The sequence below is a fragment of the Oryctolagus cuniculus genome, chromosome 2 (assembly GCF_051225735.1).
Source record: "Oryctolagus cuniculus isolate XC-2025 breed Fujian yellow rabbit chromosome 2, ASM5122573v1, whole genome shotgun sequence".
In the NCBI taxonomy this organism is placed as follows: Eukaryota; Metazoa; Chordata; class Mammalia; order Lagomorpha; family Leporidae; genus Oryctolagus; species Oryctolagus cuniculus.
This window is the reverse complement of record NC_142868.1, coordinates 88,432,516-88,576,694: the sequence shown is the minus strand read 5'-3', so window position 1 is coordinate 88,576,694 and position 144,179 is coordinate 88,432,516. Positions and strand designations below refer to the sequence as shown.

The 144,179-nt window shown below is 41.4% G+C and overlaps 1 pseudogene across 1 annotated transcript; it reads left to right on the top strand.

Annotated features, from left to right (window-relative positions):
- The first annotated feature begins 70,318 nt into the window (after window positions 1-70,318).
- Window positions 70,319-102,876, top strand: LOC127489587 (centromere protein N-like; annotated as a pseudogene). The gene is made up of 3 exons (XR_016229616.1): window positions 70,319-70,556; window positions 101,870-102,261; window positions 102,339-102,876. The product of XR_016229616.1 is annotated as a centromere protein N-like (transcript).
- The last annotated feature ends 41,303 nt before the right edge of the window (window positions 102,877-144,179 follow it).

Here is a 144,179-nt window from a genome sequence, read left to right as displayed (position 1 = left end):
GTGCCTGCGTGCAGGCACACGGATGCTTGGCAGCCCGGCAGTTGTCTGCAGAATGAAGCGGGAGGCACGGCTTTCATCTCAGGTGTGGCTTATTAAACAGCATTCTTCTTCCCTTTGCATCACAGCAAGCATTTTCCCTGCATCTGATCCTCCCCCAGAGCCCAGAGCTGTCTGACAGGGGAGCGCAGAGATCAAAGCCGGCACTCAGAGGACGGAAAATGAAGCCCTGCAGCAGGAACGCAGACTGGGGACACGGAAATCCAGCGTGGGGCAGGCGAGGTCCTGCGCTCTGCACCAAAGTATGGCATGGAATAGCAAGCACGTCCTTGCGATTGGCGGAATACCGCTCTGCAAGCTATGTAACTTTAAATGTTTAAGCAAGTCAGAGTAGCTTCGAGGTAACCTCCACAAAGAAGCTATCTCTTGGGGCTGGCGTCACAGTGCAGTGGTTTAAGTCACCACCTTCAATACTGGCGTCCCATCTGGTTGCCGGTTCAAATCCCAGTTGCTCCACTTCTAATCCAGTTCCCTGCTAATGGCCTGGAAAAGCAGCAGAAGATGGCCCCAGTGCTTGGGCCCCTGTACCCTATGTGGGAAACTTAGATGAATTACATGGCTTCAGTCTGGCCCAGTCCTGGCCATTGTGGCCATCTGGGGAGTGAACCAGCAGATGAAAGATCTCTCTCTCTCCTTCTGCCTCTCCCTCTCTTTCTAACTCTGACATTCAAATAAATAAATCAATTTTTGAAAAATATGTATCGAGTTATAGCTATTCAGTTCCTCGCACCATCATCCCATCTCTTCCTTACCTTAGCCCACCCCACCCCCAGCATGTCGATGGCTTGGCCACCCCTTCGTCTCCAAAGAATTCCTGATCCACTGATTGCATCTTGATTGAAAATCAAAGTAAAGTGTATTACACGGGCGAAGTGTGAGGGGCTACTTGGATTTACCTTGGGAAGAGCAAAGAATTACGGATGAGTGGATGGCTGTCTGAGTGATGGAAAGGAAACCGCTGGGAATGAAAGGACAAATGACAAGGAACTTGTGCAGTGTGGGATTTCAGAGATGGGTTTTTGGTGTTTGAGGAGAGGAACAAGGATTGCCCCCTGCTGGTGTGAGATCAGAAATCCCCAGGAGCAGCCACGCGGGGCGAAAAAGACAATTTCCAGCGTAGGTGTGTTGCGAAGGCGGCCACACCTCTTTCACAGCTTGGAAAGAGACCTCATTATACCTTTAATTTGCTTCTCAATTAATGCCTTCCACTTCAGAAATGTGACCCCGGGCACAAGCAGCTTTCCAGCAGCAGGGGCCAGCCAGAGTTGATGGAGTTACGGCAGGAGTATGAAAGGAAGAAAGGCAACCCAACCCCAGCTGGGATCTGGACTCCTACCTAAGCCACGGGCAGTTTCGTCCACGCAGCCGGCTGGCAGTGATGCGGTGAGCGCCCCGTGGGCTGCTTCATCCTCAGCTGGCCTCATGGCAGCAGGAAGGCAGAGAGCTGCTTTCCCAGGCTCGGCTTCCACGGAGGGAGGCAGGAAGCGGGCTGGGGGCAGCGGCTCATGGCCAGGCGCGTGGCCCCCAGCTTCCCACGGAGGCGTGGAGACGACTTCCCGTCCTCGGAGCCTGCCTGAGAATCATGAATCTGCCAAGTGGCGCGCTCTGCCGAGAGGCCATTGTTTGCAACAACATCCTGGGTAGCTCGGTGGTGTTTCCGTGGCATCTTTGTCATCCTCCATCGCGAAGTCTGTCAAAACAAGCTCTTATAAATTACCGCCAGCGCCTCAGTGCTGCTACCCCGGCCTCCCAGCTGTGATACAGAGCCCGTAAATCTTGTCAGGAAGCCTCTCGCCACACTCAGGGCGCCAGACTCCTGCTCCTGCCTGCCACCCGCCTTGTGCGTTCCCTCCATCTCCCGCCCCCAGTGCCGGGGGTCCGGCCAACGCGGGACTGAGGACTGCCCGGAGCTGAATCAGAGGAATGGAACTGGGGATCAGCTGTGAAGTCTCCCGGGAGCTTAATATTTCAGAACCTGGCATTTGCTGGAGAGAGCTGGGGAGGTGTCGAGTGTGTGTGTGTGTGTGTGTGTGTGTATGTGTACTTTGCACTTAGAGATACACAGACCTCAGCAGGTTCTAGCAGCTCAAAAGATAAGACTTGTTCATTATTGATTTTCCTCCATGTTTAATGAGAACTCGAAATGGAGGAAGGAGGGAGAGAATAACTCCAAGCCCTGGGCACACTTTGAGGTTTACAGTAAATCTGGTTCTTAATTGTTTTTTTTTTTTTTTTTAAAGGAGATCTATAGCTAATGCTTTTCCTCCTACAGCAACTCAGGGCTTATTTTTTGTGGTTTCCTAGCCATGAATTCCAGACTGCAGAACGCACGAAATTCCACCTGATTGAGGACTCACTAAACAAAAACATTAATCAATAATATAGAATGGAAAAAATGAATAAATAAATACATCTGCTTCCTGTGGAGGACATGTTGTTGTCGGCAGCTGTCTGCCGCTGTCTCTCTGGCCCGGCTTCTCGTCCTTGGGTCAGCCGAGAAGGAAGACCTTATGTGTTTCTCTGCAGGCGGATCTAGTTTTCCAGACAAACTGTGCTCTGTGTCCACCTTGACTTTCCCGGGTCTGCTCAACAAAGGAGCTCCTCAGAGAGTGTGAGGATGTTGGAGAATCAATTTCCTCTGAATCACTGAAACCTTTGCAAGGTTACATTACTGTCCCCAAGGAGCAGGACAGGAAAGAGGAAAAATGTGGAGGTGGGGTTAGAGAAAGTTCTGGAAAATAGTTCTCCTTGGGCAAACTTCCGTGAATGCTGCACGCCACTACCTTGCTTTCCCCGGGCTTGGTCAGCTTTCACCCAGTTTGCTACTTTCTGCTGCTCTCTTTCTGTCATTTGAATCCCAAAACCATCTTTCTGCCATGGGTTTCACTTTTTAAGATTTATTTGAAAGGCAGAGTTATAGACAGATGGAGTGACCGAGAGAGAGAGAGAGAGATGTTTTCATCTATTTGTTCATTTCCCAAATGACCACAATGGCTGGGGCTGGGCCAAACTGAAATCAGGAGGCTGCCACATAGGTAGTAGGACCTCAAGTACTTGGGCCATTTTCTATCACTTACTCAGGCTCATTAACAGAGAACTGAATTGGAAATGGAGCAGCCGGACCTCCAATAGACTCTTTTTTTTAATAGAAAACTTTTATTTATTAATATAAACTTCAAAAGTACAACTTCTGGATTATAGTGGTTCTTCCCCCCATAACCACCCTCCCACCTGCAGCCATCCCATCTCCTTCTCCCTCTCCCATCCCATTCTTCATTAAGATGGATTTTTAATTATCTTTATACACAGAAGATCAACTCTATACTAAGTAAAGATTTCAACAGCTTTCACCCACACAGACACACAAAGTATAAAGTACTGTTTGAAGACTAGTTTTACTGTTAATTCTCATAGTACAACACATTAAGGACAGAGATCCTACATGGGGAGTAAGTGCACAGCGACTCCTGTTGTTAATTAAACACCAATGGGCTCTTATACAGGATGTTGGCCTCTCGAGTGGTATCTTAATCCTCTGCACCACAAAACGGGCCTCCTTTCACCATGGACTTGAATGATTCCCTCCAAGTCCCTCATTCTTTCCCTTTTCACTCTTGTTTCCCTCCAGATCCTCCTAATGTCTTACTTTGTTTTCTGTTAACAAAATCCCCAAGGCTGGGCACTCTATAAGGAAAAGAGAGTCATTGATCTCCCAGATCTGGAGATTGACAAGCATGGTACCAGCATCTGCTCAGCTCCCATGACGACCTCCCGGCAGGGGATGAAGTGGCTGTGGTGGAGGGAGACCACGTGGAGAGACAGGAAGCAAGAAACATTCAGGGGAGGGGCCAGATCAGCTCATGAGGTCCCACTCTCACAGGACTTCCTGGAGAGCCAGGATGCACTCCCGGAGGGAAGCATTAATGCCTCTGAATGGCCTAGCACCCCCCCACCACCACCACCACTAGGCAGCCCCTCTGATGGGTCCCACCACCTCAACTCCTGCACACTAGGGACCAGGCTCCCAACACTGGAACCTCTGGGACACAGCACTGGTCCTAAAGAGCTCTAGCAGCTCCTCTTCCTTTTTTTATGCCCTAATGAGGCTTTTACAAACTCTGTCTGCCATTAATATTCCCTTAGCACTTCTAAATTCTACCTGCACCACCCTCTCAGTGACTATCATCACAAATATTGAGACGATTACAGACCCCTGTTCCCCAAGCTGTCCGGTCTCCTGAGCTCCTGGAATCAATAAAACTCAGCACCAATCTCTTAACAGCAACACTACCCTCTTCAGCTCAAACTCAGCTGTAGATTTGATTCTTCTCTCACTTAAATCTTCACTGCCCCATCAATCACCGCACTCTGGGGGATGCCTGGAATCTCTTCCTTAACGCGTTGTCACCTCTTCCTTGGCCAGTTGTACACACACACACACACACACACACGGGGTCTATCAGAAGTTCATGGACAACACAATTCTTCAAGAAAAGGGAGTGGAAATGACTGTGTTGATGATAACTTCTGCATTCGTATAAACTCATTACTTTTATCTTCCCTACACTCTTATGGACATGATATACCTTAACATGACAGTTCTGCATTTCTCACTAAAAGGAAAACTAAATATTGCTGCACAGTTTTAAAGGTATCTCCATTCTATCTGCATAACCTTATGTGAAAATATGTTTCTTTTCCCGCCTGCCCATCATTGATCATGCACAGATATCAGGCATTTGTGGCATGGCCACCAACATGACAGGGAGAGGAAAAAAATGGACTTGTCAGGTTACAGATGGAGAGGGACCCCCTTGAAATGCAGCTGCACGGCCTAATGCTCAGTCCTCAAAGGAGTATGATGACTGCTGTCTGGTTTGGGTAGAGGGTAATATCTGAGGAAGTCCAGAGTCTGTGCAGGCTATTGAAGATAATGCCTTGTCTCCTGAACTCACAGGCCCCAGAACATAGGGACCTACATGTACACAGCTTGTGTGTATAATAGGATCCACAGATTGAGGCCAACAATGAGCCAGCCAGGTACGCTAAGCATCATGGAGAGCTCAGTGCCTAGAATCTTAGAGACTAGCATTAACAAAACCCACTTCTGTAGAAGAGAGGTGAAGGGAACTTTAAAAAAACTACTCTTTGGTAGGCAAGCCTGTGGCCCATAATTACCCCAGTTGTCTGGCCACCTGGTCAGATGGATGCAAGGCTAATTCCCAGGTTTATGGTTCATTGGACTGAGGCTTCCTACTTAGCCTCAGTCGGGATCGCTATGAAATGGAATGTTGCTGAACCTGCAGAGGACAGGAATCAGTGATTCCAGCTGGGCTGGGCTGGAAAGATCAAGCATTATATTATTTACTTATTTTTTGCCTTTCCACTATGTGTGTCCTTCCAGTGCACACTGATGAGCCTTCCTCTGTCTCTCTCTTTCTCTCTTTCTCTCTCTCTCTCTCATATCAGTGTAAGCCATTGTGTCCATACAAACCCAAGGATCTGTGCTATTTCACTCACATCTAATGTCCATCCCTTGGTGATCCTACATCAAAGCAAACATTGAATGTCTACTATGTATTACTTGAAGGATTAGAGTCACAGGGCTGGAAAGTGCAAGATATACATTAAGAAGTGTTCAAATTGACTATTTTCCCCCAAATATGGACTCTTTGTCATGCAGATCAATTTATCATTAATGCAAAGTATGCACTAGTTACTTGGATTATGGTTGTTTTGTCTGTAAGTAATAGAAACCCAAATCTAATTGACTGAAGGAAATTAAAATAAAAATACATCTGAATATGAATGTTTATGTAAATGATGGTGGGGAAAGTGAGCTGAATGGGCCACACATATAGCACAGAAGTGGGCTGTTTTCAGGTACAGTTCTTCTTAAGGGTACAAATGATGCACATTTTATTCTCTCTTTCTGTCTTGTCTGTTTCTAGCTCTTGGCTGTACTGCTTTTTATGTTAGCTTCCCTCCTAAACAACTTCTTAATTTGCTTGCAAAGTTGAGCACAGACAGCTCCAGGCTTATATCTCACTAGCTTTGCAATCTCTGTTGGGGATTTCTCAGTGGCTCCAATACAGTGCTAAGCATGACTTGCATTGGCTCAGCCTAGTGGATATGCCCTACTCTGAATCCATTACAAGACAACTTGTAGTTCTTTCTAATCTTCCAGAAAGCTAACACCATCTGTGACTTTGGTTGTGGAGGTGGGGGTTAGGCATCCAATGATGTCATCTTCTCAAATACAAGAAGGCAGTGAGCCTCTGATGCACTTTATTTGTATTCTTAACAATGGTCATAGGACAAGACATCATGACTTACACAATTCTGAAAATGCCACAATACCTCATAATGTCTTCCTCCATGGTCCTTAGGGACATTGGGCTCTTAAAACACATTGATCTGTGCTCTAGTCTTTTGGAACAGCATGAAAGGAGACTAAAACACAGTAAATAGAGTAATAAACAGGCATATCAGATTCTAGGAGAAGGAACCGAGCACAGACAAAAAGGAAGCTCCTAACAATGATGGGGTCATTCATCTCAGGTCACATGGGACCAACCATTAGCAGGAAATGCTACTGGGATGATCCTATCTCACCCGTTATGAAGTGACAAGAGTCTGAGTTGTGAATAACCATCACAGGTGTCCATCAAGTTGTGATATCTGGTACTTGGTGAATAACTAGGTGTTGGACAAATCCTCATCTACCATATGACCTCACAGGTAGGAGACAGCGATAAATACATGAGAGTCTACACAGGTCCTTGTATTGTCTCTACCTATCCCTCTGCCCTATCATTAGAGACATTCTCCTGAGCAGATGAAATTTATCAAGGCTTTGCTTTCTTAAGTCAGGAAGCTACTAAAGAGGTATAAACAGGAACCGAGTCCAGCCTAGGAATCTGAGAATAAACAAAATCAAGGTCAAAAATCAGTGTCCAGGCTGAGAGTGAGGTAAGCATGGCAGGGGTGGGGGGTGGAGGGGTGTATTGGGTGCTGAAACAACTTAACGATCATTGATCAAGTTTGCAAAAACTTGGATCAAAAGCAGTATACCTTCAGTAGCAACAGCACTTCAGACTACATGTTTTGATCTTTGCAGAGGCTGGTGATAAACATTGAGATGCTCTCTCTCCATGAAGCTGGTGAATTGCAGCTCCCACTCAGCCCCACTATCAACCAGTGCTCCCCAGTGTGCGTGTTGCTGGGCTGGGAAGTTTGGCAGGTTAGGGGTATTAAATACATGTTCAGCTTCCAATGGGTTTTTCAGGGCATAACTAGATTGTAAGTGAAGGAATATCTATCAATGGCACTGCTGAGTTAGATTTAATTTCAAATATTCCCATTATTCTGCCTTCACACCAACCAGATGGAACTACATGCCTTTCCTTTCACATGCCAGACTATTTCACTTCTGCTCTTATTCATTCTTCCAACCAGGATCTCTTCCACATTGTATCAGAATTCCATGTATGCAAATCCTACCTGTCCTGCAGATGTTAGGGGAACCCCTCCAGGTGGTAGAACTATAGCTCTTGAGCTGCATCTTGAATGACCATAACATGTTACCTACAGCACTATCCCAAAAAGTCACTGCCCAATGCCTTATTTGGTCATGTTCTATGCCTCATATGTGACATCTTTGGGCAGAATAACAGCTCTTAGAGGAAAGACACCTTTGGCTAATTTACATTTCTTTCTGCCTAAGACAGTGCCTTATTTAAAGTAGGCAAATTCACTTGTTCAATTGACACAGCCACAGAAATTTTATTTTGTTTGGTTTTCTTCTTTGAAACACCTTCATGAACTCTCTGTCTCTGTACCTCTCAATCATTTTCTCACGGTAGTCCTTTGAGTTCCACATTCTGCTCTGGGTCTTCCTACCTCCATGTCATAGATTTGTTACTTTTTGTGCTTCTTCCAGACTTCCATAAGGCCAAATTCAGCACTTAAGACACACTAAGAGAGAGCGGCCACATGGTGTTGGCCAAACTGGTGTGGGGGAGGGAATGGGGGGTATGTTATTTGTAAAGGAATCCTGCTCAACAAGTTGATCAGATGAACTAACCTGACATAGGGGCTGCCCTACATATCATCATCCTGTAAGTCAAGATGCAGAATTTTAGCAGTGTTGCAAGCTTAGGGCATGTTCAGCGTGCTATCACCTAGACTTATAGACAAGACATGGGTTGAAAGAATCTAAAGTTAGATGTACACATGGGAAACTTCAACTGCTCTTTGTCTTCAGGGCATAGAGGCCAATGTGCAGGAGGGGATGAATTCCTCATTGTCGATCATATAATAGGCCAGTTTTAAAAACTAATTATCTAGAGGCCAGTGCTTTGGCTTAACAGGTAAAGCCATGACCTGTGACACTGGCATCCCATATAGGTACCAGTTTAAGTCTGGGCAGCTCACTTCCTGTTGAGCCCCCTGCTAATGGCCCAGGAAAAGCTGCAGAAGATGTCCCAAATGTCAGGGACTCTGTCACCCATGTGGGAGACCAGAATGAAGCTCCTGGCTCCTGGTTTCAGCCTGGCCCAGCACTGGCCATTGCAGCTGTCTGGGAAGTGAACTATCAGAGGGAGGATCTCTTTCTTCCTCTCTTTATAATTATGACTTTCAAGATAAATAACTAAATCTTTAATAATAAATAAATAACTAGAAATAAAAACAAATGCTAATTGCCTAACATGCTCATATATGTGCCTAGCATCCAAAGGACAGACCCATGTATTTAGACTCACACAACACTGCACACCTAACCTGTTCACCCTTGAACTCAGTGCCTGGCATGGAACTGGTACTGAGCGATATCAATGAAGATGTTTTCCTCTTACCAGAATCTGGTCAGGCATCTAGCATGGATATTGGCAACAGGGCTGCCAGCATTCTGGCTCTGTTTGTGTTCTAATTATGTAACCCTGTGCAAATTGCTTCATGCTCAGCACTCTATTTCCTCATCTGTCAAAGGAGAGTAGTAAAGGCAATGTGATGCTTTTATAAGGATTAAATAATGAAATAATATGCAGTGGCTGGCACTCCACTGTTCCTTAGCACAATTCCTGGCTCTGTAAAAATATTTAATAGATGACTAGCTTTTGATATTTAGTTGGCATTGGGACATTCTCTGGCACTGTTTAATTTTGGCAACGATCAGTGCCTCTCCAATGGAGAGGCTGTGAATTCAAAAGATCAATTTAGTATTTAGCAAAAAAAAAAATATAGTGGATCTCTATTACCAAGAACAGAAATCTCTAAAGGCAGACCTTACTTGCATGTTACAGATTTCTGAGTTTTTATAATTGGAAGTGACCTGGAAAACAATAAGGGAGTGATCTGGAAAACAATAAGGGAGTTGCAATGGAGATGTCTGCTGTTCCCTATCAAGAGGAATTCCGAAGTGTCCATTCTTTTTCTGTTCTGTTTCGAGATTGTTGTGTCATTTGCTGTGTGCTGCTAAAAGAACTGTTTCTTCTCTGCTTCGGTTGGACTTAGAATGACTTCTTTTTTGATAAAATAACGTTACTAGTGGGAGAAGCAAAGCCTTTTGTTTGTATTCCATCATGAATATGTTCCTTTCACACACATCTCCAAGGCCTTTTACATCAATTAAGACACAATGAACATAGGGATAGCGCCTTGCTAACAGCCGTCCTCACTCTGTGTTCTGCATGGTTAGGGATGGGACACTCTGTTTGTCCCCGCCTGTGCTGTCACCTCAGCCCAGCAATTCATCTGAAATACTGTGTTTATTGAGCCATTCACCCAGTATGCATAGTATTGTGAATCAAGGCTATTTCTTTTAGGTTTTTGCTTATTCGCGCTAGTCACAGCTGTGATTTTAAAAAATGTCTGATTTATTCTTAGTTTTTGTTCAACATTCCCTTTGGAGTAAATTCAATAGGAAAGGGGGGGATACAGAATCTGAAAATCCCTCACAATGCATTTCATCAATGCACATTTCTATCTCTAGGGAGTGTCCATTTTCCAAAGGGGATGTTTTGATGAATGTAATCTACCCTGAAATCAGGAACACAGCAGGCATGGCCTGTATGATGTGCTTAATGTAGTGGGGGGCCAGAGACCAGTGAGAACAATCACCTGCCAACTGGTCCCAGGACCCACGATCCTAGTTTTGGCTGTTCCTTTCTGATAAAGCATTTAATGCCTCTGATAAAATATAAAAAGTTATGATCACATAAAGCCTTCTATCAGAAGGCTTCCTTAACTCCTTGTAGAACCATTACCAGGCTCCTGTGAGCCCTTCCCTGCCCAGCCCACCACACCCTCACCTAGCGGAACACAGTTACCACAGTCTAGTGTCCCTGGCCTCCATCAGAGAGCAAATCTTGTATGGGGAGAGAATTTGCCTTATTAATTACTGTTCAATGGTCTAGCACATAGTACTCCAGAAATGTTGAATGACTCAGAATCTAGATATCCAGGTTACTAGCATATTCTTGAATGTATCAATTAAATCAACTCCAGGGCCTGACTTATCAAGCCATCCCTTATGTCTCTCCATTCTCAATAGTTCTAAGGACCTTTAAGGTTGTTGAGAAAACCCTCTTTGGGGCTTATCTGTGGCCTTCAAGGGAACTCCAGATAAAAAAGCAGGCAATAACAATTTGTCTTGAATTAGTGTTCTGTACTGTAGTAGTTTGTTGATATATATTCCACTCCTTTGAAATCAGTGGTGCAGAACACACTCAAGAAACTTGTAAAATTTCTAATAATAAAAATGGTTGGTGGGATTGAGAGTCTTACCTGGCAAACAGAAAGGAAGAAAGAAATAGAATATATGGGGACCCCATTATAAACTCTGGGAAGTGGGTGTATTCTGAAATATCCTCCTAGGTGAGTCCAGTATTCTTCCTCTGTATTTAGATCTGTATACCTGAGAACATAACTAGAGCTCTGTTTTTATTAACCTCCCAAGTTTTATGTATCTGACATCCCATAAATGTGTCATATGAGTTGGTTAACTACTTACACTGCCACCAGCAAAGGTCAGAAGGAAAGTGGTCAAGAGAAGCATAGAAATGAGCACTTGTGTAAGTATGTTTATTGCAATCAATACCTGACCTCGCAGGAGAGAGCTAACTCAGGGTAGTGTGATTTTAGCATGGAGGGAATCAGGGGCCTGAGAAGACCCATTGAAAACAGGAGTCTGATTTGAGTAGAGAACACAGAAGACTACTCATTCCTTTGGGAGAGTTGCTCAGTTCCCATCCTGCATGTGTTGTGTTTCTGTTCCCCGCCCCCACCTTTGTCCACAAGACATATCAGGGTACAACTGTTGCCGTGTGCATCTTCCCAAAACAACCTTGCATAATTTAGAGCCATTGTTGTTATTTTAGTTGAAAACACAGTAAACACAGAAACAACATTAGGAACATCATCCTGCTTCCATGGCCATACCTATCAATACTTATGCCTGCAAATCTGTTCAGGCCTTCCCCTGTCAACAACTTTCCTCCTTCTTGTCCATGTGTTACTCTAATCACAGTCCTATTAATACCTCCTAGCTTCATAACCAAATAAGGAGTTTGTCTTAAAGTCTAATTATTGCCTCACCCTACTAAAATCTGGCTTTTAATACCACCATGAGGTCAATGATATTTTGCCGGTGACTGCAAGTGGAACAGTTACACATGGCAGCAAAAGCTTTCCCTTCCTTCTCATTCACACCACTTGCTCTCAGATCCATTCCTGCCTCTGCGGGCTCTGTGCTCAGCCTCACTGGGTAAGTCTACTTCTCTGTTCATTAATTTTTTTTATTTGACAGATAGAGTTAGACAGTGAGAGAGAGAGAGAGAGAGAGAGAGAGAGAGAGGAAGGTCTTCCTTCCATTGGTTCATCCTCCCAAATGGCCGCTATGGCCAGAGCTACACCAATCTGAAGCCGGGAGCCAGGTGCCTCCTCCTGGTCTCCCATATGGGTGCAGGAGCCCAAGCACTTGGGCCATCCTCCACTGCTCTCCTGGGCCACAGCAGAGAGCTGGACTGGAAGAGGAGCAACCAGGACTAGAACCCAGTGCCCATATGGGATGCTGGTGCCGCAGGCAGAGGATTAACCCAGTGAGCCACGGTGCCGGCCCCCCTGTTCATTAAATGTTGATCTTAAATCTCTCTCCGATCCACCTGGGCTCTCCCTGAGTGATTTTGCCAAACCTCAGACTTCAGTAATTCCCAGAGCTGAATCTTATTTCTAGCTTCACCCCTTAATGGCAGATCCCAATGTAACTCTGCTCTTTTATTTCATGGCATCAGGTCAGCATTCAGGGACAATCTATTACCAGAATTTCTTTTTCCCGGTAATTGATCACAAAAATTCTGAAAGCCCAAAGCAAGTTACAAAAGAATTCTATTTTGTACCCATCAAGTTGTCTTCCATGTCATAAAAAAAAAATTAAAAAAAAAAAAAAAGTTGGCTGGGTGCTTGAAAAGCCATCTTCACTGGATCACTGACTTTTATCCATTTTCTACCTTTTTGCCCTTTTCTGAATCCCAGCTTTATCTAGGCAGCGTCCGTGTACTCAGTCAAACACAGATTCATTCATAATTCTCTTCCAGAGACAGAATCTTCATCCTTCAGAATGGAGCACCTACAGGACAAATCCTCTTCTCATTTGAAAATGTTTATCACTCCTCACAGTATGACTTCAATGCATTTCTGTGTTAAAGTACCCCTTGTCCAGCATGGAGAGGATGATTAAATAATGAAATAATGCACACTTGTTGGCACTCTCATACATAATTTGCTTACATAGCTCCTGATGCAGAAAAAAATGTTTAAAAATGATTCACCATTTTAATTAACTCTATGCTCTGACATTTTGAAAACTATTTAAGTTTGGCAGTGATTAGTGTATTTTCATTGAATGAGCTTTGCATAGGAAAGATTGATTCAGTGTTAATTCATATTTATTGGTAAAGGGAGAAGACGCTCAGTCCTACCATATTTCCAGTAGCAAAGAGAGCTGACACATGAATGTGTTAGGGGCTCACAGTTTCAGCATATACAAACCAGAATGACATCACTCCTTTCTTAGCAACCTGGTCCTCCTTGCCCAAATTGGTCACTGCCATTGCTCAGGCTATCAATCATCTTTAATTCACCTTCTATGTCAGTTCTTCCTTATTTAGCCACAGAATCCATCATATGTCCAAAACACATCTCAAATTTTACCTCTTCTACTGTCATTACCTTCATTCTACCCTCTAAAAAGGCATCAATTCAGGATCCAACAAACACTATTTTAGCGATAAATACTTAGCTGCATTATCTAACTTAATCTGCACAAATAAGCTAGGAAACATGAATTATTGTCCCCATTTTAAAAATGAGAAAATCAAGGTAAAGACACCATGATAACTGTCAAGAATTAGCCAGCTAGCAGGTGGTAACCACACTATAAACCTAGTTTTGGCCTGTCTGATTTTAGATCTTGCCATCTTAACTGCTGTATTATGCTTCCTCTATTGCTGTTGCACGTCCTGTTTTCTCCTTCTTCCCTGTCTTGCTCTCCTTATGCATGTCGCTTGTGTCCTTTAGAAGTGAAATAAAATGATCACTACCTATGAGACTTTTTTCTTGCTATTGTATTTCTTCCATGGCTCTGGAAGTTTTCTGTTTTCTCACAGCAGTACTTGAGCCATCATCTGTTGCCTCCCAAGGTCTGCATTAGCAGAAAGCTCTAGTGAGGGCCTGAAGAAGGGACTCAAACTCAGGTACTTTGAAGTGGGATTCACGTATCTTGACCATTGACTAAATTTCCACTTCTATTGAATCTCATCATTGAACTGTTGGCCCAGTACTTATATACAAGAGAGGAAAAGATATAATTCCTCTACTCAAAGAACCAAAACATCAGCTGTGGCTTTTATGTTTTTTTTAATTTTTACTTATTTTAATTTTATTTGAAAGGCAAAGAAAGAGACAAGAAGGGATATCTTTCATCTGCTGGTTCACTCTCCAATGTCTGCAACAGCTGGAGTGGGTCAGGCTGAAGGCAGGAGCCCAGATACCAATCCAGGTCTCCCAAATGGGTAACAATAACCCATGTATTTCAGTCATCAGATGCTGCCCCCCAGGATGTATGTTAGCAGTGAGCTGGATCAGAAGCAGAGACCAGTCTCCAACCCAAGGCATTCCAATATGGAAGGTGAGTGTCCCAGACAACATCTTAACTGCTTAGCCAAATGCTTGCCCCAACTGTGGCTTATGTTTTAAGTAGGCAGGACACGTGAATAAAAAAAAAAAATGATCTTTCCTCCCGCCCCCACCCTTTTCTCAAGCAAGTAATAATTCTCCAGTTTGATTTTTGGCATTTGTGTTTGTTCAGGTATTTCTAAGCTATAAATTCTTCAAATGTTCCCAACTTTCCTGTCGATCCCCTACCATCCCCACCCCATACTACCAAGCAATTTCCTGGGTGTCCTGTTTTCTGGGTTTCTGGTGTTCGCTGAGATATTGCTGGGGTATTAATGCTGACATGACTTACTTTTTATACATCCTTGACTGACTGCAAGAAGTGAAATCAAAAGACCTGGAAAAAAAAAAAAGAGGAGCCATTGGTTTTGGCACCTAAACTTTCAGTAGACATAAATACTTTAAGGGGTATCTTGCTGCTCCTTTAAAGCAAATTGGGAAAGAGGCACATCAATATTCCAGGAACGCCTTGCCATCGGGTCAGCAGGTATGCAGCTGATGCTGAGAAATTCATTTGATTCAAAGTGTTTGCTTTTTAATGTTCTTTTTCTGTGAGGATCTCCAACACTGTTAGCAAAGCGGACATGTGCTTGCGAGGAAGGCAGATCCTTGGCATATATTTAATTAAAGCAAACAAAACAAACACCGTGCTCTAAGTTTTCAAAGGAGAAGAAAGGGAGGGAGGAAGGAATGAAGGAAGGAGGGGAAGAAGGGGTGGAGGGAAGAAGGGAAGGAGGGAGGGAGGAAACGAAGGAGGAAGGAAGAAAGAAGGGGAGCAGGGAGGGAGGGGAGTGGGAGGGAGGGAGGGAAATAAGAGTCTATATTTTGTTCTTGTTCTGCTTCTCCTCCCTCCTCTGAGCTGCGGAAGGTCCTTGTCTCCTCCCACTGGCTGATGAAACAACATCCTCACCGGCACTGATCTGTTTTACACCTCCCAGGCAGATCTTCCTCAACTTTCCACTTCTGCTTTCCTTCTGTTGACTCCTTTCTTAAGCTTTGTTAGTGTTTCCTCACAGAAAATGCCTCTCTTGGTACGTCTGTGTCCTTCAAACAAGGTTGACAGACACGCTGGTTGGCACTGAATTCTTCTGCCTTAATTCCCTGTCCTGCGGTGGCTCTCCACATTGCCCTGGGAGGGAGACACCTGCACCTGGTTGACAGCTCTTCAGTCATCCTGAGTGGCACCTGCCATCAATGTGCCCCACAGCCCAGCCTTTCTCTCATCCTTGTACTCCTCTATGTTGCTCAGGCTGTATCCTTTCCATGGAAAGTACATCTCTTTTCCTTTCCTCATTCTTCAAGATTTGACTCATGTTTCACCTCTTCCAAAAAGCCTCCATCAGCACTCCTGGTCACGCTGTGCTTTCCCTCTGCAAATCCTTATAACCTCTCACAACCGTGCATTTTGGCACTTCATCATGTACAACTTTGCATGGGCAATTAACAAGAGATAAGAAAGAAGAAAATCTTCCAGGTTATACATTTTCCCCAGTAACTGAAATACTTTTTCTTCCAATATCTTCTTTTGGAAAATGTCAGCCCCAGTGAAAAGTTCAGAAAATTATACAATAAAATATGCATACACTTCCTGTGGTTAAAATCTGCCACATTCCCTTTCTCTCTCTTGCTCTGATCCACCCTTTTTGTGTGTGTGAAAGCTAGCACATGTTTGCAGTTGAGTGATTGTATCCTCCTCCTCTTTTCCTGTAGAATTTTGAGGGTCTGACAGCCTTTTCACTCCATACTCTTCTCTTTCAGGCCAAGCTGGTGATCCTTTTTTCTGGCTTAAAATTCTCAAGAATCCTGTGTGACTCTGTGTCTGTTACAAAGATTCACTTACTTCCTTCCACAAGAAGCTCCTTCCACTACGTCTGGATTCTATTGTGATGTCAGGTGACCTCTGTGAGTCATAATCTCTAGTTTTCGGTTAGCGCTCTGTGATGGAATCCTTTGACATTCCAATCTTTTGGGTCACTAGTTTAAGATTGTTCAGCTACATTGCTTTCTCATCAGGGCATGCTTTCCTGACAGTAAAACTTCTAATTTTAGTATTTGAAAAATCTGGCAAGAGGAGTTCCCAAATCATCATTCCCTGGCTCCTTTCTACTTAACCGTTCTTCCCACAATCTATACCTTTGCCCTCACATCCCTGTACATGTGAAGGAGAAATCTGGCTGTACCTTTCACATTTTGCTTGTAAAGCTACTCAGCCAATTGTCCACGTTCATAGTTTAAAATACGTTTTTCATTTAACTACAGAACACAATTCTACTAAGCTTCCTACTACTATATCACAAGGGTCCTCTTTCCTCCAGTTGCTTACAAGGTCCTCATTGTCTTCTGAGAGCCACCACCAGTGTCTTTCTCATCCACATTTCACCTACTTGTGTTTTCCTGGCAAGCTAGGCTTTTTCTGGCATGTTCTTTAAAATTCTTCCAGTCTCTTCCATTGACCAACTCCAAAACCATTTGCAGATTTTTAAGTATTGCTCACAGCAGGTGTCCACTTCTGATATCAAAATTTCTATCAGCTTCCTGTTAATACCATCACCATCACTCCCAAATTTAGTAATTTAAAATAACAAAGATTGATTATCTTAGAGTTCAGACTTCTGAATCATGAAATGGTTCTCATTCGGCTAAAGTCAAAGTATCTATAAGGCTTTGTTTCTTCCTGGAAGCTCTAGGAGGAAAAACACTTCATTAATTTTTATAGTTCCTAGACACAACTCACGTCTCTTGGCTCATGAATACTTTATTTATTTATTTATTTTATTTTTTGACAGGTAGAGTGGACAGTGAGAGAGAGAGAGACAGAGAGAAAGGTCTTCCTTGTGCCGTTGGTTCACCCTCCAATGGCCGCCGCGTCCGGCGTGCTGATCTGAAGCCAGGAGCCAGGTGCTTCTCCTGGTCTCCCATGCAGGTGCAGGGCCCAAGCACTTGGGCCATCCTCCACTGCACTCCCTGGCCACAGCAGAGAGCTGGACTGGAAGAGGAGCAACCAGGACAGAATCTGGCGCCCCAACCTGGACTAGAACCTGGTGTGCCAGCGCCGCAGGCAGAGGATTAGCCTAGTGAGCCGCAGCGCCGGCCACTCAAAAGTACTTTCTATCATAAAAGCCAGCAATGACCAATAAAGTCTTTTTCATATCAGGTCACTCTGACATGTCAGTTTCTGTCTTCTCTTTCCACTTAAAAGATCTCTTATTTTACATTGGATTTTTCTGGATAATCTAGTAGTATCTTTGTATTTATATTGTCAGAGATCACCAACTATAATTTCCACTTGTTTGCAACCTAACATATTCACGTGTTCGAGAATTAGAATTTAGACATCTTTTTAAATATCAAACAGAGCTATTTGAAAGACAGAGTAGCAGAAAGGGAGAGAGAGAGAGAGATACAGAGAGAGATGACAGATAGGTAGAGATCTTTCATCTTCACGTTTACTTTCCAAATGGCTACAGCAGCCAAATTTGGATCACACCCAAGCTAAGAAAAAATAACTCCATCCTCATCCCTCACATGGTGGCAGGAGTCAAAATACTTGAACTATCTTTTGCTACTTTCCAAGGCACATTATCAAGGATCTGGACTGGAAGCAGAGAATCTGTGACTTGAATACACTCTTCAACCTGAGATGCTGGCAACACAAGCAGAAGCTTGACTCATTGCATGACAACGCCATTCCCATTGGTACCTTGACCATTGGACCAAGCACCCCACACCTTAGATATTTTTATATTTTTAACTCTTCTACTGATTCTGCCTCAGTTGTAGTCTGAAGCCTTGAAAAAAATCAGTTAATACATTAACTAACCAATTGCTAATAAATTAGTAAAGATGTGCTTTGAAGATGCAAAGGGTTATCCAAATAGGTTTTTTTATTATAATGATTGATTTTTATATTTAAGGACTAATGAAGAAATTTGTTAAAGTGATAGAGAGAAAGAAAAAAATCAGTACAAATTACAGGTCAAAGAAAAAGATATGGCAAATATTTTGGTAGCTTCTTGAGGCCAAGGAGAATTGATTTTGGTTATAAATTCCAAGTTGGCTGTGAAAGAATTGAGATTATTACTGAAGATATATTCTATATTAAGTTATTCTCAAGACACCCCAGTCCTGTTCCATTAAGTTGCTATTAACTTTTTTTAAAAGATTTACTTATTTATTTGAAAGGCAGAGTTACAGAGAGGCAGAGAGAGGGAGAGAGAGAGAGACAGAGAGAGAGAGAGGTCTTCCATCTACTGATTCAGTCCCCAGTTGGCCACAACAGCTGAAGCTGGGCCAATCTGAAGCCAGGAGCCAGGAGTTTCTTCTAGATCTCCCACGTAGGTACAGGGCCTAACACTTGGACCATCTTTCACTGCTTTCCCAGGCCATAACGGAGAGCTGGATTAGAAGTGGAGCAGCCAGGACTCAAACCAGTGCCCACATGGGATGCCGGCACTGCAGGTGACAGCCTTACCTACTATGCCACAACATCAGCCCCAGGCTCCTATTAACTTAAATTCTGTGAAGATGATGGTAAGAAAAGATAGCAGGTGTCAGTGCAGAATGCTGGTACTGTGATGAGTGAGAACACAGGCTTGGATATGGAGCAGGCTACCAGAATAGGCCTCATGGAAACCCTATCACTGTGGAGTTGCCCCGTTTCACCTTTGGACCTACTGTTTCCCTCTCACGTCCATTTCTGAGCCATTCCAGCCTTGCTGGAAATGTTTTCTTCAAACAAGATGAGAAATTATTTATCTTACCATGAAAACAACTAGTGCTTTGTCTCTCAATCTTTGAGGGTAATTATGGAAAACTCTTTTGAGAAGTCACAAGCCAAAAGTCAATTTACAGAAAATTGAAGAAATTGTCCAGTCAATTGATATTTGTTGGGTATATAGCCCTGTACAAATGAATAACAATTTTCCTTCTGAATTTTTGTTGCAATATAATTATGAGGGAATATTATCTTAGTTCACTTTTTTTAAAGGGGAAGCTTTATTCATTTTGCATTACAAAGGCTATAGTGAAACACATTTTCTTTTTTTTTTTTTAAGTTTTACTTATTTATTTGAAACACAGAGTTGCAGAGAGAGAGAGAAAGAAAGAGAGGTCTTCCATCCACTCCCTAAATGGCCATGATAGCTGGAGCTGGGCAGATCTGAATCCAGGAACCAGGAGCTTCTTCCAGGTCTCCCACGTGGGTGCAGGGGCCCAAGCACTCAGGCCATGCTCTGCTGCTTCCCAGGTGCATTAGAAGGGAGCTGGATCTGAAGAGGAGCATCTGGAACTTGAATCAGCAACCATATGGGATGCTGGCTCTACAGGTAGCGCCTTTATCTGCTAAGAGACAGTGCCAGCTCCTTATTTTATTTTCAAAAACAACTAGTTCCTACCAATGTTGACAAAATCAACTTACAGCTACCAAAGGAAAAGATCAAACAAAAGTATTTTAGATGACTCTGGTTTGAATAAATTGATTTATATTCATTATAGAATCATAAACACCAGAAAGAACATTTCAATTCAGTAAAATTAAAAAAGAGAAAAAGAATAATGTATTGGTGCAACGTGCTTCTTAGAAGAGCACCAGGTTTTGAAGAATGCTGCAGAAGGGCCATTTAGCACCCTGCTGACTTCCAGGGCCAGGGGAATTTGTAGATCAATTAAAAAAAACTTTTCAAATGACAGCACCTATGATTTATTTATCCTCATATTTCCATTTTCCTTCACAAGGTCTGGCACCCAGGAGACACTTAATTAATATTTTTGAATGAATAAATGAATGAATACATAAATGTGTTGCACAAAGGCATAGATAATATAAAAATAATTTTCCAAATGTAACTAATTGTGTTGGAACCCATATTGCACATTAGCTGTAATAGAAAACCATTTCTAATTGTTCTGGCTTTTATCTGTCTTTTAAAGCAGAACAAAGCATGTCTTCATTTCAATAATTAATTTTACCACCATAATAACTCAGCTGCTTCACTGAGTTTGATGACACAGGAACAACCGAGCTTTGACTTTGTGGAGTGAAAAAGTACACAAGTGTTCACTGCAAATGAACTTCAAATGTGTTGACTCTGGCCCTCAGAGGAAAGAGAACCTTTGCAATGGAAAACACTATCTAAGAGTTGAATAAGGGTGGTACCTCGTTTTGACTGTAAAATCTATACCTAAGTTTTCTGAACATACAGCAGCCTCTTGACACAGTTTCTCAGGAGTGTTAAAGACCTAGGATGAGACCAAATTAGGCAGAAGTCTCTAGAGATTGGATCTTAATTAATTAAAAGAATTAGCAAACATGTCAGGGGTGCTTCCAGACACCATTTTCTGGTGTTCTCTCAAAACGCTCAGGGCTTTTATACATCTGCAGGTTTTAAAGGTACCCTTGCTTTCCAATGCTTTCCAATGACTTATTGTAAATTAATTCATGGTGCCATTAATCCAGACTCTGGACAGGGCATTTTGAGCCATACCTCCTGCAACAAGGAACTGTGGCACATGTTTTACAAGTACCCTGTTAATGCCCAGATTCCTGCTTCATTTAAAAGGTTAGGGTTAGCTGGAAGCAGATGTCCCTTGCCTCTCTCTCACTCTTGCTCTCACTCTTGCTCTCGCTCTCTCTCTAGCAGGCACAGTGTGATGTTTATTTGGGTCTAGCTCCAAAGGTTTTCCCATCCCCTGATTGCTGTCTGTCCACCGCATAGAGTTCTGGAATTATGTATTCCTCTGGATAAGGAGTGCTTCTGTCCACGGGCAGAACAAGCAACACTCGGACGATTGATGCCGGTCCTTCAGATGCGCCATGAGAGCTGGGCAGCGGGCGAAGCACAGAACACCTTCTACCCAAAACTCTCCCAGATCGCTGCATAGGCTGCATTAGTATTTCTAAACATGACCAGTCTCTTCCATTTCTATTTCCTGCAAATGGGAAGCAATCTGCCGCTGACAGGCTGACGGATGTTTCTCCGAGCACTCCAGATAGCGTCTGCTTCTGTCGGGAGTGCGGTCTGAGGATCTGGCAAATGCAGGCATCAGGTTTAATCCAACAGAGGAAGAACATTGCTGTTTATTATGGAGCCTGAAGCAGAGCCAGAAAGTGTTCTGATTAAATTAAAAATGCTTTTAAGTGAGGAGAAGCGGCATTTGTCTTGTAAAGGAATTGAGTATAGATTCCTCTCTGATTAGAAGGGAGAGGGCGTATAGGGAACCATCAGGTTAGATCCACTTGGCCCTTTACTTCTTAATGTGTTGGAGTTGTGACAAGGCTTCGAATGCTTGTTTCTGGATTTTTCTTTCTTTGAGCTCATTCTGAGACCCCTTAGGGAGACAAAGACATAGGTTGCAAGCTCACTCTGACTTTCTAACATTGTGTATCCAGAAAGCTATGAGGATCCAGCCAGGGTAGACAGTCACATGCCTTTAAGGGTTTAGCCAGGAGGCAAGTATCATTTTTAGAACTCACTCATTGCTTTAATGCTGTTTCCACTTTGTATCATTCTCATGAGGATGGTGTGAACCGCAAAGGTGGGTGTCTAAGTATGTGGTACACACAGTCCCTTCTCAACCTTCAGCCCAGTCTACAGAACCACTGCGTCCTCTGTAACTATTGACTTAATTCAGCTGCTTATTTTTTTCTGAGCCCTATCTACAGCCACAAGATAACTGTCGTAAGGTCAGGTGGTAAAAGTCCTGCAGAATGCTGCTCGTTGGTCCCTGCCTCCTGGTGTTCTCAGTCCCCTTGCAGGTTGTGCCAGGACCACAACAGCCGTTGTGATGACACATCACCTCCAAGAAGCATTTAAAGGATAAGTTTATTTTGGTCCAAAAATAGTTTGAAATCCTTGCATTGCTTTTATCTTTTACTTTTTTAATCTTTTACTTTTTAATTCTTATTAATGTAAGGAGAACAAATTTCCTGTATTTTATAGGTACAATTCTAAGCAGAAATCCATAACCATTTTTCCTCTTCCTCAACCCCCTCCTTCTTTCCTTTCTTTTTTTTTCATTTTAGCAAAAATATAATTTCAGTCCACTCTATAATCACAGGCTTAATGACCATAATATTCGACAAGTAAGAAGCAGAAAGACCACAGTTCCGCAGGAGTATAAACAAGGGCTAAACACAACCCCATCATAGGCATGAAATTCATTGGGGGGCACCAAAATACATTTTTATCTCTTAATTTCATTGTCTATAAACATTTTGAAATACCCTTGTACAAGAGATGCATTCTGAATTGTACTTGCACTCTACTCCTGTTCTCACCATCTGCCTTTTGTGGTGGTAGTGGATGGCGGAACACCACCATGGCCTGAGTATCCATGTGGAGATGTCTTTTGTAAATAATGTGCATTCGTAAATAAATTGGGAAGAGCTTTTACCTCAAGACTGTGGGGAGCAACTCGGACTAGACTAAGTTACTGGAATTAAGACTTATTTTATGCATCTGCTCTCCCACAATATGGTGCTGAAAGGGAGTAAACAACTTCTACGCAGCTGCCTCCAGTTCGACTGATAAGCTGCAGGAGCTGATCCTGCTCCTGATTGGAGGAGAGCAGCGTACTCGGCGTGTGGGTAGCAGAGTTGGGATTGGTGGAAGAGGACTATAAAGGAGGAGAGAGACAACATGCACCAGGAACATATGAAGGAACATCTGAGCAGCCCCCGAGAGAGGCGGCCGGCGGTGTGCTGCTCCCCCGCGGAAGTGGGGAAAGTGGCAGGGGGAACCGCCCTTCCACGGAGGTGGAGGGGTTGCCAGCCAACCGGGGAAGGACCAGCAGCAAACCCGGGAAGGGCAGAGCAGACAAAAGAACAGCGCAGGGTCTAGTGTCGTTCCTCCGCGAAGAGGGGGAGTGACACAAGACCTTGGTAGAAATATTGACGTTTAGTTAATACAGAATGGAGCTTGTCCAGCAGTAGGAGAGACAATAGCCATATGAGCCAATTCTTCGGTCCCTCCCTGAGATGGCAGCCAGGACTCCCACCTTGACTGCAGCCTGTGAGAGGCCCTGAATCAGATCTGCTCAGCTAAGTGGCTCCTAGATTCTTACTCTCAGAAACTCTAGGAGATGAAAGACATTTGTGTTAAATGGCTAAGCTTGGGGTAGTTTGATTTGCAATGGTAACCAACACTGCAAAAGTCTGTACTTGAGTGTACTCTCCAATGCCTGACAACGTGGCACATGTATCACAACAAATTGGTTGCAAAAAAGACTTCTTGAGTAAATAAACAAACCCAGACATCTATATACTTTGACCAGGCACTCCCTCTGAGGAATATTTTGCACCTGCTCTAGTCTGCACAACAACCTTTGGACTATCATAGTTGATTAGGGAGATTCATTTGTAAATAAATTGAGGAGAATGTTATACCTCAAGACCTTGGTAGAAATATTGAAGGTTAGTTTAAAAATAACAGAGGCTGCCCTTCAGTATAAAAGACAAACATGGTATTAAGCAGTTAATATAAGCACAGATATTTAGAAAGTCAAGTACAGATATTCCTTGACTAGTGATAAGGTTATATCCTGGTAAGCCCATGGCAAATTCAAAATACTGTAAGTTGAAAATGGATTTAATCCACCTAACCCACTAGATACCCCAGCTCAGCAGCACAGCCCACTGCGGGTCTCAGTGGTTTCCCTCTCATGACAATGGGCCTGACTGGGTTCTGCTGCCACTGCCCAGCCTTGTGGCACAAGATCAGACTGCTTGTGGCTAGCCGAGGGAAAGACCCAAATTCAAAATACCAAGTATTGTTTCTACCGAATGCCCACTGCTTTTACATCATAATAAACAAATCAGAAGTCAGGGATTGCCTTTCTAAGAAGCTGTAAGGTATGATTTTTGTCTGGACTTCTGCTCTCTTTTTCTCAGGGGGCTGATGAATCATGGGAGGTGAAGGGAAGAGTCTTTCCTCACTGGACTTGCTCCAGTGGTCCGACTTCTGCTTCTCCTCTGGTTTGGCAATGTCAACATACCTTCTCATCTGCCCATGTTTCTGTCCTATGCAAGCTGTCTTGGAATCACAGCTTCCTTGTTTCAAATCACAAGGTTCTCAGACCCTCTGAATCTGAATGCTCTATTTGAAGCAAGAAAACCATTAAAACTTCTCAACTTAATTGGACTCAAAGCTTCTCTAACATGGGGTGAGCTGCTCCGTGGGGATGTTTCTGTACTCTGTCTTTGCCTGTGCTTCTCTTGTATGGTGAGACCACTATGGTAGCCCCTCTTGGTAGTAAGGAAACAATCTTCAGTTTGAATGGAGTCCGGACAAGTCTCCTTAGTGTGCCAAAAGTCATAGACTAATCATTATGCCATACACACTATAAAAAGACCACAGGTGTAGAACCTTCTCATAAAGACATAGTAAAAAGCCAGTAACTCATGATTTAGTTAAAGAAGGAGAAGGTGACATACTCAGGCATTCAGATCGCAAAGCCCACCTGGTCTTTAGCTCATCACTAAGCAAAAATGACAAAGGCTGATGAGGTCGAGGGCCAGCTAAAGAACACTAATGAAATTATGAATATGGCTTAATTTTACAAACTTAATTCTTGGAAGAGTGTCAGACATTTCTGTGTCTTACAGGGTATCTGGAATTTTGAACATTTCTGCATATTGACCAAAAATTGTCCTGGTCATGTCTAGCCTTGATGAATCCCATGTGTAACCCTACCCTTACTAAATATCTTCTACTTGGAATAATTCTCCTTCTTTTTTATTCACCCAAGTGTCTTGTATTTAAGTGCTTGGCAAATACTTTTGAACTTTAATTGAATCTTTGCTGTACTCACCACTGGGTGTCCAATTTATAAATATTTTCCCTTTCTCCCCACCCCACCTCCACATATAAACTTTCAGAAATTGTGCCCATTTTTGCCACAATACTGTTTTCTAAACCAATGCATGTCCTCAACACTTGCGAATAAATTGTTTTGCTTTAAACAAACTGCACTGAAAACTTATCTCCATTAAACTTCCCTCAGCTACAGTGATTGTTTTCTTTGCTATCTATTATTTTATAAGTAATCTACAATACAAGGATGTTTCCAAGAAAATTGTGGAAAATAGGCATCATCATTTGGTTCCATTTTTCCACAAACTTTTTGTAGTACTCTTGCAGCTGATCACACTTTCTTCATTTGATTCCTGGGTGTAAATCTTCCCTCTGCATCTAATTTGCAAGATTCTTTTGAGAATACACTGTCTGTGTGTTGTATCTGTGATATTCCTTGTAGCTTCAGACCCAGTAGTAGACAAGGCACTTTAATGCATACTGCCATCAGTTCAATACTCCATACGATCACCAATTATAATAACAGAGCCAGAGAAAGAAGAAATATAATTTCACAGAAATGATAATTAGTGGCAACTGTGCTGTACTTAAAACAGGGGGTCCTAACCTGGGCACAGCCTGTTTCCCATGATGACCAAGTGTCAAATCTCAACTTCTCAGGTTTGATTTTCTGCATTTCCCACAAGACCCAGGGACTGAACTGTCTTCTTTCCTTTTTCAAAGAGGCCACTGCCTATGCCGTTTCTCGAGATTTCTGTCCCTCCTAAGCTCGAGATAATTGTCTACATTCTGTGTCCCAGATAAGTCAAATGGGGACATTTCTACTGAAGATTTTGTATATAATCCTTAAGAACAAAAAGATCTATTATGCTTAGGGAAATAAGACAGTCCCCAAAAGATAAATATCATGTGTTTTCCTTGATTTGTGGTAACCAATATACAAAGGAACCAAAAAACCGAAACATATAATGTATAAGAGTAAAAATGACATTTTGAGATTTGATTATTGTTTCTAGCCCTTGTCTATATGCCTGAGAAGCAGTGGTTTTTCTAGTTACTACTTGTTAAATTCTTTATTTAGTGGACACTTAACCTTATGATTATCAGGTAAATTGAAGGTATAACACTATAAAAATTAAATGAAAAATAAGAAAGAAAGTAGAAGTGTGAGTGAGGGAGAGTAGGATGGAAAGTATCATTGAGCTCTTAAAACCACATATAGGAAACACATGAAATTTGTTCTTGTAAAACTAAAAAATTGTAAAAGAACAGAGTAAAGAAGACGGTGACAAGCATCGTGTCTGTATCAAGGTGCTTCTTAAGCTTCACAAATGTCCTTTTTTGTAAACCATTATTCCTGATGTCTCAACCGAGAACGCATCTGGAAACCGGATGATTTCTGTACTTATAAGAAAGGAGATCTTCGCACAGTTCCCACCCTCGTCTCCTCGAGCAATTGCAGAGGTTTTCATTCTACAAGTTGCAGCCAACTTTTCTGCACAGAGGCCTAGGTTCTTTGTGGATTGATCCAAGTGTGTGGGCATTATGTCCCTCCAAAGCTCTGCACATACACTGAAGAGTGTCCTGGGGTAGACTTTACTCCAGGTAAAGCCCTTGACTGTAAGATGCACGACTGTTAGGCATTTATAACATTTAGTCCCCGGCTTACCACCTTCCAGCCAAGGCTCCATTTCTTCTCTGGATCATGTAGGGCATAACTGCCATCACTCTTGTTGATCAGATTCATGTTTCATTATCCTCTTATTACATTAGGGCTGCCAACCCCTCTCTTGGGCCAGCGCATCCATCTTCCCCCTCTGCTCCTATATAAGGGCTATGAAACACGCAGAAAAAAATGGCACCATTGCACAGATCAGAGTTCCTGTATATAGTGAGGCATACACATAGGCCCAGCCTCAGCTGGGCACTTAGCCCTTAGAAATCCTGTTATATATTCCCCAAAAGATCTTTGACCCATTTCTTTTAATAGTTACTGAAAACCTTTCAAAGTTTTACCTAGTTTGGTTCCTCTTCCAATAACCCTACTCCTCTAATGGTCTAAATATCTCCATAAAAGAGTAAATACTAAATTTTATGTAAAGAACTTAGCATGTGCCAAACCCAGAGCAAGTATCTAATAAAGGTTATTCATTGTTATTATTAAATAATAATAAAATACAGAAAATAATTAATAAAATGACACAATCCCACCACCTAGAGATGCTTACTGTTCAGCAGTTTTTAAGAGAAGGAATAAAATTTAGACAAAATTTAATTCCCCAAAAGATAAATATAGTTTACCAATTATTTCTCCAAAATTTAACAGAATGTTTTCTAAAAACATTAAGATACGGGGTTCCTTATGTACTTTAATATCATGTTTCTTCAAAAGATTAAGTTTTATATCTGTTAGCAAAACTTTATAAAATATCATAAAAAGATTGTATCTCCCAACATTTTATTATTAACAATGTGAGCCTGGAAGAAAGTTGAAGGAATAGGCCAATAAAATCCACATACCCAGCTAGTAGATTCAAGTATTTTTGTAGTTGCCTTAGCTCTCTTTGTGTTCAGTTGTTCAGTGAACATTTTAATTTGTAGATATGACATTTCTAAATATCCCAATATATGTCTTAAAAATAAGTATGTTGCCGGGGCCAGCGCTGTGGCACAGTGCCGGCATCCCATATGGGCTCCGGTTCGAGTCCCAGCTGATCCTCTTCCAATCCAGCTCACTGCTGTGGCCTGGGAAAGCAGTGGAAGATGGCCCAAATCCTTGGGCCCCTGCATGCACGTGAGAGACCCGGAAGAAGCTCCTGGCTCCTGGCTTCGGATCAGCTCAGTTCTGTCTGTTGCGATCATCTGGGGAGTAAACCAGCAGATGGAAGACCTCCCTGTCTCTCTCTGCCTCTCTCTGTAACTCTGTCTTTCAAATAAATAAAATAAATCTTTTTTTAAAAAAAAGTATATTGCCACACATTCACTATTTCATTATCACATCCAAACCATGAACAATTCTCTGATATCAACTAATATAAAGTCCATGATCAATTTTTCCTAATGTTCTTAAACATGTTTTCTAAAGATGTTTCTGTTTGTTAGTTACTCAGTTGGACTAACTCTCTGAGGTCTATTTCTCTCACTGTAGCCTCTGTAAAACTATTTTTCTTGCTTTTATCTTTTAGCCTGGTGACCCAGCAGTCACCTCTGTGTCAGCGTATTGACTACTTATTGATTAGAGGGTGTACTTAAGCCCCCGTGGCCAGCCAGATTTCTACCATTTATCACGAGATGTGTGATGACAGTATGAAGCCCTGCACATGCACTCAGCATTCCAGCCAGACAGGGATGTATGAAATGTTCTTGTTATGTCTAGCATCGGCCAATGTTCTGTGATAGGTTGTGCTTGAGGTTGTTGGTGGTGAGGTTTCCGCTTTTTTGTTGTTGTTGTTGTTGGCATTTCTACAAGGAGGAAACCCAGCACATGGGCACAGCCTTCCCATTCTCCAGAGATAACTGTGATTCCATGGTGGCTCTTCTCACCTGTCTTTCTCTCAACTCCCCCATTCTCTCTACTAAACCACTGATTGCTCTTCCACGTTGCTTGGTGCTCTTGGTGTCATGGAATTATGAGAATCTCTTCATTCCTTCACCTCCATAATGCCTTCTTCTGCCCAGAACAAGATCTTCACACCAGTACTCTGGATCTAGGGCTCAGGGCAGTGGCCAGCTTCTCCCAGAATGGCACCCTCCTCTAGGAGGTGGACTGGGTGGGGGGAGGGAAGATGTGATAGTCCCTGGTCATCTGGCTTGCCCCTCCCATCAGCCATCTTACAAGGAAGCCAGGGTGGGCATGGTGAGTATTCTGACTCTTCCATGCCTAGAGTAGAGCCCCATTCTGCAAGTGGAGGCCGAGGTGAAGGCAGACATTGATTCTTTGGGCCCTGCAGGGCAGGCAGGAGCCTTGCCAGCAAGAGTGGGGCAGAAAAGAAAGAGCTGGAGGCCGGTGCCGCGGCTCACTAGGCTAATCCTCCGCCTTGCGGCGCCGGCACACAGTCCTGGTCGGGGCGCCGGATTCTGTCCCGGTTGCCCCTCTTCCAGGCCAGCCCTCTGCTGTGGCCAGGGAGTGCAGTGGAGGATGGCCCAAGTGCTTGGGCCCTGCACCCCAGGGGAGACCAGGAGAAGCACCTGGCTCCTGCCTTCGGATCAGCGCGGTGCGCCAGCCGTGGCGGCCATTGGAGGGTGAACCAATGGCACAAGGAAGACCTTTCTCTCTGTGTCTCTCTCTCACTGTCCACTCTGCCTGTCAAAAAAAAATAAAAAAGAAAAAAAAAAAAAAGAAAAAGCTGGAGACTCCTCCTCCTGGGCGAAGCTACAGCTCTAGAGATGGAGCCCCTTCCCAGCCGAGATGGAGCCCCTTCCCAGCCAGAGCATCCACACCACCCTTTAACAGGGAGCTTGGGGTGGCCAGGTGGAAGCATTGGATAGTGACCCAAATTCTACACTGAGAGTTGGCATATTTTCTTGAATGAACATGCTTCCATTTGCTGTATTCATCAGGACAATTTCCAGATAAGTAACTTAATTAAAATTTCATTTGAACTTCCCGTTTAAGCAATTAGGGTTTTTTAAAAAATAATTTTCTCCAATTGAATGTTGGTTTGTTGTGGAAAAAACTCACTGTGTTCAGCTTCCTCTATTCTGTAAGTGGGTGCTTTTCCCTGCCTTGGTTTTTACAAGTTAATTAATATCAACGTTGTGAGACCTGGACTTATGACATACATTTCAAATATTTTCTCCTGATTAGCCTTTCTCGTCTTCTTGATTCTTTCCTCTATGTCTCCTTGGCTATGTAGAAGAAGTTCTTGTTTATTTGTTAGGTAATGAAATACAAGTATAACAATACTTCATACTTTCTGGATTTTGTGGGATCATGAAAGACATTTACTATTGTATGGTTTTAAAGGAATTGCGCTAAATTTGCTTCTAATGCTTGTATTGATCTATTCTTTACATTAAATATTAGATTAATACAGAATTTAAATTTAATATCATACACATTGGAAAGTGTGCATTTTATCTTTTTTTTTTTCCCAAATGCTGTTCAGTTGTCAAATGCCACTAACTTATCTAAAATACCTTCTTTAGCATATACCAAATTTCCATCATCTTGCATCAATTCTGGGCTTTATAGTTGGTTCCATTAGCTATTCTCTGTTCAAGAGTTGATGCTGAACTATGTTAATTATAGACATTCCCTGGTACAGTTTAATATAAGGAAGTGATGGCCACTTTAATGATTTTTACTTTTTTTCAACTTTTTTGTTTATTTGTTTCCAATTCTTTCTTTTCCATTCTTATTTATTTCTCATCTAAAATTTACAACAAACTTGCATAACTCTGGTAAAATCATGTTGGTCCTTTAACTATGATACAGTTAAATTTATATTTTAATGCAAGGATTATTTATATCTGTATGATGTTGAGTGATCCCATTTCTTTTTCTTTTCTTTTCTTTTTCTTTTTCTTTTTTTTTTTTTTTTTTGACAGGCAGAGTGGACAGTGAGAGAGAGACACAGAGAGAAAGGTCTTCCTTCCATTGGTTCACCCCCCAAATGGCCGCTACAGCCGGCGCACTGTGCCTATCTGAAGCCAGGAGCCAGGTGCTTCCTCCTAGTCTCCCGTGCGGGTGCAGGACCCAAGGACTTGGGCCATCCTCCACTGCCTTCCCGGGCCACAGCAGAGAGCTGGACTGGAAGAGGAGCAACCGGGATAGAATCTGGTGCCCTAAGCGGCACTAGCACTTGGGGTGCCGTTGCTGCAGGTGGAGGATTAGCCTAGTGAGCCATGGCGCCGGCCCGAGTGATCCCATTTCTAATAATGTATTTCCATTTATGGAAGTCCACCAATGAAACAATGATTGACCTTAGCATTTTCAGCATATGCACTTGCCTTATTATGTTTATTCCTAGATATTGAATTTTTTCAAATATTATAAATGGGATCTTCTATTCCATTATGTCTTCAGACTAAATACTATTTGCATATAACAAAGCTGCTGGCTTCTCTATTACTTTTGTATGTTTATGCTTTGTTTCAGATTTTTTTTCATTTTTTGTATTCAATTTATTCTGATTATCTTGGGATCCCAGGCATATAATTACAGATACAGCTGTAAATACAGATAATTTTACCTTTTCCTTTTTTTAAAATCTTATGATTCTAACAATGTTTTCTTTAATCTGATCATATTGCAAACCATCTCTAATCCATAAATAGTCGTGGAAATTGTAAACTCCATTTCCTTTGAAAAATTGCAGCTTTCTTCAGTAAGATTGCAGATCTTAGCTGAGTGATGTGTATTTGTATCACGTTAAAGAAGATCTGTTAGTTGATACTTTATTGGCTTTAATCAGAAGTGAATGTTGATTCTTTTCAAAACATTTTTCAATAATATTTTAGATGATTATGTGATTGTTTTCTGAGAGCTATTATGATCATAGTAGATTTTTTATGTTTTATACTTTATTTCCATTTTTGTACATATAGTTATGATGAAAATTAGCCTGTAGGGTTTTTATATTGTGCTATATTTAATGTATTTAAATAGAAAGCTTTTACTAGCTTTGTAAAAAATATCTGAGCAGATCCTTTTAATAGTTAAGGTAAGATTCAGATAATTTAGTCTTTGAAATTTCTTTAGAATTTTGAAGAATTTTGAATTTTGAATTTTGAATCTAGATAAAATGTATTTTTGCTTGTGTTTTCTGCTTTCTTTTTCTTTAGTGAAGTCACATCTTTTTTTTCTTATATAACACCCTATAGGTTTTTAAAATTTTTATTTGTTTGAAAGGCAGAATGACAAGGGTGAGAGAGAGAGAGAGAGAGAGAGAGAGAGAGAATGCTTCTATCCACTGGTTCACCCTCCCAAATGCTTGATATAGCTGGGGTTGGGCCAGGCCAAAGCTAGGAGCCAGGAGGTGAGTCCAGGTCTCCCACATGTACGGCAGGAATCACGTTCTTGTGCCATCTCTTGCTTTCTCCAAGGGTCTGCCCAGCAGAGAATCAGAAGGAAGCTGAGAAGCCCCCAGGAACTGCTGCCTGTGGTCTGCAGATCGAGAAAAGCCAGTGGCATATATCCAGGTTGAGTCAGACAGCCTAGGAACCAGGAGAACTGGTGGTATAAGTCTGGTTCTAGTCTGAACACCTGAAAATAAGCTCAGTGCTGTAAATCCCAGTCCAAGGGCAGGACAGCTTCGATATCTCAGCTCAAAGACAGGTCAAGGGAGTGAGCTCCCCCTTCCTGTATCTTTCCGTTCCAACTGAGTCCTCATCAGAGTAGATGATACCTACTCACACTGGGGAGGACCATCTGCTTACTCAGTCTATTGACTCAAATGCTAATCTCTGGAACCACCTTCAGAGACACGCTCAGCGTCAAGCTTAACCAGGTAGCTGGGCACCACACGACTCAGTCAAGCCCATGAAAAGTCGAGTCCACAAAACAGTCAGGACTCTACGTTCATGCCCCTAAGCATTTACTGCAGGAAAGTGCAGCAAATGAATTTTGTTCCAGATCCAGGCAAAAGTGGGAATAAGGGTGACGATGAAAAGTCCACTTGGTTGCTTCTTATAAAGCTATTTAATGCTATGATAGTAATATATATTATACTATATATATTTACTATTTATATTATATATACCTAATTTTGATTCATATATATAATATAGTAATATATATACATGTAGTATATATATATACCTAATTTTTTATTCATATATATAATATAGTAATATATATTATAAATTACCCAATTTTGATTCACTGGGCAACTGGCAATGTGGGGGCCACAGAGCTGTGAGTGAGAAAACATTATCTTGTCAGGAGCAAAGAAGGCAGGAGGGCCTGTCTCTGCCCACTGACATGGAGAGACCTGAAATTCCATATCTACCATGAATGTATCCCTCTTTCTAGCCACCCCATCACACATCACCATGATCAATATTATCTCTTCCAGAACACCCCTCAGGTGACGACAGTGCAAACCTCACTTACATGCAATATCATCTCAGTAACCAAGGAGGTTGCCAATATTGGGCTCAAATTTTTCCCTGTTGGAACCCAGGGAAAGAAGTGTCTTAATAAAAATTAAATCAGTGGGCCAGCACTATAGTTTTAGAATGTTAAGTCTCTGCTTGCAGCCCTGACACCTGATATGGTGTTTGGTTCATGTCCCCACTGCTCCTCTTGTCTTCCAGTTCTCTGCTATGGTGTGGGAAAGCAGTGGAAGATGTCCCAAGTGCTTAGACCCCTGTACCCACATGGGAGATCCAAAAGAAGCTCCTGGCCCCGGATTGGCCCAGTTCTGGCCATTGCAGCCATTTGGGAAGTGAACCAGTGGATGAAGGACCTTTCTCTCTGTCTTTCCATCTCTTTGGCTATAACAGTACCTCTCAAATAAATAAATAAATAAAACCTTTAAAAATTCAATCAGAACTATGAGGGATAATATATTAAGTTGTCCATTAGCAGTCAGAGCTATGCTGATCAAGTCACCATTTCTCATAGTGTCCATTTCACTTCAGGAGGTTTCCTTTTTGGTGTTCAGTCAGTTGTCACCGATCAGGGAGAACATATGGTATTTGTCCCTTTGGGACTGGCTTACTTCACTCAGCATGATGTGTTCCAGATTCCTCCATTTTGTTGCAAATGACTGGATTTCGTTGTTTCTTACTGCGGTATAGTACTCTAAAGAATACATATCCCATAATTTCTTTATCCAGTCTACCGTTGATGGGCATTTAGGTTGGTTCCAGGTCTTGGCTATTGTGAATTGTGCTGCAATAAACATTAGGGTGCAGACCGCTTTTTTGTTTATCAATTTAAACTCCTTTGGGTAAATTCCAAGGAGTGGGATGGCTGGGTCGAATGGTAGGGTTATATTCAGGTTTCTGAGGAATCTCCAGACTGATTTCCATAGTGGCTTGACCAGTTTGCATTCCCACCAACAGTGGGTTAGTGTCCCTTTTTCCCCACATCCTCACCAGCATCTGTTGTTGGTAGATTTCTGTATGTGAGCCATTCTAACCGGGGTGAGGTGAAACCTCATTGTGGTTTTGATTTGCATTTCCCTGATTGCTAGTGACCTTGAACATTTTTTCATGTGCCTGTTGGCCATTTGGATTTCCTCTTTTGAAAAATGTCTATTGAAGTCCTTGGCCCATCTCTTAAGTGGGTTGTTGGTTTTGTTTTTGTGGAGTTTCTTGATCTCTTTGTAGATTCTGGTTATTAACCCTTTATCTGTTGCATAGTTTGCAAACATTATCCCTCATAGTATTTTTTTTTGTCTGTTCTACTTAATATGACTGGTTTAATTCTGTAATTATCACACAGTTATTCTTAAGTGTTGAAAATTAACTGAAATGTGATCCCTGTTAAACATAAGAGTGGGAATAAGAGAGGGAAGAGATGTATAATTTGGGACATGCTCGGGCTGACTTGCCCCAATTGGTAGAGTTGGAAACATACCAGGGGATTCCAATTCAATCCCATCAAGGTGGCATGTGCCAATGCCATCTCACTACTCCAAGTGATCAATTTCAGTTCACAATTGATCATAATGAAAGGACTAAGAGTCAAAGGGAGCACATAAACAAGTCTAGTATCTGCTAACACCAACCGATAGAATAAATAAAGGGGAGAGTGATCCAACATGGGAAGTGAGATACTCAGCAGACTCATAGAATGGCGGATGTCCTAAATAGCACTCTGGCCTCAGAATGAGCCCTAAAGGCACTCGGATCTGGCTGAAAAGCCCATGAGAGTATTTCAGGCATGGAAAGCCAAGACACTCTGGCAAAAAGATCTCTGTGAGTGAGATCCCAGTGGAAAGAACAGGTCTTCAAAGAGGGAGGTGCCTTTCTCTGAAGGGAGGAGAGAACCTCCACTTTGACTATGACCGTGTCTAAACAAGATAAGAGTCGGAGAACTCAAGGGGCTTCCATAGCCTTGGAAACTCATAACTGGTGCATAGGGAGATTACTGATGCCATAAACAGGAGTGTCAATTGGTAAAGTCAACAACAGGAGTCACTGTGCACTTACTCCTCATGTAGGATCTCGGTCCTTAACGTGCTGTACACTGAGGCTTAATGCTATAACGAGTACTCAAACAGTATATTTCACTTTGTGTTTCTATGGGGGTGCAAACGACTGAAATCTTTACTTAATGTACACTAAACTGATCTTCTGTAAAAAAAAAAAAAAAGAAAAAAAGAAAGAAATTTTCAATTCCCAACTTGACTCTCACTGGGATTAAACATGACAATAGGTCTGATCTGATTTCATCATCATTTAAAAAAAATCATCTATTATTTTTCACTTTATGTTTCTGTGTGGGAGCAAACTGTTGAAATACTTACTTAAGGTATACTAAGCTGATCTTCTGTATATTAAGATAATCGAAAATGAATCTTGATGTGAATGGAAGGGGAGAGGGAGTGGGAAAGGGGAGGGTTGTTGGTGGGAGGGACGGTATGGGAGGGGAAGCCATTGTAACCCATGAGTCGTACTTTGGAAATTTATATTCATTAAATAAAAGATAAAAAAAATAAAAAATAAAAAAAAATGCAAAAAAAAAATTCAATCAGAACTAACCAGTGTGGAGTAGGGAATGAATAAATATAATTTTGACAGACTGGGGCAGGTATTTAGCCTAGCAGTTGAGATGCTCATGTCACACGCTGGAGTACCAGAGTTCGATTCCTGGCTGTCACTCCTGACCTCAGCTTCCTGCTAATGAAGACTCATGTGAGGCAGTGACGGTAGTTCAGGAGGCTGAGGAATGGATCAGGGAATGTGAGCTCCCTCTCACTCTCCCTCTCTCTCTCACTGTGCCTTTTTGTTCTATTCAGGTCTGTCTCTCTCCCCTCTTCTCAAATGGAAAGAGTAAGATTTAACATACTGGGGGAAAGTACATGTTGTCAGATAGATTGCTCCATCAGAGAATTTAATGAAGGTTATGAATTTTTCAATATTTATTATTTTCAAATTTATTCCAAAGGCAGAATGAGAGAGAGAGAGAAAGAGAGAGAGAGAGAGAGAGAGATCTTTGTCCCACTAGTTCACTTCCCAAGTAGCCACAATGGCAGAGACTGGACCAGGCTGAAGTCAGGAGCCCAGAATTCCTCCTGCTTGGGTAGACGTGATGAAGCACTTTGGCTCTCTTCAGCTGCCTTACCAGGCTTATTAACAGGGAACTGGGTTGGACTTAATCATCAGTCCAGTGTAGGATGCTGGCTTGCAGGCAGCAGCTTAGCCCACTGCACCACAGCGCTGGCTCCAGTTACGAGGTTTAAACCCAGGGAGATACAAGGTATCCAACTGATAGATTAAGAATAAAAGACTGCTTTTTTTTTTCATTTATTTATTTATTTATTTTTGACAGGCAGAGTGGACAGTGAGAAAGAGATACAGAGAGAAAGGTCTTCCTTTTCCGTTGTTCACCCCTCAATGGCCACTCCAGCGGCGCACTGCGGCCAGCGCACCGTGCCGATCCGAAGCCAAGAGCCAGGTACTTGTCCTGGTCTCCCATGGGGTGCAGGGCCCAAGCACTTGGGCCATCCTCCACTGCCTTCCCAGGCCACAGCAGAGAGCTGGCCTGGAAGAGGAGCAACCGGGACAGAATCCGGCGCCCCAACCAGGACTAGAACCCGGTGTGCCGGCGCCGTAAGGTGGAGGATTAGCCTAGTGAGCCGCAGCACCGGCCCTAATAGAAGACTCTTTATGAAGTTCTGTGCAGAGAGCGTGCAGAGAATATGGCACAATTGAGCACCAACACCCGCATCAGGAGCCAGGCAGGGGACCAAGGGTGGAATAGAATTCAGAATCATAAAAAATGATCAACATAAGACCAGCATCCTGGTTTTTTTGGGATCTAAGCTACTGCGCAGTCAAAAGACAGGCAAATGTAGAAGCTAAGTGTTCCCGAAGACAGGGATAGGATCACAAGACAAGGGCTCAATTACAAAAACAAATGAGAGCTTCCTACAAAAAAGAGCAGCCAGAAAGCATTTGATGTCCCAACATCATTAAAGTCTTGTTGACCATTGGTGCTCTCTGAGTTTGGGTAGCAGCTGAGACCAAATTTGGGGTGCAGTCAAATCAGTGGAGGGAGGGGGCATGGAATCAGAAAGCAAACATAACATACATGGAGGTGCTTACCAAAGCCTATCCTTCATAATGGGGAGTTACAGTCTGCATTCAAAGGGCACAGTATCAGGAAAATAATAATAGTAACAAAAACAACAGCTAAAGAACATATTCTCAACATGAACCAATTTCATTTAATCCTTAAACATATTCTGCATAATTATGATCCTTAAAATTATTCTTCTTTTGTGTTTGATATTAACTGCTAAGTCAGAAAAAACCATATGATATTTGTCTTTTGGGGACTGGCTTATTTAGCAATATATAAGAATGAGACTAACATCTTATGGTTTGATTATTGTTTATGGCCCTTGTTGGAACAGTGGTCTTTCTACTTTTTATTTGTGAAACATTATGATTAGTGCTGCATTAAGCCTGTGATTATAAAGTAAATTGAAATTATGTTATCACAAAAATCAAGGGAACAAAAAGAAAGGGATGAGGACTGATTGGGGGAAGGAGAGGGAGGGTTATCTTCTCAGAACTGCATCTATGAAATACATGAAATCTGTTCTCTTTCTATTAATAAAAATAAAAAATAAGAAGAATCAGAGGAGGTTTTCTGGAAAAATTCAAAAATAAAATATAACAAAATATATAAGAAAGTTATTCTTGATGAGAAGCATCAACTTCAAGGAAATTAAAAATTGACTCAAGAGGGCCAGCACTGTGGCACAACAGATTAAGCCGCCACCTGCAGTGCTGGCATCCTATATGGGCACCAGTTCAAGTCCCAGCTGCTCAGCTTCCTATTGAGCTCCCTGCTGATGTGCCTGGGAAAGCAGCAGAGGATGGCCCAAGTGCTTGGGCTCCTGCCACCCGTGTGGGAGACCCAGATGAAGCTCCTTGCTATTGGCTTTGTCCTGCCTGGTCTTGTTTGTGGAAGTCTTTTGGGGAGTGAACAAGCAGGTAAAAGATAATCTCCCTCTCCCTCTTCTTCTATCTCTCATTCTCCCACTCTCTCTGTAACTCTAACTTTCAAATAAATAAATCTTTTTAAAAAATGATTCAAGGTAATAGAGCTCTTAAGACCCCTATTGAAATTCTTGCTTCAAAATCCACTTTAACCTCATTCAAATCTGTTTTTTTTCCCATAGAACCTCAATGACTCCCTGATTCTACCTGCTTTGTCCTGCCATATTTATCATGCATGAGGTATACAATTACCATATTTGCACGAGGTCAGACATGTGACTTGCATAGAGTGGATATTAATAAATCTGTGTCATTTGTGTATATGAACAAGAAGAAGATTAGTGTCAAGAACAAAAGGCTGTGGCTAACTTACTGTCATGTAGCTAATTCGGAATGTGTCCTTGGATAAGTCTTTTTGATACGCTATACCGTTGTTTTATTCAATATTAGATGGTGTAAATCTTTGCAGTGTGTTACCTCACTAGAGTAATATGAGAATAAATGGAGTAATATGGCCTTAGAATGGTGTTCGGTTTCTCTGACCAGATACTGTGAGGAAAATGTCGATTTAAATAAGTTTGCTTTTCTATTTTGTCCATAGGGAGGTATTCTGGGAATAAGTATATGAACTGATATTTTGAGCATATTTAAAAATGGCTACAGTAATATAAGTAAAACAACTTAAGCATCTGGAAAGAATAGTGCTCTGTACACCCGGGGGTGATAATGGTGCTGATAGTGATGATGGAGAATTCTAATAACAATAAATCTGAGTAAATTTCACTCAACCTGCTTGCAGGGAATAACAGCTCAAGGACAGAAAGTTCCCCAAAGGTTAGTTTCAGTATTCAATTTTGCAAATAGGTTGCTCATGGCTTTCCTGATCTCATATTCCAGACCAAAGGTGATGGACAATACTGTGTCTTGTATCATTTGACCTGGAAAGTGGTCATGCCATTGTGAGCGTCCAAAGAAGCTTAAATTAGTTTTTATGAAAGTAGGTTAAGTTTAAAAAAAATCTCCCTGGTATACCTATGTGTTCTGTCTGTTTCTTAGCAGAATGTGACTTTAAAAAATATTGATATTATTGCTTTGATAGAGTGACACAGAGAGAAGGAGAAATAGAGTGATTGGCCATCTGCTGGTTCACTTCCCAAGTGGCCACAACAGCTGGATCTTAGCCAGACTGAAGCCAGGAGCCTGGAGCTCCATCTAGGTCTCCCACATGGATGACAGGAGCCAGAGTACTTGGACCATCTTCTGCTGCTTTCTAACGTGCATTAGGAGGGAGCTGGATTGGAAGCAGAGCAGCCAGGACTCAAAGCAGTTCTCTGTTATAGTATGCGGGTATCACAGGCAGAGGCTAGACCTGCTGCCCGACAATGCCAACCTCAGTAGTGCAGCTTTAATACACAAAAAAGAAACACATAGGTTTGTGTGTGTGTGCGTGTGTGTGTGCATTTACAGTCATGTTTGATTGCATTCCACATAAATAAGTGTAATCTTGTCAGATGCTATAAAACCAAAATCCTATAGTGTAGTAGATTTTATTTGTGAACACACAAGTGGCTGTTACAACTAAAATCTTTGAGCTTTTTATAATAGAGAAATGAAGCAAAACTAAGGCTGGTGAGGAGCAGTGTTCTGGAAGCTTGATGTTAGAGAAACTTAATGAAAAAGACAATTAGTGCCCTGACCCAAAGTTATGTGTGGTAGGACAGGAAGATTAAGCCTCGCATTTCATTGTCTTGTATTGGAGGAATGTTGGACTTATTTCTCATGAGACGTATTTGCAGATATTAATGTTTGCTAATTTTTTTTCCAAGTGACCTGGCACTCATCAACATCTACTTGTGGAAATCAACCTTATTAGAAATCATTATCCTTGAGTTGTGGGATGTGCAATATACCAAAAAGCACAACTCTCCTCCTTCTTGGAAGAGCTCTTTTAATCTGAAGAAGGGATGTTTGAGTGACATTCTCCATCTTTGGGGCTCTGACCTGAAATACAAGCAAATAGGTGCAATGTATGCAGAATTTTTTGCTGATTTTTTTGGTGAGTCCTGGTTAGGAAAGATAATAGAGGGAAAAGGTAGAATCTGCTTTTTAGAAATTATCTAGGAAATTTGCATTCTAACCGTCTTTATTGGTTCAGATACTATCTAGTTTTTTAGGAATTTGAATGACCAATTGGAAAACGACTCTGAGAATGTCTACTTCTCCCTGAGCTCTCCTTTGTTTATGCAAATGGCCAAATCCACAGCACAGGGCACTGGTCTGTTTGTAAAGCCATGAGGTTTGTTCCAGTGATGACAAACAAGAACTTTCCTTGGATCAAAGCACACTGCTTTTCTTCCTCTGGTCAAAGGGAAGTTGAAATCTCACCATTGGTCTTCACAGTCTTGACAATGCAGTCTGCCAATAACACATTTGAAATCCGTAGTCCTAATGGTTGCATGATTATATTGTTATAATTTATACATACTTACCATCGTAGTATTATGATACCCATAATAAAGCCTACTGAAAGTACAACATTTCAGAAAAAAAAAAAACAAAAATGAAAAAGTATTAACATAATTTTGTCTAATTTTAACTCACAAGACAAAATCTATGGTGTCCTTATAAAAAAAATAATGAAATCCTGTCACTTGCACAAAATGGATGCAACTGGAGGGTATCATGTTAAGAAAAACAAGTCAGACACAGAAAGACAAATACCATCACATGTTCTCTCTTACACGTTGGACCTAAAATTTAAATAACAAAATGGCTCAGTCTAAACACAGATTATTGATTACAGGCTGGGAGGGATGAGAGGGATAAAAGAAGCTTGGGTTAAATTAATAGGGGAATCTGGGCGTGGCTCATGAACTGTGAAAAATGTACTAACATGACATGTTAATACGGGAAGCGAGATGAGAGGGATATGGGAACCCTTCTATTACTACCTCACAATTTTTGTTTTGTAAATTTAACACTACTCTGAAAGAGAAAGTTAAAAAATATTGTATTATCAGTGATTTAAACTGAGAGAAATCTGGTTAAACATGGTCAGAATTAAGACTTCGTTCTTGTCTCCAGTTTTTAATATGGATGATGAAAGCTGTTCTCAAGGTAAAAGTGCAAGCTCTTCTATTTTGATATTTTCTTGTGCTTGTCATATGTGTGCTATATGTATGACTTGCAGAAATTTTATTAAACATATAATGATCCCACTTAGTGAAATCTGGATAAAGCAAGCAATAAATCAACTTCTCTCCTGAATGTAAACTGAGATAATCACAATAAATAAAAATGGATGGAGAAGTCAGAGAGCCACTGTGAGTCCCATCGTCTTCCCTGACACATTCCTCAGGACCCCTGGCTTCCCTATTGGCTACACAACAGCAGGATCAAGTATCAGTGCATAAACATCAGACACTTCATTTTATTTCTTTATTTAAGTAAAAATAAATTAGGAGTTTTAATATTTCCTTTTGGCGCCCCAAATCATCTCACGCACCCAGCATTTATACACTCCACTTTGCAGGCTCTTAAATAGGTTTATTTAACGGGAGGCTTAGTCTTCTCTTTCTGCAAGACCTGGTTGTGAAAAGCTGGGCTCATTCTGTCTCTATCAATGGGGACGATTAGAATTCAGTCTGGAAGCTTTGCAGCCAAAACACAAAGTCCGTCCTTTACAGAGCTGAAGATGTCTTCCACCTGCTTTGCAACTCAGACTTCTCTCGGGGCTGATTGGCATCCACTTTGCTCCGCCAACCAAGGCTCAAGGAGTTCCTAGGATCAGCCAGGACTCCCATCCTTCCTGACACCGCCCACGTCGGTCTCAATTCTCCATTTTCAATTCCACTGGTGAAAGCAGGCAGGACCAACGACTTCGGGTGAGAGAGGATGGGGCGATGATGCGAAGGAGGAGAGGGGGGTTCTGTTAGCCCCTATTCCCGAGGATGGTCAATTTTCTAAACACCCCTGGCATAATGATCTCGTCCGTCTACAGCCACGGTGCTTAAAGGAAACAACGGAGCCATCTGATGCCTTTTATGGTCCCTCCCTTAAAAAAAAAAAAAAAAAAAAAAAAAAAACACACACACACACAACTTTGAATGAGCCTCGTCAGTAAAGAAAGGTCAAGTGAAACCGCTAAGGCACATTTTGTTCCCGGGAGTCTTTCTTCCCTCCATACTGAGCAAGATAAAGAAGCCAGTGGTGACTGTCACACAGTGGTTCCTTAATTGAGTCTTCCATCTTCACAGAACCAGATGAGAGAGTCACTTAAAAGGGAATACATTCAAAACCATGCGCAGTTTCAGAACAAATTGTCCGAGCCACCTCAAAGTGCAGTTCTTTGAAATCCTGCTGCTGCTTCTGCCACATCGGGTCCTTTCTAATTCCAGCGAAAGAACTCCTGTGTTTCAAGTGGAGGGCCCGTAATGAAGTGACATTTGACGGTTCACAGTGAATTATGCTGTCTCGCACATGGAGGGAGTACTCCCTCTGTTCAGGGGGAGAACAATGTTATTTGCTTCTGGGGATCACAAGGTGACCCTGACCCAAGGCTGGGCCTTCATGGACTTTAGTCTGGGCTTGACCCTTGGAGACAATTAGAGGCTATGATGAGGATGCTACTGGGTAATAAAGGATGAGTGTCGCTCCTCCTCTTCATGGAGGAACGACACAGGACCCTGCGCTGTTCTTTCGTCTGCTCGGCCCTCCCCGGGTTTGCTGCTGGTTCTTCCCGGGTTGGCTACTATCCCTTCCACCTCCGTGGAAGGGAAGTTCCCCCTGGCCACATTCCCCACTTCCGCAGGGGAGCGGCACACCGCCGGCCGGCTCTCTCGGGGGCTGCACAGGTGTTCCTTCAGCTAGATGTTCCCCTTAGATGTTCCTGGTGCATGCCGTCTCTCTCCTCCTTTATAGTCCTCCTCCGCCAATCCTAACTCGGCTGCCCACACGCCGAGTACGCTGCTCTCCAATCAGGAGCAAGTCCTACAGTTTATCGATTGAACTGGAGGCAGCTGTGCAGAAGCTGTTTCCTTCTCTCCCAGCGCCATATTGTGGGAGAGCAGATGCATAGAATAAGTCTTAATTCCAGTAACTTAGTCCAGTCCGGATTGCTCCCCACAGATGAGTGTTGGGAATTGGACCTGCTTAAGCTGGAAATTTTGTGAAGACAGGGCTTTAACGGAGTGAGTCATAGAACAGAGAGGTCAGAGTTGCCAGAATGTTCTACAGCAAAGAGAGCTGGAGATGGGATATTTACGGACAGTAGCTGGATACGCAGGACAGAACAGCATATTACAAAACAAGGTTGTGTATCTTAAAGTATCCTGGGTCCAGGATTGAGGCCCAGCAGGTTAAGCCAGCCACTCTCTGTGATGCCAATCCGTATGGGATTGTAGGTTCTAGCCCCAGTCACTGTGCATCTGATCCAGCTCCATGCTAATGTGCCTGGGAAAGCAGTGGGAGATGGTCCAAGTACTTGGTCTCCTGCTATGTATGGTGGAGACCTGGATGGAGCTCCATCCCCAGGCCATTTGGGGAGTGCAGATGGCCAATCTCTTCCTCTGTATCTCTCCCTCTCTCTCTGTCACTCTGCTTTTCAAATAAATAAAATAAATCCTGTTTTTAACAGATATAGTTATATTAAAATTTACATTGGAAAAATTAAGTAACCAAAGTGATGAAGGATGAAAACTTACACAATATAGCTTCCTTCGGTACTATACTAAGATAATCATGGAGCCGTGCTTTGGCATTGCAGATAAATTCACTGGCTGTAGCGCCAGTATCCCATAGGAGGGTCAGTTGGTGTTCCCACTCCTGCACTTCTGATCTAGCTCCCTGCTGATGTGCATGGGAAAGCTGAAGAAGATCCCCAAGTGCATATGCCCCTGCATGTGCATGGGAGACCCAGAAGCTCCCAGCTCCTGGTTTCAGATCAGCCCAACTCCAGCTGTTGCTGTCATCTGGGGAGTGAACCCATGGATGGAAGATCTCTCGTTCTGTCTCTCCCTCTCTGTCTCTCTCAGTAACTCTACCTTTAAACTAAATCTTAAGAAGAGAGATAATCATGTAATTCAAATAGTCTAAGCAAGTAGCAAAATGGAAAATCAGTATGTATATATCCAATTGCTTCATGAGAGAAGAGCAGCTATTTGGCAGATAATACAGGCCACTAGTGTGCCAGTCAATAAAACTTGTTTTAAACTGCAGGCTTAATCAGGAAATAATTGAGTGACTCCAGGCAAAATTGAGCCATGGTTTACTCATTATTAAAATGAAATAGGGACCAGCACTGTGCCATAGTGAGTAAAGCCACTGCCTGCAGTGGTGGCATCTCATATGGGTGCTGTTTCAAGGCCCGGCTGCTCCACTTGCAATCCAGGTCTCGGCTTTGGCATGGAAAAGCACCAGAAGTTGGCCCAAGTCCTTGGGACCCTGCACCTGTATGGGAGACCCGGAAGAATCTCCTGGCTTCGAATTGGCACAGCTCTGATATTTGCGGTCATCTGGAGAGTGAACCAGTGGATGGAAGCAATCTCTTTCTCTCTTTCTCTCTCTCTGCCTCTTTGTAATTCTGCCTTTCATATAAATAAAAAAGTCTTTAAAATGAATTGGTCAGTAACATTATAATTATTATAATAAATGTAACACAGAAATATATTTCTTCAAAAAAAGGACTGGTGTTGTAGTGCAGTAGGTTAAGCTGCTGTTCGCTACATTGGCATCCCATTTCAAACCGCTGTTTTGAGTCCTGGCTGCTCTGCTTCTGACCCAGGCAGCTGCCTATTAGCGGTGCCTGAGGAGGCAGCAAAAGATGACTCAAGAACTTGGGCCCTGGCTGCCTACGTGGGAGACCCGGATAGAGTTCCTGGCTCCTGCCTTGGGCTTTGCTCAGGGCTGGCTATTGTGGTCAATTTAGGATGAAATCAATCCCCTCCCACCCCGTGTGTGTGTGTGTGTGTGTGTCTGTGTGTGTGCCTCCCCCTCTCTTTCTGTCATTCTGCCTTTCAAAGAAAGAAAGAAAGGTAAAAAGATTCAAATATTAAAAAAGATTTAAAAATTAATTTATTACCTACGTTCTGCCCCCATAAGCCCTCAGTCCAATTTCTCAGATAAAATTGGTATCAATACTTTTGTTGAAGTCTTATACAAGATCCCTATGTATATAGAAATGTTTCAAAGGCAAGTAAAAATCTTATTATACATAGTTTTTATACATTGTCTCATTCATAATTTTTATACCATGAACTGAATTGTGTCCCACACTCCAAAATTAAATGTTGAATTCCTGACCCATAGTGTCTTGGAATGTGACTTTATTTGGCAACAGGACCTTAAAATGAGATTGCCTTGGGAGACCCTATTCCAGTGTGCCTGGTGCCATTTATAAGAAAAGTGGGAAGAACACAGAGAGAGATCACATGAGTCACAGGGGAAAGACGGCCACTGCAAGTCAGGGAGAGACGCTCCATCAGAAAACCATCCTGTCAACACCATGAACCTGGAATCCAGCCCTCTGGAACAATGAGAAAACAAATTTCCAAGGTTTAAGCCACCTAATGCATAGTAAAATATTATGGCATCACTATCAAAATAACCCATCATAGAAATCTCTACATATTAGTATGTGTAGCTCCACACTGTGACAGTTGTGCAATGTTTTATTCTGTGGGTATGATACAATAGATTTTTACAGTAATCTATTCATGGAAATGTAGCCCATAGTCTGCTGCTACTCTAGAGAGTGAAAGCATCACCCCCAAGCTCCACAATTTTTCACACACAATGACTGGTATTAAATATAAAGTTAACAAGCATGGCAGGAAATAAGACCAAATGAATGAAAATCAACATCAAATACAGAAAATAATTTCTGTTTCTGTCCAGGAAGATATAATTGCTACAGACCATCCCTTTCATCTTCAGGAACTGAAAATCGAAAACAACAAGAAACAGCTTTTCAGAGACTAGATACCAGCAACGCAAGGTGATGATTGGAAACATAGAAGAATCAAACGCAATAGATGTTCTAATTGTTCCATCTCCCGGCCTAACAGAAATCTCTGATCTGTTGTGAAGAGAGAGAAACTAAAATACAGCTCAGTAGTCTGCTTGAATAGGTCAGAGCAGTATAGAATTCAAGGGATTTGAGGGGACCAGAATCAGAGACAGCAAGGCTGAAAAAAGGCCCTAGAAATCTGGTGAAGGACCACATGAGTCTCCTGTTGAATGCCAATCTCGACTTTTGTAGAAGATTCAAGAAGTCAGGTGAAAAACAACATCAGGGAAAGAAGACGACTGGGTATTGTAAGCCAAACGTTTTCTAAAGTCCAAGGAAACCTGAGAACTTTCTAAACTATGCCAGTTTGAGTAAATAAACCTTGGTGAACATGTGGGGCAGTCGGCAAACACTTCAGAAGGTGGCACATAAGTGATAAGACTGAACTAACTCGATGAGAGTTGATTCTGAAACTTCCCTAGAATATTTAAAAAACAAGCCTCAAAGGATCAACTTGTTTTGTAATTTCATGGCTTACTAACTGAAGTCTAGTACTCTGCAATTACAGCAACATTCATTACTCAACAGTATAAAATTCAAAATGTCTAGAAAGGGGGGCTGCATCATGGTATAGAGGGTAAAGCCACTGCCTGGGGATGCCAGCGTCCCATATAGGCACCAGTTTTTGTGTCTCAGGTGCTCCACTTCTGATCCAGCTCCCTGCTAATGTTCCTCGGACAAGCAGCAAAAGATGGCCCAAGTATATGGGTCTCTGCTACCTACATGGGAGACCTGGACAAAGCTCCTGGCTTCTGTGTCAGCCTGACCCAGGACTGGCCATTGAGGCCATCTGAGGACTAAACCATCAGATGGAAAAACTGTGTCTCTTGGGTCCTCCCTCTCTCTCTCTGTAACTCTTTCAAATAAATAAATAAATTTTTTTTTAAGTCTAGAATTAAAAAAAAAATTCCACACACATGAAATAACCAATAAATTTGTGGTATGAAAAAATAATGAGTAGAAGATAAAAGAAGAAAAGACAAAGTTAGCACATGTTGGGACATGTTGGGTTCTCTAAGAAGTAGATGCCATCATGGGATTCAAAGTGAAAGCATTTTATCAGGCTTTGTACTGGAGCAAACTGGAGGAGGCTGGGAAAGCACCCAGATCAGAATTCAAATGAGACTCAGAGGTGGAGGAGGTTGTGTGAAAAAATATCAGGTACTCTCTGGTAGCCTCTGGAAGGTTTAACGACATCATCACTCTGTCCTTGAATGAAAGCCACCAAACTAGGATTGTGTTTCCAAAGTGGACCTACCTTAATAGCTCCACTACTCTTGGCCATTGAGAGGGAGCAGCCTGTGAGAGAGATGGTTTTGGAGCTATGTCAGCACTGGGTTTCAAAGTGCAGGAGCTGGAGCCCTTAGTTATTCTCAGAAGTCCAAGGCTCTGAGAGAGTCACCTGGCACCAAAAGCAGAGGGCTTTAAGGCGGACTTAAAGCGAAAAAATACACACAATAAACAGTGGAATGGAACACATGAAAAGGCCCAAGGGGAACTCCTAGAGATGAAAATTTAATGTAAGAAATGAAAAATATACACAGATATGATTAATAAGATGCTGCAGAAGAAAATATTAGTGAACATGATGATAGAGCAACAGAGAAGCAAAATAAAGTCCCCAGAGAAAAAAGCCAAAAATTAAAATTAAAAAAACAAGTGATTGGAGCCTCTGTGATCTGTTGGACACAGAAGGGAGTCTCCATGTGTGTAGCTGGAGTTCCAGAAGTAGGAAGAACAGAAAAATGATGGAGAGAAACAATGGCTAACAATTTTCCAAATTTGATCAAATCTTATAGATCCCCAAATCCCAAAGTATCCCAAGCAAGATTAATGCAAAGAAAGTCACATTAAGATATACCTTTTTGAAGTTGTTGAAACCAAGAGATAGGAGAAAATCAAAATTTCAGCCAGAGGGAAAAGTATACATTCCTCACAGGGGTAGACAGAAGACTTGACAAAAAATGTGAAAATCATAAAATAATGAGGTGAGTTCTTTAAAATACTGAAAACAAGTACTTTCACCATAGAGCTTTGTACCAGATGCAAATACATTTCAGAGCTGAAGGTGAAGTTCAGACCTTTTCAAACAGGAGTTGAGTTTATTCCTTCCACATGACATACATAACAAACCTTCTATATATTTTTAAAAAATATTTTCAGTATTATTTTTTGGAATTACATGCTTTTAATTTACATTACAGGTAAAGGCTTATTGGCCCCACTAAAAGAGTTCAACAAATACAACATAAAATGACCATAGTCCAGCAGGGAAATAGGCATGGACTATGCACAGTAATAACAGGAAATGATGTTCAACTCCCCTCCTGCCAAGTAAAACTTACAATAGTCATGAAATGGGGCCGGCGCTGTGGCACAGTGGGTTAAAGCCCTGGCCTGAAGCGTCTGCATCCCTTATGGGCACTGGTTCAAGACCCAGCTGCTCCACTTCCAATCCAGCTCTCTGCTGTGGCCTGGGAAAGCAGTAGAAGATGGTCCAAGTCTCTGGGCCCCTGCACCTACGTGGGTGCAGAAGAAGCTCCTGGCTCCTGGTTTTGGATAGGCACAGCTCCAGCCATTGCGGCCATTTGGGGAGTGAACCAGTAGATGGAAGACCTCTCTCTCTGTCTCCACATCTCTCTGTAACTGTCTTTCAAATAAATAAAATAAATCTTTAAAAAAAGTCATGAAATGATCAAAATTATAGTAGCACCTGACTCGTATCAATTTGCTTGACAAATCTTAAAGGTTGACAAAACGCCACATTAGCAGCAAAACTGATACATTCAGGCATTTCTCTCTCTTTTTGACATTTTAGCTCCCATATATAAGGGAGAACATGTGGTATTTGTCTTTCTGGGTCTGCTTATTTCACTCGACATGATGTCCTCCGTTCCAACCATTTTGCTGCAAATGTCAGTTTCATTCTTAATAACTGAATAACATTCCAGGGTGCATATAGACCACATATTCTTTATCCATTCATCTGATGATGGGCACTGTAGTTGATTTCATATTTGGGCTATTGTGAACAGTGCTGCACATCTTCCATATTTAGTGTGGAAAGTGAGATTACCCTAGGATTCAGCACCATTGATATAAATGTCAGAGCATAGAGATTGCCACGAAACAAATAATTCTCTGTGGAGGAGGCTGCTAGGTTCACTGTACAGTGTTAGCACCATATCTGTCCTCTACTCATGAGAGATATCAGTGGCCATCCATGTCCCACCCCAGCATGGTCATGACTACCAAAAATGTCTACAGACACTGCCAGATTGTCTGTAGACAATCCACCCCTTGATGAGACCCACCATTTATCATTTTATTTAGACATACCTGTTATACACAGTTGTTCAATAAAACAGTTGTCAAGATGATACTCTTGGAAAACAATTTGAATCTATTCTATTACTGATACGTAATAGAAATCAAAAGACATATTAGAAGGGCTGACACTGTGATGTACTGGGCAAAGCTACCGCCTGCAACACTGGCATCCCTTATGGGCACGTGTTCAAGTCCTGGCTGCTCCACTTATGGTCCAGCTCCCTGCTAATGGCCTGGGAAAAGCAGTAGAGAAAAGATGGCCCAGGTGCTTGGGCCTCTGCCACCCATTGGGAGACTGAGGTGAAGCTCCTGGCTCCACAGCCCTGACTGCTGTGGCTACATGGGGAGTGAAACAGCAGATGGAAAATCTCTCTAGGATTCTCTCTCTTTCTTTGTGACTTTGACTAACAAAATGAATAAATAAATCTTTAAAAAAGACATATTAGAAAAAAAGAAGATAAAGTAAAACATAGGTCATCAAAATACAACCAGCCTGAAACATAAAAAGAAACATATGGAAAATATAAAATGACCCTAAAAGATTTATGGGATGTACATACAACACATATGCAAATGGAGTTCCAGAAGGAGAGAGAAATACAATTGTACAGCTGCAGTACAAAAAGAGGTAGTTATCATTGGTTTCCCAAATGTGACAAATAAAATTATGCCACAAACACAACAAATGCTATGAATATTTTAAAAAGATAAATTAAAACAAATTAGATATATTGGAAAATTTTCTATAAAATAAATGCCTATCAAACATTACAGAAGAACAAAGCCTAAATTATCTGATCCCTAAGAAAATTACTAAAATTTCCCACATAGATAACTCCAGGGCATAATGTTTCATTAGTATGTTCTTAAAAATATTGGAGATGGTATTTAAAAAAAAACTTATAATCAACAAAATCTGCCAAGCCCTTAATGTAAACCAAACATAAAAATATGGAGCAGAAGTGAAAAATACTTAATTATCAATAAGTCCATGGGCTCTGATGCAAATAGGAAGAGAATATATGGTACTAATGATATTTCAAAATAGTAAGGAAATAAGGGGAATTGTTTGAAAAATAGAGTTGGAATAACAATCCAATGAAAAGTAAAAATAAAGCTAGATCTGGAACCATGTAACTTATTCTTTATTTAAAAGTTAGTTCCAAGGCCAGTGTTATGACATCACGTGTTAAAGCCCCAGCCTCAAGCACCAACATCCCATTCGGGCAGCGGTTCTAGCCTCAGCTGCTCCTCAGCTGCTATGGCCTGAAAAAGCAGCAAAAGATGGCCCAAGTCCTTGGGCCCCTGCACCTGCATGGGAAACCCTGAAGAAGCTCTTGGCTCCTGGCTTCAGATTGGCTCAGCTTTGGTTGCAGCTATTTGGGGAGTGAACTAGATGTTGGAAGACCTCTCTCTCTCTTTGTCTCTACTTCTATCTGTAACTCTTTCAAATAAATAAAAATAACTCTTTAAAACAAAAGTTAGTTCCATAAGCATGGATCATTTGCTTGCTTATGTTCAAGGAAATACAATTTTCATAATCAATGCATACAACCTAAGCACAATAATGACAAAATTAATGACTTTGATAACATAAAATCAAAGTTCCTCTATAACCATAAATCATTAAAGAATTTACAAGAAAATAACAGACCACAACTTTACACTGAAGTGATCCAGATCTTATTACTCTGATCTCAAGTAGGATATACCTTTGTATTCGCTTTTACATAAGAGATATTTTCAATTACATATCTGTAGCAAAACCTTCATAAATAGTAAATTATTTTGAGATTCTGCTCACAGGTCATCAGTCCCGTGAATGAGTTTTAGAACTTTTCCGACTATATATCCCAATCTCTTCATTAATAATCTGATCTGAAGGACCCCTAGCCTTGTTCAAAGTCATCTCAAGTGCAGGTGTGGAGGGTGCTCCAGGCGTAATGAGTCGCAGCATCCATTCCACAAAGGCTCTGCTCTCCACGGTGATAATGGGTAAGGAGAGGCAGAGCAGCGTGCAAGATGCTTCCATCGCACTCGGTACAAAAACATATAACAAAACATTTCAGGAAAGCGTACCTGACCTTCCTATTGAATCACAGAACGAGCAAACATAAATCAAGCCTGACAAGGTTGAGTCTCTCTCCTCAGAGCTTTGAAAATAATAATATATCATCCTATAACAATATCACATCCCGCCTCCCCCACATTCCCTCTCATCTCGTTGGCAAAAGGTCTCTCTTTTCAAAATCAAGCCTTCATTACACCAATTGAACCTAATTCTCATGCCAGGAAAAGAGTATCAGCTTCATATTAAAGAGAAGATTGCTTTATACGAGGATTTTTTTCCCAGAAAAAGACTCAGAGATGAATTATGTTGAAGCTCCCTGTGCTCCTTTAATGAAAATCCTAGTAGGTAGCCAGACGTTTTATCACAGAAGGGAATCAAGAGTAACACTGTCCTGCCATTCAACTGAATGCTAAAACTGAAATTAGAGTGATTCACAAATGCACATAATTGCCTGAAATATTTACCTTTTTCCAACCAAACAAATAAAAATAAAACTTTCTGAATTTCCCTCTTCCACATACATTCTCTGTTTTGCTCTATAAAATAAAAACTGCATCTTTTGTTGTGAGAAATTGGGACATCTTGTCCTGGTAGCAGAAACAACTAATGCTAACGATTCCCTGGATGGCTGCTTTCCTCCTCTTACTTGTTAATATCATTCTAATCATACTTGGAATACGAATGTGTCAGCTTAAAAATAAAGACAAGACCACATGCACACAAACTGACAGCTAGTCTTCCTTGAAACAAGAAGTGTTCATGTGACATGATTCTGGCTAACGAGAAGGAGCTGGAGGTTATTGGGAGGTAATGCTGGAAAACAACTCTACGGGAAACTAGCTTAGCTGCCATAAACCCCTTCCACCTCCCCTTTCTCTCCCTCCCTTGCTGCTCACTTTTTCTAGGAAGGGTGGACATGAGGCTAGGAGCAGATTGACCAGGTCATGGGGATGTACCAAGTCTAAGTGATGGAGTGAAAGGATAGAAGGGTCTGGTGAGACTGCACTGTTTCCACACAGCACTGGATTACTTGCCTCCAGACTTTCTGTACATTCAGAAAAAAGAGAAAAAAAAATAATACCTTTAGTCCAATGCAATTGCTAACTCTGCCATATGATTTATCCCATTTTATCTTTAAAATGATAGTGACTATCATGGTGTAGTATTGTAATATTATCTTATTTTACACAACTTAACAAAAGACTGAACTAGGGTTGGAGAATTGTGTACTTGCCCAAAATTTTAAACTTGCATAAATCGCAGAGGGAGAATTCCAGAAAACTGAAGTCATTACGCTGTGACACAATTGTCATTTTGTCTTTCCGTCTGTGACACTCTGTCCAATATTATGAAAGAGTGAGTTTAGAATTGACCAAATGATGGATTTGGGGGTCTCTAATCATAATTAATTTCTATTTTCTCATGATTGTACCTGTGCTGAACAATTACACATTAAGTTCTCTGATCCTAGTAAGACATTGGTCTTTAGATACCATTGGAATGCACTATTTATCCTAAAATGTTTACATTTTGAATAATTCTGAACTAACAATTTTGTGAGCACTCAGTCTCTTGGGTCAAGACCTTTCTGGAATATAAGGCAGCAACCACATCCAGTAGGTGGTATTTTATGTAGTGCATCAAATACTAAACAGTATTGTTGTTGACACAATCCTCTCCTCAATGTGTCTTTTGTAGTAGAAGCCATGGCATGGAAAACTAACCCCAATACAATACAATACAATACAGAGATGAAGCAGACATGGGGTGCAGCAGATGATGGGGCTCCTAGTCCAGCAGTGCTTTTTAAAAATTAGTTTATTAAAGAGACATAGAGCTCCCATCTGCTGGTTCACTACACAAACGCCCACAATGGCTGGAACTGGGCTGAGACTGGCAGCCGGGAACTCACTTGACCCATCACCTGCTGCCTCCCACATTGTGCCTCATCAGGAAAATAGAGCCAGGAGCTAGATGTATCGATGAAACCCAGACCCTGTGATATGCGACATGGGTACCTTAACCACCAGGCCCACAGTGGGGCTTTTTTATCTTTAATATTTATTTATTTGAGAGGCAGAGTGGAAGAAAGAGAGAGAGAGAAAGAAAGAGTTCACTTGTTCACTCTCCAAATGCCTACAACCGCCAGGTCTGAGCCAGACCAAAGCCAGGAACCAGGAGCCCATGCACTTGGGTCTTCCACTGCTTTCCCAGGCACAGTAGTAGAGTTGGATAGGAAGTGAAGCAGCTGGGACATGCACCAGTGCCTGTAAGGGATGTTGGTGTTGCAGGCAGCAACTTAACCCACTACGCCACAATGCCAGTCCTGAAATCTAAATTTTTTTAAAACAAAAGTTACTTGCTGTGAGGTCAGTATATCTCTACAATGTCTCATTGGTTTTAAACCCAAAAATAAAAAAATAAAATCTAATGGATGTGACTTGATCATGCATTTGCTTCCGCCTTAGAAAAATAAAGCAATCCCTTCACTGTTCAGGACTTCTTTTGGAAGAATGGCATTGGATCTGATACAGAAAGAGGTGAGGAGGAAATGCTACCATCTCAAGGCAATGAGCTTCATGCTTCGATGCTTCTTTCTGGGGAGTTGGGGGTGAGGCACACAGATGATTCAGTTGTTCTAGCACCATTCGTTGTAAAGACTATCATGTCTCCAATTTCATGGCCTTTTTTCTGCTGCCAAAAATTCCTGTATTCATGTGGGTTTTCCTCTAGCTGGTTCACTCACCAAATGACCAAAATGGCCAGAGTTGGGCCAATCTGAAGCCTGCATCTAGTCTCCCACATGGGTGGCCTAGGATCAAACACTCAAGCCATCTGCTGCTGCTTTTCCAGGCTCATTAGCAGGGAGGTGGATCAGAAGTAGAGAAGCTGGGATTTGAGCAACCAGCACTCTGATAAGGGATGTCAGCATCGCAAGCAGCAGCTGAATCCAATGCTTGCCCCAATTTGCTTGTTTTTTTTTGGTAAGAGTACACATTACCTTGACTATTGTAACATTATGATAATTATAAAGTCATCCCTCAAATATTTTTCTTCCCCTTCAATATCATGTTGAGTATTCTGTATCTTCCTCACTGGAATCAGTTTATCAGTATCTACAACATAACTTGATGGAATTTGAGTAGGGTTGTGTTGAATCTATAGATCAAGTTGGGAAGAACTGCTATCTTGACAATATTGAGTTTTATCCTTGAACATGGAATAGATCTCCATTTATGTAGCTCTACTTTGGTTTCTTTCACCGGAGTTTTGTAGTTCTCCTTACATAGATATAAAACATATTTTGTTAGATTTATACATAAATATTTGATATTTGGATGTGCTAATATAATGAGATATCCTTTAATTTCTAATTCCAATTGTTCATTGCTCATCTACATGAAATCAATTGACTTTTTCATATTAACTTTGTATCCTACAACTGTCCTATGATCAATTACAAGTTCTAGAACACTTTTAAGTGGGTTCTGCCAGACTGTGTACACAATCATGCCATCTCTAAACAAAGATGAAAGGATGGAAACCTTGTGTTCTCCTGGTATTGAGAACTGTATTTGATAGCCAAATGTAACTGTCAATCTGAACCACTCATGTTTTCTCTGGGGTCTCCATTCTTTGTCTATGGAATGCAGGTATTGGACCACGTAGACTCGTAGCCACATTCTGCTCTAATTTACTGCATTTGATCTGTGATTCCACCCTGCTGCTCTTCAGTTGTATTTCTTGAAAGAAGTTTTCCTTTGACAGAGCCTTGGGAATGTGTCCTCTCTTTTTTGGGTAAGACTTTACTCTCTGCATTCTTTGGGGTTTCTTGGCAAGCACTGCTCCTCAGAGAAGGCTGACGCACACCAAGTCCCCAGCTGCTGTCAAAGTGATGACAGCTTGTTCTGGAGCTTGTGAGTCCCAAGTTTTGTGGTTATTGAAACTTTTAGTTTGAGCATACAAGGAATGGAAGGGAAAGCATTCATATGAAAATGTGTCAAACTGTATTCAATATTCTGCAATTACACATCACAAGTTTACAAGGAAGAAGCAATGGGATGCAGTGACCAAGTTCTGGCTTAACTCACTATTTGAAGCTGACAACACACTTAGCTTCTATTTCTGTGTCTATGGAATGGGAACTTGTACTGGAAGGACAGCTCACCATTTTTCAAGTAGCAGAAGAATATACAAGATAAAACACAGCTACCCCACAGGAAGAGACTGTCAACATCACACATAATGGGTCAAAGTGTCTTTAGGTCCAGCCTAGCCTTTTCATCTTTGAAAGAGCCATTAATAGGGACAGGGGTTTTGTGCAACAATGCGTATACCCCTTAGGATATCCACATTCCCTATCATAGTGCTTAGGTTAGAGTCCTGGCCCTGTTCCCAGTTCTGGCTTCCTGCTAACATTCACCCTTGGAGGCCGCAGTGCTACCGAAAACAATTTGATTCTTGCCACCCAGTTGGGTAACCTTGGTGGAATTCCCAGCTTCTGGCTTTGGTCTGACCCAGCTCTGGCCATGATGGACTTAGAGGGAGTAAATCAACAAAGAGGAGTTTTCTCTCTCTCTCTCTCTCTTTCTTAGACAATTATTTAAAAAATTAAATGGAGTTAAAAAATTTCACTACTATAAAATTTTCCAGGAAGAATTTACAGAAACCATTCAAAACTCATCACCAACTTTTGTGTACTTTTTTCCTTTCCTGAGATGAGTATGAGATAAATTACATTCGCTTAAAATATTTATAATCCTTTCTGTCATGAAATAATATTCCAGATAAGAGTTTCAGAAAGGGCATGATGATTTTTGTGCCACCATATTTGGTTGTCTCTGTCCCCAGCTATGTCTTCTACGTGTAGAATAAATGGATCAAATACGAAGTGGATGATGGAGCTTTAGAGATGCATGCCTGCACTAGACATGCACACACTCACCAGCTGATATCAAGAAGTATAAAGAGGTATAGAATAATAAAATTATCCTCAGATGCCTTCTTGATTTTGCCAGGTACATTTATTGATCCAATAGTATGGATCAGGATATTATTATGAACACTAGACATACATCAATAAGAAAATCAGTCTGTAATAACAAAGACCTTACTTGCTAATTAAGGAAAATAGACAATGGGGAAATAAATATAACCATAAGTGGTGGTAACATCTGTAAAGATAGATAAAACGGAAGTAGATAATTCAGGGGTTGCTAATTCAGAGAGTATAGTCATGACAAAAAAGACCCAATCAAGAAATCGAAGAAGCTTTATGTGATTGGAGCAGTGTGAGAATGTGTGGCAGGAAATGATGTCAGGGAAGTGTAAGGGGCCGGGCTAACTGTAGTGAGAGTTTCAGATGTTACAATGAGTAATGAGAGACGTCAGAGAACATACAGCAACCACTGTCATGCAGCAAAATAATAGATTATCTGTATTGGAGGCAAAAAGTGTGTACCCTATTCAGGCACTCGGGGTACTCAATTCCTCCTGAGAGTCATCAAACACCGTGGACATCACCCCCTCTGAGTTATCCTCATCACATCTTGTATGTTGTTTTATGCCAAAACATTTCTCCCTTTCTGAGAAGAGAATCTGTCCGCCTGCATCTTTGCCATTGTGTTCTGAATATATTCAGAAGATAAGTTTTCTTCTGAGTGAGAACCATCGGCTATTTTGCCCCCAATTCATCTCTGAAATGATCCTCCTGGCTTGAGTCTGATAGAGGATTGAGCCTCCTTGGTCATTCTCCTCAGGCCCACCTTTAAAGTTCTATTAGGTTGGTGACCAGAACTAATTACAGTCTCCATTTCTATTCATCTCTGCTAATTGCCATTATTCACATCGGTTCAAGGCAGTTGATTTTCTTACTTTTGGAATAATTTCTCATGTTCTTCTTGAGTGACCTACTTTCCTTATGTTGAATTGACTTACACTTGATGGATCAGTGCGAGCTGGAGTGTGGGCGTTGCCCATCTCTGCTGGAACTGAGCTGCGTGTACCCTTGAGCTAGCGCTTAGCAGCACCTGGGACAACTCCTGAGAAAGTCTTAGTGTCCCAACATAGTCAACACTCCTTTTGTCTTTTCTCTCTCTCTCCTTCCCCATTCCTTTTCTTTATATTTTTCTTATTTTTCCCTTCCCTGGATTTTTCTCCCTTTCATTTCCTCTATCTTCTTCTCATATTAGAATCACTAGTCATAATTGTTGGAATTATTTATTTGCCTTCTCATTAACCAGAACAAAGTTTCTAGTATGCAGTGTTAAAAAAAATAGTAAATTGGAGTATACAGTTTCTACGGTTCTAAGAAGGAATTTTGACGTCTGAAACTTGTATCTTAGAGATTCTTTCCTGGGGCATCCTAATAATTTGAAGTCACACAAAGGTCATATTGTCTGACTGAAAAAATCAAAGATGTCACCCAGTATCAAGCTTTCTGATTCCAAGGATATGAGTAACAAAGAGATCCAAGCAATGCAAAGATAACCTGTGCCCCTAAACACAGCTCCCTAGTGCTTCCACATATCTTTTGGATGAATCTTATTTTTGTCAGGACCCAAAAGATCTCTGGTCCAGATATACACCTGCTGTCCCTAAGTGAAGTGGATTGAATATCAGCTACATAAAGTAATTATTTCAAGCATTCAACGTTTTCTATTTTAGTCTCATAAAATTTAAAAGTTAATGCTTACTGGAATGCCATCACCATAATGTATAGATTACAGGTTTCTTTACCATGCTACTAGAACCATGGCACAAAGACACTTCTTAAGTGAATACTATCAAAAAATAAAATTAGCAGGTTTATGAGTAGATTTGATGACATTATCTGTTTTTCCACATTTCTTGTTTTCCCTGTCCTCAGGAGTCTCCAGGATAGGAAGGCTGGATTTGAGACCATCTGGTCTCCATTTTCTTTCCAGAAGAGGTAAGATCTCTATTGCTGGCTTTGAAGATGGAGGAAGAACACCCTGAGTGAAGGAACATGAGAAGCCTCTAGAAGCTGGAAAGGCGAAGAAATGGCTTCTTCCAGAGACTAGAGAAAAGAAGTTAGCTCAAAGCACTTTGCTTTAGCCTATTAGTTCAATGTGACTCATTTCAGATTTCTGATCTACAGAAATCAAAGATAATGTGTGTTGTTTAAGCCACTAATTTATGGTAATTTGTTAGAGCACCAATAGCAAACTAATATGAAAGTACTTTAAAGAGCACATAGAAAATGGAATTAAAGGACAGAGCCTATTTTGCATAAACTGAAGTATCCTCATACAAATTTATTCAACTGGATTTCATTTGTTGGCTATGCAAAAGGAATGAAATCAGACATTTGAGGAGCACTAGGAAAAACTGAAGAAAACACTGATGGTATAAATACAAACATTATTTCAAAAGCCTTCATATGAAAGAAATATATCATATGTATTTTTCCATTGCTCTCAAGAATGATACCAAGGAATGAGTAGAAGCAACATGAGACAAATTTGATGACAAAAAACCAAAACATTCATAGTTAGGACTCTTCAAAGAGGTCATAAATTTCCTTAGAACATATAGAATTCTCTAGTCATTTAGTCATTGACTTGGTCAAAATTAAAGAAGTGGATGGGTACTTGAAGATGTTATATTCTTGTGAAATCCAGAAAACCTTTGATGTAGGTAGGGAGGTAGTTTTAGCAAGAGGAGCTGAGGTCTTTGACAGCAGCACTCTGCTACCTTGCCTGGCCTGCTGCGGCCCTACACCACCTGTGTCATGATGGCACAGCTTACAGGGTCACACCTCCAATGGGCCTGCATGGCAGCCTTGTCTGCACTGTGCAAATACCTTTCTTTACACAGCCCAAACCCTCCATCCCTGCACAACCAAATCCCCTACCCTTCTGTGTAGCAGGAACCCCAATTCTGTGATGTTGAAAATGTAGAACCAATGCCAGCTGGAAATGACCAATATGGCTGTAGTCTCTGTCCCTGTGATAACCTTCAGGTCATTAGAATGTCATTATGATAAAATGACTGTGGCCAGTTCAGTCTCATAATGACCCTGATAGCATGCTACTACTGAGATTTCCAAAGAAGCACATGAAAATGGATGATAGTCAAGCCCCACCCCAAACTCTAGCCCCCTTTAAATACTCAGTCAACTCCTGCCCCAGACATCACCCACTTTGTCTTCCCATAGTATAAAAGGACAGCTTCAGACCTTGTTAAGGGTAGGTCATTCTCCATCCTGCTTTCCTGCACTTACTACTTGAATGTGTTACCTGAAGCATGCTTTCCTACTCACCTTTACCTCTTCTCCTTGAAGAACCTAGACCAAGCCTAGCCAGGGTCCAGCCCAGGACACCTTGAATAAGAGCATAAAAACCAACGGTGGGCAGAGTGGAAGTTGAAAGCCCTTAGCAGATCCATCAGATTTAAATCACAGTAGTCAAGTAATCGCCTATTTTAAAAACTTATTCACACAAAGTTGTAAGCCTAGAAAGATACATTCACGGAGACCTTGCTAATACAGCCCAGTTGAAGGCTGTGTCACTATTGTATCTGGGACAAAGTACAGAGGTGAGGCTGCTGCCTACTCCATGAGTGCCACTTAATATGCTCTTCCTGTTTGTGGCACAACACAAACTTTCGAGGGCTTCCCTTTTATTGACTAGGAAGTAAATTTTAAAGAATCAGCCCATGTAGTAGGTGTGTATCAATAACTAATATTGCAAGTCACTTTGGCTATTGACAGAATTGCGCTTTCAGAACAACTAGTCATACATGTAGCCTTAGTGAAGGTGACAGGTGACTTACTGTATCTTTTTTTTTTTTTTTTGGACAGGCAGAGTGGACAGTGAGAGAGAGAGACAGAGAAAAAGGTCTTCCTTTTGTCATTGGTTCACCCTCCAATGGCCGCCACGGCTGGTGCTCTGCGGCCGGCGCACCGCGCTGATCCGAAGGCAGGAGCCAGGTGCTTCTCCTGGTCTCCCCTGGGGTGCAGGGCCCAAGCACTTGGGCCATCCTCCACTGCACTCCCGGGCCACAGAGGAGAGCTGGCCAGGAAGAGGGGCAACCGGAACAGAATCCAGCACCCTGACCGGGACTAGAACCCGGTGTAATGGCGCCGCTAGGTGGAGGATTAGCCTATTGAGCCGCGGCGCCGGCCAACTTACTGTATCTTAATTTATTAACTAGTTTTGTACGTCAACTTGTATCTGAACTGTTTAGCAGTATTTAGCAGTACATCAGTAAGGAAGCTGGACAAGAATTACAAGATATGAATCCTAACCCTAGTGATTTAATTTTCCAAACAACAAAGAAAGTCACAAAACATTATAAATAAATATATTTTAATTATTTAAATTGAAAAGTAGAGTGACACAGAGAGAGAAGAGAGAGAGATGGGTCTCTCATTCGCTAGTTTGCTCCCCAAATGTCCTCAATGGCCAGGGCTGGGCCAAGCAGAAGCCAGGAGCCTGGAATTCCATCTGCTTTCTGACATGGGTGGTAGTGGCCCAAGCATTTGTGTCAACTTCTGCTGTCTTCCCAGGTGCATTAGCAGAGAACAGGACTGGAAGTGGAGCATCTGGACTCCAACTGGCACTCTGATACAGAATATTGGTGTTACAAGTGGAAGCTTAACCCACAGCCCCACAATATTCATTTAAGTTTCAGCATTATGCACTAATGAGATAGGGTGCTGGTAACTGCATAATATTCTAAAATAGTAATGCCAATGTAAAAGAAATTAAGTATGGAAATATCACTTTATTTTAAAATTTGTATTTATATGTTTTCATTTTGTTTGAAAGGTAGAGAGATAGAGAACTTCCATTCACCAGTTCACTCTCCAAATGCCTGCACATATCACTATTGGCTTCATGGATACACTCACACCCAAGATGGGTCTTCATGGCATGGTACTCACTGTATCTTACTTCCCCTTTGTTATTATAATCATAAGTAAAAATTCAAGATTGGTCAATGCTAGAATATGTCTTTTGTCTTTTTGCTGTTTTGATTTTTCCTTCCATCTTGCCTCAGATGGAGATCTGATAATTGCCTTTTCAGTTCTTTGTATTGAGATGGAGTTACTAGGATTAGTTATCTTTAAGCGAGTCAATTCTACTCAGGCCTTATGTTACTGGTTTTGGGAATGAATGAGTGCATGGATGGACAAAGAGGGAATTAGTGGTTCAAAAATAGTAGGATGTCACCCTGGATCATGTCTGTTCTGCATAAATTTAAGTCTTACTGCACACCTTTAAATCTGTGAGGAAGATAGGGTGAGTGCTGTGTTACAATGGGTTAAGATGCTTCAATGAGATACATCCCATATCTGAACACTTGGTTCAAAGCCCAGCTACTCTGCTTCTCATTCAGCTTTCTGCTAATGAATATTCTGGGACACAGCAAATGACAGCTTATGTACTTGCGTCCCAGACATCCACACGGGAAACCTGAATGGCATCCCAGACTCCCAGCTCCAGCCTGGCCTAGCACTGGATGTTGTAGGCATGTGAATAGTGAATCAGTACATGGAAAGTCTGTCATCAGTCTGTTTCTCTCTCTCTCTCTCTCTCTCTCTCTCTTTCTCTCTTTCTCTCTCTGTGTGTGTGTGTGTGTATGAGAGAAAGAGAGAGAGAGAAGCAGAGAGAGAGAGAATGATTCTGCTTTTCAAATAAACAAAAAATAAATAAATTCCTGGGAAGGAGCTCTGAAAAGATGAACCAGGGGTGTCTAAGTGAGGCTTTATATAATCAAAGCTCAGATACATTAACTCATACTTAGAGAAGTAGCTATTAGCTATTTTATTGTGTGAATCACAAGAAAGGGTAGATTAAAACATCAGAAAAACTGACTTACTAAATCTGTTCACCCTCTGGGTTGACAGCCTCTTCACAAAAATAAAATCATTTTCTTCCTTTTCATTGTTAGTCCTTCAATTATAATAAATAAGAAACAGTGGGGAAATGGGGAAAATATCCCTTAGCACTTCTGAACTCTCAAGTTTGTGTATTTTTTTCATTTATATACATGGAAGCTGCAATTAAAGAGAAACCATGGAGGAATCATCACAGGGCCAGCATTGTAGGGCAGTGGATTACACTGCTGCATGATACAGACATTCCGTATCGGAGTGGCAGTCCAAGTCTTGGCTTACTCTGCTTCCAATCCAGCTTCCTGCTAATGTGCCTGGGGAAGCAGCGGATGATGGCCCAAGTACTAGGGCCCTTGCCATCCACCTGGGACACCTGGATGGGGTTCCAAGCTCCTGGCTTTGGCCTGGCCCTGTTGTTGTGGACAGTTTGGAAGTGAACAGTGATCAACAGATGGAAGATTTCTCTTTCTCTCTCTCTCTCTCTCTCTCTCTCTCTCTCTGTGTGTATGTGTGTGCTTGTATGTATGTCCCTCTCTATCACTCTGACTTCCAAATAAATAAAATAAATTTTTTTAAAAGCTAAATAGAGAGGACTGTGTGTGTAGAGGGTAAAGCCACCACCTGCAACTCTGGCATCCTGAATGGGTGTGAGTTCATTTCCTGGCTTCCAAGTTCATATCCTGGCTTCCAATCCAGCTCCCTTCTAATGTACCCAAGAGGGCAGTGGAAAATAGCCCACTGCTCTGCCACACACATGGGAGACCTGGAAGAAGCTCCTGGCTCCTGGCTTCAGCTTGGCCCAGTGTTGGCCATTGTAGCCATCTGGGGAGTGAGCCAGAGAATGGAATATCCCTATCTCTCTCCCCACCCCTTCTTTAACTCTGACATTCAAATAAATTAATATTTTTTTAAAAAAATGCTAACTAGAATCTTTCAATACAAGCTTTAGGATATCTAAGATGAGAACATATTCTTACAGTATTCATTCATGTACTAGTTATTGACTGATTTTTGCTTATTACATAATAGGCACCACTGTTTGTGCTAGGAATATAGATAAACTACATAGATTCCATCTCCTATTGGAATTATATGCTGAGTGGGGCTGACATATAATAATCAAATGCAGAGATAAACATAGTATTTTAGGTGGAGATAAGCCTCAGAGGAGAAAATGAAGAACAGAGATGCTTAGGGAAGTGGTTTTTAATCATAGGTGACACGGAGGCACTGGAGTGTAGCTCTAAAGGCTCTGAGACTTGAGTTGCATGGCTTTGACAATAAACCAACAGGATGGCTGCTTTGCCTAACAGGTAAGACGCTGGTTGGGTCACCAGCTCCCTTATCAGAGGACCCGGGTTCGATACTTGCTCTGACCCAGGATTCCAACTTCCTGTTAACGCAGATTCTGGGGAGCATCAAGTGAAGCCTCAAGTGTCTGGGTTCCTCTTCCAGCCTCCAGCCTCTGCCTGGCCCCTTCTCCGTCAATTCAAAGGTATTTGGGGAGTGAATCACTGCATGGGGGTTCTCGCTGTCTCTACCTCTCAAATAAATAAGAATAATTAATTTTAACAGTAACAAGCCAGCAAAGTCTTTGATACTGCTTCCTGAATGAGGGGGGGTTTAATCTCCCACCCTTGAGCGTAGGTTGGACTCAAGGATGCAGAGAGCGCAGCACAGCCCCCTCTAGTGGCCCATGTCGGGAGGCACTGAGGCCTCTCACCATCATGGCCCAGGGCTCTCTTGCAACCTCCCAGGAGGCAGAACAGACCCGCTGTTCTCAGATCCTACACCACTCCCAGACTTGACCCTCGGAATAGCGTGAGATAGCAAATGTTGATGGGTTCCAGCTGCTAAAGTTTGGGTAACGGATAACTAATTTGTGAGCTATCAGCTATCGGGAATCTGGAATCAGAGCAATCCCAGAAAAAGTAAGCTGGAGCAGCTCATACAGACATGGAGGAGTGCTTGGGTAAAGTGAGAAGGCCATAGATTGAAACAGTGAGTAGAGAAGGAGCCTAGGGGAGGGGGACCGCACCTAAGAGTGGCAGTGAGTGGAGCTGAGTTGTAAAAAGAAGGAAGGTGGAAAGACAGGAGGGAGTGGTCAGAGAACGGATGACTGAAATTGTGAAAGGTACAGTTGTTGGTCCAGGGTGATCACGACAGTGGCTTGGAGGTGAAGAGGTAAAAAGACGGGGAATTTAAAAATCAAGTTTTCTGTTCCTCCTATGAGAGATTTCGTTGGTTTTTACCCAATATATCTGCTTACATGTGTGTGACATAAGCCGCAGGGGGAACAGGCAAACTGCTATTTGGTGGTCTCAATAGCAACACCATCACTGTTAGGCAGACAACACAAAAGGCTACTATTTTATTACATAGCAGACATGACCTGGATTTCAAAGATGATTGACTCTGGTAAAATTTCTAATTTCTAAGAAAATGAATTGTGCAATAATTCCTAAATTAATGTCTCCAGCTCTCTGTTACTTGCATCCGTTTTATTCAGAGTAAATTGATTTTCTTATCATTTCTCTGTTCCAGATAGATTTCTCAAATTTAAACTCTCAGAATTTGGTAATTTTCCAGTCAAGTGTCTTTATTCGTATTTCTCATTTAAAGTGTGGCTAATTTTGTTAGCTGTAAATTGGAATCCATTTCGTTAAATGATATCCGGGAAAAACATTGAATTTCTCAGTCCTCAGCCCTGCTCCACCTCCTCTCCCTTCTGGATTGAGGTGAGTGCGGGCAGAGGTAGTGGAGCTGTAATTCCAGGGCGTTCGGCTTTGAATAAAGATCCAAATAAACCACAGTGAGAAGCTGAGAGACCTAACTCCAGCAAGAATGTGTGTGTGTGTGTGTGTGTGTGTGTGTGTGTGGTAAAGCTGAGATAAACATATTTAGCGCTGCCACACCAGTCTTTTCAATGAAGCATGGTTCCTGTTTTCTAAGGTCATTCTCATCTAGTGATTAATTAACCGTGAGCCCACAGCCAGCTATTTAGTATCAAATATGAGTTTGGCCATTCTGTAGTATACACATTTTTTTTTTTCTAGTGATATAAGCAGTGATTTCGGACTGTGAGACACTTTACAACTACTTAATTTTGTTAAGCTGTCCTAGCTTGTCAGACATTTGGAAGCAATTTTGTAAGCATTTTATTTTCAATCTTCTGAAGTTTTCAAAATCTTGATTTGGAATCTTTTTCCCCCACCATGGGCAATTGTTGCTTCTCTTACTCCCACAGTGCTTGGGAAAGCAGAGACTTTATGTTTGAATCTGGGTTTTACAGACCCTAGGGTTCAAATTGTAGATTTAAAATTTTTCTCAAACATAGAACCAGTTAAAAGAATACCATTATTTTTTAGTAAATGACTGTTTTCATCAGATGTCTGAGAATAATATGAATTTAAATCACACTATATTTAATTACCTGTAAACATAAAATTGGGTGGAAATATACTTTATCCAAATGGATGTGTATAATGTGCATCTTAGAGCAGAAAACATTGGGAAGAAATATGTGTGTTTTCTCTTAAGAGTACAAGTAGCCACATAAGGAACACTGGTAATATGCCTGGAAGAAGTTCAAAGTCCGTATTCTTCCCAAGACCATTAGATCTAAATAAGTCAGAGTGTGCTGTGTGGCAAATTAAGCAAATGGCAAAGAGTAATTTTCTCTGAAATAGGGGGCTATTAACAAGCAGAATATACCATCAGCATTAGGGCTCCAGAAACACCACTTAAAGTAATTTACAGGTTGGCCAATGATTACATGGCTTCTTTTTCATTTGTTCTCAAGAGGATTATTTTTAATTAAAATAATACCCAGAGTCCAATTTAGCCTGACACATGGTAGATGAAAATGAAAGTTTGCTTGGTTGTTTATATTTGCTTTGGGTGGTTTTTTTTTTTCCACTTCTTTCTCACTTTTTCAGATCTCAAGCACCGAAAATTCACTTTGTTAACAGGGGGAAGGAGACACATGCGAAGGTGTTTTTGATTTTGTCTTGTTTTGTTTCTCTGGGTTTTAGGCCCCTAAGGAACTCGATTGTATTCACATCAATTGGCATAAAAGAAGCAAACCCTGTTGCTTGTATTTAAAACCAGGTTGGGTGTTTTTTTCATCTCGAGTACACAGACAGATGTTCCCCTTGTCTCCCAAACTGTGAAGTGCTGCTGCTATACCGTGATTGATGTGTACATCGAGTGGATACTGAGCACCTGGGACGTGTCAGCCAATCTTCCAGGCACTTCGGATCAATCAGTGGATAACATGGACAAAAACCCCGCCCTACTATAGTCTCCCTATCAGTTGGGAGAAATGAACACGGAAGAGTTTGCTGATGGCACAGAATGCTAGAAAGTGAGAGATGCTATGGAGAAAATCAAACAAGCAGCAGAAATGGGTTGGGCAGGGAGAAAACCAGCTTTAATAGTGCTGTTAACTTGTGGAAGAGAAGGCTGGCATTGAGGTTCAGCTACCACCTGCGACGCTAGCATCCAGTAAGAGTGCTGGTTCTAGTCCCAGCAGCTGCCTGCTAATGCACCTTGGATAAACAGTGGAGGATGGTCCAAGTACTTGGGAATATACCATCATATATCAGCGGGAGGCCTGGATGGAGTTCCCGGCTCCTGGCTTCCACCTTGCCCAACCTTGGCCATTACAGCCACTGGGGGGTGAACCAGTGGAAGTTCTCTCTCTCTCTCTCTCTCTCTCTCTCTCTCTCTCTGTAACTCTGCTTTTCAAACAAATAAAAAAATCTTAAAAAAAAAAAAAAAACTTGTGGAAAACAGAATTGCTGTGCCTCTGGGTCCTGTCGTTGCTGTTTAGCAACTTTTAGGCTGTGGTCAAAATGGTTAGAAATTTGTTTACAACTCATGTAGTGGATATGAGTTACACTGCACAATAGCGTGTGAGGCTATAAAAGGCCATGATCATATTTAAAACCAAATTTGCCACATGACCAGAAATATTCTGTCTTATTTCCACAACTAAGACTTTTGCCAAGGATTCCAGGAGGACACAGGAATGTTATGTGGGGTTGCTCTAGCCTGTGCTCTGTGTTGGTTACCATGATTTTGATCACTTTTTTTTTTAAGGTGTATTTATTCATTTGACTGGCAGAGTTACAGAGAGAGGAAGAGAGAGAGAGAAAGAGAGATCTTCCATCTGCAAATCACTGCCCAAATGGCCACAAGGGCTGGGGCTGGGCAAGACTGGAGCCAGGACCCAGGAGCTGCTTCCAGGGTTCTATTGTGGGTGGCAGGGGCCCAAGCACTTGGGCCACATTCTGCTTCTTTTCCATGTACTTTAGCAGGGAGCTGGGTCAGAAGTGGAACAGCCAGGACACGAACTTATGAACCAGCACCTATATGGGATGCCAGTGTTGCAGGCAGTGGCTTCACCCACTGCTTCACAATGTTGGCCCTAATTATGCTCAGTCTTTAACCCAGAACTTGCTAGAAGGCAGTCAGCTCAATGGCTATTGTGTCCATTGCAGCTGTTCTACTCTTAGAGGCCCTGTAAGGTAGGAAGGGTGAAGAATAACTCTTCCTCCTCTTGGGAACTGTGTTCACCCTGTCCATGTCCTCATGGTCTGCTTTTCTCATCTCCAATTTTCTGCAATTTCCTCCTTAATTCCTTACCTCTTAGTGGTTCCTACCCAATGTGAGCTCAAAGAAATTCAAAATTGACTTCTTCTTCCTGGGGGAAATGGTGTGGAAGGCGATGTTGGCACCTGCAGGCCACTTTCCCTCCCTCCTCCCCCAGCTCCAGCAGTCACGATTTTCCAAAGACGATCTTGACACAGCTGTTTCCTGGCCAATTGGCCCTGTGTGAATTAATCTAAAGTGAGGCCCATAGGCAGCTCCTCAGTGGAGCAAGGTAACCATTCCATGTCTCCTGTCATTATCACAGCAACTCTGAGAGGCAGACGGAGCGGAGCAGTGTTGGCCCACTTCACAGACGCGGATACCAGGCAAGCAGACTGAGGGTCAAATGAAAGAAGGAGCCCAAGTCGAAAAACCTGGTCTCCTGGAGCCCAAGCTCTTTATTACGACAGAAAGAGAAAGAGTTGGCAATGCAAAACGAAGTTCATCAGTCCAGTTTTGTAGGATGTTTTATGTGCATACATTTGCCTTTTATTCCCTCTAAACTTTTAATTTTTCAAGTGATTTCTCATGTCACCATGAGAATCATATCCCGTTATCCCAAAGAACTCCACCCCCCCCACACACACACGCTTAGCCCCGCTTCCTCCCTGGTCTTTATGTGCCCAGAATGTGATTTGCCTCTTCCTGTGAAGAATCTATACTTCGTGTCTTCAAGGAGGAGCTGCGGTAAAAATTATGTGCGCTGACATCAGCATTTCCTATAGTGCTCCATGGACAACAGCGCTCTTCAGCAACAACAGGTTCTCTCATAAAATATGGTTGAAAACATCTGGCATCAAACATTTCATCCCATGTCCTTAGAGGGATTCTTAGAGTATTCTCTGTATTAACGTGCACACATCTCCACAAGAGGGGACATGCATGCAGAATTTTCTGTTAAGAGAACACTATTTTACTAGTAGAATACAAATCAACATTGTGCAAGGCACATATGTCCAACAAATACAGTTTGGGAGATGCTATCTTGCCTTTGTCACTACCCCTGCTACCCCTGGTAACCTTCCCCTGCCACCTCCCCAGGGGTCCTCCTCATAGCTTGGACTTCTAATTAAAAAAAAAAAAAAATTACTTCCAACCCAGAGTGAAGGAGAGAAGGAGAAAGAGAGAGGGAGAGGAAAGAGAGAGAGAGAGAGAGAGAGAAAGAGAGAGAATCTTCTACTGCTGTTTCACTCTCCAATTGGTCACAACAGCCAGGGCTGGGTCAGGCAGAAATCAGGAACCAGTAACTCCATCCAGGTCTCTGATAAAGGGGCCAAGAGTCCAAGTACCTGGGCCATCATTCACTGTCTTCCCAGGCACATTAGCAGAGAACTGGATTGCAAGTGAAGCAACCAGGACTCAAACCAGCTCTCTGATACGGGATGCCAGCGTCACAGGCAGTGGCTTAACCTTTGTGCCACAACGCCAGCCCCTGAGCAGCAGTCTTTTACACACATGTTGTGTGTATCTTTAAGAACTGAATGAGAGGCTGGCGTGGCGGCTCACTAATCTAATCCTCCGCCTTGCGGCGCCCGCACACCAGGTTCTAGTCCCGGTCAGGGCGCCGGATTCTGTCCCGGTTGCCCCTCTTCCAGGCCAGCTCTCTGCTGTGGCCAGGGAGTGCAGTGGAGGATGGCCCAAGTCCTTGGGCCCTGCACCCCATGGGAGACCAGGAGAAGCACCTGGCTCCTGCCTTCGGATCAGCGCGGTGCGCCTGCCACAACACGCAGACCGCGGCAGCCATTGGAGGGTGAACCAACAGCAAAAGGAAGACCTTTCTCTCTGTCTCTCTCTCTCAATGTCCACTCTGCCTGTCAAAAAAAAAAAAAAAAAAAGAGAGAGAGAGAGAACTGAATGAGTGGGTGAGTGGGGCCAAGCATTGCGGCATAGCAGGTAAGTGTGGGCGGGCTCATCCTACAGGGCCCACACTCGTGGGATGGGGAGGCGACGGCATTCTTCGACAAGAAATACCGGAGACAAGTTTCGGTGAACATGTCTGCTTATTAACTATAAAGCACAAGCTTTTAAAGCATAGGCAGAGGGGGCGTAGCCAGTTCAGGGCAGCACTAATTCTATAAGATAAAGCTGATGTTGGCGCCACTATGCTTCTCCAATCAGCCTTCATAGCCTTCCAGGTGGTCCTTATGGGCCAGGGCCACACCCGGGAGCTATTTACCTGATTGGCAATTACAAAGCCCTTCAACAGGAAGCAGGGGTGGGGGAAATGTGCCTGGGGCTCCTGCTGCCTGCTAGCAGTCAGGTGTGCCACGTGATGTGCCACACCCTCTGAACCTTCTGCGTGGGCCAGGCAGGCAGTCTCCCAGCCAGGCACAGGATTACTCACAGGTAAGGCTGGCTGCTGCAATGTCAGCATCCCATATGGGCAGTGGTCCATGTCCTGGTTGCTCCACTTCTGATCCAGCTTCCTGCTAATGCCCTGGGAGGAGCAGCAGCAGATGGCCCAAGTGTTTGTGTTCCTGCCACCCATGTGGGAGACCTCTAGGAGGCTTCTAGCTACTGGCTTTGGCCAGGCACAGTGGGTAAAGCCACCGCCTGTGGTTCTGACATCCCATATAGGCACCAGTTTGAGTTCTGGCTGCTCCACTTCCAATCCAGCTCTCCGCTGTGGCCTGGGAAAGCAGGGAAGATGGCCCAAGTCCTTGGGTCCCTGCACCCACGCGGGAGACCCTGAAGAAGCTCCTGGCTCCTGGCTTTGGATCGGCACAGCTCTGGCCATTGTGGTCAGTTGGGAAGTGAGCCAGCAGATGGAAGACCTCTCTCTCTCTCTCTGCCTCTCCTTCTCTCTCTATGTAACTCCGACTTTCAAATAAATAACATAATAAAAAAAAGATAAGAATAAAAGAAATCCATAGGACCCTGAGAGGCAAGCCAGCACCAGTGTCTGCTTTTTATTATTATTATTATTATTAGACAGGTAGAGTTACAGACAGAGAGAGAGAAAGAGAGAGAGAGAGAGAGAAAGGTCTTCCTTCCGTTGGTTCACTCCCCTAATGGTTGCTATGGCCGGTGCTCTGTGCCAATCTGAAGCCCAGAGCCAGGGGCTTCCTCCTGGTCTCCCACGCTGGTGCAGGGACCCAAGCACTTGGGCCATCTTCCGTTGCCCTCCCTGGCCACAGCAGAGAGCTGGACTGGAAGAGGAGCAACCGGGACCAGTACCCGGCGCCCCAACCGGGACTGGAACCCAGGGTGCTGGCGCCACAGTTGGAGGATTAGCCAAGTGAGCCACAGCGCCGGCCACTAGTGTCCGCTTTTGATGTATTTTTATCAACACCAAGAGATCTCAAAGCTTCTTTTGATGACTTCAGCAGTCCAAATTATGCTAGAGAATTCAATAAACATTTTGTCTGGTGCTCCGCCATCCACTTAAACGTAAAAGGAAAATAAACTCCACAGACAGAGGAGAAAGCAAGTTAGGAGAGAGAAATTGTGCTCCAAGAATTTATGTCCGTTTGCTGGGCCTCACGCAGGGTTGAGGTCTAAACATGTGTCCACATCATGGAATGGAGAACTTGAAATGCAGACTCTAGTTTAAAGGCACCTGACATTGGCAGTAATTATTACACAGGTGTGGTGCATGAGCATGCAAACCCTCACTGAAGGAACCGGAGGTGAATTCAGGCTTGAAAGAATTCCACAAAGGTCCAAGTGAATCATGCTTTATGTTCAAAACTCAAAAGCAATCAAACAAAAGGCACAGTGGATAGGAACCACAGAAACCAGGAACAGTAGGTGCAGAATGACGAATATTCCAGATGTCGGATTTAGACACGAAGCTTAAAATCACTATATTTAATATCTGTAAATATAATAAAAGAGCTAGAAGTTATGATTTGGAAACAAGCAGATGTGAAAAAAAGAACTTTTATGCATACAAATTATTGAATTTTATATATTAGCGAAAAGTCCTAACATCAAAGTTAAAACAGCTGAGGACAAAATGTCCTAGAAAAGAGATCTGAATAAATTATCCACAGCACAATCAACAGATAGAAAGTACAAAGGGAGGGTAGAAGATAAGGGTAAAGCTTCAAAGATCTAAGATTCGTTTAATCACAGTTTACAGGAAGAAAACAAAATGAAGAGAAGCTATGTTCAAAGAAAAAATAGTTGCAACTGGAAGCCATTATGCTTAGTGAAATAAGCCAGTTCCCAAAAGACAATTATAGTATGTTTTCTCTGATATGTTGTTGTTAATATAGAAAACAGAAAATGCAATGTATATGAATGACACTGACATTTTATGATTTGATTATTGCTTATTGCCTTTGTCTATATTCCTGTGGAACTTGGCCTTCACTTTTTATTTGTTGCACAGCATGGCTAGTGGTGCATTAAGCCTATGATTAAAAAGCAAATTGAAAGTATGTTACTGCAAAAATTAAAAAAAAAAAAAGAAAAAGGAAGGAAGGAGGGTGAGAAGGAGGGAGGGAGGTTAGTATGACTATTTTCTTAGAATTGTACCTATGAAATACATGAAATCTGTTCTCTTTATATAAAATAATATTTTTGGGTGCATAAAAAAAGTTAACCTAGAATATTTATTCCACGTAAAACGTATTTAAAGAGTAAGTATGGGGGCAAGCACTGTAGCATAAGGAATTATGTTCAAGTCCCAGCTACTTCACATCTTACTAATACCCCTCAAAAAGCAGCAAATTATGGGGTCACTGTCATACAGTGGGAGACACAGATGGAATTCCAGGCTTCTGGCTACCGCCTGGCCCAGTCTTGACTGTTGCAGGCATTTGGGGAGTGAACTGAATAGATGGAGGATATCTGTGTGTGTGTGTGTGTGTTTCAAATAAATACGAAAAAAAAAACCCTTTAAAAATAAAAATAAGAATAATTATTTGAAAGTAGTAAACATGAAGTAATTTTTAGAAGACATACAGAAGGCCGGCGCCGCGGCTCACTAGGCTAATCCTCCGCCTTGCACCGGGTTCTAGTCCCGGTCAGGGTGCCGGATTCTGTCCCGGTTGCCCCTCTTCCAGGCCAGCTCTCTGCTGTGGCCAGGGAGTGCAGTGGAGGATGGCCCAAGTTCTTGGGCCCTGCACCCCATGGGAGACCAGGAGAAGCACCTGGCTCCCGGCTTCGGATTAGCACGGTGCACTGGCCTCAGCGGCCACTGGAGGGTGAACCAATGGCAAAAGGAAGACCTTTCTCTCTGTCTCTCTGTCTCACTGTCCACTCTGCCTGTCAAAAAATGAATAAATAAAAAAAAAATAAAAAAAAAGAAGACATACAGAAAATATGTTTCCAAAGACATTTTGTAAAGATAACCTTAAGGCTGCTGTTTAACCAGAGGGACCCAGGTAAATGATTTGCCTTGAACAGATGAATGCTGAGCAAACATAATGAAAGATGTTTAGGAGCAGGGTGTTGTGGTACACCAGGTAAAGCCTCGGCCTGTGACACTGGCATTCCACATGGGCGACAGTTCAAGTCCCAGCTGCTCTGCTTCTGATCCAGCTCCCTGCTAATGGTCTGGGAAAAGCAGCAGAAGATGACGCAAGTGGTTGGGCCCTGGTCACCCATGTGGGAGACTTAGAAGAGGCTCCTGCCTCCTGGTTTCAGCCTGGCCAAGCTCTGGATGTTGTGGCCATCTGGAGAGTGAACCTGTGAATGCAAAATTTCTCTGTCTCTCAAATAAATAATAAATCATAAGAGATATTTAACAATAACAAATATAAACTGTATAATAGCTATGCCCGCCTGGTAGGGAGTAAGAAGGGAAGCTGCTGTAATAGAAGACTGGACAATAGCATTGTTTACATGAAATATGAACATTACAATAGGGCAATCATTCAAGATTGATGTAGAGTACCTAGAAGGAGTTGGAAAATTGAAGAAGAAAAAAAACTCAAAAGGCAGGAAAAGAGAGAAAGAAATAATTTTTAAAAAGGACAAACAAGACTGCATAATAAGCTCAGTAGAGATAAACCCGAGCATAGCAGCAGTTATAGTGTGGACGCCCACTCATCCAAATCCACCGTGGACACCTCTATGGTCAAAGAAGGTTGAGTGTATTGGCCTTCGCCACGAAGAAGGCAGCACACAATGAGTAACAGGACATCTCAGGAGGAAGGATTAGGCTGGACGTGTGCTAAGATTTGGTCATGTCTAGCGATTTGGGGCAGGATTGAAGTATTACCTTGCTCCAAATGGCAGGTTATTAAGGAAACAGGCGAAGCTCTGCTAATAGGTATCTCCATGAATTTTGTCTGAGAGGCAGGAGACGTAAAATAGGGCTAACGTGTCAGTAGTACAGAGAAGTGGTTACTGCTGCTAATCAGGAGAGGGGGTTGTTGTGCCAGTTTTTGCCTTGGACAGCATCTTTGTGCCCAGATGTAATTACGGAGAGTTCTTGATTGTGTCTCTCAGTCATGCTCACAGGGAGGCCTTGCCTGGTGGCAGTGTTCTATGGAATTGTTTAACAGACTACAGCTCAACTCAAGTTCCAGGCAGCTTGCAGTAACACCAACATGTGGTTCTTATTGCCAGGCTTGCTCTGGGTAGAAGACACTCTTTTCCTCTCTTTTTGAAAGTAATAACTGTACAAAGACTAAACTGAACAGGTGAAAGGTAGAGATCATTAAGTCAAAAAAAGTAATGTAATTTTATGTTGTTTATAAGAGTTGAAACATGATAGTAAAAGTGATGAAAAATAAAGTAAATCTAACCTATATATATGTATATAAACACACATACGATGAAATTTCATTAATGCTTAACAAAACAGGCATTTCACATTTAATTTTCAAGCCCCAAACCATTATTATAAAAAAGGCATAATATAATAATAGATTCGGCCGGTGCCGCGGCTCACTAGGCTAATCCTCTGCCTGCGTCGCCGGCACTCTGGGTTCTAGTCCCGGTCGGGGCGCCGGTTCTGTCCTGGTTGCTCCTCTTCCAGTCCAGCTCTCTGTTGTGTCCCGGGAAGGCAGTGGAGGATGGCCCAAGTGCTTGGGCCCTGCACCCGCATGGGAGACCAGGAGGAAGCACCTGGATCCTGGCTTCGGATTGGCGCAGCATGCAGGCCATAGTGGCCACTTGAGGGGTGAACCAATGGAAGAAAGACCTTTCTCTCTGTCTCTCTCTCTTTCACTGTCTAACTCTGCCTGTCAAAAAAAAAAAAAAAAAAAAAAAAGATTCAATTCCGCATAAGGGCATCAAAGTACTAAATGTTTATGTATTTAATGCTGTGATTTCAAAATACTTAAAACAAAAATTGACTGATAAATGAGAAATAGACAAATCCAGTCATGATGAGGAATTTTAAAACAATAACGTTTCATCACAGAAACTTTCAAAAGTTTTAGAAACTAAGTCGAATGGTGTTATCAATCAGCATATACACATCAGTCAGCTTTCTGGTGAATTTTGTTAGTTGTTTGTTTCTCTTTTTGGAGAAATACCTGTTTATATCCTCTGGCAATTTTTCAATTTATTTTTATGCTTTCTGCAATAACCATTTCACTCTTTCTTGCTGTGCAATAGTAAAGCAGATTAGATAGAGTGGACTATCAAAGGCAGTTAACGTAAGCTAACTAAGCAATCCCATCCCTCTTGCTACAGTAACACAAGGTATTAGCAGGTTTTGACATTAGTTCCAGTAACACAGATTTAAACTAAATCTGTTAGTCTCCTGTGCATAGGCATAATTGATTCCTGGGTATGAAATCAGTAAAAAGCACAGAACTTCTGTGTGATGACATGTCAATTGGAGAATGAATCAGTGGATGGGAGAGTTCTCTCTCTTGCTCTCTCTTGCTCTCTCTTGCTCACTCTCTCTCCCCTTTTAAATAAATATTCCTAAAGATGGTTTTTCTTTGTCTTACTTATTTGGGAATTTTCAAATTTGGATTTTTTTGGTAGATTCTATATTCGCAGATGCGTTTCCATTGCTTGCCACTTGCCTTTTAGCTTAAGTTATGAAAATGTTTTCCCATACACACAGGATTTGTGGGGCATAAAAGCTTTACAATATTCAGGACCCTCTTTAGGAAAAAGGTAACACAATATCAATATTAGATTGAAAGTAAGATTTTTAAATGAAAAAAAAAAACAGAAATCATAGTAAACTACAAATATGAAGCAGATGATAAATATGACAATATTTATCACAAATATGTCATAAATATGACAAAGCTTTGACAAGTTCTTCCTATAGCAAAGATTTTATAAATCTTACATAGAGAGGAAAGGAAATTTTGTCTTTTCTTTGGTTGGTTAAAATTTATATTTTATTATTGAAAATTGAGATGTATATGCCTGGCACCTCACTCAAAAATAAATTTACTTTTATAAATGTAGGCTCGATAGCATGGGAATTCTAATGGAGTATATTTTTCTGTATTCCCAAGGGGGAAAAGCACAGGGTGTTTATATATTCTGCATTAGCAAGTATATTTCTGACAGAAGAGAACTGTTTTGACGAGGCGTTCCTGAAACCCAAGTCTTCAGTGAAGTTTACACATCTGATGTGTGAGAGAACGTTCCACAGTAGTTCTGGGTCTATAATTTCAGGGGTATTTTACTTCCATGCACAAAGGTTACTGTAAACCACCTGAATGTATGCCACCTAACTCTAGTCTAATCAGTCACAACGCTACTTTATCCACACCCCCCAAAAATGTCCCTGGCCAATCCATTGCCTTCGGACCTGGCCACAAGTGTGACAGAGGGAAGCCTAAGAGGAAGGAGATGGTGATAGAAAGTGTTAAAAATAGGAGTTAGCAAACTTTTTCTGTAAAGAGCCAGAGAGTTAAATACTAGTATTTGAGGATTTGAGGACTGTTAAGTCCTGTGTTGCAACTACTTAAAGTCTGCCATTGCAGCATTAAGCCATCCACATTTAATAGGAAAAAGACTGAGTGTAACTGCATTCCAATAAAACTTTACTTACACATAACAGACCATGGGGACAGATGTTTGGTACAACTGTTAATGCTGCTTGGAATTCCTGCATCCCATGTTGGAATGCCTGGTTCCAGTCCCAGCTCCTCTGCTTTCAATTCCAGCTTCCTGCTGGTGGGGGCGGCAGGTGAAGGATCAAGTACTTGAGTTTCCATCACCCATGTGGGAGACCTGGATTGAGTTCCGGGTTTCTGGTTCTGGGGGATTTGGAGAGTAAACTAGCAAATGAAGTTCTCTCTCTCTCTCTCTCTCTCTCTCTCTCTCTCCCTTTCAAATGTAAAGAAAATAAATAAAAGTTACAAAACAACAGATCAATAGACTGCATTTGCTCATTCCTAAACCAACTCAAATGAAAATAGCATGCCAGTGTGTATCTCACATAAGCATCTGACTATTGGAGCACAGTTAAGGCCTCTCGAGGCTCCTGCAGGAGTCCGGGTCAGGGCACTGTGAAAGCACAAACATCCTCAGTGTTAAAGTAAATCCTCCTCTGCATGCAAATACTTACAGTTTATATCCTTTTTGACTTTTGCTTCCTATGACTCGTTTAAGGTCCCTTTGCCTCTGCCAATGGGCATAACATTTCTTACCTTTCTTCCACAAAGTTTAGAAGGTTTGGTCATCTTCTTTTGCATCTCTAATCCCCATGGAATTTATTGTTTTGAATAGCGTAATTTAGGGGCCCTTTTTTTTATAACACTTTCATTTTTCCTAGAAACATTTATTGAATAATTTATCTCCCTAGTGATTTGAAGTGCCACTTCTATCATAATATTGAATATTGAAATATGATTCTTTTTCTTCCTTTTATTAAGATCTCTTAAATCCTTTAGTAAATTTAATGTTTCCCCATAAGGAATAGAGGCCTAATGCATTTTGTTAAGTTAATTTCAAGATAGTTTGTCATTTTGTAGTCTTGGTGAGGAGCACTTTTCTTAAATTAGTTCTTGGTAGAATATGCAAAACTATTGACTTTTATATATTGATTGAGTTTCAGGTCATGTCTTAGCTCTAGTATTTTGTCAGTTGATTCTTTCAGAGTTTCAAGATAGATTGTTCTGTTGTTTGTCATAAATTTTACACCACTTTGGCCTATGTTTTAATGGTACTTGTTTTGGTATTAGGCTAGCTTGTAAAAAGAATTAGGTAGTAATGAATCTTGTTATATTTTTCTAGAACAATTGCAAATAATTAGAATTATCTGCTGCTATGTTCTTTTGATGTTATTATACAGAATTCATCTGTAAATTATGAATAGCTCCTTTTGAGTGGTAGACCTTTGATTACCATTTAAATTTATCTTAAAGACAGGATCCAAGAAGAATAAAAAGATTATGCCAGTTATTAATTAAGGAGTATTATATTCTCATGCATTTGCTGTCTCTTCTTAAATCCATGTTTCCATTGTTATAATTGCCTATTTTTGTTCTTTCTGTTTTCCTTGAGTAAATCGCAAGGATTTATTAGTATTTAATAAGATAACTATTTCTGTAGGTATATCTCTTATTTTTGTCTAGCTATTTAATTTTTACTTTTTAAAGTAATTTCCTTCTTTTGGGATTTATTTTAATGTATTTTGGAAATTAAAAGTTACTATTTATTTTTCCCTTTTATTTCAAAATTATGTAATACATTTTCTTCCAGGTATTGCTTTGCTTCCATTCCACAAATTTTAGTATGCATTACATTCCTATTCACATTCTTTTTAAAAAATGTTTTTATTTACTGGAAAGGCAGGCTTACAGAGAAGGGGAGGCAGAGGCAGAGAGAGAAGTCTTCTATCTGCTGATTTACTCCCCATACAGCCTCAATAGCGGAGGCTGGTCCAGACTAAAACCAGGAGCCAAGAGCTTCAATCAGGCTTCCCACGTGGGTGTGAGGAGCTCAAGAACTAGGCCCATCTTCCACTGTTTTCCCAGGCACATTAGCAGAGAGCTGGATTGGAAGTGGAGCAGCCAGACTCCAAACCAGTGCCTATATGGGATGCTGATGCTGCAGGTGGCAGTTTAACCTGCTACGCCACAGTGCCTGTCCCTCTTATTCACCTCTAAGTATTTGCTGGTTTCCATTTTTATATTTACCCTTCCATTCTTTAATTATATAAAACAGGGTTTTAAAATATCTAAAAAGAGGCCGGCGCCGCGGCTCACTAGGCTAATCCTCCGCCTAGCGGCGCCAGTACACCGGGTTCTAGTCCCGGTCGGGGCGCCGGATTCTGTCCCGGTTGCCCCTCTTCCAGGCCAGCTCTCTGCTGTGGCCAGGGAGTGCAGTGGAGGATGGCCCAGGTGCTTGGGCCCTGCACCCCATGAGAGACCAGGAAAAGCACCTGGCTCCTGGCTCCTGCCATCGGATCAGCGCGGTGTGCCGGCCGCAGCGCGCCGGCCACGGCAGCCATTGGAAGGTGAACCAACGGCAAAGGAAGACCTTTCTCTCTGTCTCTCTCTCTCACTGTCCACTCTGCCTGTCAAAAAATAAATAAAAAAAAGAAGAAAAAAAATATCTAAAAAGATGAAATTTTTAAACATTCTGGGGCAATTTCTAATCATATTTCATTAGACATCTCCAATGATGATACCGATATTTTGGATATACTGATATTCCCTTTCCTGCCAATAATGCCCGGGCTTTCAAATGCTGCATGGATACTTAGAAACATATACGCTATGCTTGCTGAGCTCGTTGAACCACACACTGGTATTTGTATGCTCATCAAGGTTTCAATACACATTGAATAATTTTATCTTCCTACCTTGGCCCTTAAACTCAGCTACATTCACGTTAAGTGCTTGACAGAATGCATGTGCGAGTGATGTGTAAAGTAGAAAAGGAGCCAGTGCCCAATTCATTGTGCTGTTCCCTGAATTCCACAGACCCTGGGGCTTCACTTTGAGAACAAAGTATCCAAAGATGCTTGGCTTCTCTGGGCCCGATTTCTTAAATATTGACTCTCTAGAGCAGGGCTCTCTTGCTGGGACACTGGACAGCAGCATGAGTGAAAAATAACCCTTATTTTTAAGCCCTGAGATTTGGGAATCATTTTCTAAGGCAAGATATCATCTAGCGGTCTGGGCAAGTTTATGCCATTCTAATTCACTACCTCAGTATTGGGGTGGCTCGTAGCAGCACTGGCTTGCTTTTGCTAATGGATGTAGTGGGTGTGAGGCTGGCTGAGGATTTTCATCCCAGAGCTAGGTTGAGGGAGTAGACCTCTGAGACATTGCTGATGCCATAGTAGAGGGAGAAGCAGGGCTGGTGTCTCACCCAGCAGCTCTCCCACTTCCACTCCTGTTGCTTTGTCCACAGGGCATACTCTTCCAAGCCAGGTTTGCTATCTACAGGACAGAAGACTGAACTTTTGTTAGAAGGAGATGAAAAGAGGTGGTAGGGAAGGCAGGAGACATTTTGACAACAATGAGATCTAACATTTGCAGCATATCCTGTCCAAAATACCTCATATTCTGTCTGAGATGCCAGTATTGAAGAAAAATAAACTCTTGCAGGGTGAACATGGGATTCTTTCTTCTTGTGGCTCTATTCATTTGCCTTTAAACATTTTTAAAGTGTTGATGCAACTGCATACCTGTTTCATGACGTATCTTCCTGGTGAATTATTATGTTTATAATTGAGAAATATTTCAATATGCTCAGTTAGGCTTTTCAACTTAGATTTTATTTTCTCCAATAATATTACTGCATAAACTTGATTTCTATTATTTACATCATATATGTCATAAAGGCAGACCTAGATTGATTTGGTTTGAAACTTACTCAGATTCTTACTTTTTGTATGAGTTAGAGTACGGCAATTAACCAGTCTCTACCCCAGGATCTTGTCTATACAATGAAAATAATATGTCTAATCTGTGACTTTATGGTAGAGATATGAGTCACATTTGGCCTGTAGAAAAAACTATGTAAGTATTTGCATGGTTTACTGTTTATTATTTCTCCAATGCATTCTAATAATAGGTAAAACATAGCAGTATTGCATATGCTTATTTTACAGGATGACAATGTTCATATGTTAGTTTAGCCTAATCAAAGTTACTGTGATTATTAACATTTTTGGACTTATATTTTGCCATTTCTTTTTATTTACTGTGTTTTCTCTTTTTGACCTTTCCATATTTTGTTGGAAGTATTAAATTTCTTTTAATTCATTGTTTTTCTATAATGGTTTATAAAGTTATTTAAGTCTATTCATTTAAATATGTTTAATATTATATACATGCTTGATATCTTCCCAATAATTTTTTTTATTCAATATCTCTGTACCTCTAACTCTACTCTTTTTTTTTTTCATCAAGAAGCAATTTGAAGGTAGGCAAACTTCATGCATTTCATAAATATAACTTTAGGAACACAGTGATTCATCCCACCACACCCACCCTGCCACCCACACCTCCACTCTTCTTCCTCCTCCCTCTCCTATTCCCATTCTTATTTTTTTACTAAGATCTATTTTCGATTAATTTTATACACATAAGATTAACTCTATACTAAGGAAAGAGTTCAACAAATAGTATGAAAAAAAGAAAAACTGTTCCTCAACAGTCAAGACAAGGACTGTGCAAAGTCATCGCATCTCAAAGTGTCAGTTTCACTTCTATGGATTACCTTTTAGGTGATCTATTAGTTACCACAGATCAGGGAGGACATACCATGTTTGTGTTTTGGGGGCTGGTTTATTTCACTAAGTATAATTATTTCTTTTCTCCTACTATTTTTGGGGTTGGTTTGCTGTTGTTTTTGTAGGTCCTTGAGATGCATTGATAGCACATTTATTTGGTGGCTTTCCAATTTCTTGAAGGAGGCACCAACTGCTACAAACTTTCTGCTTAACATTGCTTTTATTGTATCCCATGCTAGCATGTGGTCTATCCTAGAGAAAGTACTATTCACCAGTGAGAAGAATGGATATTTTGCAACTGTAGGATGAAAAGTTCTATAGATATCCATTAGGTCTATTTAGTCTATAGTGTCGTAAAACTGTTGTTTCCTTGTGATTTTCTGTGTGGTTTGTCTGTCGATTGCTGAAAATGGGATATTGAGGTCCCCCACTTGTATCAGAGTCTATGTATCAGAGTCTATGTCTCCCTTTATATCCCTTAACATTCTTTCAAATTTCAAGGTGCCCTGAAATTGGGTGCATAGATTTCACATCTTCCTGTTGAATTGAGCCCTGAATCACTACATAGTGCCCTTCTTTGTCTCTTTTAACAGTTTTTGTGTTAAAGTCTATTTTATCTGATATTAGGATGGCCACATCAGCTCTTTTTCTGGTGTTTGTTAGCATCAAATATCTTTTTCCATACTTTCTATTTTTTAAAAAATTTATTTGACAGGTAGAGTTATAGACAGTGAGAGAGAGAAACAGAGAGAAAGGTCTTTCTTCTGTTGTTTCACTCTCCAAATGGCCACTATAGCTGGCGCTGTGCCGATCCAAAGCCAGGAGCCAGGTGCTTCCTTCTGGTCTCCTATGTGGGTGCAGGGGCCCAAGCACTTGGACCATCCTCCACTGCCCTCCTGGGCCACAGCAGAGAGCTGAACTGGAAGAGGAGCAGCTGGGGCTAGAACCCGATGCCCATATGGGATGCCTGTGCTGCAGGCACAATCTGTGTGTATCTTTGTTGATGAGATGTTTTTCTTCTAGGCAGAAAATAGATGGGTCTTGTTTTTGAATCTGTTCAGTCAGTCTGTGCCTTTTAACTGGAGTGTCAAGGCCATTTATATTCAAGGTGACTATTAATAAGTTGTGATTTGGCTCTGGCATTTTTCTCTAAATATTCCTATTGTTTACTTTGGATTTCTTTGTACTTTTACTGGGAGATTTTCTGCCTTCACATTCTTTCATAGTGATGATCATGTTTCTGTGTTTCTATGTGTAACACAACCTTATGCATCTTTTGTAAGGCTGTATGAGTGGTGACAAATTCTTTCAACTTCTGTTTATGGATGGTCTTTATTTCACCTTCATTCATAAATGAGAGCTTTGCAGGGTACAGTATTCTGGGTTGAGAGTTTTTTTTTCTCTTAAGACTTGGAATATATCTCCCCATTCTCTCCCAGCCTGCTGTGTTTCTGATGAGTAGTCAGCTGTGAGTCTAATCAGAGATCATCTGAAAGTAATCTGATGTTTCTCTAGTGCACATTTTAGAATCTTTTCTTTATGTTTTACTGTGGAGAGTTTGACTGCAACGTATCATGTTGAAGATCTTTTTTGGTCACATTTATTTGGAGTTTTATGTGCTTTCTGTACTTGGATGTCCCTGTCTTTCTCCAAATTAGGGAAGTTCTCTGTGATTATTTCACTAAAAGGCCTTCTAATCCATCATGTGCTTTCATACCTTCAGGAACACCTAAGGCATGTGTGTTGGGTCATTTGTTAGTTTCCGATAAATTTCCAAAACTGTTTTTTAGTTTTCTAATTTCCTCTTGTTATTTTTGGTCTGACTATAACATTTCCACAGATTGTCTTCTAACTTGGATATTCATTCTACTGCCTCACCAAGTCTATTGTTAAAGTTTTCCATGACATTTTTTAATTTGTTCTATTGAATCAAATAACATGGTCACATAACAATCTGTCAGAAGTAATTATTAACTACTTTGAAGCTAGCATAAAAGAGTACTGCAAATCTTGTCTCATCCGTTTTTTGAGCACTCATGAATTGTTTTTGAGTTACTTTACTATTCTACATATTGCAGAAAACTAAAAATAATATAAATGATTCTTGTCCACAGAATTATAAGTGAAATGTGTCCAGTATTATGCAACTAATCATTACCTTTTTAATAAAATGGTTGTACATAATTTGTGAATTTTTCAATGTTCTGATGTGTGTTTTTAAAAACTACATTGAATAAATTATAACATCTTTTCTGTTTCTGCATCAAAGTATTGGTGGCTTAATCTTTGATTTTTTAATATTTATATGAGATGATTTTATCTTCTTATTTTTAATGATACTCCAACATATCTCAAGAAGAAAGAAGTACAATAAGACTAGCAGTTTCTCAGATGCATTTCTGTTTTTATGAAGGGATGGTCAGGAGTGGTTGCAATGGCTATCCTTGACTTTAGGAGCAACTATACATTATTTGTCATTTTCAAACTCTGGGAAGGCTAGGAAGCAAGATGAAGCGCAAATGCAGTGAGGGAACAGCAGCCCACATTTGACCTCAGTGTGTCAGACAGAACTTACACTGTTTCTAAATATTCTTCCCTTTTGGGGAATGTGCCTCTTCCCTGGTCCACTTCCTTGTCCCTTGTAACAGGCTTCTGGTGACTGCCACCATAGTTCACCAGGTATATTTGGACTTGCCTGAAAAGAGGTGGTGAACACAACTTGAGTTCAAAGCTAGAGTTCTCACACAGTGGTAGGAAAAGGACACCAGCTTCTGCTTACAACAATTCACTCATGTGTCTGGAATAACAGCCAAGAGAGAATGAAAACCCTGGATTTGCTTCTAACCTTAATAGAAAGCATTGGCTAGTATGAAAAGATGATCTCTGAGGAGAGAATGCAGATAGCTGTTTTCTAACACCAAATATGCCCAACCAAAATATGACATCTATGGGTCTCTGTTTTCATCTGTAAAATAATCGCTGAATTAGATAAAATCTGTGACATTACAGTCCAAGTTGCAATGGTTTTACACAATTTATTTCATCCCTGGAACATAAATCATTTGAAACAGAGCAGATAAGCAGATCATTAAACTGAAAAAGAGATGGAAAGAAGCTGCCAACTGTAAGGTTATTGTATTTCTCCCTGCAAGTGTTCCCCAAGCTACTCAAAGTAAAATTATAATACATCAAAGCTCAACAGAGAGAAGGCTGGGCAGAGCCTTTACCATCGCCTAGCTGTGTGACATCAGTAAGTTACCTTATCTGAGCTCAAGTCCAGAGGGGTTAGACTTAATTTCTCAGGTCTCTCGTAGCCCCACAATATCATGATATAGGGCCTGCTTCTTTATGACTCTCACGTCTCCACTCAACTCTAAACAAGGACTTAATGCTCAAAACAACTCTTCTCTCCACTCTAATTTATAGTCATAAACAAAGTTCGGAATGATAAAACCAAAGCACAGAAAAATCGAAAATTGCAGTTTATTATAGTTGCCTTTATCAAGAAAGTGGATCTCTGAAGATCTAGATAATTTATCATAAAGCCTTAAATTAACAGTTCTATTTCTTATGTATTAGGTGAAGTCTTTTTATAGGTTTTTTAAAAATGAAACCCAAATTTAAAAGATTAATAATGCTGAGAATAGTTACATACAATACTTTTAAATGCAGAAACATATCTTAAAAACAATTAACAATGATGTTGATAGAATGAACCCAGAACCCACAGAAAATATGCAGTGATTCCACTTATATAATGTTGGTTAAAAGTGAAAGTAACCTTTTGTGTTAGAAGACAGGGTAGTGGAGAGGGAGTAACTGTGAGGGAAGGAGGGGAGAGCATCTGCATTGTCGGTGATGCTTTACTTGAAGATCTTGTGAGATACGCAGATCTGAGAGCGCTTCAACAAGTTCATAGAGAATAGAAAGTGGAACTGAAACATACATTCATTTTGGTGAAAAACTTGAAACCTACCCATATGAGAGTCCTTCAAAATGTTCATAATATATGCATTATGAAAAAGGTACGCATGAATTTCAAAATTTTTTCACCAAAATAAGTATATTTTTAATTCCATTTTCCATGCACTTTTTTTTTTTTTATTTTTTAACTTTTTATTTATTTGAGAGGCAGAGTTACAGAGAGAGGGAGAGACAGCTAAGTTTTTCCATCCACTGTTCACTTTCCAAATGGCTGCAATGGGCAGAGCTGGGCTGATCCATCTCCAGGTACCAGGGCATTCTTCTGTTTCCTACAAATGTATGCAGGGCCTCAAGCACTTGGGCCAACTTCCACGGCTTTCCTGGGCCTTAAGCAGAGAGCTGGATTTGTAGAAAGAAAAAGATACCAGGACTCAAACCTCTGCCCCTAGGAGGGTGCAAGAGCTATAGACAGAGGCTTAGCTTACTACCCCTTAGTGCTGACCCCACAAGTTAAATTTTATGCTTAATAGTTCGTTCTATTTTAGACAGTGTTAAATTATATTCATTTGATAGTAACATTAGAGTCAAATTGAAATTTAGCAGCTAAATTTGGATTATTTTGTAAATTTTTTTCCATTATTGATAAATGAAAGTTTTCAAATTTATGTATTTGAAAGAGTTACAGAAGGAGACAAAGAGAGACAGAGAGACAGCTTCTGTCTACCACGGTGGCTAGGCTAGGCCAAGTCAAAGTCAGGATCCAGGAGCTTTTCCTGGGTCTCCCATGGGGATGTCAGGGGCCCAAAAACTTGGACCACCTTCCCCTCATTTCCCAAGAGCATTTGCAGGGCTCTGAATCACAAGTGGAAAAGCTGAGGATTGAACTGGTATCCACATGGAATGGCAACAGTGAAGGAGGTGACTTTACTCACTGTGCTTAGTGCCAGTCCCATCAATTGTAGCTTTTAGCTCTTGTTTATACTCCTGATGTACTGAGGTATTTCTATTTTTATTTTTTAAATATTATTGTTAGTGATACTTTAAGCCTGTGACTGTAGAGTGGACTGAAATTATTTTATTTTTTTGCACAAATTAAAAAAATCCAGAAAGAAAAGGAGTTGGTCTGAGTTAGGGAGTGAACAAGGGAGGGAAATATGGATATCATTATAAAATTGTGAATATGATTATTTTCAAAAAATTACTATAAAATACATGTAATATGTTGTCTATATATAAATAAAAGTTTTAAAATAATATTTTATCACAAAATATATAATAATCTATGCAAATAATTGTAATGACTTGTTTAATATCTGGATTCTATGACCTATGAGGAAAGACATGACCCTCTATGCCCTATTAGGGCATAGAATTCAGATATTAAAGAAGTCATTACAGTTATTTGCATAGACTATTATATATTTTGTGACCCTCCATGCACTTTTTGAAGGAATCTCATATACTCATTTCATGACAACGTATCAACCTATACTACTTATGATTCTTGCCCTTTTTCTGTGCATCTTTTGCATTTCAATAAATATCTTTTAAATGTGCAGCTATTTATATTGATTTATGTCTTAAAGAATTGATTCACAAAGGAGAGAGACAGAAGCAGAAAGAACCCCCATCGTTGGTTCACTCCCCACATGTTTGGAATGGCCAGGACTTGTTTGGGCCAAGGACCTGGGAGCCCAACTCAAGTCTCCCACATGGCTGGCAGTGGACACAACTACTTGAGCCATCATCGCTGCACAGACAGGAAGCTGAAATGAGACTTGTAGCCAGGAATTGAAGTCCAGCACTCTCAAGTGGGACATGGGCATCTTAGGTGGCATCTTAACTACTGGGCCAAATGCCCGCCCTGGGTCTATTTCTTAAGATCCGTGGAGTGAATAAGAGTGCTCATTTTTTATCATTGTAGCCATGAATAATTTTATCATAAATGTTTCAATTATTATTTTATCATCAACACAGAGGGAATATATTATTCATATTTTCTAATAACTTTAAAAAGTACAAGGATAAATAAAGGTATTTAAAATGATGGAGCAGTGGGATTCTAGTTAGTTTTTGTTTCCTTCTTTGAGGTTTTCTGCATTTTCCACATTTTCTATCTGAACCATAGATAAAATCCATATTCTTAAAAATTGGTCTTTATATAAAATAATTTCAAAGAGTTGTGAAATGAGGCATTTTTCTTTTTATTAGAAAGTCTCCATAGATGATAGACAGATGGAGGGAAGCTGCTGAGATTAATTTAGTTTTCAAGACAAAAATTATACATTGTTGATGCTGCTTTTTCCCTTTGTAACTGTGGGATTTTAACCAAAAAAAGGCACCGAAATTTAAGAAAAATCCTGTAGTTTTAATTTTTGTCCTACAGTGTAAGTTCATACAAAGAACCTTGGTAGACTCATGGAAATCATTTATTTACCCCTCAGTGTATTTGGTGAATAATCCACACTTTTGGTGGGACTGGTACAATTCACTCATTGTGAAGATATCTGATAATCCTTTTCCTTTTTTAGGTAGGGCTCACTTGCTAGAGAATTGCAGGTGTCTTATTCTCGTCTCTGTTTTGAGGAGTCTGGATGATAATAATATTTAGAAATATGTTGGACAACTTGTGATTGATGCTAACCATATTATTTTGTGACTGTTTAAATATAAAAATGTAAATGGACTGTGCATTTATGAACAGTTGCTACGGATTATCAACATCAGTCTTTTGGCATTTCTTGTTCATACCAACTTTCCTCCTCTTTCTTCCATTCCTTTATTTTACTCTTTGTACTCTGTCTGTTTCCTATAGATTATGAACCTGTGAACTTTGGTCAATGTGAACAAAAGTCAAAGGTACAGGGGCCAAGCACTTGGAGCAGCTTCTGCTGCTTCCTCATATTAATTAGCAGGGAGCTGGACTGGAAGTAGAGCAGCCAGGACTCAAACAGGCGCCTATAGGGGATGCCACCATCACAGGAGGCTGCTTAAGCCACTGCACCACAGTGCCAGCCCAAAAGTCAAAGCAGTAACTAGTGTGATCCCAGGGAAAGTTGGTGCAGGACACAAATCACAAAGAAGCATACTGATTAGAATAATCATGGCCGTTATGAGTTCAGTGTAACAGCATGGTACTGCAGTGTGCCATAATCCAGAGCCAAAACACTGGCAAACAGCAGAACTACACAGGCTAACACGTAGCACTCTTACCGAGAAAATGAACCTTCTTTAAACCCAGGGACTATACATCTCCATATCCATCCTGAATATTACAGTGTCACAGAAGTCAAATACACAAAGCCTAAGACTATGGCCAAGGGAAGAAGAGTAAAATTTGAAAAAAAAAATGGAAATTCTCTTAAGATTCCCAAGAAAGTGCCCATCTGTGTCCAGACCTAGTTGCTGCTCTTATAGTCAAGAAATAGTAGTGATAATATTAATAATAGTAATAATGTAAACAGATAAATTGATTATTTGCAAATAACAAACCATTTTATACCCTTAAACACTTAATGCATGACTATTATTACTCTTGTTTTGCAGGTGAATATACTGAATTAAACAGAGATTCGGTAATTTGCACAATGTCACATTGTGGGCAGTGAAAATGGGACTTGAACTTCGGCAGTTTGGATCCTGAACTTGTGCCATTAGGTATCAGGCAACAAGAAGTCATAACAAACAAGCCTTCTATTTTACTATGAACCCCATTCAAGCTCCATAGGAAATAAAATCCCTTTCATCAAACTCACGAAACAGTCTGCATCATTATTCCTCTATTGCTTCAATCTCAGAGGGCTTCCCTTTGAATGTTTATGACCCTGAAATAGCTCACACCGAGAATTTTGGCTTAGTGTAACTACAAGGTAAATGTCAATTTGCCAGTATTAGCACCTTCTGTGCAGGCTGAAGGTTATAAAATACCAACCTGGGTTGGGAAGCAAGAGGTATCTCAAGAACTAAAGGATTTAAGTAGTGAGCAGATGGAGAAATTAAGTTGCTGGGTCTAGGCTTCTTGGTGGCAGGTAGTTTGAGCAGTAATAGTTTTGATTCAACACTTTTTCCTGATTGAATTTAGGGTTGGTTTTTTTTAATAAATGCTTGCTCTGAGTCCTATCTATGTAGAACATGAATATGGAACTGTTTCAATAGGAAAGAAGGGAAGTGACATGTATAGTTAATAGAAAATACTTCTCCCATTTCAATGGAAAGCACTGGGGATCGTGTTATTATCAGACATGGATTTCATAGACATGATGGACAGCAGGTATGGCCACTTTCTTTACTACTCCATATGTCCATCTCCTTTGCAATATGATTTTGCAGCTTTTTCTAACAAGTGGCAATCTCTATGTGCTTTCTGATATGAATCCACATTGCCCCGAGACTGGCTTTGACCAACAGACTATGAAGAAAGTTACGTTCAGCCCTGCCTAGGCAATTTCCTTTCTTGGCATCTTGCAACTATCATGGAAGAAGCCCAAGCTAGTGTGTTGGAGAATAAAAGGCCACATGGAGGAGAACCCAGGTGTTCTGGCTTAGGGTCAGCCAACATTGAGAAGCAAAACTCACCTGCAGGTTACTGTAGTAGATGCATGGGGCACTTAGACAAAACCAGAAGAAGCTCCCACACAATCTGTATACTCATGCACAATTACATGTTCAGTGGCAGTTTGTTACACAGCTGATGTGGTAGGTCTAGGATGGGGGCCTGATACTCCGTGCTTCTAACAAAATCCAAGGGGCATTCATGCTGCTGGTTGGTGGGCTACACTCAGTAGCAAGCTTCTGTGTGAGGGGGTGAACTCTTTATAGTTCATGCACTAATCCAGGCCTGTAGACTATTTTGTGTGATTGAAGACAAAAGATGGCTTTTGTGTTGTTAAGGGATTGCACAAGTGGAAGAAGAGAAGGAAGGGGTGGGGGAGGATGGCAACAACAACAATGATGATTGTGAACAGGAGAAAATTATGTAGTGTGTAGCTGCAAAGTTTAAACTCTTTACTAATTGTCCCTTTGGAGAAAACATTTACCCAAGTCTGCTCTAGTATATACAAAAAATCTCCTACTTTGTAATATATGATATTACTTATTAGGTGGATTCTGAACCATGCATTCAGCTTTATATATCCTAGACTTCCCGACATACAGATACTCAACACATGCTTAAAGAATCAATGAATAAAAGAACGAATGTGTGTATGCACCAGCTGTCCTGTCTGTGCTGATGTTCTGAGCAGCCATCCTTATCACCATGTTCCAGCCACGATGATAGGAAAATGCAGCAAGCCTTCAGAACATTTGTGACATCTGTATGCCGATGCTCCACCCTTCCTCAATGTCTCATAACACAGGAAAGGGAGGGGGGAACTTGGTGAGAGTGAGCCTCCTAATAGATCTTAGCACCTCCTTGAAATTCTCTGCACAAATCCATTCTCCCACTGTCAGAGTGTGCCTAAGATGTTATAATTAGGGCAGGGGTGAAGTCCAGCTCTAAAGTCAAATCGGAAAGTGAAGTGAAGGGAGGGTTGCTTTCTTGTAGAAAATAGAGATGGGGTTGAAGCTGAAGGCGGTACAGGTGAATTTTCCTCTTTAGTGGAATGTATACAGTACTTGTGTGCATTTGCACGTATGTATATGATATGTATGTGCTTACACATACACAGCCGTACACACAGAGTCATGCATGCATTGCAAGGATTTCAGTTCTTGGGAACTCATATAGAGTCAATGTGAGGTGTCCAAACCTAAATTCAGTATTGATAGTTGTTCAATCTTGTTCTTTCAACTTTTCCTGAATTAGTTTATTGAATAAAATCCAAACAATTGGAGGCCAGTATTGTGGTGCAGTAGATTGAGCCGAACTTGGTATGCCATGCCAGCATCCTATAGCAGTCATTTTGAATCCCAGGTGCTCTTCTTCCAGTACAGCTTCCTGCTAAAGCACTTGGGAAGGCAGCAGTTAATGGTCCAAGCCCTTGGGCCGCAGCCAACCATGAGGAGACCAGGATGGAGGATGGAGTTGCTGGCTCTGGCTTCAGCCTGGCCCAGCTCTGGCGGACAGACCATTTGGAGAGTAAATTAGTACATGGAAGCATCTCTCTCTCTCTCCCTCCCCGCCTCCCTGTCTCTGTTACTATCTCCTTCTCTGTCTCTTTCTCCCTCTCTCTATTTCACTCTGCTTTTCAAATAAATAAATAAGCCAATAAATAAATAAATATTTTTAAAGCACTGGAGGAAATTGTAGACAAATCCTTCTGTTCCATTGGCCCAGATGATCTATGAACCGATAGTATCATAAAATTCAAGAAAAGTAGGGATGCTCCAGGAGGTTGTTTTTTTTTTTTTGAAATAGATTGTCTTGTTCAGGGGAAGTGTGAAATTCATTTGTGAATGTGAGTATCCAGGGAGCAGGAAGGAGGGGAAGTCCTGGGAGGGAGGGCAGAGTGGTTGCCACGGCAACAAACAAACCCGCTTGACCAGCTTATTGGGTTCTATGTTTTAAGGATGTCATTCTTAACTGGGCTTTCCACAGAGACGTCTAGAATTAGTTTATGGACAGTATGGACTTTTCTATTGCTCCACAGATAAAGCTAGGTGAGTAGAGCCTAAGTAAAAATAAGCATTTGGTGAGGCCTGGGGGTAAAGTATGAATCTCCTGCTCCATTGGCGCAATGATTTTCACTGTAGAAACAGCCAGAGTGAGGGGGAGTGAGATGTTAAACTTTAAAAAATCCAACTGACTGCCTACTTTTTTAACTCTCACATTTTGATGACTTCCCTCCCAACATTACACAGTTAATAAACATCAGGGTTCTCGATAGCACAGGACTGAGCTGAAAACTCAATATCGTCTTCAGTCATTTTTCCTCAATTGGGTAAAATCTTGCATCTTTTTTTAAAAAGATTTATTTTATTTATTTGAAAGACAGAGTTACAGAGAGAGGCAGAGACAGAGAGAGAGGTCTTCTATCCACTGGTTCACTCCCCAGATGGCTACAATGGCTGGAGCTGCGCCGATCCGAAGCTCACGTGGGTGCAGGGGCCCAAGGACTTGGGCCATCTTTTACTGCTTTCCTAGGCCACAGCATAGAGCTGGATTGGAAGAGGAGCAGCCGAGACTAGAACTGGCGCCTATATGGATGCAGACGCTTCAGGCTTGGGCTTTAACCGCTGCGCCACAGCATTGGCCCCTGCATCTCTTTATTATTTCAAAAATTTACCTCATAATCATTATCCTATATTTAATCCATAAAACTTGCAAAATAAGCAAAAGTCATAGAAGTTTGAGTATACCATTGTACTCTGCCTTGCTCACAATCTCTCTCTCTGCCACCGTTTTCACCTTCTTAGTGGGTATCCTTCCAATACCTTCTGTCTATTCAATCACACATACACACTGATATACTTTCTGTCTATTCTATCACAGGCACACTGTTATACTCTCAAAAACACTAAAAGGACTCTCTACAATTTACTTCTTTCATTCCAGAATGAATTAGGAATATTTTCCCAAGTACACACACACACACACACACACACACCCCTACTCTATTCTTTTCCAATGCTGTCATCATCCCTTATTAAATTTTAAAATTAGTTTCTTTAATTTTTCAAAAATCCCATGTACATTGTAATATAACTGCAAAAAGTACTGAAAGGCATGAAATGAGATATAAATATGTCAATTCATATCTGCAATCTTTAATTCCACTCTCCGAAAATGACTATTATTAACAATTTTAAACTATTTTGGGTAGACACATACAAGGGTCCTTCTAAAATTCTCATGGAAAAATACAATTAAAAGATAAGCTGGGGTCAGCACTCTGGCGAGCCGCTGCCTGCAATGCCGGCATCCCATATGGACTTCAGTTCAAGTCCCCGCTAATCCAGTTCCAATCCAGCTCTCTGCTATGACCTGGGAAGGCAGTAGAAGATGGTCCAAGTCCTTGGGCCCCTGCACCCATGTGGGAGACCTGGAAGAAGCTCCTGGCTCCTGGCTTCGGATCGGTGCTGCTCCGGCTGTTGTGGCCAGTTGGGGAGTAGTTGAACTAGTGGATGGAAGACCTCTCTTTCTCTCTCTCCCTCTCTCTTTCTCTGTCTCTCTCTCTGCTTCTCCTTTTCTGTGTGTAACTGTGACTTTCAAATAAATAAGCAAATCTTAAAAAAAAGATAAGCTTATTTTGACACATTTTTGAAATCTTTGCATACTTTATTTTTAATATATATTTCATGAATTTTTTCAAAGCCAATCCTGTACACGGATTTCGAATATTTTTGCCTCTAGATAAACTTTCTTATTGCATTTCCCATGAGATTTTTGAAGTACTTTTATGTGTGTTAAATTGATAAATAGATTGATAGATACATGTGCATGCACACTCAGATGTATACACATATATATACTCTTGTTATCTAATCTATCAACTTTTGCTAGCTCTATGATTATTTGTTTTAAGCTTTTTAATATACACAGCTGTTCATTGAATATAATAATCTGTCATCATAAATATATTCTATTAATCAAAAAATCAAATAGTAAGATTGAGCTAACAAAATCACATCTAATTCTTTCCCAATGAATTATACCATTCAAAGGAAATCTTCGAATGTTAAAGACCAAAAGGATCCTATGTATCTTTTTTTCTGGTGGAGTAGATGTTTGACTGGGAGGCTAGGACACTAGCATCCCACAAGGATGTGCCTGGATTCTAGTCCCCAGCTTCCACTCCTGACTCAAGCTTCCTGGTTTTTTTTTTTTATATTTATATTTTATTTTATTTAATGAACATAAATTTCCAAAGTACAACTTATGGATTACAATAGCTTCCCCCCCCAAAACTTCCTTCCCACCGACAACACTCCCCTCTCCCACTCCCTCTCCCCTTCCATTCACATCAAGATTAATTTTCAATTATCTTTATATACAGAAGATCAGTTTATCAAGCTTCCTGTTGATGCAGACCTAGAAAGGCAGCTGTGGTGGCTCAGATGGTTGGGTCCAAGCCATCCACATGAAAAATCTGGTTAGTTTCTGACTCCTAGCTTTTATCCCTGGCCCAAGGCTGTTGTGACACCTGGACAGTGGATCAGCAAATCAATCTCTCTCTCTCTCTCCCTCCCTATCTTTGTCTATTAATCTTTCAAAAAATTAATATAATTATTAAAAAATCAATCAATCAATAACTTTCAGCTGAAGATCATTCCTTTGTACTGGAAGACACAAGAGGCAGAGTAATTGAGTGTTTTTCCGGAGCTGGTCAGCCCCTGGCTCTGACACTTGCCACTTGAGAGAATTTATGGAGTTATTAAAGCAGTCTGTGCCTTAAGTTGGGAGAATATCAGTACCTATCTTGTTGATTTATCTTGATATTAAGTGAATCTCTATATTCAACACACTTGGTTTCAGGAGGTATTTAGTGGCACGATAAATCACCACTCAAGGTTACAGTCACTACTGCTTCTTGTATCCTATGTTATCTTCCTACTTGAGTTCCTTGAACTTTTAAGTTTTTATCCAATAGTTTTGCTCTCATAGGTGAAATATTTTTGAGAAATTTAGGGAAATTTTTTGCTTCCAGAGTGGATTCACACTTTTGTTGGGTCAGGAATTTTAGAAACAATGTATTTTTTCCTAGAATCTTTGAAGATTATTCCTTTTGTTGTTGTTACAAAACATTGGGTTCTCTGTTGGGAAGTCTTATATGGTCGAATTCTCTTTACTTTAATAGTAACCTTGTTTTAGATGATCATTTTCTCCTGGAGTATCAATATTTTCACATAGTTCTAATTGTCAGTGCTCATGCTTTTAGTCAGCTTTGTGATGTGAATTCACAAGCAAATCAGGGGAATCTTTCATTTCCAAATCTCACATTGGACGGCAAAATCTTGAGAGGGACTTTTTTTATTGTGGGTCGACTATTCAGACAATTTCATAGTACTGTATTAATAGGATAGTTATAATTGTCCTCAATTTCAAGATTGCCTAACTTGCTTAAGAACAATAAAACTGAAGAATGCTCCACTTGTAAATTTTCTTAATCAATTTCATTTCACACATCACTAATTCCTGTTGGGTCTGATGCTGGATCAGCTATCTCACATCATGAAGTGATCTTGGCTCAGCCCCAAGGGAAAGTCTCAGAAGTGTGTGTTCATCATGACACCATCAGCTTAAATTGGGGAGCCAGAGCCCAGCAGTCTATTTCATGCAGCATCGTTAATCAGGATAGTGTGGTACAGTCTTTGCAGAAGATAAAATTCTTCTGATGTCGCTTATGTTGCTATCAAAAGGCCCATTGTCTAACCTGTAACTTGAAGAATGGGCCTTTGGGCACGTGAAATGCAACAGGTGGAATCACCTAAAAATGATGAAACTGAGCAAGTCTGGCTCGTTTACTGTAGTAACCGATGGTGTGGAGAGATAGGAGAAAGCTTTCGCTTCAGGAAGGTAACCCAGTAATTCTGAGGTTTTTACTAGAATGTTTGCTATTTTACTAGAATGTTGATAGGAAAAACGTGTCATGAATAGAAATGGCTCTGGCGTATCTCCAGGTCTCTCCAATTCCTGCTGATGCCCTTCCACCCCGAGAGAATTATACAGCATATAATTCCTACAAACCCATAACCATAACACATAGAAGCATCACAATCAGGAAATTAACATCCATTAATTACTCCTACCTAATCCTCAGAATCCATTCAAGTTTTACCAATAAAAAGATCAAGTTTAAAATTATGCCTTTGTCCTACCACTGATATTAGCTTTTTTCTACCAGAATTCTCTGGTGTTTTTTTGTAAATAATAAAAATTTTGGGGAGGGGATACTTCAAGAACCTATGAGTATTGTTTCTCAGCCTTTTGGCTAAGATCAAGTGTGAAGAATCTCTGAGTATTCCCTACTTCATTAAAATTTAATTTATTCATTATTTTTTTAGCATGAATTCCTGGTTTCCTAGTTTTTAAAATATTTATTTATTTATTTAAAAGTCAGAAAGTCAGAATTACACACAGAGAGAGGGAGTGACAGAGAGAGAGAGAGAGAGAGAGGAGAGAGAGAGATCTTTCATCTGCAGGTTCACTCTCCAAGTGGCCACAATAACCAGGGTTGGGTAGGCTGAAGCCAGGAGCCAGGATATTCATCCAGGTCTTCCACTTGGGTGGCAAGAGCCCAAGTGCTTGAACCATCTTCTGCTGCTTTTCCCAAGCCATTATTAGGGAGCTGCACAAGAAGAGGAGCAGCTGGGACATGAACTGGTGCCCACATGGGATGCCAGCTGTATCTACTACACCATAACACATGCCTCCATGATTTCCTATTTTAATCAATTTGCTATATATTATAATTGGGTTGATTTTGATGCCTACATACCATAACCTGTCCTAATTCACCAGTGAGAACCTCTGCCAGCTGATTTCTACCTGCTGTTGATATGCCCCAATCACTTTTTGCACATTCTCTTATTTTCTGGAACAACAAGTGTTCCCAGGCTCCCTTCACACATTCCCCACACAAGCGGTGAAACCAAGCAAATCTGCAATGATCCTTAGTTCTGTTTATTGGAGAATGGTAGAAAACACCGTCTAGGTGCTAGGTGTGTTCATTGTTATGGATAGGTATGTGTATACATGTATCTATTAGAGGTGTGCCTGTTTTGTGTGTATACACGTGTACTTCAAACATTCCAGGAAAATGCATCTTAGGGACATTATAGAAAAGTGATTAGCAACCTTATTTACTTGTCTCTCCCTGCTTGTAACTAAATCAGGTATGATCAATGAATAAGTCTGTTCCTTAATTTTAATGAAATAATCTTAAATTTGAATGTGATTAATAACCACACACAAGCTTAAACCTAATTCAATGCATGTACTCATCCTGTCAGAAAAACAAAAACAAAAACAAAAAAACTATAAAAACTGTAAACAAACTCAGGCTTGTGGAATAGCCAGCTCAGGCAACTCACTGGTTGTTTCTGGGTCTAAGTCCTCAGTTTGACTGGATGAATATAAACTTCAGCTTTGAATTTTATCCAGACTCTGATTTTGCACATGTACCAAAAAATCATTCATTCATGCCAATACTAGTTCCTAATATCATAGGGTTTTCTGCCTTTCCAGATGTGTAACTCTCTTTTCCCACTATGGAAAACCTAAGACTCATCATCCTTGGTGTTTGGTATGGTATGTAGGCATCTCCTTATATGTAAACAATTTCAGTGGCCGGCACCACTTCCCTCCTGTCCAAAATTTCTCCTTACACCTCCTGCGCTGACCCCTCCTGCAAGATCACCACCAACCCACCCCATCTATGCCTCCGTCAAGGCTGTTCAGACTCCAGCATCATCCCGGCTCCACACCACCCACCTCACTCCAGCAACATGAGTTCTCTCTTCTCTCTCTCTCGGACTGATACACAGCGGCTCTAAGCCACTCCCCTCTGCCAAATCCAGCCTCCCTCACTCTGCTCAAGCTCCCGCTCTATATACCATGCTCCCTCTCCTCCAACCAGAGTATCACCCTCCTCACTGCTCAGCTTCCCTCATCCTACCGCAGGCTATTTTGAAGATAGATGCCCTCCTCACCTTGGGCAGGCTCTGATCCCCTTCTGAGGACTCGGAGCTGTTCAGGAAGAGCAAGTGTAAGAGCAGAACAGTGTCAAAGATGTCTCTGTCCAAATCCCTGGAAGCCGCGCACTTGTTAGCATACTGGCAATGGAAACTGCAGGTGTGATCAAGAACACGAGCCTTGAGATGAGGAGAATAGCCTGGATTATCCAGGGGTACCCCATGGCACCACCTGAGTGCTTAAAACCAAAGAAGCTTTCCAAGATGAGATAGAGCCAGTAAGAGATGTAACTACAAAAGACTCAAGTGATGCAACAGAACTGATTTTGAAGAAGAAAGAAGGGACCAGAAACTCAGATGTGCGAGTGGCTTCTAGAAGCTGGAGAAGGCAAGGGAACAGATTCCTTGCTTGAAGCTTCTGAAAAGTACAGCTCTCCGTGACTCTGATGTTGTACTTTCACAGAACTTTGAGATATTGGCACTGATTTAAGCCTCTCAGTCTGGTAAATTATTAGAGCAGCAATAAGAAGTGAAGTTTGGGAGGAACTTTTTGAATTCATCATTTAAACTATTTTTAAAAGATGCCTTTATTTATTTATTTGAAAGGCACTGTTATAGAAGGAAAGGGAAGGAGAAAGGGAGAAAGAGGAGAAAGAGGGAGAAAGAGGAGAAAGAGAGGGAGAGGGAGAGGGAGAGGGAGAGGGAGAGGGAGAGGGAGAGGGAGAGGGAGAGGGAGAGGGAGATCTTCTATTCAATGGTTCACTTCTCAAATGGCTGCAGTGGTCGGTCCTTGGCAAGGCTAAGCTAGGAGCCATTAGCTTTTTCTGGGTCTCCCACGTGGGTGGCAGGGACCTAAGTGCTTGGGCCATCTTCTGCTGCTTTCCAAGGCACACTACTAGAGAGCTAGACTGGAAGCAGAGCAGCTGGGACAGAAGCATTGCTCATATATGGGATGCTGCCACGACTAGTTGCTGTTTAATCTACTACCAGGCAATGCCAACTATTTTTTGAGTGAACAGCTTTTGTGGCAGTAAGTACATTCACATCCTTATGCATCCATTGCCATTACCTGTCATCAAGACATTCTCATCTTTCCAAATGGAAATTCTGCACCTGTTAAACAAAACTCTCCTATGCTCTTACCTCTGGGACCTGGCAACCATCATCCCATATTCTGTCTCCATGAATCTGATTGTGTTCAGTACTTCGCAAAAGAGAAATTTACAATATTTTCTTTTTGTGTTAGGTTTATTTCATCTAGACTAGTATCTTCATAGTTATCAATGCTGCAGTGTGTGCAGAATTCCAATCCTTTTGAAGACTGAATATTACATCACTGTATTTCATTGTAGACCACATTTTGTTGTCCATTCATCCACCCATGGATGAGCTATTTTGGATTATTTTGGATTATTTTGGTTTGGATTATTTTCTTCTGTTGGCTGTTATGATAATGCTGTTATGAGCATTGGTGTACAAATATCTTTTGAAATCTCATCCAATTATTATGGGTGCTTACTCAGAAGCACAGTTGCTGGCTTGAGTGATGATTCTATGTTTATTTTCATTGAGGAATCACCATACTGTTTTCTACAGTGACTATGGCATAAGTTGACTTTTTATTCTATCGAATACCTTTTTGAATAATTAAATCAAGTAAACTGACCCGATCTCTTTGTAATCGTCCAAAGGTGGTTTCTTCCATTTTACACTTATATTACTATATTTTTTAAAGCTAGAATTTGATTTTATATTGCTATATACTATGTTGATACCATTATGCCTTGGTACTTTATGTCTGTATATTTTCCATTGAGTTCTTTGGATGGAAAATATAAAATGTTGCTCTTACAATTTCCCTTACAGTACAAATGCATAAACACAGTGCTTCCACATTTCCTACCTAGATATATTACCAATTACAATTAACTCTAAATTTAGTGTTATTAATGGTAACTATACCAACATTATCCACAGCTAATCAGGGCCATGTTATAGGATTTTATTTCCTATGTAGCATGACTTTCGCCATCTCATCCAATTCTCCCCTCACCAGAATTCATTGAAATAATTGTAAATCTTCTGGCAACTTAAACAAACACATCAAAATATCCATTAATTTTATTATCTACATTTTACCCGATCCTTCCCTCACACTTCACAGATAACCCATGTCCTCCTGAGCAAAAAGGTTCATCCATTTCTACCGAGCTGTGCGCCTGCCCTCCCGGGGTCTCCTTTCACCCTGTTTCTAGGAAGCCTCTTCTCTCTCTTTCTCCTTTATTGGAATTTCCATATCTTAGATTCTATGTCTTCTTCATTCTTGATTTACTTTTCTGTTTTAGTGCAGGACAATCTCCAGTAATTGCTAAGAAAGAGTACATGAGAAATAGATTTTTGACAATTTAAATATATTTTTAAATCACATTTTAAAAAATAGATTTATTTATGTGTTTGAAATGCAGAATGACAGAGAGGCAGAGGCAGAGAGAGAAAGAGAGGTCTTATATCTGCTGGCTCACACCCCAGGTGGCCGCAGTGGCCACAGCTGGGTCAATCCGGAGCCAGGAGCCAGGAGCTTCTTCCGGGTCTCTCACATGGGTGTAAGGGCCCAAGGACTTGGGCCATACTTCTACTTCTACTTCTACTTCTACTTCTACTTCTACTTCTACTTCTACTTCTACTTCTACTTCTACTTTCCCATGTCATAGCAGAGAGCTGGATCGGAAGTGGAGCAGCCAGGACTCGAACCGGCACCCACATGGGATGCTGGCACTGCAGGTGGCGGCTTTACCTGCTACCTTTACAGTGCCGGGGCCAAAATTTGCAAGTTTTTTAACTAGGCATAATTTCTCTCAATCTTTTGAAGATATTTCTTCACTGTCTTCTAGCATCTAAATACTACTGTTGAGAAATATAGTATCATTCAGATTCTAAGGTGTCTGTGTGCGCTCATGTATGCATCGTGGACCTTTCAATTCTCAGGTATATTGTCTGATTTTTTTTCTTTGATAATTCCCCTTCTAAAATTCTCTCTTCTTTCTGTCTGGAATTCATAGTATTTTAATGCAAATGTTGTGATTGAAAATTCATTTTCTTTCTGTCTTCTATTTTGTGTGTCTGAGCAATAGCGATAGCTTCTTTTCCAGTATTGTTTCAAAGTTTTCATTTATACTTTTATAGGTTTACTTTTCAAGAGTTTTTCTTTTCTTTAAAAAGTATTGATTTATTTATCTGAACGGCAGAGTGACAGAGAATGAGAAAGACAGAGAGAGAAAGAAAGTGAGAGAGAGAGAGAGAGAGAGAGAGAGAGAGAGATATTTCATTACCTCATTCACTCCCCAAATGGTTGCACAGCTGGGGCTAAGCCAAGCCAAAGCCAGGAGCCTGGAACTCTATCCGTGTCTGTCATGTGTGTACTTGGGCCATCATCTACTGCTTTCCCAGGCACACTAGCTGGGAGTTGGATCTGTAACAGAGAGGCCAAGACTCAGCCCGCACTCCAATATGGAACACCAGCGTCATAAGCAATGGTATAATGTGCTGTGTCTCAACACTGCCCCAAGATTCTTTTATTTTAATCTGTTTTTTACAGCAAATGCTGGACCTCACGTGGGAACAGCCACAGAGCAGTGAGATGGCTAGAGATGTGGGCCCTGTCACAGGGATGGATGAAGCTATTGCTGAGTTTATCAGGAGGACCATCTTGAAAATCCGCATGTCTGAAATGACAGTCTGAAAAGCAGGGGATTTTTTCATCCAAAAATCAACTATAGACATTAAACTTCCTGCACAGAAAGGAATCTCAGCTCACAGCTTGGTTCTGCTGTGTGTGAGAAGCGTGCGGGTCTCAGGGATGTGGCCCTTTTAGACATCGTTTGTACTCATGTTCATAGGCGCTAGAAAATCTGGAAGGTTTACCAGATGAGTGAAGGACTTGGTGATGCCCTTGACCTTTTTGATTTAGAACAGGTGAAAAGTTCATTTAATCACTATGTTCCTAAAGTTGTAGTTATGAAATGCACGAAGTTTGTATACCTTAAATTAAAGGTTTCTGGGTTAAAAAAGAAATTCTTCAGAGAGCATTAAAAAATGTGACGGTCACCTTCAGAGTCACGGATAAGAGCACAGTTTGGATTCAAATCGCCTTTGGAACGCAAACCAGTAGAGACTGCATACCCATGTACTGCTTCCAGATGCCCTATGCCTTCACTCCTTCCATGCTGAAGAGCAATATTTCCCATCTGCGTTAGGCACTGACAACTGCTGGCAAGTACTATCTGTTGTAGAAATGGACCCAAGAGGCACACAGCAGGACTCTCTCCGCTAGTGGCTTCAAGCAGTATAACCAGAACTTTGAAATCCACAACACTACAACACCTCTACAGGAAAGGTGCGGATCATTCTTGAGAATGCAGTAGAAAAAGACAAAGTCCTTGGGGCCGGCACTGTGGCATAGCTGGTAAAGCTGCCATCTGCAGTGTCGGCATCCCATATGGGTGCCGGTTCGAGTCCCTGCTGCTCTATTTCCCATTCAGCTTTCTTCTGTGGCCTGGGAAAGCAGTAGAAGAAGACAAAGTCCAGAGAATAACTCAGAGACTTTTAGAGACTATCCTCAACCACAGCTAGAATTTGCACAACATTAAGCTTGAAACGAAGAGGGGAGAGCCTCTGAGGTTCCTACAGTGTTCCGCAGCCCACATCTTTCTGAAGCATCGAAATCCTTAGCACCAGTGGGACGTGGCGAGGCACCGCTTTCTCCTTTGCTCACTTGCATACCCAACAGGGGAATGAATTATTTTAAAATGAGAGATAAATCAGATACACGTGGTTTTTGTAGCATAGCGCTTTCTTGACTGCAAATATTTCCTATGCATTTGCTAATGGCCAGTTGGACAGCTTCTTTTTATAAATTGTATAGCTTTTTCTATATTATAAATTAATTCTTAGTATTGAAAATTCAGAAACCTTCATATGATTGTTGGGACTGACTCTTTCCTCTTCCCCCATACTCTGCTAGGGATAGCCATTGTGGGCATTGAGATTCTATGGGATGTGTATAGAAACTATGCCTGATTCAGAACTTCTGGGAGAATCAGTTACAGAAAAGCATTGTTTTGTTGTAGATATGGTTTTCATAATCTGTTTTATCAGGTGTGACATTCAAACTCAACACTATTATAGATATTCGTGAACAAAGAGATTTAAAATTTGAAAAAAAAAAAACACTTGCTGGTTTTGTTTCACAAATGCATTTTCTTCTCAAATTCCATGCAGTATACTACCTGCTTGTATTTGTCACTGCTGCTACCACTGCAGCGAAGAGAACTAATAGTAATATTTTATTCCGTCTCCTACAGCACTCCCATGGCTGCATGGAAACTTCCGGCTCTGGCTACCTCCTATTTCAGTTACTACTTGTCCTCTGCTTCTAACATGTTTATCTTTGGCCTCCTCTTCAACCGTTGAATGTCATTCTAGGGGATTTCAGGGAGAAGTAGAGACAGGAACATGTTTCAATCTACCGCTTTTAACTTGAACACCAAAACCAAGGCTCTTTGTCATGTCACTCCTGAAATTCATAAAGCTTTCTGCTCAACTTGTGTTTATGACATTTGCCAGTATACGTCTATGCATAAATCAGTTCCATTGCACTTGGTGGGGGGTGAGTGGGCAGGGAGGGCCTGTGGATCTGAACTTTCTTTTCATTCTTTAGCTCCAAATAAATGCTATTACATTTTCCTAGTGTTCTTTCATTTCTGTTTGTTCAACTTCTATAGTTTTCATTCAGTGGATGTTTAACTTCGTGGTTAGATATTGCATTTTGGTTACATTTCACTCACTTTTAAAAATTATTTTCCTAACTATGAAATATTTCCCTGTATTTATCTTTTATATCACTACATTATTATTTAATTATGTCCATCTTCCTATGGATGGATATCTGCATTTCTCATTGAACTTTTGTACTTACATTAAATTATATTCCCACTGCGAAGAGATTGTAGAATATAATAAACATACATACAACATATATAGCCTGTTTTTTCATTACTCTAATGCAGTGTCTGATGTGGCTAACTTATGAAGAGTGAAGGTTTATTTAGCTCACAGTTTTGGAGATTCAAGTTCAAAATCAGGTATTTCCATTGGTTTGGCCTCAGATGAGAGTGGAAGATTCCTTGTGTGAAAGGGTCCTGTGGTGAGCCGGGATGCAGAGAATGAGAGGCTGGGAACAACTCGGGCTTTTACAAGCAGCCTTCTTGTAAGAATTGCCTTCTAAGGGCATGTTGCACCCACCTCCTAAACCCCATAGTTGGATTAATCTTCCATGCATCACCATTGTCTTATGACTTTGGGGTTCAAGTGTCTCAACGAGTTTGGGAGCCAAATAATTTTCAAACTATTGCATGAAGTTTCTTCAAAAACCCCACAAACTATACATGAATTTCAAATTTTCTACGCACCAAAATAAACTTATCTTTATATCCATTTTTCCACGAATGCTATGAGGTACCTCAGACATTATATCTGCAAATACATTCTTGAGTAAATAATCCGTAACATACTCTACAGTTAATATTCTGATAATAATTATAATTAATATAAGTTCTCATGTATTGTAAATTTATTTTACAAAGTAGAATTTTGCAAACTAGTCTTTCTAACCTTTTTACTTAGAAATGTAACATAGCCATTCATTCCCATAAATAACACCTTGCCATTTTACCTGAAATTTTAATAACTGCATATTATATCCTCACATAGATGCACATAATTTATTTTTCACTTCCAATTAGTAGGTACTAAGGTTGCCTTCCTTGTTGTCTTTATCACCAACATACAATGATGAATATGCTCATGAACAGTATTGCAAATACTGTCTCTAAATTCTTTTGCCATATATTGTCACATTGTCCCCCAGAAAGTTTAGAACAATTTATATTCTTGCCCACAGTGCTTTTCTTCTTATGTGCATTTATTTTATTTATTTGAAAGGCAGAGAAAGAGAGAGAGAGAGAGAGGGAGAGGGAGAGAGAGAGAGATCTTTCATCCACTGGTTCAATTCCCAAATGGTACAATGGCCAGAGCTGGACCAGGCCAAAGCCAAGAGCCTGAAACTCCATCCATGTCTCCTATGTGGGCGGCAGAGGCCCAAGCACTGGGCCATCATCTACTGCCTCCCAGGATGCATTAGTAGGAAGCTTGGTTGGAAATAGAGCAGCCAGGACTCAAGCACCCTGATGTGGTATGCCAGTGTCCTGAGTGGTGGCTTAACCTGCTGAGCCGTAACACCCATCCCTATGAATATTTCCCTCTGTTGTCTACACTCCTCCAGCAACCCAAGTGTTAATGATATATTGTATGCCCTTCCTTTGTGCCTATGTGCATATTTTGTTTGCATAAGAATGTTTGTTCTTAAGTAAAACGATACACATGGTTATACAACTGGTTTTATTTCTAGTTATGAAAACTTTCAAGCATACAGATTATTAAAATAAGTGTCATGGGAACATAATGTGAAAATGTTAACATTCTGGGGTGGGAGTGTGGGCTAGCAGTTAATATGCCTACAACCCATACTGGGGTGCCTGAAGGTAGTGATATGGCTCCTGACTGCTGCTTCCAAGCCTGGGTGGCAGCCGTTAATAGCTCAAGTGTTTGTGTACCAGCCACTCATGTGGTAGATTTGGACTGAGTTCCCTGATGGAAGCTTCATTCAGGCTGAGCGCTAGGCATTGTGGGCACTTGGAGGGTGAATCAACAGATGGAAGATTTCTGTCTGTCTCTCTACCTGTCTTTGTGTGTATCTGTCTCTCTGTCTCCCCACCTTTCAAATATATGAATAATTTTGAAAGACAAAGGGACAGAGAAAGTGATCAAAGAGTGGCTGGCTTGGACCCAAGTACTTTGTGCCATCACCTGTTGCCTCCAAAAGCGTACATTAGTGGCCGGCACTGTGGCATAGCAGGTAAAGCCACTGCCTGCAGTACCAGCATCCCATAGGGGCGCCGGTTCGAGTCCTGGCTGCTCCACTTCCCATCCAGCTCTCTGCTATGGCCTGGGAAAGCAGTGGAAGATGGCCCAAGTCCTTGGGCCCCTGCACCCACATGGGAGACCCGAAAAAGCTCCTGGCTCCTGGCTCCTGGCTTTGGATTGGCACAGCTCTGGTTGCTGCGGCCAGCTGGGAAGTGAACCAGCTGATGGAAGACTTCTCTCTCTCTCTCGCCTCTTCTCCTCTCTCTGTGTAACCCTGACCTTCAAATAAATAAATAAATCTTTTTGAAAAAAAGCATTAGCAGGAAGTTGGAATCAGAAGTGAAACAGAGACTTGAATCCAGGCATTCTGATACGGAGTGTGGTGTCCCTAGTGTCATCCTAGCTACCACACAAAATGTTCACCCTAATAATTTATTGTTAAAGTTAACGTTCTGTCAATTTCTTTTACATGTTTTAAAGAAACATTATTAGAGTTGTAGTTGGTATCTGACCTTGTCCTTTTACCTAACTGCTGTTACAAATGTGGTATTAAGCATTTTTGCTTGGGTTCATGCTTTGTTACACATGGAGGCCTAAAAAAGTTCATAGAAAATGGAATTGAAAGGTAAGTTTATTTTAGTGCAAAGAAATTTTGAAATCCATGCATAACTGTTTGATAGTATGCCTGGTCAGTAAGCATTCTGAAGAATGCATGTATGTGTTAAGTCATAATTTAAACATATACCCACTCTCACAAATATATCTCCAGTATGCACAGATTTATAAAAAATGTGACAGGTTTTATGGTTAAGATACATTATCTGAGGCCGGTGCCGCGGCTCACTAGGCTAATCCTCTGCCTTGCAGCGCCGGCACACCAGGTTCTAAATCCCGGTCGGGGCACTGGATTCTGTCCCGGTTGCTGCTCTTCCAGTCCAGCTCTCTGCTGTGGCCAGGGAGTACAGTGGAGGATGGCCCAAGTCCTTGGGCCCTGCACCCCATGGGAGACCAGAAGTACCTGGCTCCTGCCATCGGATCAGCGCAGTGCGCCGGCTGCAGCGCGCCAGCCACGGCGGCCATTGGAGGGTGAACCAACAGCAAAAAGGAAGACCTTTCTCTCTGTCTCTCTCACTGTCCACTCTGCCTGTCAAAAAAAAAAAAAAAAAAAAAACATTATCTGCTAAATCTTATTTTTACTCAATTTTCTATTTTTAGGAACTATTAGTACACATATATTCACTCTAACCACTTATTTATTTATTTATTTATTTTTTGACAGGCAGAGTGGACAGTGAGAGAGAGAGACAGAGAGAAAGGTCTTCCTTTGCCGTTGGTTCACCCTCCAATGGCCGCCGCGGCCGGCGCTGCAGCCAGCGCACAGCGCTGATCCGAAGGCAGGAGCCAGGTGCTTCTCCTGGTCTCCCATGGGGTGCAGGGCCCAAGGACTTGGGCCATCCTCCACTGTACTCCCGGGCCACAGCAGAGAGCTGGCCTGGAAGAGGGGCAACCGGGACAGAATCCGGCACTCCGACCGGGACTAGAACCCGGTGTGCCGGCGCCGCAAGGCGGAGGATTAGCCTAGTGAGCCGCAGCACCGGCCCGCACTCTAACCACTTATAAAGACTCTAAGATATTTGTTATTTGGATAAGAATGTACAAAAATTTGTTCATTCACCTATTGCCAGATTTCACAATTATCAACAAAGCAGCATTGAGCATCCTTGCACATGCCTCTTTGTACTCACACGCAAGTATTTTATAATGTCACTGAAGTAAAACTGTTGGGCAAAGGGGTGGCATCTATTATTGTACTAGATAAGGCTCAATTAACCTCCTAGCCACTTCCTCCTCTCCTAACTAACAGAGCTTTGATTTCTCCTCATTTTGTAAGTTTTGTTATTGTCATAGTTTTGTTTTTCCCATTTGCTGCACATAAAATAATGCTGATTATGTTTATTTTCCATGTTTAATTACAAAGAAGTTGAATGACTATTCATGTTTATTAAAACACCTTGCTTTCATCACTTAACTTTAGAAAAATAACAATTAAGCACATGTTTATTTAAATAGCTACTATTTGATTTATCTAATAAAATTTAGAATGATTCATATATCTATTCCCAAAGATGCCTTCCCTGCCTCCTTGTCAGAACTGGATATTAAATCTCTTTTTAATGGTTGTCAGTCTGATGGAGGAAATAAAGTAGAATTTCATAGGTTTGTTTAGTATGCATTCCTCTGCCTATTACTGAGGCTGAACATATTTCCATATATTTATTGGCCATTTCAGTTCTATCTTTTGTGAACTGCCTAATAATGTTCTTTTTCTGCTTTCCACTGGGTTGTTTGCCTTTCTCTGATAAAATTATAGGGATTCTTTTTATTATTAACTCTTGGCCACTTGATGTGCTGAAAATTGTTCATGTTATTTTCTGTTTACTCTGAAAATATATCTTTCTCTATTCCAAAATATGATGGACATTAAAGGTGTTTATATCCATATTTATGACAGCTGGGTCTCCTATGTTGCATAGAAAGATGTTGCCATCTCCCTATGGGGAAGGGGGAGGGACTTAGCTCTCACAGGCCCCTCTGTCTTTATTCATTCCCTGTGCTTAGGGTTCATATGTAGGAGATACATCAGCACAGCAGATAGGACCCAGGATATGGGGATCCTAGAATTGATAATATGATTCAAGAACTCTGACCGAAAGTTTTAGCTCACATACAAGGCTACTCAAAAAAAATTGTGCAAAAATAGAATTAAAATATAAATTTATTTTGGTGTGAAAATTTTTGAAATCCATGCATATGTAGGGTTTTCAAAAATTCACAGAAAATGCATATGTTGAACAAACCATGCTTGGACTTCCAAAGCTTTTTCTGCACCAAAATAAATTTATCTTTAAATTTCATTCTCCACAAGTGGAAATCCTTCCAAAATCCTCATAAATCAACACTGTACTATTTGACTCCAAGGCCGACATCACATATTTTCTCTGAAATTCTTCTGTAGAGGTTTATATTAATGAGCACACAAAAATATAACACTTTTGGCTTTGACCTTGTCCATACTATCTGTATCTGTATTTGTACAATTAACTACATAATCACAGACACATATGTAACAAACTTCTTTATGTGTTTTCACACTTAACAATCTAGTTTCTTTCCTATTTTTTTAAAAGATCAATTTCTTGAATGCATAAAAAAGTCTTGGAAGAGTTTTTATGAGAATTGTGTCATGCTTCATGCCTTAGAGCGTATTGGTCCATTTAGTTGACCACGGAAAATTAATTTCTTATGAAGTAATAAAAATTCTGATGCTAAATATATTATATATTTTAGGTCATTTATTCAGTGCTCAGTTTTAAAAAAGATATTTACTATAATAGTGGAATAGACCAGCAGACCCAAACATTCACCAGTTAAAACAATTCCAAATTATTCAGATAAGACCTGGGAGAAACCTAAAACGACTTATTGCAAGGGAACCCACAAAGAAGCTCTAATATATTTTTCAGGAAACAGAAAAGGGCACAAGACCCTCAAAATTAGGGCCCAGAAAATTTATCAAGCTTCCCCTTCGGAAAATACTATCCAAAATGTTGGTTTGCAAATGAGGAAAGCACTGGGTGTTTATCACATTGACTTCTAAGGAGTAAGTTTTATCACACTAACACGATCTCTTCTATGAGAATGATAGCCTAGCAGAGTTTGGCTCAAAGGCAGAGACTGTTTTTAAAATGACTTTAAAAGCATCAAATCCAGAGTGGTGCTGAGTCTTAGGAGATAAACATGGTTTCTGCAGGCTAAGCCAGCCTGCGTGCAGGAAGAGTAGAAGTCGGCAGGGGGGGATGAGGTTGAACACCATGAGGTTGCTTAGTGCCTAAAATCCCCACCATGGAAGGCACCCGCGTGGGCTGAGGCTCAGCAGATAAATAATGTCGCTTATTCAAGTAAATATGCATTATTGGACAATTTCAACACAGGGATATATTAAGTCCCCGGAGAAGAATGGAAACCACAGCAGGAAGCACTTTGAAGAGAGCAGGGAGAGAGAAAATCCAGAGGCAAAAGAGGCAGCAGAAAAGACAGGATCCAGACAGTGCTTTGAAGTTTCTGTTTCTGGACAGAAATGGCTACCATACAGACCCAAGGTGGTGCAGGTTAGCCTTGACCCCGAGAGTGGGCATCGGACAGCAACAGGAATCTCGGTCGAGTGTCTGTGTTTAGACTGCAGGCATGAGAAGCAGTTAGCCTGGGCTTCCAACCCAGCATGCCCCCCATTCCCTTGTTTATAACGCTCTCCTCTGATCTTAAATGGATGCATTAATATTTTCTTCTTGAGATCACTTTAAAAAATAAATTAGACAGGGGCCAGTATTCCGGCACTGTGGGTTAAGCCACTCCCTGTAACACCAGTATGGCATATGAGCGCCAGTTTAAGTCCCAGCTGCTCTACTTCCTATTTCACTCTCTGCTAATGTGCCTCTGAATGCAGAGGAAAACTGCCCAAGTACATGGGCTCCTGCCACTGCGTGGGAAGTCAGAGTGAAATTCCAGCCTCCTAGCTTCATCCAACCTGGTCCATCTCTGTCCATTGCGACCATTTGGGGAGTGAATCAGCAGATGGAAGATCTCTTTCTGTCTGTCCCTCTATTCCCTCACCTATAACTCTGATTTTCAAATAAATATAATAAATCTTTTTGAAGAAAAACAAATACATGAATAAAAGATGCTTAGCATGGCATATATTATGTTATAAGCACTAAATTTACCACAAAGGATAATTCACAATCCTGTCTGTGACTGGTCCCCATCCACCTCTTCATGAGCTTCTGCCAGTTGCTGTTGATTATAGTAACAACCTCTTTGCTGACTATGAGAACTGTTCTCCATGCTTGAGGTTTCAGGTGAGTTCTACAGGCTGGGCTGGCTTGAACTTGGCTCCAGAGAAGGAGATACGTCATATGCAAGTGACATAATGTCTGGACGGACCAAGGGATCAGGAGTGGACCGCTGCAAAAGACAGATGTCAATGTGAATGCCATTTAAGGGAAAGTGAGCTAAAAGAAGAGAAGACTTACATTCCTAATGTCTAGATGCATGGTGCTAGATGCTTTTCTAACATCTAGGTGCTTGGCGCTGCACTAGGTGTTTTACATGCGTTGTTGCATTTGATACTCATCACAACTCTGCAACACGGGTACTGTCATCTTCATTTCGCTGATCAGGAAACCAAGGCGTTGCCGTTGTAGAGTTTGTATGAGGCAGATTCAGAATAATAACTCTAAAAATTTACATCTATGAAAAAGAGGAAATACAGGGAGTTTTCAAAAAAAAAAGCATTCAGAGATGCCAGTCAATATCCCTGAGATTTTTGTTATGGGGGCAAATCTGAGTCATTTGAGTTTACAAGGAAAGTAACATGGAGTTGTGGACAGGTGCCCAAATTGCTAGTTTGAGCACAGCAGGGAAGTGAGTTCCACACTGCAATGAATGGGCTCTGCACTCTCCTAGAACGTTGCCGATGTCGCTCAAGCCCCTGGTGATTCTGATACACGCACCTTCTAGAGGGGAGTGCTTAGTACTGAAACCCTACTGAGCACTGGGGGCATGAGCAAGCCGTTACCAATGACAACAGCAAGCTGCATGTCTCATGAGGGAAGGAGAAGCTGAGCTTTCTTAACCCAGGATATAGGATAAGTCACCTGCATCAAACCTTTTTCTTGAGCCATAGCAAGAGAAACCATCAGGAGGGAACCAAGATTTCAAATAATGTATGGAAAATGTATACTATGAGAAATCTGTGCGTGGATTTCAAAACTTTCTCTCCACCAAAATAAACTTTAATTCCTCTTTTCCACAAAATTTTGAAGTACCTTCATATTAAGGCTTTTTTCTTTGAAACTTACTCTTACAGTTATTGAAGAACTGTCCTAAGAAAGTCATTAGCACTCTTAGTCCTAAGGAAATGACACTAAAAGAAGAAAATTGGACTTTCCAGCTGCTGAGTGGCTTGATAGCTTTTCCCATCTATAAGGAGACTGACACCTGAGAAATGAGATGATGCTGTGAGAAACACCTGTGGGAGTTTGGCAATGGTAAGGAACGTTGCTTGCAGGGATCTGGTATGCACCTGCTACCACTGGAAATTCATCCTTTCAGGGACACTTCTGAGAAACTCAATCACAAACACATTCAAATTGAGGAATTTATGTATTTATTTTATTATAATTTATAAAACACTTCCTCGTGAGGGAAGGAGAAGTTGATCATTCTTAACCCAGGACATAGGATATATCACCTGTAAGCTGGTGAGGAGTTGGGCCTGCTGGGGAGAGAGGATAGATATTGCCCTGACTTCAAGCAGCTTATAGTTCAAAGAGGGTAGGAAAAAAAAGAAAGGATATAAAGTATCATCAATCTTATAAGGGAAACAGGTGCTACAAGAACAAATAGCAACATAAAGTTAAGAAAAATTAAAAACAAAGAAGAAAGACAAAAGGGTAAAGCCACTGCCTGAGATGGGCACGGGTTCGAGTCCTGGCTGCTCCACTTCTGATCCAGTTAGTTGCCTGCTAATGTGCTGGAAATGCATTGGAAGATGGTTCAAGTCCAGGGGTCCCTGCACCCATGTGGGAGATCTGGAAGAAGAAGCTCTTGGCTCCTGGCTTCCAAATAGCCCAGGTCCAGTCATTGCAGCCATTTGGGAGTGCACCAGCAGATGGAAGACTCTTTCTTTCTCTCTCTCTCTCTCTCTCCCTCCCTCCCTCCCTATAACTCTGCCTTTCAAAAAACTAGAGAAGAAAGAAAGAAAGAAATTTTTAAAAAGCATATTGGGGCTCAGATTCCAAAACGTTGCATGTTAACTTGTAAATTTCTGTATGGAAGAGGTATTAATCTCAAAGTTTAGTTTTATTGTGCTGTGGGCTTTGAAGCTCTATTGTCTCTAACTCCACAAACTTGCTTCAAAATGCCTGGCCTAATGGACTTCCAACAACCGATTCCTCACAACGCTTCTTTTAAAATTATTTTACTAACCTATCTGTTTCCTCACTAATACAGACATGGAATAAAATCTCTGACACATGGTCAGCCTATGTTGGTATGAGATTATGTTTTAACTTTGAAAATTAATTATTTGACAGCAGTAGGCATTAGAGTATGAGTCCGTTAGTCAGATTGGGATTGGCTGTGCTTCGATGTGGTTTGACCCCTAGTGATACATGGGCTGGAAGCTTGGTCCCCAGTGTAGCAGTGCTGAGGTGGTGGAAACTTTAAGAGGTAGAGCTTCGTAAAGTAATTACACCTGTAATTAGCAACGTCTGTAAGTAAATAACCTCTGCAAAGTAATTACATCCTGGGGCATCATTTGAGAAGAGATTAATGCAGTTCTCACAGGATCCCAGTTAGTTCTTCTGGAAGTGGGTTGGTACAGTGAGGCCGCTCCATCCATTGGCCCGTTCTGCACTCTGCTGTTTCCTTTGCACTTCTCTGCCTTGTTGTGAGACAGCTAAGGGGACCCTCACCAGAGGCTGAACAGATGTGACTGCCTGATCATGGGCTTTTAATTTTAATAGTGAGCTACCCAAACCTCTTTTCTTTCAAGTACCTGGCCTCTTCTGTTACTCTGACAGCAAATGGACTAATAGAGGCCTCTAGAACAAATGCCATAGGGTAGGTGGCTTGAAAAGACAACTGTTTCTCACAGTAGTGGAGACAGGAAGTGCAAGACCAGGGTGCCAGCAGATCTGGTTCCTGGTGGGGGCGCTGTACCTGGCGTTCATACGCTGCCTTCTCACTGTTCCTAGTGTGTCAGAGAGAGAAAGCAGACTGATCCTCATCAGAGCAATAACCCTTCATGGGGCCCCATCCTCGTGGACTGATCTAAACCTAATTATTCTCACAAGACCCCAATTCCAAATATCATCCTATAGAGCATGGATGGAAAAAAATTAGTCCCATAGGTGGTACAAAACCTATTTGGCCTGGCCCTGCCAAAGCAACCACAATTGGGACTTGAAATTCAATAAATATATAGAAGACCAATTTTTAAATTGATTATTGTGTATGGCGCATGAATGATTGGATAAATATCCAAATGGCCCTTGACAGAAAACATGTTCTCCAGCCTTGCAGGGGACTAGGACTTCAACATATGAAATTGCAGGGGCACAAACATTCCTTCCTGAACAACTGGGGTGGGAGTTAGCAGGCCAGAGTCACAGAATCTCACTGGGGCAGATGCAGGGATTGAAGGAAATCCGGTAAGGGGACGGCACAACACAACCCAAAGGGCTTTGGAGTCAGATCCAGAACTCACCTCCTGCTTTCGGTTCTTTCTGGCTGCAGGTATAACTGTGGCTACGTGCCTCAATTTTCTCTTTAGGGAAATGGAGCTGACAAGAATGACAGTATCAGAGAACTTTGTGATGATTATAAAATAACATATATGAGGGGCCGGCACTGTGGCGCAGTGGGTTAAAGCCCTGGCCTGAAGCGTGGGCATCCCATATGGGTGCTGGTTCTAGTCCCGGTTGCTCCTCTTCCAATCCAGCTCTCTGCTGTGTCCTGGGAAAGCAGCGGAAGATGGCCCAAGTGCTTGGGCCCCTGCACCCGCATGGGAGACTGGAGGAGGCTCCTGGCTCCTGGCTTCGGATCGGTGCAGCTCCAGCCATTGCGGCCATCTGGGGAGTGAACCAGAAGATGGAAGACCTCTCTCTGTGTCTCTACCTCTCTCTGTAACTCTGTCTTTCAAATAAATAAAATAAATCTTTAAAATAAAATATCATTTGAAATACCTCACATTTTTGTGAATTAATCGAAACTTCCAGCAATTAATTGGCACTACTGTGTGAATTTCCAAAGAAACCTAGATGGAAACTCAGCTCCACACTCTCAGTGCCTGATTTCTCATCCCTGACATTACAGATGGTAAGAATTGGTTGTCTCTCCTGTACAAATTTATGAAGCCTTCCACAAAAACATAGAACCCAGAAGCTCTTAATAGGAAGTCAAGTAGCTAGAGAACCTGAATTTCTATCAAGTCTCAAATGTTAATAGAACATGGTGTGATTTAAGAAAAAGGACAGCACAAGTAGATTCTCATGTCATTAATAAAAATTTGATTCACTATTTGTGCAGTTCAGATAAAGATCAATCAGCCTTGTGTCATCTTGGCTCAGCAAAGCTTACTTCAATGATTAATCATGTGGGAGAATTTTTCGGAACTTTTAATGTATTTAGACAATCAAACATCATTTCTGAACCTATCTTAATTTCACTTCAAAATACATCAATTTATATGTAAAAATAAAGTGGTCTTATCTAGTCTTAAAAGTAGTCCCAAAGGATTTTGCTAAGCTATACTTCATTCATCACTCTCAAGTAGAAGAAGGAAGTTAAATAAGTGCAGTGTAAATGAATATTGCTAAAAGTACTCTATAATTTAGATTTTTCCCTAATTTAAATCAATCTAGCCTAATAGTTCAAACTGATTTTCAATGTAAATACAGTTTTATGCCTTTGTACAACACACATAAACTCCCACTCCTTGACACAATCTGAGAATAAGAAAGTTATTTATATATAATTATAATATGCAGTATTGATTTGTTTGAAGATTCTTTAAAGGAGTGAGATAAGAACATAGATTGGAGGTTTTAAATGTTTAGCTTTTAAAAATCAGTTTACTTGTTCTTTCACTTTCTCCCTCTTCCACACCTCTTTACATATCCTCCTGGAAGTGAATAACTACACCCCCTATTGTCACCCCTTGCTGCTTAGCCTTATTCCCCCCATCAGTGGACTTAAAAGGTAAGTTTATTTTAGTGCAAAAAAAAATTGAAATCTGTACATACAATGAACCTTTTAAAAGTTCAAAAGAAGTACAAATTATAGAAATCTTTACTTAGTATAAATTTGGCCTTCTGTATATAAAGTTAATTAACAATGAATCTTAATGAAGAATGGGATGGGAGAAGGAGTAGGAGGTGGGATGGCAGGTGGGGGTGGGAGGGCAGGTATGGGGGAAGAACCACTATATTCCTAAAGCTGTACCTATGAAATTTGTATTCATTAAATAAAAGGTTTCTTTAAAAAGAGTTCAAAAGAAGCCAGTATTGAGGTGCAGCAGGTGAAGTGGTCACTTAGGATGCTCACATCTGATATTAAAGTGTTGTTTGAATCCCTGTTGGTCCACTTCTGATCCAGCTTCCTACTAATGCATCCTGGGAGGCAGCAGATGATTTCCCAGTTCTTGGGTTCCTGCCACCCACATGGTTCACCTGGATGGAGTTCATTCAGGGCTCCTACCTTTGGCCTGGCCCAATCCCGGGAGTTGCATACATTTGGAAAGTGAACCAGTGGACAGATTTCTTTTTTTCTCTCTCTCTCTGCTTTTCAAGTAGAAGAAACTAAGTAAACAAACATTTTTAAAATTTGTGAAAATGCAAAATTTTGCACTAAAATAAACTTACCTTTTAATTCCATTTTCCATGATATTTTTAAAGTCATTAGTGTGGTTATGGAAATGAATTTCCCATTCCCTAGTTTTGGGCATCAATAATCAAAATAACTAATACATCAAATATCTAGAACATGACTGATAGTATTTCAAGAACTTGATATAAAGTAAAGAATTTAATTATCACAGTGACCCTATTAAGCCATTATTGTTACTAAGTTGGCTTTGCACAAAAAGCAGCAATGAATTCAATAGATGACCCACAGTCACCCTGATGGTAAAGCTGGAGCCGGGCTTTGAACTCAGGCAGTCTAGCTCAGGAAGCTGTGCTCCTGTCTATTACTATCAGTTTTTTTCCTAACATCAAATATCCATGCACTTAAATATTAGTGTATTATATCCAGTTATTACTGTAACACCATTCCTTAGAAATGGGACTGTGAAGATGTGTCAACTTGACTGGTCCAAAGGTACCCAGATACTTGGTTAGACATAATTCTAGTTATGGATGTGAGGTCATTTCCAGGTGAGATTAATATATGAGTTGCTTCATACAATCCAGTGAAGTCCTGAATAGAAGAAATGGTTGAGCAAAAGAGAGACTGTGGTTTCTGCCGGACGGTCCGAGTTGGGGTATTGGTTTGCTCCTGGCTCCAGACTCAAACAGGAACTACAACCTGGTTCTCCTGATTCTTATGTCTGTGGGCAGATCTTAGACTCCTCATGAGCAAAAGATACAATTCTTCATAATTTCTTTTGAGTATAAATATGTCGATGGGCTAGCACTATAGCATATAAGGTTAAGCCTCTGTCTGCATCCCATATGGTTGCCGGTTAAGTCCCGGCTGCTCCACTTCTAAATCAACTCCCTGCTAATGCGCCTGGGAAAGAAGTGGAAAATGGCCCAATACTTGGGCTCCTGCACCCATGTAGGAGACGTGCAAGAAGCTCTGGGCTCCTGACTTTGGTATGGCCCAGCCCCTGCTGCTGTGGCCATTTGGTGAGTGAACCAGCATATGGAAGATCTCTGTTTCTCTCTCTCTCTCTCACTCTCTCTCTCTCTGTCTCTCTCTCTCTCTCACTCACTCCCCTCTCTCTGTATCTTTGCCTTTCAAATAAATAAATAAATATTTAAAAGATAATATAAAGTTACATATAGACAGATTCAGGAACCATTGATGTATAGATATCTGTATATTTACACAAATCAATACGAGGATCTTCACATAAAATGTATGTATATGATAGATAGATAGGAAGGATACATAAGAGCTTTCTCTCTCTCTCCCTCTCTCTCTCTCTCTCTCTCCCTCCCTCGCTCCCTCCCTCCCTCCACACATACACATTTATTTGTTCTACTTCTTTGGAGAAACTTTACTAATACAGGAATACATGAGATTTCTCTTAACTAGGTATACACCTTTTATAATATTAGATAAAAGTATAGGGAATATCTTATCAGGGTAGTCAGGGTATAAGGCATATTCATACAATTAAACACTTTTTGAGCTACTCCTACTGGCTTTCATTCCAAAATGTATGGTGTATTTTTTTATCATATATATTTTTTGACAGGCAGAGTGGACAGTGAGAGAGAGAGACAGAGAGAAAGGTCTTCCTTTTTCCTTTGGTTCACCCCTCAATGGCTGCTGCAGCTGGCGCGCTGCAGCCAGCGCACAGCACTGATCCGAAGCTAGGAGCCAGGTGCTTCCTCCTGGTCTCCCATGCGGGTGCAGGGCCCAAGGACCTGGGCCATCCTCCACTGCACTCCTGGGCCACAGCAGAGAGCTGGACTGGAAGAGGGGCAACCGGGACAGAATCTGGCACCCTGACTGGGACTAGAACCCAGTGTGCGGGGGCTGCAGGCGGAGGATTAGCCTATTGAGCTGTGGCGCTGGCCTGTGTATTTCTCTCTATGTGTGTTTCTACACTGTGCTGATGTTATATATTTAATCATGTTATTAATGATATAACAGTAAAGAGAAGGGGACTGAAATCTCAGATATAGAAGATTTTTATGATAGAACTGTCCAAGCTAAAAACAGAACAAAGGACTTAGAACACATATGTTATGAATATCTGTTACACATAAATAAATGTGGCCCTATGATTGACTGAGCATCATAGGAAACACTTCAGTTTTACCAAGTACTGAGATTTTTTTTAGTCTTATACATTCCATATGTATACAACAGTGTCTATTTGGTCTCTACCCTCCAACTGGGTCCATGGATGTATGTGTGTATTTGTGTGTGTGTTTGTGTGTGTATGAATCTAAGAGTGCGTATGTATATAAATGGATATGGGATGTTTAAAAATATTTTCTAGGCTCTATATGATCATACTATATGCTTCATTAGTATATACCATGGATAACAGAGTGAAAAACACATGAACATTAGAGCCAATAGGATCTTCTTAGCTTTTCTGCTTAAGATTTGAGAGATTTAGGAAGGGGTCAGCAATGTGGTGCAACAGGTCAAGCTGATTCCTGCAACACCAGCATCCCAAATGACCACTGATTCAAGTCCCAGTTGCTCTACTTCCTATGCAGCTCCCTGCTAATGCATCTGGGAAGACAGCAGAGTATGGCCCAAGTGTTTGGGCCCTTGCCATTCATACGGGAGACCTGGATGAAGCTCCTGGCTCTTGGCTTTAGCCTGGTCCAGCCTGAGCATTATGGTCATTTAGAGGGTGAATCCCCAAATGGAAAATTGCCATCTCTCTATAATTCTGCCTTTCAAATAAAACAAATAATTTTTGAAGACTATTTGAGCCTTATTTTTTTTTAGATTTTTATTTATTTATTTACTTGACAGGTAGAGTTACCGACAGTGAGAGAGAGAGAGAGCAAAGTCTTCTTTCCGTTGGTTCACTCCCCAAAAGGCTGGTGCTATGCTGATCCAAAGCCAGGAGCCAGGTGCTTCCTCCTGGTCTCCCATGCAGTACAGGAGCCAAAGCAACTGGGTCATCCTCCACTGCCTTCCTGGGCCACAGCAGAGAGCTGGACTGAAGAGGGGCAACCGGGACTAGAACCCGCGCCCATATGGGATGCCGGTGCTGCAGGCAGAGGATTAACCTAGTGTGCCACCAGGCCGTCCCTATTTGAGCCTTATTAGTACTTAGGTAAGTGCAAATGAAAATGTCACAATATAAAATTATTTTTAGAGGTACGCATTATTACACAGTGGATTAAGCCACTGCTTGGGATGCCCACATTCCATATCAGAGTGCCTGGGATCAAGTTCCACGCCCAGCCCTGGCTTCCTGGCTTCCTGTCCAGCTTCCTGCTAATGCACCTGGGGAGCAGCAGATGAGAGCCTCCCTCAGTGCCTGGGTTTCTGCCCTCCACGTGGAAGACTTGGCTGGAGTTCTGCATCACGGATTTGATCTAGCCCAGGTCGGCTGTTGCAGGCTTTTGGGGGATGAAACGGTGTATAATAAAACTCTTTCACTCTCCTGTCACTTTGCCTTTCAAATAAATATTTATTTATTTTATTTATTTATTTTATTTTTTGACAGGCAGAGTGGATAGTGAGAGAGAGAGACAGAGAGAAAGGTCTTCCTTTGCCATTGGTTCACCCTCCAATGGCCACCGCGGCTGGCACGCTGCGGCCAACGCACCGCGCTGATCCAATGGGAAGAGCCAGGTGCTTCTCCTGGTCTCCCATGGGGTGCAGGGCCCAAGCACTTGGGCCATCCTCCACTGCCTTCCCGGGCCACAGCAGAGAGCTGGCCTGGAAGAGGGACAACCAGGACAGAATCCGGCGCCCAGACCGGGACTAGAACCCGGTGTGCCGGTGCCACAAGGCGGAGGATTAGCCTAGTGATCGCGGCGCCGGCTTCAAATAAATATTTTAAAAATGTAATTTTTCTTCACCAGAACAGCAATAATTTTAATTTGACAACATTAATTATTGGTGAAGTGTTAAAATAATTTAAAGGAAAAATTATGGAATATAATTTGTAGGAAAACATTCTGAACATTCACACACCTCGTCAACTGAAAATTTCACTGCCAGGTGTATATCTTAAATAATATCTTGCAAGTGTGTACCCGAACACTTCTTAGCAACTTTGCTTGTAATAGCAAAAAACTAGAAACAAACCAAATATCTACCAGCAAGAGGATACGCATATAAATTCACATATTCATATGAGTTTACTATTTAGCACATAAATAAAGATCAAAACACACTTATAAACATATACGAATCTCCGTAGCTAAATGCCATGAATAGTTCAGTGAAGAAAACAAGTCGCAGGAGAGTACATGAATTAGCACAATATTTATATAAAGTTTAAAAACTTGTGAAATGGAGCAACTTATTAGTTAAAGGTGTGTTACACACAGCTTGCATATTTCTATATGTAATGCATTTGATAGATAGTTCCACACAGTATGTACATGTTCATATTTGTAATTAAATGTACCAAGTGTAATCCATATTTTGCTTATACATATATACTATATATGGAAAATTGAGATAGTATTATACTGCTATTCATGTAGGATTATTGACAAAGTTTAATTTTTAATCTAGGTGTTGGATTAGTTCTCAATATTTATATTCTATCTCTATATGCAGATGAAAATTATTTTTAGAAAAAAACAGTTGATGAAATAAAAATACTGTTTCTAACTCAGTCAGCTTATCCTTTTAAGGTGATTTATCTGGCAATTCCATGTTCAGAAAACAACCTTGAAACAGGAAGATAATATTCTGAGTTCAGGCTCCAATAATAGTGCTAACTAGTAGCATGTATTTGACAAATGGATTCTGTCCCCTCTGTGTATTAGCTCAAATGTAAAATTGCACATGGGGCTGAACTTGGTTGAAAGGCTATGCAGAATAGAAAAGCTTTAAATTTCTTTGTGCTGCAACACTGCCTGGTGTTGTGAACTCAATCTTCAAGGACTTTTGGAGAATCTCTGGTATTGTTCCTCAATTTTCAATTGTGTATTTTTTTTGTGGGTGAAAGAGTTTATGAAAACAAATATCTGATATGGCAGGAGATCCCAACAATAAAACTCATTTATATTTGTCTCTTACACTCTGTGATGTTTTCTTTTTTTTTTTAAGATTTATTTATTCATTTGAAAGAGTTACAGAGAAGTGGAGGCAGAGGTAGAGGTAGAGGTAGAGGTAGAGGTAGAGGTAGAGAGAGAGAGAGAGAGAGAGAGATCGAGATCTTCCATTTTCTGGTTCACTCCCTAAGTGGACGCAGTGCCTGGAGGTGAGCCAGTACAAAGCCAGGAGCTTCTTGCAAGTCTCCCACATGAATGGTGGGAACCCAAGCACTTGGGGCCTCTTCCGCTGCCTTCCCAGGCACATTTACAGGGAGCTGGATAGGAAATGGAGCAACCGGGACTCCACATGGGATGCCGGCACTGCAGTCGGTGGCTTTACTTGCAAGGATAGAAATATCTAGATGAGTTCTCTCATGTTCCAGACATAGAAAACTACTTTATGTAGGGTAACTGGCAAAGAATGAAAAGCAGGTTGAGCCAATGACTTAATTTCTATCATTTTTATTGAAGTGCATGCTGTAAAATGTTAGCCTATTTTTTTAAAAAAATGCAAAATGCATCTTAATTAAGTAAAAAGCTTAAATTACAGTCTATATTGTGGCTAGTGAAGTATGAGGCACAAAATGAGGAGAAAGGAGGAAGTAATTGAGGGCTGGTGAGCAGAGAAAGAGGAGAACATAGTTTACATAGGAAAATGCTAACAGTTAAAATAATGTGAGAAAGACAAAGTGTAAACATCACAAGTAAATGTATGATATATAATTTATTTGCTTTTATAGCCTAGTTAGTTCCAGTTTGAAAATTTGGAAAAGTCATTATAATGCAGCTTAAAAATTACCTGGAATGTTCCAATTTCGTGCCTGCCAATACCTCCAGTCCTTACACATATCACAGCTTGACACCTGACCCTCACTTCTCTTCCAGCTTTTAATCCCGCTTATTTCTGTCTCGACTAACTTTTCACAGGTGGTAGAAGTAACCCTGGGTGACATTGCTGGTGTATACCACTCCTGTGGCATTCTCTTGAGTGTTTGGCTTTTCCCCACACCTTAAATACAAAAGCTCATTTCCCTTCTGATTTGTAGGATTTCATGAATATTCATCAAGGATAGAGATATGTGATTTTATTAAGTCTTTTGGAGCCTCTTAAAGAAAAAAAAAAGGTAACCAGTGTCTTTGTCAGTCTCAAGACATATAACCCACACACAGATCAAGCCAGTGCATCCTTCTGCATCTGACACATCATTGTTTAGAAGAAAGAAAGCTGGGGGTGGCAGCTGGCTTCTGCTCTTGAGAACTCGCATTAGGTGACAAATATGACAATTGTCTTTGAAGGCATCTAGAAATAGATCTGCCAAGGAGTAAAGTTGCAAAAGTCAAAAAAATAGTTTATTATTCAATTAAGTTTGCGGTGGGTTAGTGAGCAGTGTCAGCCTCGTATTATTCTAGAAGCAGGGGCAGAAGTGAAATTCCCATAGACAACTGTAGTGTATTATCAGCATGCTATCGCCAGGCTCAGCCTGAATGTTATTGTTTGCATAACACTCACGGCTATGTTGCACAACCTAATAAACCCTAGGGTTCGATCAGTTTCTCTATGGTTAACCTGAAAACTCTGCTGCTAACATTTGACTTTGCAGTTGGTGGGTTTCTGCCTCTTTAAATTAAACATGTCTTAAAAGTTACTTACATCTAAAAAAAAAAGTTACTTACATCTAGCAGGTGCATAGCATCAGGGGTCAGCCTTAGAGAATGTCCATTCTTCTCCCCTGCAAGGTGGATGTGTTAAGGTAGAATCCTCGTGAACACTTGTTTCAGATCAGAACTGGAAAGCAGAACTACATGAACTGGTTCCCAGTCCAGGTTCCACCCCTGGAGCCATGGCTGCACACTGTATGATATACTGAAATTGTTTCCTCCGGCTTTGTCCCTAAAGTGTCCTCCTCCCAACTCAATAGCTGAAAAAGGCACAATGGACTCACACTGTGGCCCAGAGACCAGCGCTGGGAAACAGTGTTTTGGCTCCATTATAATAGATTAGGCTGGCACCCCAGCATTATCCAAAGCAAAGAGCATTCAGCCAGAGCCCCAGGGGAGCCTCTTGACTGATTAGCATGCTGTTTTCCCCACAAAGTAAAGGTTAAATGTTTGCACCTCAGACACTGCTTCTAAGTCAAACCCAGGTGTGCTGCACTGTAGGGGAAAAGGAAGTGCACCTTCTGATTCTTGGGCGATGGCGGACTGCTCCTTTATAGGACCGGGAAAAAGAGGGGCCCCCATGGAAGAAGAGGGCCCCCATGGAAAGCCCATAAAGGGCAGACAATGGACATGCAGATTAAGCTACTGCTGGAGACATCTGCAGCCCATATTGGAGCACTGGTTCTCGCCCTGGCTGCTCTGCTTCTGATTCAGCTTCCTGAAAATCTGCCTGAGAAAGCTACAGAAAAGGATCCAAGTGCTTGAGCCCCTGCCACCCAAACGCCTGGCAATTGCGGTCATTTGGGGTAGTGAACCAGCAGGTGTCCGTTCTGAGTTAGGGGTGAGGCAGTTTGGCAGGATTCCACATCTGGCTGAGCCCCAGGGCTTATGGGCGTGAGTCTCATCAACCCATCCCTTGGGCCTGTGACACATGCGAGTCTTTTCCTCCTGCGTGCAGCATGGGTTGGAAATAATACAGACACGAAGTCAAATCAAAGGCTCTGGTGCCTCCCTGTGATACGGAGTAAGTACGCAGTTGGCTCCAGCTTGGGAGAGCTGTAACTCTTGTCTCGCTAGAAACGGATGTTATTTCTTTAACGCCGTTTTGATATGCCCACCCTCCAGGGTGCACCTGTAGTAACGAGGCGCAGGGCGCATGCGCAGACTCCACCATGGCTGCATATCTGATAGCGGGCTAAGGGCCTTCGATATAAGAAGTGGAAGGCGGGAGGCTCACTCATGTTGGAGATTTTTCTGCCTGGAACAGCCCAGGCTGGCGTGTTACCGTGTGTTTATCCCTCACCGTTAAATGAATTGTGCTTCTGCTTGCATACGTGACTAGTCAATGTTCAATATTTTTACCGCCGTGGAAAACAAGAACCTGGATTGGAAATGAACACACTCGTTGCCCAGATAACCTGGGCTTCTTTCGTAGCGTCAGGCATCAGGCCCTGGCTTAGAGAGCCAAGCCTGCCCTGTACTGGGGATAGGTCTGACCTTGTGAAGGGGTGCGTCGCTGTGCTGGGAACGAGAGGAGCTGGGTTTGATGATCATCAGCAGTGACCGACATGGTTCATGAAGAGGAGAGTGCGGCCTGATTGGGTGCAGCCGCTGATGCACGGAACAGCTGTCAGCTCCACGACGAGGGTGGAGGGGTCCCTGAAAACTCCAGGGTACTCACTGGTTCCGTTAAATTCAGCAAGGCACGCCCTGCAGTTTTTGCACAGGGTTTTGGGATAGGGCCTCCGAAGGCTTGAACGTGAGGGACCTTGGAGGTTTTGCAATGATCATGACAGAAGAGATGGAGCCGCAGGACAGTGTTGCAGCTAACGGTTATATGGAAAGGCCGGGAGTCCCATTCTGAATGCTTATGTTGGGACAGCACAGCATTACAAGGGAAACCTAAGTGCTTTTTTTTTTTTTTTTTCAGGATCTGGGGATCACACAGATTCCAAGTCTTCAGGATGCATGCCAGGGATGGAAGGAAATTATCCCATTCTTTGAGACGGCCAGAGAAGGGGTAATATGGCCCCTTCGGGCCGACAGGGGTGTCTGCATCAATGGGGCATCCAACCCACGGACGAGGATCCACTGGCGCTTCTTTGGCTTGAACGGCCTGATGCTTCTTTCTCGGGAAGAAAAGTCTCTGACCCCAGGTAATCAGTACATGTCAGAAAGAAAGGGGCCGAAAGAAGTTTTACTCACCCTTGCAATATCAGGGCCTTCTGCCCAGGTTGTATTGGCTGTCCAGCATCAAGCTCCCCAGGTCTGATTTTGTTCTGGTAATACTATGAGATTGTGCAAATATCCAGGAAGGAAATACTCTCCTTGCTGGATGCTAAGATACTCCTGAGAGCTCCACCACTTTCAAGAATAATCCTGGGCCGGCGCCGTGGCTCACTTGGTCAATGCTCTGCCTGAGGTGCCGGCATCCCATATGGGCGCCGGGTTCTAGTCCTGGCTGCTCCTCTTCCAGTCCAGCTCTCTGCCGTGGCCCGGGAAGGCAGTGGAAGATGGCCCAACTACTTGGGCCCTGCACCTGCATGGGAGACCAGGAGGAAGCACCTGGCTCCTGGCTTCGGATCCGTGCAGTGCGCTGGCTGTGACAGCCATCTGGGGAGTGAACCAACGGAAGGAAGACCTTTCTATCTCTCTCTCACTGTCTAACTCTATCTGTCAAAAAAATAATCCTGAGATCATTACTGACTTCTATGTGTGCTCTTCCCATGTCTGTCACTGTATGAATTTCCATGAACACCATGCTCTATGTATGGCACAGAGTGAGACCTTCATATTGTTGGGAGGAATGGAGTAGAGAAAAGAGGGAGGAAGAAGGCTGAGTAAGGAGTCTTCAGATGGCAGGGCTTCGACACATGCTGCTCGCTGCTTTCTCAGTGTTTAGTCCCCTGCATGATTAAGAAAACCGCAAGTTGATTCAGCCTCTGGATGAGCCTATTTCTGACATCCCTGCCTGTAGACAGTGATTATGTAGTTAACTATAACAAATGGCAGAAGTGTTGATTAAGACTTCCAAGAGGGATCCTTAGAGGAAACCGATTCCCCCAGAAATCCACGTTGCCCCTTTCTCCTTCCTGCTTTCTGCTGGGCAAGGGCAGGGGCTCTGGAAATGATAATGGGTGATGAGGTGAATTAGAAGACTGTGGATCAGCCAGAGGGAATAGGCCCTACTTTCCACTGGATAAACCTGCCATACGTACTGCAAGCTAGCTGCCTCTCTCTATACTTCTTTAAATGAAAGAGAAACTATTGTGCCTAACCAATGCTTTATGAGATATAGCACAAAGTGATAGGAAGCTCTACTTGACCTTCCATCAATTGGTTCTCCCATATATGGTGGCAGGGATGTTTTTTGGAGGAAATCTCTCAGGTTTTGGATAGTCCTGGCTATTTCACTTTCATTCAATTAATTAATTAAAAAGGATTTCTACTTACTGTTCTTGGATCTGCTTTATTGGATGTCATCAAAAGTATCCATTTCTTCATCAATCAGGAAGTGTTTGGATTTCTAAAGACAGGTGTTATGCTCCCCTTAGCTCCAGGCTGACCCTCCTGGCTTCTTCCTGCTTCCCAATTAGACGTGGTTAAGATTTCCATCTTATATTAACACCCAGAAGATGGTCAAAGCGAGGAACTCCTGCATGGTGTTTCCAACTAGATTTCTCACTCCTGTCTCACTTCTGCCCATGCTGTGCCTTTAGGAATGGTGGTAAAATCCAGAAGGAATGTTAGTACTGCCACATGCAGGTGCCCTTGTGCTACACTGGAGAGTCAAGTGTTGCTAAAGGGAAAGGAGCCCCTCAGATCCTTCATTTCCTTAATGGACATTTTCATTAAGAATGACTGGATACACCAATTCAGGGGTTTAAAGATTTATTTATACTTATTTATTTAAAAGGTAGAGAGAGACAGAGATTCCTTCTGCTAGTTCGTTCTCCAAATGCCTTCAATAGCCAGGACTGAGCCAAGCCAAAGCCAGGATGTAGAAAGTCCAAATGGGTCTCCCCTATGTATGGCAGGGACCCAAGAACTTGGACCATCATCTGCTGCCTTCACAGGTGCATTAGCAGTGTGCTGGATCAAAAGAAGAGGAGCTGGCACTCAAACTGGCACTCCAAATGGCATCAGAAGGAAGCAAGGATTGATCCACTGTGCCTCAACGTCGACCCCAAAGATTTAATTTTTTTAGATTTTTATTTATTTATTTGAGAGGTAGAGTTACAGACAGTGAGGGGAGAGACAGAGAGAAAGGTCTTCCGTCCGTTGGTTCACTCCCCAAATTGCCGCAACGACTGGAGCTGCGCCGATCCGAAGCCAGGAACCTTTTCTGAGTTTCCCACACAGGTGCAGGAGCCCATAGACTTGGGCCATCTTTCCCAGACTGTAGCAGAGAGCTGGATGGGAAGTGAAGCAGCCGGGACTCGAACTGGCACCCATATGGTATGTCGGCACAGCAGGTGGAGCATTAACCTACTGCACCAGCTCCTTATTTAATTTTTTTAAGCTATATCATCTACTAAGAGTTAGCATAGTCTAGCGTCTTAGAGTTTACTCTGTAGCCAGACTAGTTAGGTGGAAAGCCTCGCTCTGCTTGTGACTTGACCTTGCCATAAACTGTTCTCCTTTGTGAGAAGAAACCTTAATAGTAAAACATGTCTGTCTTTCTCCTGGTCTCTCTCACCCTACAGTTACCCCTAACAGGCAAGCCACCGAAACCAGAATTCCTCTTCCTCAAGGCAAGTCTTAGAAAAAAGAACCTTTTACTTCAAAGCCATCTACAAAACCTAAAAATATTGCCCCAACTTTCTCCTGCCTTTCCATGAAAGAGTCAACCATAAAGGAATTCTCTGACACAGCTTGTTTGATTGTAGATCATAAACTCCTTCTCTAAAGGGGTCCAGTCCCATACGTGGGAGGGAGAAATGCTCTAACTAAGGAGCAGGAAGAATCTGATCAGGCTGATCGTGCTGCCTTTCCCCTTCAGTCTGTTTCCATGAGCTCATACCTTTTTGTCCAATCACATTTCAACATGGCTGTCCCAGCTTCATGCATCCTAAACCATAAAATCATAGTTTGTCCTGTATCTTTGAGTTTTTAATTTAAAGGCTGCAAGGATACATAAACCTATAACCAAAAACATATATTATGGCTTTTTTTCCCGTCACTCTGTCTATTGCCAGTTTATTTTAGCAGACTGAAATATCAACTTTAGAGGGAAAGTTTAAACTTTATTCTAACAGAATAGCTATTGTTCCAAAAGTGTCTACTATTTCTAACCTTTCTTACTAGTGAAATTTGATTCATAGGCTACAACCATATTATTTGTTGCTCTGATTAAAGATTCATTTATTTATTTGAAATTCAGAGTGACAGAGAGGGAGAGACACACACAAAAGGATTTTTCCATCCGGGGCTGGCGCTGTGGCTCACTTGGCTAATCCTCCACCTGCGGCGCCAGCATCACATATGGGCATCGGATTCTGTCCCGGTTGCTCCTCTTCCAGGCCAGCTCTCTGCTGTGGCCCGGGAAGGCAGTGGAGGATGGCCCAAGTGCTTGGGCCCTGCACCCGCATGGGAGACCAGGAGGAAGCACCTGGCTCCTGGCTTTGGATCAGCTGACTGTAGCGGCCATTTTAGGGGTGAACCAATGGAAGGAAGACCTTTCTCTCTGTCTCTCTCTCTCTCACTGTCTAACTCTGTATGTCAAATAAAAAATTAAAAAATTTAAAAAAAAAGATTTTCCATCCACTGACTCACTCTCCAGGTGGGTGCAACAGCAAAGGCTAGTTCAGGCTGAAGCCAGGAGCCTGTAACTCCATCAGGTCTCTGATGTGGGTGGCAGGGACCCAAGCACTTGGGCCATCACCTGCTGGCTTCTCAGGTGCATTAGCAGGGAGCTGAACCTGAACCAGGACAGCTGCAACTCAAATTGGCATTCCAATATGGGATTCTGGAAGCACAAGTGGCAGCTAAACCCACTCTACCACAACAGTCCTCTAATTCTAAGGATCTTAATAGACTCTCAGATTCACTTCCTAAATCTGAGAATAAAATGTGTGTTTCCTTCTTCGTGGCATGTGTTTCCCTTTTTGGTTTTCCAGTAACTGAGTTTAAGTATCACACATTTCTTGGTTATCATCTTACACTCTGAGATAGTGAGCTCCTCAGGGGTAAGGACCACTTTCTATTCCCATTTTATTGTCCTTATGTATAATATCTGGTATTCAAAATGTGATTACTACATGATTACTGAATAATAATGAATTGCTGGACCATGAAAATAATGGTTTTAGTAAAATAAATTTTTTGTTTTTTTTATTTTAAGATATTTCACATAATACCGAAAAGCAAAAAGAATTCAATGAAGGAATATTTTTTGAAAGCTGGGGTATATAAATCAGTATCATGTAATGTGGGATTCATGACAAAGCTTTTAAAATTAGAAAAGAAGCATATATTATTGTCTAGGGGCTATAATTCAGTGAAGATAGCATTTATAGATATAAATATAGATTATTTACCAAATAATATTATCTATATAAATATATATTAACTTCCACATATGAAAGAAAGCGTGTAGCATTGCTTTGTTTCATGTCTGTCTTATTCCACTTAGCATAATAACCATCAATTTTGTTGCAAATGTCAGAATTTCATTTATCTTATGGCTCAATAATTTCTGTAGTATATGTATATCACATTTTTCTTTTCTTTTTCTAATTTGAAAGGCAGAGATACAGAGAGAAAGGGAGACACACACACAGAGAGAGAGAGAGAGAGAGAGAGAGAGAGAGAGAGATAGAGCGCAAGAGAAGTCTTCCATCTACTGGTTCACTCCCCGAATGGCCGCAGTGTCTGGAGCTGGGCTGATCCGAAGCTAGGAGCCAGGAGCAGGGAGCTTCCTCTGGATCTCCCACATGGGCACAGGAACCCAAGCATTTGGGCCATCCTTTGATGCTTTCCCAGGCATATTAGCAGGGAGCTGGATTGGAAGTAGAGAAGCCAAGACACAAATCAGTGCCCATATGGGATGCCGGTGTCACAGGTGGCCGCTTTGCTCACTGTGCCACAGTTCTGGGCCCCACCATTTTGTTTACCCATGCATCCATTGGTAGGCAGCCAGGTTGATTTCATATATTTGATATGGTAAATAGTGCTACAATAAACATGGGTATTCAGGTATCTCTTTCATATGCTGATTTTATTTCTTCTGGATATATTCCCAGGAGTGATATAGCTAAGACATATGGGAGATGTATTTTCAGTTTTTGAGAAACCTCCATACTGTTTTCTATGATAGCTATACTAATTCTCATTCCTTTACTTTTCTCTACAACCTCATCAGCCTTTGTTAATTTTTACCTTTTTGATAATCATGAAGTGTGTTAATACCTCATTGTGATTTTTTTAGTTGCATTTCTGTGAGGGCTGGGGAAGCTGAGCATTTTTCCATGTATCTGTTGGCAATTTGTATTTCTTCTTTTGAAAATAGTCGAATCTTTGCTTATTTCTTAATGGGAATATTTGTTTTGTTGTGAACTTCTTGATTGCCTTATATATTCTGGATATTAATCTTTTATCAGATTCAAAATATGCAAATATTTTCTCTCATTCTATCAGTTATCTGATCATCTGTTGATTATTTCCTTTGCTGTGCAGAAGTTTCTTAGTTTGATATCCCGTTTGTCTACTTTTGCTTTTATTGCCTGTGCTTTTTGGGTGTTATCCAAAAAATTCACTGCCTAGGCCAATACCTTGGAATTTTTACCTTATGTTTTCCTCTGTCAGTTTCAGAGTTTCAGGTCTTATATTTAGATCTTTAATCCATTTTGGGTGGATTTTTGTACAGTGTGTAAGGAAGGGGTCTTGTGTCAATCTTCTGTGTGTAGAAACCCAGTTTTCCCAACACCATTTATTGAAGTGACTGACTTTTCTCCAGGGAGTGTTTATTTATTTATTTATTTATTTGACAGGCAGAGTTAGACAGTGAGAGAGAGAGAGACAGAGAGAAAGGTCTTCCTTCTGTTGGTTCACCCCCGAAATGGCTGCCACGGCCGGTGCGCTGTGCTGATCCGAAGCCAGGAGCCAGGTGCTTCCTCCTGGTCTCCCATGCGGGTGCAGGGCCCAAGCACTTGGGCCATCCTCCACTGCCTTCCTGGGCCACAGCAGAGCGCTGGACTGGAAGAGGAGCAACCAGGACAGAATCCAGCACCCCAACCGGGACTAGAACCCGGTGTGCCGGTGCTGTAGGCAGAGGATTAGCCTAGTGAGCCGTGGCACCGGCCTCCATGGAGTATTTTTAGCACATTTGTCAAGGGTAAATTGGTTGTAGGTACATGGATTTATTTTTTGGGGTTTCTATTTTGTTCTATTGATCTATGTAATAATTATTTTATATTTTTCTTCTTTGCCTTTTTAAGGACAAGGTGTTGTTTTTCGAGGTATGGGGCTACATGTCTAGTTTTAAACAAATTCACTTTCATTTCAAAGTAATTAACAGTTTTCAGCTGCTTGCTATGTACCAGATACTAGGCTAAGTGTTTTACATATATTATTTTGCTTAATTTTGACAAAACTCCTGTCTAGTAGATATCGTAAGTTTATGTTTTACAAATGAGGGAGCTGAGATTTGAGAGGAGTTCAGAAACTCCTCTAAGCTTACCCCGCCAGTGGCTAACAAGAGATGGGCTGGGCATTCAAACTCAGTTCTCTGGCTAACAAGAGATGGGCTGGACATTCAAACTCAGTTCTCTGTCTGTACTCAAAATCGGATGCCAGGCTGGGACTCTTTGTAACAGAGTAAATAAGCTCTTTGTGATTCAGGAGGCCTGAGATGGGACTGAAGAGTCTGCATTTCTAAAACTGCTCCCAGACAGTGCTGATCCTGCGTGCAGGCCACATGCTGGGGGGCGTGGAGCTGCTGGCACACTCCATGTGGGCCCCTGCTGCTCCGATCTACAGGGCTGCCTGATTGACTTCCCGCTCAGCAGGCCACATGCCTGCGTTCCTTCTCCAGTGGCAGTTACCTCAGCTGCACTTCTTTGTCACGTTTGGTTCTGCTTCCTGCTCTTCCTCTCCACCATGCAGTCTTTAATCTGTGTGCTTCCTGACTCCTGACTCCATGGCCCAGGTTCTCACTTGCCATCTTATCTTGACATCCAGAGCTTCCCTGGCCTGTGATTCATAGCTTTCCTTTGAACCTTAGCTGATGGGCCCTGTGGCACTTTGAACTTAGAGTTCTAAGGAGTATTGTCAGCAACATGGCAGGAAAATAGGCCCCTTAAGTCCCAAACACTTGGTAATCCTGGATTGCAAGAAAAAAAGAAAACACAGGAATATACATAGTGAAGTTTGAAAGATGGTGAAATTATTTTATCAGAAACATAGTCAAGACAGTTATTGTACAAGTGGGCTCACAGGCAGTCCATAGACTACAAGACCAACACATGGACCCGAGCACCATAGGAATTATAATTTAACAACCATCCAGGATCAGTAGCTGTATCCTTGGAGACTGCATGAGACAGAAAGCTAGAATTAAGAATGATGCACCAAGTGAAATCTCAGAAAAACTTTCTTCCTCCAAGAAATTGGGGTCCAAAAATGACATTCATAGTCTTAGACAGCAATAAGAAAACATGTTTTCTTCCAGGATCTTCAAGGGGAAGACACATTATATGTGAGAATAAAGAAAACCCCAGATTTTGCCAAGGACAGGTGTGAAAGCTTGATTTATACCTAACATGTGCCCCAGGCCACAGGTATCCTGGTTTCACAAATTAGTGTATAAACCGAATTTGAACAGCAAATTGCCTCAGGCTCCCAGTAGAAGGACATGCCGGATATCTCCCAACCTCCACCCCCAACAATCACAAGCATACTCATAAACTCCCGCTGAAGATGAGCTCCTAAGACTTCTCGTGACTTCAAAGCAGAAAGATGACCCTGAAATTCTTACTCCATGTGCTATAAATATCCCAGGGAAGCAAATTAACACATAAACGAGACCTAGAGTAGTCTCTGCAGAGCACTGTGTGTATGAACTTGAATTGACGCTTTGAGATTCAACGATGGTTTCCAGCCCTTGCCTCTGCTGTTGAGGAACAGTGTGGTTTTTTTTTTTCCCTTCTTACTATTTGTTGAATTCTTCTCTTAGTGTAGAGTTAATCTTATGAGTATAAAATATACTGAAATCATTGTAAGACTTAAAGTAACAATGGAAGGAGGAGGGAGGGTAGGGTGAGAAATATCACTATGCTCCTAAATATGTAATATATATATGGAATACTTTATAAATAAATGAATAAATAAATAAAAGGTCATGCCATGGGAATTACTCAAAATCTTCCCAAACCCATGGTGCACACATAGCCCAAGACTTATGTGAGACTTACGGTGAATCAGCATTAAGGACTGAATTCACCGTAATGATTTCCCCAAGGTTCTGCAGTAGAAGCTCATGCCATAGCATTCCATTTGGAAATTTCCCAAAACCAGATAAGGCCACAGAAAAGTCGGCTCCCTCTGAATATGAGCTCATGTGTGATTTGACACACTAAGAGCAAGAGGTATAATAGAGCAACCTAAAGACAAGTATGCTTCAAAGTATTTAAGAGCAAATCGAATAAATAAAAATCACAGAGAAAGACAGGGTACTATTAAAAATAGGTAAGGCTTTTCAAAGAAATAAACTACTGATAAAGGAACGATCATTAGAAGTAATAACTCAATGGATGGGCTAAAATGAACACCTGACAGAGAATTAGCTAGAAGAAGATAAACTGAAGAAGAAAAAAATGAAAGTTACTGAGCATTTAGCCCAGAGGAAATAATAATAGAAAAGTATGAAAATGAGATTAAGAGACCTATAAGTTATTATGAGAAGGTTAACACATGCAGTGTTAAATTTAAAAATAGCAAGGAAAATATAATATTTGAAGAGATAACTGGATATTTTTTCTAGAATGGGAGATGCGTGAATTCTAAGAATGAGAAGACCCACTAGGTTCTCAGTTTCTAGACCAAAGTCTTAAAGAGCATCAAAGGAGAAAAAAACTGTTCTGAAAGCCACCTTAAGGAAAAAGCTGATTACTTACCAAAGCGAGACACTTAGCCTGGCAGCAGGCATCTTTTCCACACAGTAGAAATTAGAAGATATGATACCTTCAGTGTGTTGGGCAAAGTAGTTGTGCCCTTAGAATTGTCTGTCTCAATTGTCATTTAAAGGCAAACATCCACATTGCTTCTGTCCTAATAAAACAAAGTGTAGGGGAATTTTCCTCTATGGACTCTCACTGAAGGATATCTAAAGAATATACTTCAGTAGAAAATAAACCCAGAAGTAAAGATCAGCTAGAAACAATAACAATCAAATAACTTTGTAAAATGGGTAATATGAGGATATAGGTAAACAGTCACTAATTACTAAGAAAAGATAAAATAATAAAATTCTAACTGAATTTGGGGAATTAGCTATAAAGAAAATGAAGACACTGGATAATGATAGTGTTGAAACTTGAAATGCCATGATTGGAATTAAAGTTTTCTGATTTCCTTTGATGGTTCTGCTGGAGCATAGAGATATTGGTTGGATTTATACACTGCTAAGTCAAATTTGCATTTTAAAGGTAAGGGCCAAATTAAAAGAAAGAAGAATTTCCAATGCAGAGCAAGGAAATGCAGACATTAAATTTCTATGGATGCCACAAATTGGATGACTTAAAAGTACAGATATTTTTCTCTCCCAGTTCTGAGGACACCATAGCAATATAATTTACTGAGCTCCAGAGATTTCACGAGACCACACTTCCTTTGAAGGCTTTGGAGGAGAATCTGTTCCCGGCTTCTTCCGGCTTCCGGTGGACACCAGCGTTCCTTGACTTCTGGTGACATCATTCCAGTTTCTGCCTCCATCTTTGTATCACCTTCCCCTATGCTTATGTGTCTTTTCAGACTTCCTCTACTTGTGTTTTGTAAGGGTGTGTATGTTGCAGTTTAGGGTCCTCACAGATCATTCAGGGTGAATTCCTCATCTCAAGATCCTTTATTTAAATACATTTGCAAAGGCTTTTTTTCCAAGTCAGGATTATTATGCATGGGTAAATCCTTAAGGATATCATTCAGCGCACTTCAAAAGAAATAATTAAAAACATGGTCTATCAAAAAAATGAGAAAAAGGGTTATGGAGCAAGATGGCAGCTGAGTAAGCATCAGTCAGTGGTTTTCTCTCCACCAAGACAAAACTAGAAATAGCTATTCACGCATCAGTCCACTTTCACAAGAGACAAGGAAGCCAAGTGAGAGACCACCATTCTTGGTTTTAGTAAAATAATATGAAAATAGGCATCGAGGGAGCAGGAAAGACAGACTTGCTGCATTACCCTTCTGCTAGCTCCAAACAGAGATTTACCAATCCTTCCTGCCTGACCGTAGAAAGAAGGCATTAATTACAGACTTTAGATTACAACAGACACTGAAACTGAGTCCCCAAGCAGTGCCTTGAATGCAGGTACCGTGAGGTTGCCTCTCCTAACATCCTCTGCTTAGCTTAACTCACAGAATTGAGGGAGCAGTACACTTGCCCTGCAAGATTCTAATCACTGGACGCAAGAGGGCATTTGCTTCTCTAGTAGGCAATACCTTGGTGGCTACTGTTATATCAGAGTTTTGTTTAGGTAACTTCCAGGTCCAGGCAACGAAACTGAAGTCTCGTTGTAGAAAACATGAAAGCCTGCTTGGCCATAATAAGCATTCACTGGAGAACACAGCATTGTTGACCAACCAGGAATTGGACATGAGCTGAACTGTAACTGTGCCAGATAACCACTCTGACTTCAACCAGCCCCTCATTGCCTGGCCATAGGCCAACATAAAGGGTTTTTTATTCTTATTTTCCTTATTCTTGACTCCTTCTTCTTTGAAGCCTCCTTAAAAAACTCAAAATGCCCTCATTTGGGAGGGTAGTAGCTCATGAGACTTGGAGGTCTACTTCATCAGTCAACAGATAAAATTTTCTTTCCTTTATTCTCAGGTGTTTGAATTAGTACCAGAGATGGACCCAGTTTTCAGTAACAGCGGTATCTAGCTCACCATTGTAAAACTCAGTGCTGACCGGGGCCCCACAGTCCTTGCCTCCAGGGCAGTACCTGCAGGTTGTCTTTGGACTCTTAGCCAGATGACCAAGGGAATTCCTCTCCACCCCTTGCCCAGCCTCCAGCAGGCATCAGACAAGATTCCAGCCACCAAGAAGTAGAATGGAAAAGCAGAAATTTGCCTTGGAACTTAACGCCAGTACTGCCACAGTGAGACTGAGTGCCACATTAATTAAAAAAAGCCCATAGACCTCTGTCATGGTTCACAGACGGAGCCTCTTAAAATTCATTCTGAACACATCCGTTGTGGATTTGGGACAAGCATGGAATTGGGATCCACTAATTCTGAAACTTCAGTAGCACCCCAACAGCTGACATGTGGCTGACCTCAACTTAGGTGGTCATCCAGTACTGAAATGGCAGAAGTGAATCCAGACTCAAAGAAAATAAACAGATTGACCAGAATTATTTCAAAGCAGGCACAACCAAAGCCAGATTGTGAAGACTGGAAAGAATTCCTAATCCTTCAATGTGCAGATGACATCATTCACCATCCAGCATCAAGAACTTTCAAGGAACGATGACTTAGCCTACCAACAAAGTAAAGTGTTGGAAACCGATCAGACAGCAGCTGATATATGTAAATTTTTGTGTGCAGAATTTAAAGTAGCTGCTTTAAGGAAACTCAATGATGCTCAGAAAAACACAGAGAAATGATTCACTTTTTGAATAGAGAAACTTAATGGAGAGATAGAAGTCATTTTTAAAAATCAGAAATCCTTGAGTTGAAAAGTACACTAAGCAAAATTTAAAATGCTATTGAAAGCATCAATAGCAGAATAGATTAAACATAAGAAAGAAAGCATGAGACAAGTTATTTGAACATACACAGTCAGGGGAGAAAAGAACAAAAAGGAAAAAAGAAAATTTATGGGAACTTTTGGACAACATTAAAAAAACAAGTATCTCAGTTATTAGGGTTCAGGGGGGGCTTGAGAGAGCCAAAGGGGTAGGAGGCATATTCAAACAAATAATTACAGAAAAGTTCCCAAAGCGAGAGAAGGATGCAACTGTCCAGATACAGAACAGTCAGAAGTAACTGGTCAAATTCCACTCAGTGAAGTGTACTCCAAGACATACTACAATCAAGCTGTCCCAGGTTAAAGACAGAGGATTTTCCAAGATACAAGAGAAGGAAGAATGTGTAAGTATATCCCAGTTTGTCTGACTGCAGACATTACAGGGAGTAGAAAGTAGAATGATATTTTTTATAGTACTGAAGGAAAAAAAAACTGACTAGTATACCCAAAAAAGCTATCCTTTAGGTTTTAAGGAGAGAGAAATACATTCAAACAACATCTGAGAGAATGTAGCACTGTCAAATCTGTACTATTAGATATACTGCAGGGAGTTTTTCAAACTAAAAGAAAAAGATGCTAACCAGTAAAAAGAAAATATCAGAAGGTAAAAAAAAAATTGCTGAATAGAGAGCCTAGAATTAAATCCATGGATCTGGAGCCAACTGGTCTTTGACAAAGGTGCTAAGAATACGCATTGGAGAAGGAACAGTCTTTTCAGTAAATGGTGCTAAGAAAATTGGAAATCCACAGGCAGAGAATGAAATTGAACATCTGTCTTTCACTATATACAGAAATAACTCAAAATGGATTAAAGACCTGAAACTATGAAATGAAACTCTTAGAGGAAAACATAGGGGAAATATTTTAGGACATTGGAATGAACAAGGATATTGTAGAAAAGATCCCAAAAGCACAGGAAACAAAAGCAAAAATAGAATTATAGTATATCACAAGAATTTTCTGTACTACAAAGGAAACCATCCACAGGTTGAAGAGAGTACCTGCACATTGTGTAAAATGTTTCTGGGCTATATATCAGGCAAGGAGTTAATAACCAAAATATATAAGGAACTCAACTTAAAGTGCATGAACAGGCCGGCGCCACGGCTCAATAAGGCTAATCCTCCGCCTGCGGCGCCAGCACACCAGGTTCTAGTCCTGGTCGAGGCGCCAGATTCTGTCCTGGTTGCCCCTCTTCCAGTCCAGCTCTCTGCTATGGCCAGGGAGTGCAGTGGAGGATGGCCCAAGTGCTTGGGCCCTGCACCCCATGGGAGACCAGGAGAAGCACCTGGCTCCTGCCATCGGATCAGCGTGGTACGCCGGCCGCAGCGGCCATTGGAGGGTGAACCAATGACAAAGAAAGACCTTTCTCTCTGTCTCTCTCTCTCACTGTCCACTCTGCCTGTCAAAAAATAAAAAAAAAAAAAGAAGAAGAGGAAAGGTTTGCAGTTAGATTCTCAGCACATTGGACTGTAGGGAAAGGGACAGTAGCACTGCCAAAGATTTTATGAAGAAGATATTCAGCTCATGTTTTAGTCCTAATGGGATGTATATTTTGGCTTCATCTTATTTTTACTTCTGTTGTAAGCTGTCTCAAATAATTTTGGTGGACGCAGATGCAGTATAAATAAATAGCCATACGTGGACAGCACAAATGAAAGAGAAAATGTGGAGCAGGAAATACAAATCTCATAAGCTGTATTTTAAGAGGATAGTCAGGCTTTGCATTAGGCAGTAGTTATATGGTATATTTGGAGTGCCTTAAAAATGCCGTGGAAATGTCACATGATGGGCACAACTTTTGAAAACAATAGATTCAGAAAGAGCTGACTTAATTTATTCCACTACCGGCTTTCACTTCTTGGTACCAGGCAGTAGAACACATTCCTCTTGGCTACATGTCAGGCTCAGGTTACAGAGCTCGTTCACACAGCTTGAATGACAGGCCAATGCAACAGGAGGGACACACATGGCCCTCTAAAGTTACAGTAAGCATTGCTAAATATTTAGGGACCTGACTCTAAGAAAAGGGAACACGGAGTAGAGAGGAGACGGAGTACCAAATTGCAGGGTACCAAAATGCAGCCAGATAAATTTCGATAAAATTCTCTCTTTTGGGCAATGAGCTAGAATGGCTGAGGCTTGTGTTCTTGTTCCATCAATCCTGACTCTGATAAGGAGGTGGGGTACCGATTTCTTTCTGGCTACTTCCTGCTGATATGAGAATAAATATGTGGTGAGGATCTGAGCAAGGATCTATACTCAGGATCAGATTGATTGAAGAAGAACAGTTTTGAGTTTCTCCAGCTTGAAATATACCAGTCATTTGTTCCTGCAAGAAGCTTTGGAATAAGTTCATTATATATGGTAGACATAGGAGCACTATGGCCATGAGGATAAAAGGAGATATTAGAGACATTGCCCATGGTGGAAAAGATGGACAAAACAAGGCAGAGTTACTTTGAGAATACTCGTTAAGACTTTTTTTATGTGTTTGATTCTCTCTTACCACACTCAACTTATTGGTGTAAAAACAATATTCTGCACCCAAAAAGAGGCAAAGCCCTCCTCTCCCGGCTGTAAGGAGGTCTAGTCCCTGGCAGTTCTGGAGAACTGCTGCCAGAGAATCCATCTGACCCTGGAAATGAAACTGTTGGTGTACTAGGTCATTTATGTTTTCTTTGAGACAGAGAGAAACCTTCAATTTCATTTGCCTTGTCTACTAAAATGATTAGTCCAGTTGTTTCTGTTCCAATTCCTATCAAGATTCCCAGCAAGATTATCAAGGGGGTGAGTCTGAAATCCCTCTTAATACGATGGGTAGGATAGGAACAGAAAATAGAGATTGGTCTAGGGTATATTACAAAGGAGGGAAAAGAAAAGAAAATATACAAGTCCCTGTCCAGTTGGTGGGGAGGAAGTTGTATGCCTGGTTACCACTGAGAAAGAAGAGGACTTGGAGAGAAGAAGGGAGTACTAGGTTTCATCTAGAAACCACCATGAGTCTTTTCTAGATGTCCCTTGTTGAAACTGAGAGATTTCTAAGTCTGAAAATACAGGAGCTAAGTTACAGTGAAGAGCTGGGGTCATTTCCCCAGGAGCCGCTGCTTTAGCTATCCCATACAAGTCTTTCAAGTTTGGCTCGCTGGCTTCTGAACCTTGAAAAGAATGCTGGCTGTGGGGTTGGGTGGGGTGAGGTGGGGTGGGGTGGAGGTATAAAGACAATAGGCTGTGAGACTGAATTGAGATTCAGGGAGGAGGGATAAATTATGATTTTCTCTCTCTTTTGGGCAATGAGCTAGAATGGCTGAGGCTTATGTCCTTGTTCCATCACTGCCAATTACTTAAAAAGTAAGATTTAAAACTTATTTTTCAGAAATGCCTCCACATCCTTTAAATTGATACTTAATTCAGCTGCCTTGAAAATAAACTGAAGGCTTGAGACAGACTTGGCTGTAAAAAGAGTTGGTGAGAAAGCTGGATTGTGCCACTCTCACTCAACATCAGTTCCTTTGCTTGATCTTTCCTCCTTCCTATCTTGGAGACTCTCAGCAGACCAAAGAAGTCTCCCAAAATGGTATTCATAAACTGTACATGGGTGTACAGAGAAAGATAAGGGGAGGGTCCACTCTGGTCTACCAGTATCAGTACTAATCAAAACCTCAGTTTATTTGTTCCCCTGCATTAAGGGAGGAGAAAACGCCAACAGGGTCTTGGCAGGATCTTAGAAGAAGGAATTCAGGGGGAAATATTTAAAGGATTTTGATCATATGGTATTTCGATTCAACACTTCCACTACAGGGTGTATACACAAAAGACATGAACTCATGGCATCAGAGATATACCTGTTCCAACCTGTTTGTAACAGCACCATTCACATTAGCCAAAATACAGAATCAACCAAGGTGTCCACCATCAGATGAATGAATAAAGAAAATATGGTATATGTATATAATGCAATATTATTTAGCTATACAAAAGAAATCCTATCATTTGGGAGAAAATGGAACTAGAAGAAAACATGTTGAGTGAAACAAGACAGTCATAGGAAGAAAAATACTGCATGTTCTGCATTATATGTAGAAGTTGAAAAAAAACACCTCAATCTGAACAAAGAATATTGATTACTACAGTACTACAGGCTGACAAATGTGAGAGGGATAAAAATAGGAGTAGCTAGGTGTGATTCTTAATTATGACAAAGATGCTGATGCATGATGTTAAAAAGGAAAATCTTTTCATAATTAATTAAATTTATTTTAAGGTATACAAATATCATAAGTACAACTTTAGGAATACAGTTATTCTTCCCACCATACCCACCCCCCCCACCCAAATACCCACCCTTTCTCCCCCTCCCTCTCCCCTTTCCAATCCCATTCCCCATTAAGATTCATTTTCAATTAACTGTATAAAAATAAGATCAACTCTGTACTAAGTAAATATTTCAATTATTTGCACACACATACACACACAAAAACTGTATACATAACACAACTCGTTGAGGACAGAGGTCTTGCATGGGAAGTTAGTGCACAGTGCCTATTGTTGTCAGTTTAACAGTTAACACTTTTATGTATGACGTTAGTGCCCACCAAGGTTCTTGACATGAGCTGCCTAGGCAATGGAAGGCTTTTGAGTCCACAAACTCTGTCAGTATGTGGACAAGTCCATAGTAAAGTGGAAGTTCTCTCCTCCCTTTAGAGAAAAGTACATCCTTTTTGATGGCCACTTCTTTCTTCTGGGGTCTCACTTTCAGAGATCCTTCATGTAGAACATTTTATGCCACAGTGTCTTGGCTTTCCATGCCTGAAATGTTCTCAAAGGCTTTTCAGCCAGACCAGGAAGACTTAAGGGTTAATTCCAAGGTCAGAGTGTTATTTAAAGCGATTGCCATTCTATGATTCTGCTGTCTGGAATGTGTCCCATGTCGCAACATTCTCTCCTTTTTATTCTATCTATTGTTATTACCAGACACTTGACCATATGTATATGATCATTTTAACACTTAATCCTACATAATACGCTCACTTTAACACTTAATATAATCACTGTAACACTTAAGATGTCATTTTTACCACCCGCTTAATGGGACCTATGGTAACAAATGGTATGAAGAAAAAAAATGAAAAATAACAACAACAAGTCGGCACCGCGGCTCACTAGGCTAATCCTCCGCCTTGCGGCGCCGGCACACCGGGTTCTAGTCCCAGTCGGGGTGCCGGATTCTGTCCCGGTTGCCCCTCTTCCAGGCCAGCTCTCTGCTGTGGCCAGGGAATGCAGTGGAGGATGGCCCAAGTACTTGGGCCCTGCACCCCATGGGAGACCAGGATAAGTACCTGGCTCCTGCCATCGCATCAGCGCGGTGCGCCAGCCGCAGCTGCCATTGGAGGGTGAACCAATGACAAAGGAAGACCTTTCTCTCTGTCTCTCTCTCTCACTGTCCACTCTGCCTGTCAAAAATAAATAAATAAATAACAACAACAAAAAACTGTAACTGTTCCTCGACAGTCAAGACAAGGGCAGCTCAAGTCATTCCTTCTCGAAGTGTCAATATCACTTCTACAGCTTTCATTTTAGGTGCTCTATTGGTTCTCACAGATCAGGGAGAATATATGGTATTTTTCCCTTTGGGACTGGCTTATTTCACTAACTATGTTTTCCAGATTCATCCATTTTCTTGCAAATGACCAGATTTCATTTTTTTTTACTGCTATGTCGTATTCCATAGTGTATATATCCCATAATTTCTTTATCTAGTCTTCAGTTGATGGGCATTTAGGTTGATTCCATATCTTAGCTATTGTGAATTGAGTTGCACTAAACCGGTGGGGGGGGGTGTGCAGATAACTCTTTCATAAGCTGATTTCATTTCCCTTGGGTAAATTCCCAGGAGTGGAATGGCTGGTTCATATGGCAAGTCTATATTCAGATTTTTGAGTTATCACCATACTGTTTTCCGTAGTGGCTTTACCAGTTTACATTTCCACCAACAATGAATTAGGGTACCTTTTCCCCCACATCCTCACCAGTGTTTGTTGATTTCTGTATGAAAGCCATTCTAACTGGTGTGTGGTGAAACCTCATTGTGGTTTTGATTTGCATTTCTCTGATGGCTAGTGATCCTGAGCATTTTTTCATGTGTCTGTTGGCCATTTTGATTTCCTCTTTTGAAAAGTATCTGTTGGGGCTGCTGATGTGGCGCAGAGGGTAAAGCCGCCGCCTGCAGTGCTGGCATCCCATATGGGCACTGGTTCGAGTCCAAGCTGCTCCACTTCCTATCTAGCTCTCTGCTATGACCTGGGAAAGCAGTAGAAGATGGATCAAGTCCTTGGGCCCCTGTACCTGCGTGGGAGATCCGGAAGAAGCTTCTGGCTCCTGGCTTTGGATTGGTACAGTTAGCTGTTGCAGCCAACTGGGAAGTGAATCAGTGATTGGAAGACCTCTTCCTCTCTCTCTTTGCCTCCCCTTTTCTCTCTGTGTAAGTCTGCCTTTCAAATAAATAAACAAATCTTAAAAAAATTATCTGTTTAAGTCCTTTGCCCATCTCTTAACTGGGTTGTTTGTTTTGTTGTTATGGAGCATCTTGATCTTGTTATATATTCTGGTTATTAATCCTTTATCAGTTGCATAGTTTGCAAATGATTTCTCCCATTCTATCGGTTGCCTCTTCAGTTTCCTGAGTGTCCCTTTTGCAGTACAGAAGCATCTCAATTTGATGTAATCACATTTGTTAATTTTGGCTTTGATTGCCT